General features: G+C 36.7%; 1 protein-coding gene across 6 annotated transcripts; it reads right to left on the bottom strand.

The window, feature by feature from the left end:
• Positions 1–41,439: 41,439 nt before the first annotated feature.
• Positions 41,440–134,457, bottom strand: PCDH17 (protocadherin 17). Of its 6 annotated transcripts, none has more exons than XM_054074596.1 (6): positions 133,887–134,457; positions 129,122–132,253; positions 105,087–105,145; positions 104,768–104,940; positions 57,978–58,052; positions 41,440–48,716 (listed from the first exon to the last, which is right to left on the bottom strand). In XM_054074596.1, the coding sequence occupies exons 2-6, from the start codon at positions 131,735–131,737 to the stop codon at positions 48,034–48,036; spliced, it is 3,606 nt and encodes a 1,201-aa protein (XP_053930571.1). In that variant the 5' UTR covers positions 131,738–132,253; positions 133,887–134,457; the 3' UTR covers positions 41,440–48,033. The 6 variants fall into 6 exon arrangements, with proteins under 6 accessions (XP_053930571.1, XP_053930591.1, XP_053930580.1 ...); XM_054074616.1 differs by having other exon boundaries at positions 104,768–104,937; XM_054074605.1 differs by having other exon boundaries at positions 129,122–132,176.
• Between the last annotated feature and the right edge of the window lie 9,722 nt (positions 134,458–144,179).

Raw genomic sequence — 144,179 nt, 5'->3', positions numbered from 1 at the left:
TCTTATAGGAGTTATTGGACAAAAGTTTGTCCTTAGTTACATTTATGTCACTTCATTCAGAGAATCTTCACCCTGGGTAAATAAAAGAAGAATCTCATTTAGTGCATTGGTCATTGTGGCCAACACCACAGAAACATAGAATGACCTGAGTTGGAAGGGACTTGCAAGGATCATCGTTTCCAACCCCTATCTTTGCATAGAACAACCCCAAAATTTACACCACATGTCTAAGTGCATTGTTCAAATGCTTCTTGAATACTGTTAGGCTTGGTGCCACGACTACTTCTCTGGGGAGCCTGTTCCAGTGCTTTGCTACCCAGTGATTGAAGAATCCTTTCCTAATATCCAGCCTAAACATCTTCTGGCACAGCTTCCTTCAGATCCTATCATTCGTCACAGAAAGAGTAGTGGTAGGGAGTGACTAGGTCTCCACTCAGCCCCATTTTCTCCAGCCTAATTTGTCGAGATTTTTAATAAATGAGGAGTACTTTGTCCAGAAAAACATTTAGTCTCTCATGCCTGTGTAACATGCAGAACTTCATGTACTTTGTACTGCACAGATAGCAAAAAAATATATTTGTTTATTCTGTCTTTTCCAGAAAAGAATGTGGGAGTTTTTTTGATCTAGGACTAAGAATATAACAAATACAGTATAACCAGCCTGTCAAAAGAGGTGATTATCCCACTGCAGACAACATTGGTGCAGCGTTACATGGTATGCTGTGTCCAGTTCCAGGTCCCACAATTTAAGAAGGACGTGAAAGTCTTTAAATGTTTCCAGAGGAGGGCAGAAAGTTGGTAAAAGGGAATAGAAGGAATATCCTATGAGGAGTGACTAAGGACTTTAGGCTTGTCTAGGTTGGAGAAAAGGAGGCTGAGGGGTGAAGTCACTGCTCTTTACAGCTTCCTGAGGAGGGGAAATGGAGAGAGAGGTGCTGATCTCCCTCATTTCCAGAGGCAGGATGTGCAGAAATACATCAAAGTTGCATTAGGAAAGGTTTAGACTGGACATTAGGAAACATTTCTTTACCAAGAGGGTGGTCAAACACTGGAACAGGCTTTCTAGACAGATGGTCAACACCAAGCCTGTCAGTGTTTAAGAGGCATTTGGACAATGACCTTAAGAAAAAGATTTAACTTTTGGTCATCTCTGAACTGGTCAGGCAGTTGGACGAGGTGACAGTTATGAGTCCCTTTGAGTTGAACTATTCTACTCTGTCTAGTCTAGTCTAGTCTAGCATATGTTACCTTTAGAATTTATTCTGATGTGTCTTCAAAAGCTGTCACTTAACAAGTCTTGGGAGAGTTACCCAAAGAGGCTAGAGTGGCTCAAGGCTTTCTGAGAATTCCTGGCAGACAGAGGTATTCCTAGGGACTACAGTCCGTCAGCATCTTTTGTCAGGTGAGGGAAGCTAAGCTGTGCTTGGTCACGTTTATGTGACTATTGTAGGACATTTTGTAGTTTAAGCCATTTTGGTCAAAAAAAAAACCCTCGAAATATTAGTGTACTGTTTCTTCTCAAAATATGGTGACTGTCACCACAGCAATCCATGACATTTTGATGAGGCAAAGAAAAGAACAAATGCTTCCATTCAAGAATTGAGCAGTAGGGCCTTAGTGAAAAGGACTCCGTTCTGGTCCTTTATATCATCATTCCTCTTCTGGGTGCCCTGAACTTTGAGATAAATACCAAAATCCAAAGCACTGTATCTTACAGTATAGCAGTCACAAGAAATGATACCAAAAATATGAGTGATTATCTGAACAAGTGTGACTGCAGTTATGAAAATGAAAACTTGAGAGAAAACAAAAACCAGGAGCCTAGACCATGCCCTACCTCAAAAGCATCCATACAGAATCTTTAAATAATAGAATCATTGAGGTTGGAAAAGACCTCTAAGATCATCAAATTCAACCATCAGCCCAACACCACTTTGCCTACTAAATCATGAGGCAAAATTTCTTGTTTTTCAAACACCTCCAAAGATGGTAATTCCACACAGCCCTGGGCATTCTGTTCCAATCATTTCCTTTGTTCTGCTGGCCACACTATTTCTGATACAGGTCAGGATGCTATTGTCCTTCTTGGCCACCTGAGCACACTGCTGGATTATGTTCAGCTGACTGTCAACCAAAATCCCCAGGTCCTTTTCTGCCAGGCAGTTTTCCAGCCACTCTTCCCCTAGCCTGTAGCATTACATGTGATTGTTGTGACCAAAGTGCAGGGCCTGGCATTTAGCCCTGTTGAACACCATCAATCCAGTCTGTTCAGATCCTTCTGCCAGAGTCTTCCTACCCTCAAGCAGATTGACACTCCTACCCAATTTGGTGTCATCGGCAAACTTACTGAGGGAGCACTCAATCCCCTCATGCCACCAGCAGGAATGATCAGTAGCTGACTATCTTGTTTTGAACAGATATATTGTTGCTGAGACAGAGTACAGGTGGTTCCCTTTCCTACTGTCAGTTATGTTCACCTTTTCTAAATTTACTTTTATTTTACTATATGCCTCTACATCTCAGAAAAGTTTTGAGAACTATCTTTTCTTGTGAATAAAGAAATAATTTTCCACTTGTATGAAAAAATGACCAAACCCAAAACAACTCTGTCCTCCTGCTTTCCTTGGTGAAGAGTCAGGCTGCTCTTACTGAAGTTTTTCTAATGTCAACTCCCAGAGACAGACCTTATAGTATAGAACAACATGAGGTAGAACTGTTGAAATGCTTGAATTTTCATTTTTTTTTAATTAATTTATCTAGTGTTACCTTCAGGATTTTGTTCTTGTTAAAAAATTCTCCAGTAGTTTAAAGAACTTCTTGACATTTTCTATTTGTGTAGGAATTTATAGAGAAGGATGCTACCGGTCTTCAATTGCTAATATAAATATTTCACACCTAGGATGATCTTCTAGGTTGAAGGAACGGGGGCAAGTTTTGAAATCAATTGCAATTTAAATTACACAGAGTGCTCTTACGAAGAGTCAATCTATAATAATTTGATGAGGGAACTTGAGGTTGCCACAGAGATCCAGACCCTATTCCACACAAATTTCCTACTGTGGTAAAGATGGCCTAAAGATTTTCCCACTTCCAGCAGCTTGTCCCTGTTTTCTCACTGCTGTTTACCATCCTTTCAGTCATGTCAGTACCATGTTTTTTGGTACTGAAATATAGTTGGCAGTGATTTAATACCCTTGGTTAGAAAATATTAGCACAGATATAAAATAAGTAATTGGTAGCAGGCAGATCTCTCAAACTAAGTTAAATTCCCGAAGTGATATTATTTTGGGTGACACCCTAAGATGTAGGTTTGCTTTGCAGTGGCACTGAAGATTTGAGAGCTACATTGCCACCTGAACCCTTCAAACTTTCTTATGAGACATATTCAGCAATGAAAGTGCAAAAAAACCGAAATATATTATTACAGATAGTATCATACGCTATTGCGGTGGATTAACCCACTAATTCCTGTCACAGGCAAAAGAGACTCAACTTGGGGAAAACAGATTCAATTCGCTATAAATTAAACCCAGAGCTGGATGGTGAGAATCAGCGGCAGAAATCAAAACACCTCTCTCTCCCCTCTCGCTCTCCTTTTCCCAGACTCCATCTCAGTCCTTCCTTCCTGATTCCTCTACTCTCTTCCTCCAGGAGCAGTGGAGGTGGATGTGAAATGGGTCAGTCCATAACACTTCTACCGCTCCTCACACTTTCCCCCTGCTCCTATGTGGGGTCCCCATGGTCTGCAGTTCCTTCGGGCTCTTGCAAAGGGTCACCCATAGGCTGCAGTGTGGGTATCTGCTCCAACATGCTCACTTCCATGGGTTGAAGGGGATCACATCCTCTCCCTCCTCATTCTCCCACCTGGGTGTGTGCAGGGCTTTCTCTCACACGTTTTTTGCTCCTCACACTGATGTGCAGCATTTTGCCCTTTCATAAACATGTTTTCCCTGAGGCACCGACACTTTGGCTGAAGGGCTTAGCCATTCCCTGTAGTGGGTCTGTTGGAGCTGCTGGAGCTGGCTGAGTCCTGCATGGAGCAGCCCAGTCTCTCCTCACAGAAGCTGCCCGTGCAGTCCCTCCACTATCAACACTTTGCTCCGAACACACACTACAACTGCCCTTAAGCTAATGGAGCAACAAAAAAGAAAAAAAAAAAAAAAGAGGGGAAAAAAAAAGAAAGAATAAATGAAGAATTTGATTTGGGGGATTTTTGCTATTGCGGCAAATTCATGCTTACCACTGTACTGTCAGAAATACTTAAAAAGGTGAACTGAGAGTAAATATCATGTATTTTTTCATGCCACCTTGCTAGTATTCCCATCCATTTTGTCTCTTGTGCAGTGCTAACACGCTGTTGATTCCTGATAAAAAAGATTCCTGTCCTCTTCACAAGCTTTAGTGGGCTTTATGCACTGTTGTGGTCCCTGCCTTGTGTAATTCTTGCTGTGTTAGCTGCCAGCTATGGGTCCTAGAGAGCCACTGCACGATCTCTGCTCTAACAGTCATCAGTAAGTCTTCAGTAAGGTTAATAAACTTGGATTTTGTGAGTACATTCTGCCTCTTGTTTGCAACAGGCACTGTTATTTTAATGCAGTCACAAGGACGGAGGAATAATGATTATGACAGTGCCTCTGGACTTTGTAAGACAAGTTGTGTATCAATTATTTACAGAAGTATACATTTAGCCTCTTTCCATTATTAAGCTTCAAACATTGTAACTCTTCAAATCAAAGGGTAAGTTAAAGACTTTATCTAAGGAACAACAGGAAAGCAGCTGCCATCTATCATTTTGATTTTTATAATTCTCTAGTATTTAAATATCAGGCTCAATCTTGCAAAATCATATTCTTCCTTCTTCCGTCTTTTAATCTGTTTGGCATTTCCAATTTTTTGTTACCATAAAAATATATTTTGCATTACACAGGTCTTATTTTCACCTTTCTGGGTCAATTAGGTTGTGTCTCTTCTATGTTCCCAGACAAGTGCCTGTGAAGTAATTTCCAAGTGAATGCAGTACTTAGGAGTGCTTGGCATTTTCCCCAAGTGGGAAAAAGAAAAAGACACGGAAGACCTTAACGGAGATGAAGCAGGGTTAAATCTGATCTGTCTATGATGAAGTATTCTGAAGATAATGAAAGGAGAAAAATGGAGTTATAAATTTACTATTGATTATCCCAGTGAAGAATTATGTCAGACTCTGAATTAAGCAAACAGCATAAAAATAAGATGACTTCCTGTACTGCAAAATAAATTAAGTAATCAGGAAAATCTCAGAGCTCAAAGATGAAAACATGTAAGAAATTGATTACAATCTACTCCAATACTCACCAGGGCCAACAAAGGAGGTCCCACCCTGGTCCATATTTGTACTTGAGCTTTAAGATTTGGGCAGTTTAATAACCTGGAACTATTTATTAGAGTTACATGGAATTTGTCAGTGATTTTTCAGAAAGCTCTGTTTTGCCAAAACTGTAGTTCTATTCCAATTGTTATTTAATTATCCATATGAAAAAGGAACAAACTCTTACAAATGAACAGAGAATAGTGACCCCAGAATAGCTAGGAAAAATCTGGCTGAAGTGTTCACTGGGCTGTGGAAAAAATGCAGAAAAAAATAGCTTCATCTTGAAATTCCCAGATTTCATATAAATGCCCAGATACTTTCATTGCTGGAAATTTTAAGGTGAATCTCTATTTCATCATAAAATCCAGCTTGCACTGTAAGAGTTTAATGAATCGACATTTCCTAATGAAAGCCTTTTTCACTGTGAAACTCCTAGTGTATTTTTCTTTAGAGAATTAATCAAGAACACGTGACTGCAGAATCAAGGACTATTCATAAAGAACACATCAGTTGTTTGTAGAATAACTCAGCATTTACAGCACTAGCTTGGGTTTCAGATTACTACTCTACTTCATATATTATCAGCAGTGAGTTTCTCAGAAAAGCTCTTAAGAAGTATTTATGTGCCTGACTCCTAAATCCAACCTTTCTAGATCCATTTACTATGCTATTCAGAGCTTCTCAGGGCAGCTTCAAGATCAAAATAACCTCATCTTTTTACTGTCAGTGCCAGAATGCCCTCCAGCCTGGTTTTAGTTAATTCCCTGTGCAAGGTCTCACTTAGCTGCTGCCCCTGAGAGCAAGTCGCCTTTAACCAAATCCCTCCATATTTAATAGGGATTGATTATACTTGCTGGACATTCAGAAATGATGTAATAATAGAAATTTTATACTTGTTCACTCCTTAGATGGGTACTGGTAATCTATACCTCCCATACTCAGCAAGTGGGTTTATGTCCAACATAGAAAAGAGAAGAACCACTGTAAAGGGTTTGTTTCAGAGGAGCTTCAGAGGGTTGAGTGGGTACAAACAGCCTGAGAACAGTCACGGCAAGGGCAGGGAAGCAGGCTGGGATTGTCAAGAGTTCCAGAAGCTGTTGCAAGTCGGAGTCGAAGGGGGATTGCATCAAGTGGATTATCCTCAATTTTGGGGGTATCGTAAAACTGCTTGGGGAAAAGCATGGCCTGGAACGATTATGCCTAATGCTAAGCCAGAGAAATCCTCTCTTCATGCCACTGCACTGAAGTGTCCTTAGGGACTGCATTAAGAACTGACTGTGCCTGGGTAATTTATAGATGTAGTTTGGTATGACCTTAATACCAACAGAGAACTAGAATATGCAATCTAATTTCATTTTGAATCTTGTACAGGCTGCACTGTAGACAAATAAGTATAGTATTTAGCTGGTAAATGAAGCCTAAACCTGTGGAAAATCAAGTCAGTGAATTTCTTAATGACATTTTCCACTTCCCTAGTGACCTTTATCTGATGGTCTAAAAGCACTTTACAAAAACATACATTTGTTACAACCAAAACTAGTTGGAAGATTATGTTATTTAGTTTCTTTCCCTGTAGAAAATGTTAACTTCCTTCTGAAAAATTAAAATCTGAAAGAACTCCTGACTAAAAACTTTTGACTTCAAATGAAAACTACGCATTCAAAAATGTTACTGTAGGTTTTGGTGGGAGTCATATCTGCAATTCCTCATTCTCCAGGTATCTTCTGTTAACTGCGCTTCATGTCCAAACTGTATCTTCTGCGGTGCTCCAAGTCCCTCCCTTCATCAGAATGAAGCTCTAGGAGGCTCTTGGGCCTCTCTGACTATGCTGCATAAGAACAGAAGTGGTAAACTAGGTGTGGAGCCACTATTTCATACTCAGAACTATTTCTCTCTTATTCACAAGCACAACTTCCAGATAGTTACTTGAGTTACTAGAAAAATTCCATATTTTTTATAGTTGGACACCAATGGAGGTGGTTGACAGGATTACAGTAACTCACCCTAAATACCTAGAGTGTCTGAAGAGCATCCTTAAGGAAAGCAAGACAGTTCTAGAAAATATACTATATATGTTTCTCTCTTGAGGATTATAGCTTGTCGTCCTGTGGCTCTGAGAAAATGAAATGCAATGACTACCATGAAGTACAATTTTATGTGACTAAGGTCTTCCAGCCCACTCTTTTATTTTTCATCACTTTGACACTCACTGATGTATAATCTGACCCAGAGGATGTTTTTTTCCCCAGATCACAGTGGTGAGGCTGAAAATAGCCTCCTATGTACTTAAATACCAGATACATACATCTTACTGTTTCCACCATGTACGTTTTAAGATGTCTAGTGTGTTTTATGCAATAAAATGAAATAAAACAAAAGGAAAAAAAAAAAAGCAAAAATGCAATGGTGGAATGCACTACTGAATAAATCATAGAACAGAATAGAATAGAACAGAACATATTAGAAGAAAATAGAACGGAACACATTAGAATAGAATATTTCACTTGGAAGACGTCTACAACTATCATTTAGTCCAACTGCCTGACCAAGTCAGAGATGACCAAAAGTTAAATCTTGTTCTTAAGATCATTGTCCAAATGCCTCTTAAACACTGACAGGCTTGACATTGACCATCTGTCTAGAAAGCCTGTTCCAGTGTTTGACCACCTTCTTCGTAAAGAAATGTTTCCTAGTGTCCAGTCTAAACCTTTCCTAATGCAACTTTGATGTATTTCTGCACATCCTGCCTCTGGATATGAGGGAGATCAGCACCTCTCTCTCCATTTCCCCTCCTCAGGAAGCTGTAAAGAATTTTACCACCAACGGACCCGCCTCTATGAGAACTTGAAGGACTCGGCACAAAAATTATTCAAAGACTATAGAGGCCAATGCAAGGTATTAAAAGAATGAGGATAACTGAAAAGATGACACAACACAGTAAAAAGCACAGCAATGTGCTAGAATAGTAAAGATATGAAATGAAAGGAAAATTGCAGAAGAGGTTAAGATAAATAAAAAGTTTTCTTTCTTTCAAGAACATATTGAGCAAGAGGTCATTGGAAGAAACAGTGGAAATTCTAAGAGCCAGCTTGGGTAATTTACTGACTGACGAGACAGACATAACTAAAGCACAATCAAATGGTTTCTTTGCCTCTGTGTTCACACAGAAGGTTTGAGGACAGATGTCAGAAACAGACATAAATTTCCCAGGAGAGCAAGAAAAAATATCGAAGGAGGTAAGATTCAGTCAGAACAGGTGATCAAGGAATTAGAACATCTGAAGCTTAACAGAACTCCAAGACCTGTACGTATCCCCTTGAGGTTTCTAAAAAGAGTTGCAAAAAAGGATGGGAGAAACATTTCCAGATGGAGCTAAACCTTTCGGGGGGAAAAAAAAAAAAAAAGGACATGACTAGACTATATGAACAAATGCAATTTGGACTAAATAAGGACAAAACCTGCTTCATTCTGCTCCAGTGAGTGTGGAAAGTGCAATCACAGCTGAATCAGCATGGCAATCCCATAGCATAAACTCTGTGAAACCACTGCGGAAGGGAATTTACCTACTTCAGTACAAAAATTGTGACATTTTTTAGGGTATTTTGATTTGTGTTTTTAGGAGAAATCATACATTCCAATCCTTCTGAGAGTAGGGTTCATCTGAGCAAAGGTAGATTTCTTCTGCTGGGTTAGGTTCTTACTCCTCGGTAAGCCTTTTGTTCAAACATGAAGGCGGAGAGAGTTAATCAAATTGTGCTTCAGTTGTATCTGTCTCCTCAATAAGTAAACTGCATCTTAGCTTGCTGCTGTGTATGAAATAGTCTACCCTCGTGTCAGTGAAAAAAAAGCAGACGCTTATTGGGTTTGAGTCCAGTTGGCCTGCAGCAGACAGCTAAAAGTGACTGATTAAAATAGACCTAAAGAGTATACCTATTTCTCTCCTTTATCACTGAAGCATTAGCAGGTAGCAGCTCACGTGTACATGTTCATATTATAGGTATCTAAAGGTGGGTAAAGAGATTCCTACTGCAAATATTTTGAAGCTATAAAGTGCTTCAAGACCAAAAGTTTATTGAGCCAAAAGCTATTCCTTTATTTTTAGATTTTGAGGACATGGTGCCTCACCTTATTATATCTGGCAGGGATAAAGATCACAAATTTCGTACTTAGAGTTGATACTAACATGTAAGAGGGAAGTAACATTTCAACATGGATGAGACCTGTTGGAAGGGGAACTAGTGACTAGTACCCCAGCCATTTTGTGCCTACCTTGTAACATGTCTGTGTGCTGGTCATTACCATCTATGGCACCAAATTTTAGAGCGTTATCCAATGTGAGTTTGGTCTTCTCCATCTAGTGCTTTTCCTGAGCAATTCATCATTGATTTGCCTGCAGCATCTACAAATGCACCTGAACTCAGTTTATGAGTATAGATAGCCATAAAAATCACAGTTGGGGCTACATTGTGGAAAACTACACTTAACAAATAAGGACAGTGTTATTTAATTTGGATGGGAGCTTAGGTGAAGACTACACTTGATTGTCATGTTATTTGAACCAGCAAGAGCAGCCTCTTTGGAATGCAACAATGGCAACATACCCTTCTATTTCACAGCACGAGTTAGCATCTGCTGTGCTTGCAAACTCCAAAAGTGTCAGTGTGAATGGGTCACTCAAAAGGGGACATACAATAACAAGAAAAAAGGCAAGATCCAGATTATAGTGGGCAAAGTTGAGAGAGTGAAGACAAAGTGATGGGAGTTGGCAATCAGTCTCCCCCCTCCCTCAGCCCCAGTCCTTCCTGCAGTTTTCTGTCTTATATTCTCTGTGCTATGTATTCACTCTGCTGGCTTTTCACTTCAGCCACTCTCTAAAAGGAACCCTGTTGTTGACCTTGTGTATAGAAGTTCGTGGAAAAGGATTTCCACACTCCGTACCTCACACTGCATCCCTTCTGTGTGTGTCCCAAACAAAGATGAATGTATGACAGGACCAGCACAGTGATGTCCTCTTTGACAGTAGGATAGGGAGACAAGGCAAGTTTTCCTTGTTTCAGAGGAGCAGCCCAGTTGCAGTGCATTGTAAGTATGGAAACAACTAGAGGTTGTGTATATATTTCTGACGCAGGTGCTCAATAAACTATGCAAGTTAGATTTTACTTGATGTGCCACCACAGGAAACATTAAAAACTTCAGAGATAAACAAACACAAAAAATCATAATCGTAATTTTCAGAAAATCATACTCTGTTGTTCCAAAATTTTAAGGAAACAAAAATGAAGTGTTTGCTTTTGTGGAAGTTACTCCCTTTCTTTTCCATGTTTTAATCTTTTTCTCTGGCAGATACATAATTAGAAGAGAAATGAAACAGATATATAGAGAAAATTATGGTTCTTCCTCAATATCTGTTTTCAAAAATACAGAAAAGGAAAGATTTCACAGTATCTTGTCACAATAAAATACTATAAAAGCCCAGAACCAGTGTATTCATAGTGATAGGAAAAGCCTAGGGCCAAGAAGCGCATCTTGTTTACCTATAAAAAACTTAGATATGTTGAGTTTCCTTCAAATAGAATCCGTGCCATGGTTTAGTCCCAACCCAGCTAATTTCGGCAGCTAGAACGATGCTGTTGGGCTCCCAAGTCCCTTCCCTGAAATCCCCAAGGAAAGGTGAAAGGAAAATGAGAAGACCAAGACTTGTGGGTTGGAAACTAAACCTCAGTTTTAATGAAATTATATCAGTAGCAATAATGATGACGAAAATAATTGGAAAGTAGTAAACCATATACAAATATATGAGATCACATCCCCACTCCTCTATGACTACATGTCACCACAAATACACTAGAGCAGACACAAGGGAATGGTTCCACAGTTAGCAGCTAGCTGAGCTCAGGAACTGAATTGGGGAACACATGGATCTGAGATTGGGAGCAACCAGGCAGATGGCGTCCTCACTATACGCTGACCAGAAGAGGCCAAGAACCTCGTGGTCTCTCAATTTTACACCTAGTATGATGTATATGGGATAGAATATTCTGTTGGTGAGTTTAGGGTCACCAGTTCTGTCTGCCCCTCCTTGCAGGTGTGGTCCTTTACCACCAGCTTGTTGATGGCCTTGGTTGCCATAGGAACGAGTATAGGCACTGGCCTTTTTGCATACCAATGCTCTGTGTTATCACTTCTAGAGAGGACACTGTCTCAAAAACATGTAGTTGGCTTTCAGAGAATGAAGTTACTTAAAGCAACTGAGTTAGAGTCACAAAACTGACTGTAATTTAGCTCAAATCACAACAAGCTGAAAAGTAAATATCCTAAGTATAGTTAGAATTGTAAGGCAGAATAATGATGCAATGAATGAGAGTTTAAAATACTCAGATTCCTTCAAGATCATTGTTCAAGTTCTTGCAGTGTCAATTCATCCATCATCCGTCTCAAGTATAATTGAGCTTCATGTAGCATTTGGCTACAGGAATATGCTGTGAAACCAGAATAACCCCTGGCTTCTCTGTATGAAATACAGGGACATAAAAAGATTTTTCACAAGTGAAAAATTTTCATTTGGCTAAAATTTACCAACCTACCCATCTTCTCTGATAGATTGAATGTCATCTCCTATTGAGTTAGGAAGCAGCCTTCATCCTTTGCATATGTAGGCAAGTTTTACAGATCAGACAACTGCAGAGAGTTTAAGTAAAATATAATTGAAAGGCTCTCTCCATATTCTTTTCCCTCCATGTCTCCTTATGAAGCAAAAGTGTTCTGAGTTAAATCCCGTCTTCACCAAAGTCAATAATGAAAGCCCTCCTTGACATCATAGGGGGAAGTTTTAGTACATTGACAGCACAAAAAAAAATCACTTGACATTTCTACCAACCTTCTCTTTTCTTTACGTAAAAATAGACACCAATAAATATTTCCTAGCATTGACTTAGAGAATGATTTCATGGCACCTATTGCAAGCTTTAGCTGATAGCACTAGAGTGTTGATCTTTTTCCAGCTGTTGCAGCTTTTTAGAGTTTTGGGTACTGGACATCAAAGAGGAAACATTTCTGGTAAATGTAATAAATAAAGGTAATGGTGCAAAGCTGTGAAAGGGTCCTAGCATTAGTCTTGAGGAATGCATACCAGCAAGAAAACACTTGAAAAAAATCAATAGAAAGGTCTTGCCTCTCTTCAGATATCTAAGTGAGCAATACTTTGGAGAGAAAGTACATAATTTGGAAAAGTCACCGTGACAGTCCTGTGGTTCTTTCAAGTGGGAGAATAAAATAAAATACCTTATTTTGCAGCAGATTTTTCAAAATCGAAAGGCATTTTCTCGTTTTCTGCTGCTTTCAGAATCATGTTTACTCACTTAACAGCAAATTCTTGATGGATTTTTTAGTCAGAGACTGCCATCAGTTCATATATTTTTAGTAAAGTACATTGCTGAAAGCAAACTGCATATGAACTATTACAAATGATTTTATTGCTCTCATCTAGTGACTCTGCTTTCTCTTGCCTAAAAATATTATTTCTGTAGTTTTGTTTTGGCTTTAATTGTTACCGTAATGCAAGGAGTTAATACAGGAAGTTAGCATAGTAACTTATTTTATGTGTTTCTTTTATCATTTTAGTTGTAATCGATTTTCCTTTGTCCTCAAAAATTAGACATTTGTTAAAACATTAATTCTTGTAATGATACTGGGACCAATCATAGAATCATAGAATCACAAAATCATACAATCATAGAATCGTTTGGGTCAGAAGGGTCTTTAAAGATCATTCAGTTCCAAATCCCCTGCCATGGGAAGCGATGCCTTCCACTAGTTCAGACTGCTCAAAGTCTCATCCAACCTGGTCTTACATACATCCAGGGATAGGGCATCCATTAAGTCTCTGGGCAACCTGTTCCTGTGCCTCACCATACTCACAGTAAAAAATTTATTACTAATATCTAACCAAAATCTATCTTTGTTCAGCTTAAAACTGTTACCCCTCATCCTATCTCTACACTGGCTGATAAAGAGCCCCTCCCCAGCTTTCCTGTAGGCTTTTTTTTGAGTACTGGAAGGCTGCTATAAGGTCTCCCCAGAGCCTTCTCTTCTCTAAGCTAAACAACTCCGACTGTTTCAGCCTGTTCTCACAGGGGAGGCACTCCAGCCCTCAGATTATCTTCTTGGCCCTCATCTGGACTTGCTCAAACAGATCCATGTCCTACCTGTGCTGAGGACTCCAGAGCTGAATGCAGTACTCCAGGTGAGGTCGCAGGAGAGCTGAGTAGAGGGGGAGAATCATCACCCTTGACCTGCTGGTCACACTTCTTTTGATGCAGCCTGCAGTATGGTGGGCTTTCTGGGCTGCAAGTAGGCATTGCTGACTCGTCTTGAGCTTCTCATCCACCAGCATCCCCACATTCTTCTCTTCAGGGCTACTCTCAATAAACACTGGCCAGCCTGTATTTGTGCTTGGGATTGCCTGAGCCCAGGTGCAGGACCTTGCACTCAACCTTGTTTAACTTCATGAGGTCTGTACAGGCTCACCTCTTATGTCTGCCAAGGTCCTTCTGGATGGCGTCCCTTCCTTCCAGCATGTCAACTGCACCACACAGCTCGGTGTTATCTGCAAACTTGCTGAGGGTGCATTCAATCTCGCTGTCCATGTCTGTGACAAAGATATCAAACAAAACCAGTCCCAATACTGATCCCTGTGGAAGGCCACTCATTGCTGGTCTCCACTTAGACATTAAGCCATTGACCACTGACCAATCAAGTGAACTCAGCCAAATCACGTTGTGTATTGACTTCAGCAGGAAAGTGTCATACAAAGTGTTTTACAAAAGCAAGTTCAGAACCTCTCAATCTTGAATTTTTAGCCACTTAACAAGAGAAAAAATATATTTTAAAGATATTTATGCATCTAATTACCTAAGACATCAAGTGGAATGGGAAGATGATTAGTGCTGAACTACCTTTAAGTCTTTGTGCAGAGGCTTTTATGAAAATTACTGCAAAAGAGGACCAGAAAAAAAAAAAACAGACGAAAAGTCTTTCTGTGATGCCTTATCTGCCAGTGTGTTTATCTATCTTCTGGTTTTCTTCCCTTTTCTTATATAATATTTCTTTCATAAAATCTTAAACATTATCTTACCTCAAACTTGAAATATTTATCAGAGATCCTGCGAACTAGTCTCCTATAGGATATACAATCTTTAAAGTATTTTCTTTCACAGCACTGTGTTATGGAAGAAAGATACATTTTACCTTTTTAAACTAAAGTATTGAGAAGCTAACGAATAGAACAAAAGTACAATTCAGACTAACTTTGAGTCAACATGGAAAGTCAAAATCCCAGAATTGCTGTACTGACTCCCATTCAATGTATCTTAGAAAATTCACATATTCCAATGATCCTTTACTTTGTGGCCTTAAAAATATCTTCCTAGGTAAGTGGAGCTGAACTGTAACATATCTACTTTAGACACCTAAATTCTAACAGTTTTGAGCAACATGACAGCTAGCCATTAAATAAAGCTATTTAGAGACATCAGCCATTCTTTGCTTAAATTCCTTGGGGGTTTTGATCTTACAGACACTCTCAGGGCATGCCAAATGTTCATATTAAAATTCTAGCATAGAGGACAGAACTTGAAAACAAATATAGCTAAAAGACCAAAAGAATAATTTAAACACTGGGAATTTGGATGTCTTAAATTTTTGATGCCTGATACATGAAGAGGTATCCAAACTGCTGTCAGATGGAGTACAATCTTTCTAGCATTTTGTTTGTCTAATACAGTGCTACATGGAAATAGCCAACAGATAAACAAGAGGATTTGTCACTCCAACTGTTACAAGGACATGATCATTTCAATGGCTCTGAGAAGGTGTCAGTCTGTACAGGTGATGTTCAGACCATGTTGCTCTTCTGCACTCAGATATCTACAGCTGCCTTTCAAAAGGGGTTCTGAATCTTCAATCCCAGTGACACACGCACACAGAGATCAAAAGAGAGGTGGGATTTTAGACATTCCCTTCTTTCAGTGTCTCTCAGGATGTATTTAATTCATTCTGTTTCCTGGCCTGTTGGATGCTTCGACTTTCATTCCTACAAACCTAAACATTTAAACGGTACCGCAAATTTAAAGCTGAAAATGAATCCATAGTATTTTTAACATTGGAGGATTGAAGATATAGTTGGTTTTGGGGTTGGGTTTGGTTTTGTGGTTTTGTTTTGGTTTGGTTTGGTTTGATTTCGTTTGATTTTTTTTTTGTAGGGCTGGCTCTCAGATCTTGTTTTCTGGCTTTATTAGTTCATCTAGTTAGGGAGTAAATAAAAACAAATTATGAAGTGTTTAGTTAGGCTCCTGAGATTTAATCATTTACATTTGCCAAGCCTTTTTTTAGAAAGAGCAAGGTGCATCTCAGAATATTTCCACTTAAATTTTTGAACTGCAGTTTTAATTAGCACACAGTAACTTTTATTACTTTAAAGGAATTTGCTATAAGGTAGTAGTGAAGGGGTGGCACTTAATATGGGAAGATCAGTGTTATAAATGGGATTTCAGAGGCCTTTTTCCTCAGTGAGGCAGCATCTATGTATTAATTTCCTACTTTTTTGTTCTCTTTCTCTAATAAAATCCTAAAGTCTCATGCTTTAATATAGTAATTCCCACTATGGCAATTATCCCTTCAGAATGTGAACATGCTGTTCTGAAAAGTTCATTGGTTTTTTAGAACTATTAATTTACAATTACATACGCAATTATAATGTTTCTTAATTTTTTCCCCATATTTTACACATTTCAGCAGTCGTTCTGAGTTAATAAGGCTGCAAACTTATACCTCGTAAAATCTGAATCGGTGGTAGACTATGTGCCTGCTTTTGCTTTTCTGAATTTTGCAATTTTATTGCCGATTTCCACAAGAAAGGAGTCTAAGGCCTAGCTGCAGATAAAAGAGATCATTCTTTAACTGATGCATCTCAACCAGTCCATAATAACCTACTGGGGTGGGAAAAGTTCAAGCCAAAAGCTGTTGATTTCCCTAGAGCCAATCAAAATGATAGATGCAGTGGTGGAAGATCACAGCTGACTGGTTTTAGTCCTCTCATCACTAGCTGCAGATGGCATGTAATTTAGGGATGCCCATTTGGTAAAATTTACAAGTTTCTCTTGAGAACATACATATGGGTTTGTATTTAAAAAACAATTGTACCAGGAATAGCATTTTAGAGCAACAGATGTAAGTATTGACAGTGAAAGGATGACCAGAAAGCAGAATACATCCACACCAGTGACTGGAAAGAACTTGTGTTATGCTTTACAGATCTCCATGTGACATTTTAACATCAAAAAAAAGACAGAAAATAATCATAAAATCAACAAATACAACGGTTGCCAAACCTCCTAAATTAAATATGAGCTTCTGTCTTTACAGTTTATGGCTTTTGAGCATTTAACAACTTTTTTTTTTTTTCCAACTTCACATTTCAAAGACATAGTCTCAAATCTCCACATAGCAAAGAACTGTCTCTAAAAGTATTATGAGTCAGGCTGACCTCTGTGGTTGCTTTGAAATCTAGATTTAGCTAAAAAGGAAACATACAACCAGATTATTTGTTCTAATCTGTCATTAATTCAGAGATTTGGACATGTACCTCTCACAGTGATTAGTTCTTCATTGTACACTGTTGGGTGTTATCTTTTCTAAGTCTTCTGATTTAAATAACCTGGGCTAAAATGAAACATGTACATTATGATATAGTTATGTAATATTCTGGGATTTTTTTTTTCTGTCCGTAAGTCTTATATCTTAGAATAATTCTTAAGGTTTGAACGGTTTTATCAGTGGGGAGGAATGAGCACTCTGCTACAGGATCCAGGGAATGTGAAATAAGTTCTACGAAGGAGAAGACAAACTGATCTCAGTGCTGAAATGTTTATAATACTATTATGAAAAGAAGAACTAGCAATAGGGTATTCAATGTTCTGTAATATGTAGGCAAATAGTTGGTGTCATCCACTACTGATATGTTTTTGTATATACTTTTAACCAAGAGTATTTTTACCTTAACCTATTACACTGATGAACTGCTAACAACTTTTGAGCGTGCTGCTATACAAGTTCATACAGGAAATATAGTCATCATGAGTCTAGGCAGAGAAGGCAGCTCTGATGTTGTAAAAACAAAGTGTGTATGAACTTAGGGACATCAAGAAATAATATTTATGTCTTTTATATTTTTGTTGGAGCGAAGCAAAAAGGTCTTGCAAGATATTATGGCTCAATTCACAAAGACATATGGGCACCTTAATTTCATACAAAACTAATCCTGAGAACTGTTAGAGGTACTACAGTATAATCTGTACAATCAAGATAAAAAAGCAAATGTTCTGAGAGAATATAATAAAACTAATTTAACCTTTGGTTTCAGTTAGCTGCTTCTGTTGACATTAATTCACTAAATAAATGAATAAGATTATATTATGCTATGTTGCTCTTTTTCTCTTTTTGCCTTCATTGAGAAGACAACTAAACCAATCTTTAAGACTGAAATAAACCCAAATGTTTGAGGCTATACATAAGTCAGGGATGAGAAAGACAAACAGTGACACACACACTCCTGTCAGTCAAAACTGTTCATAAATATAAGACTGTAGTTTGGATTTAGCTGTATCACAACACTTAATGAATTCTATAACTTTGTAATATGGATCCCCTTAAAATTGTTTATCTGTACTATTACTGCTTTTTTTAATAAGCTTCTTAGGATTGTTTGCAAACTATCAAAAGAATTGATGTGCCAATGAACTTCTGAACCTTTTTTAAGGAAGAATGATGTAATCAAAGAAAACAAATTTATGGTATTGAAGGCACCAAGCAGTCTGGGAGATCACATTAAAAGGGGAATACAACAGACAAGGAGGAAGGATTCTGAGGCTTTAGAAACTTGACTAAAAGTGCCTTTTAAGACCTGTTAGGAATGTATTCAGTTGTGTCTTGAAATACATCATTTACATTTCAGAAAGGGAGGTTGTTTGCAAAGTAATATTGGAAGACTTTTTAGGACAATTGAAGAAACTGAAGGAAAAGGAAGCAGAACAGTTCGAGCCTCTGTAAACCTCCCTCACAGCATCGAGGTCAACATGAAATTTAGATTTCCTTGATTATATTCAGGACGCTTTTGGTGAATTGCTGGTTGTGAAGGGAAGAGAGTAATGAATCTGTAAACTACAGATCTAAATTTTAGTTGCTATAAGAACTAGTATTACCTCCATTACCTGGTATGGCTGCAATAGTTCATTTCATATTAGGTTTTGTTTTATAATTTTGACTGGCCAAATCCAAACCAGAACTTAAGTGTCTAAAACAGGATGCTAATGAAAGTTTAGGCACTAAAAATGCTGTCACAATTCATCTTGCATCTGATTTCAGAGGTGATCAAGCATCCATAAATAGTCCACTGTTAGATGCTAAACTTTCCTGTTTATCTAGAGCCAGGTTCATCCTGCCTACCTCAACACCAAACTCCAGCACCTACCTATCTCAGATATCATTTTTGTAAGCCAGGGAGATATAAATACCCACAGAAAGCAGATCAGATTCCTAAGCTTTAGATTGTCTGCATTAGAATAGTTTTAATATAGTTGAAAAAACTCATCACACCTCTGAGCTGAGATTTAGATGTTAGACGTCTTTCCTATTATGTTCCAAAAAGGATTCAATTTAGAAACTTTCTACAGAGCACATGTAACACATCCCATTAGGACTGATTTTATCCCAAAAGGTAGTATCAGAGACACAGTTCTATTTTATAATTGGCTAAACAGTAGCACACCTCCTTTCTCTACAAGTAAGTCATGTAGGCTCATTTTTTTCATGTCTGCTAGCTTTCTAACACAATACCATCATAATCCACCGCAACATCCTTAACTAATAGGACATAGTCTATCTGAAATATTGGTACAGACATTCTTACTGTTCACACTGATCATGAAGAAATTCAAGATTCATTGGCACAGACAGTATTTACTATATGTCACTTACACTTAATCTACCTCTTTTCATAGAATTTTCTCCAAAATGAGGCATCAGTAATAAGAGACTGCTTAGCATCATTTCATGGATTAGATCAATATCAGCATCTAGAGTATTGTAACCATCTCTGTTGAACCAGGGGAAAGAGATTTTAAAGAGAAAAATAGAAAAACTTCAAAAATTATAGGTGGTAGGTGTTGCACAAAATATTTTTAGTGTTAAAGATAGACTAAAGGTTATAAAACTGACAGAAGTAGCTAAGAAATAGAAAACAGTAGCATTTAAAAAAATGCTAGTACATTAACAGAGAGGTTCTCCAGGTTTTACATTAAACTCCATGCTTTTTAACACATGTTATTAATGATCTGGAAGAGAGGATTATGCAGTGAGGTGGAAAGTTGACACAAATTGTCAATCAAGACCATTAAGTCCTGTGAAGAACATTAGGAACAGAAAACCACCTGCTACCCTGTTTTATAGGTTTTGGAGTCACTGATTATAATTGGTTCAAAACTATGTAAATCAATTGTCAAGTTGTTTTGAAGAGAACACTCCTGGAGGCCTCAAATAACATCATGGAAAGCAGTGGGAAGACAGAATACACTGGTGCAAATAGGAAAAATGTGCTGCTGCACATTTTCTGTGGCTCGGGATCTGTTTGGATCACAGCTATAACTCAGGAACTCCTAGGTATCTTTGTAAATAAGATAATAAAATACTTTGATAGGAAATGTTACCAAGGTGCTGGAGAAATAGTGTAAAAAAATAATTAATATGGTAAAAGCCTTTCCATAAATCAGTAATGTAGCCTTGTCTAGTGAGTACTGTGCAAATTATTACCCCTCAGAAAGATTATTCCAGGATGAAAGTGTGTGGAAGAAAGGCAACAATAACCATAACTTAGAAAAAAATCTTGCATAAAGCATAGTTGAAAAAAGTAAGTTTACTAGAAGGACAAGATCCAAAACCAGCACAGAATTATCTTAGATATTAAATTTGTGTCATGAGTGCACTAACCGGATTGAATGCCCTGGAGCAGCCTCACTGGAATGCTCTACTAACACTCTAACCACAGACTCGGGAGCCAAATTCCAGCTCATCCTTGGGCCTTCAGATAGTGCCTGTGTTACATACTAGGGGTACCCGCCTCCAGCCTCGCATTTGGGGTGGACCTTCTCCCTAAGCTGTGGGTAGCATGCCTTCTGGATGGATCCCTTGGAGGTACTCTTGCCTCAGGCTTTTTCTTTGTCCTTATGTCTGACTGGCCCTGATAGCATCCCCTGGTAATATTCTGGACCTGATGTATTGCTTGTCATGTTGGGAGCTGTTGATGGACCTTGCTACCAGCCCCTACTCTGCTCAGACCCTGTAGGAATCTTTCACAGCAGTGAGAGCACTGCCCAGTTTGGAGTCACTCTGCTGGTATCGCCTCAAGGAGTAGCCTCCTGTTGCAGTTCCTTGTTCAACTGGAAAGTGCATCTTTAGATGTCTAACTTTAAAATAGCAAAACTAACTTGGGAGCCCTAATTTCTTCTGCAAAATGCAGCTGTTTATCTAAAGTCCTCCTATGGAAAACATCTGGAACTGCCACTGTTTTGGCTGACATGAGCATACAGGTAGTTCTCACCTAAATCCATTTAGAATACATAAATGAAGACTAAGTATGGATAAGCCTTCTAGATGTATCCTGAAAATACCTAACTACATGCATAGCAATGAGGTCTGCACAAAATACAGACATTTTCAGTTAAAAACGAAGAGATGGTTACTGCTTTCTTCATAACAGTGTTGCTACTTGTGCAGGAACAAAAGAAAGTTTGTATCCCTATCTCAAGCCCGGGAGAAGAATTTGAACAATTCTTACAGTTCAGAAAAGAGAAAGTTACTTTTGAATGTGTATTGAAGGTGAATCCTGTGACATTTAAAGAATGGAAAGTAAAGATTTTAACTTCCTATTTAAGTAACATTTTGTGTAAGAGACATAGATTGTGACATCAACCTACTTCTGCATTTCACATTATAGCCACTGAATAAAACCCTGAAATTAACCTGGGTAAAACTCAATCATCCTAGACTAGCATCTCTTGCCTCTCTTCTACATATCTGATTCAAGATCTGTGTGCCTGATTAACAGAAGTGCTCAAAGTCGTGCTCTGAACACATAAAACCGTAGTTAAATGCCAAGTACTTTGAATAATCAGATGCTAGCTGTCTTTAATTGGGAATTTGACTATAACATGCTTTTTCTGTTGGTCTTCACCTGTAAAACAGTAGTCCATTAACACAGGCTGGCAAGGGTGAAGAGAAGTTGGTTGTTTAGTGTTTCAGACTGCAGTGATTAAGAAGTCTGTGATAAATTGAAAAACACTGAGTCCAGAGAAGGATTTGAAAAGTGTGAACAAAGCAAGGCTTTACATCACACATTTTGAATCATGAGAATACTAAATAAGCAACCTCCCCAGCTAGGTATTAAGTTGACAAAGTTGATTATGTCAGTGAAGACTGTCACAGGATGTATTCTGGTTGTTGTAAATGACAGATACAGCCAGTGCTTTAGCTTTGAGTGTTTAGTAGTTCAATTTTCCTGAAATTAGTGTTTTATAAATGAATAAATCCAGTGTCCGTGAGAACATCCAAGGAAATATTCTTTCCACTGATGTTTAGACATCTAAATATAAAACTGAATTAAAGCATCTTTATTGCTGGCATTTTGTGGCTTTGTATTGTTTGATTTTTACATCCCTACTAATTATCCTTCAGAATTTTTTTCCTACAATATATTCCATATGCAGATGAACAGTTATCTGCCAGCATTCTAAATTCTATTCTAAAAAGTGTAATGATTTCATTTTCCTATTATTGTACAGTAAGGACGAACATAGGCCATTGCTAATATTCGTCACATAGTGCATTAGAATTTTCTTTTTCTTTTCTATCTTCATACGCTTATCTCTTCATGAAATGTAAAAATATTTCTTAATATGATCTGTCACGGTTGCTTTTTCTGAATTGCTTATATTTATAGCAAAACATTAAGGTCATATGAGGAGTAACAGTGCAGAAAATATTTCATACCTTGTTTTCTTCTAGGTTTTTCTTTAACTTTCAGGCTAGTTTATCTGTCTGACACTCTACAAGTTGTTTATTTTCCAATTCCATTGCATCTTTCACAGCTATCTCCATGGAAACCTCACTCTTAATTGCATATTTCAAGGTTTAGTTGCTTCTGTTAAAAGCTGAATCTTTGAATGCTCATTACTGTGAAGGGTGGGCAATAAATCAGTGGGTATCACTGTAGTCATCACCAGACTGGCAGGACTCAACTAGTCACCTTGGCTTTACGACGCTGACTGAAGTACACTCACTTTTTTACTTTGGTTCTCTTACGGTATCATTCCACATAAAATGTCCAACACACAGCTAGATAAGTCCATAATATGTTAGGTGAGCAATTGCCTGATAAGTTGGACTTAAAAAGTTTTAGTAAATGGGGTTAGATCAGGATAGTGGCTAAGTTTAAAAACAAAGATATAAACATTCATCGTGTTTGATTTAGGACAGAATATATTTTGGTTTTAAATAGACAGATGCATGTATCACAAAAGTATATATCTATTTATCTATTTATTTATAAGGAGTCCAGGAAGGCTGGACATTTCTCAGGGAGAAAGTCTTAAATACACAGGATCAGGCTGTTCCCATGTGTCAAAATATGAGACATCAGGGAAGAAAATTAGTCTAGCTGAACAGAGAGCTCTGAGTGGAACTCAGGGAAAAAAGAAAAGGAATTTATAGCCTTTGGAAGAAGAGACAGGTAACTCAGGAGAACTGCAAAGATTTCATGAGGTTATGAAGTGAGAAAATCAGAAGGGCCAAAGCTCAACCGAAATTTAATCTAGCTGCTCTGGTAAAGGACAATAAAAAATGTTTCTATAAATATATTAGCAGCCAAAGGAGGGCTAAGGAGACTTTCCAGTCTATTTGATTCGAATGGAGGCTTAGTGATAAAGGAGAAGGAAGAGGCTGAGGTACTTAATGCTTTCTTTGGCTCAGTGCTTAATAGCTAGACCAGATGTTCTTTGGGTACCCAGTCCTCTCAGCTGGAAGACAGGGACATGAAGAAGAATGGAGCCCCTATGATCCAACAAGAAATAGTTAGTGATTTGCTTCTCCACCTACACATAGACAAGTCTACAGGGCCAGATGAGATCCACCTGAGAGTACTGAAGGAACTAGTGGAAGCGCTCACCAAACACTTTCAATCATTTTTTAGCAGTCCTGGCTAACCGGGAAAGTCCCGCTTGATGGGAGATTAGCAAATGTGACACCCATCTACAAGATGGGTTGGAAGGATGATCTGGGGAACTACCAGTCTGTCAACGTGACCTTGATGCCAGGAAAGGTTATGGAGCAGATCATCTTGAGTGTCATCATGTAGCATGTATAAGATAACCAGTGGATCAGTCGCAGTCGTCATGGGTTTAGGAAAGGCAGAAGTTGCCTAACGTAATCTCGTTCTATGACAAGGTAACCCACTTAATGGATGGGGGGCTAGTAAAGACTCACTAGATTTTAGTAAAGGCTTTGACATCATTTCCTAAAGCATACTGTTGGAGAAACTGGGTACTCATGACTTGGATCGGCATACACTTTGCTGAGTAAAAAATGGGCTGGATGGCCAGTTTAAAGAGTGGCGGTGAATGGAGTTAAATCCAGTTCATGTCTGGTCGAAAGTGGTATTCCCCAGGACTCAGTTTTGGGGCAGTTCTGTTTAATATCTTTAGCAATGATCTGGATAAGAGGATCAGTGAGTCTGCAGACGGAACCACGGCAAGCAAGAGTGTTGACCTGCTTAAGGGTAGGAAGGTTCTACAGGAGGATCTTGACAGTCTGGATTGATGAGCTGAGGCCAACTGTATGGGGTTCAACAAGGCTAAGCATTTGTTCCTGTACTTCGGTCACAACAACCCCATACAATGATACAGGCCTGGGGAAGAGTGGATGGAAAGATGCCTGATGGAAAAAGGATCTAGGAGTATTGGTTGATAACCAGCTGCATCTGAACCAGCAGCGCGCCTAGGGGTCCAAGAAGGCCAATAGCATCCTGGTAAAAGCAGAACTAGGAAAGTGGTTGTCCCCTTGTACTTGATGCTCATCATTTTACAATTACTGTGAAGGATATTTTCCCCAGTGAGGTATTTATACAACTGAACTTTCAAAACCTGAGTGATATCCAATAACTTGCATCTCCAGAGGCTGAGCTTTTCTCTGATCCGAACCACCTCTCTCAAGACAGTTGCTTGCTATCTTGAAACAGCATAACATAACAATCCATAACAATCAGAGAAACTCAGATGATCAGTTCCTCATCACTTTTCTTATCCTGAAGATTTGGGGCATAAGTTCTCTTTCCAGATCACTCTACTCACTCTCAGGGTTGTGATTATCTTTTTAAGACTTTCTTCTTAGACCCAGTAATTCAGCTGTGCTGGAGCTTCCAGCTCCCACAGATTTTGCAGTTTCCGAGTTTTTCCAACAGTCTTGTGGGTATGCTGGAATATAGTTTACCTGTTCAAGGACTTGTGGCTGTTGAAGACAAATGTTTCACAGAAATGAACTTTTTAAAACAAAAATACTCATCTGTACTTCATATATCATCAAAGGAAAGGAATGATGGTCAGGTTTCTTCTGAACCAATGTCCATCAAGACTAATGAGCACTTTTAGCAGACAGATCAAAGACTTCCATGAGCGAGAGATGGGGACTGCATTCCCTCAAATCTCCAGAATAGAAACCCTTTGATAAGTTTTGTCGTAGTTGGTCAAGGCATGGAGGAACACATGCTGTCAATATTGCTTAAGAAGAGCAACCTGACTGGCAGCATGACTACTGCAAGTGGCACTAGACCTAACACTAATTATTCACAAGGTGAAATAGAGCATAGCAGCTTGAAAGAAGATAATACAAACCTTAACAAATATTCCTTTCAAACCCAGAAGTTGTTTGTTCTGCAAATCATACACTTTCTGGTTTGCATCAGAACAAAATATTACTCTGTAGGAACCTATTAAGTGCATATTTAGCCACATTCTAGATCTAGTACAATCCTGGAAGATTTAATACACAAGAAAGGGATTACAGAAAGTATTTAGTAAACACTTTATTTCATACTAACTGTTTCCTTTATGGCTGAAAAGCAAAACACAAAAGGAGGATTGAAGAAAAGGAAAAATAAAAAGCTAGAACATCCAAAAGGTTTATAAAAAAGGTACTGAAGGTTGTCCATAGGCTTTTCCTACAGAAGCAAGAAGTCTGATACTAATGGGTAAATCAGACAGCAGTTGTCAAATTCCTACTCACTTGAACCCTATCCTTGAGTGCTAGATAGGAATGTAATTGCACAGTCAAAGAGTACCTTCTACATAATTAACACAAATAAGACATTTGCAAAATATGTTACTTCATCATTCTCCTTTTTTTTTTTGAAAGAAATAACTCACTCCCTGAAAAAAAGTCTGTCATTCTGGAGCATCTTTTTCACCATAATGTTAGCACATCTTTTTGACAGTTTATTAAAGTTTCAAGAAGTAGTCATGCATATTAGTCAAAATATCTTATTTTGCCTTACTACCAGATTTCTGTTAAAACAGAACAAATCATTATATTCATTCATCATCATTTGACTGTGAGGTTCCAGAATGCCAAAAACAGTAAATACCTATGGAATCTACAATAATTGAGAGCAATAGTAAATTACATTTTAAGTGCTCATCAAGGTGAGAACAAGGCACTTCATGACTCTTAGTACATCCTTGTTAGGAATTTTGCCAAGCTAGGAGAACGCATAGGTTCATATAGAAGTTGCTAGTTCTAACCTGTCTATGAGTCTGTTTGTGCTGTACATGTGCAGTGATTTATTTATTTATTTTAAACTGCATAATGTAGTTTAAAAAAATAAAAGGAAAAAAAACGTAGATGGTCTTGGACACAGAACTGTGCTAAAACCTTTAATATATGCTGCTCTTGTACTCCAATTTGATAATTTAAAATGCAGTGTGGATACCTGCTTCGTTTCCATTAGGATTCAGGCAAGATGGGATGTTTCATTTATCTGTACTCTGCTACAAGAAAAATTCCCTCTGTAAGGCACAGCATCAATGTCTTATCATTGAATGTTGCCAATAAAGCAGCTGTTGCTTAGTTTGTCAACATATGTATATGCTGTAGAGCTAGTAGAAACACCATCATAGAACAACTGTCTGCTTTGGAAGTTTAACTTTCTTCCCAGTTCGGTCTTATGCAATGCAATTTAAGAAACTGAGAAAAGTTTCCCTTTGGCACTAACCAGACACTTTAGCAATGTACAATTTTTGGATCATCCTTTAGCTGGAATATCATCCTCTGGCCTTGCAATATGCAGTCACCATTCTAGTTATAAAATCTGCTTGATCTCCTCTTGCCATAATAAAGATATCAACTTACTCACACAGTAAATGAATTGTGTGTTTTTCCTTTGTATGATGCACTCTAAGTTTTGCAAGTATTCCATTACGCTTGGAACCAGATATTTTTTGCTACTGAAGTCCCAAGTGGTCAAAGATGCATCTCATCTGTCCTTTTGCATAGTAACCAAGACAGGAGAGGCTTGACCACTCTCCAATTCCTTCTTTGGTGTCAATGGAACATAAAGAATGAGAATGAGATATCTTGTTTCTAAAAACTCATGGGATGTCATCCAGAGGGACTAGGACAAGCTGGAGAAGTGGGCCCGTGTGAATTTCATGAGGTTCAACAATTCCAGGTGCATGGTCCTACATCTGGGTGGGGGCAAATTGTGGTTCCAATACAGGTTCGGGGACAATGTGATTGAGAACAACCCTGCAGAGAAGGACTTAGGTGTGCTGGTTGATGAGAAGCTCAACATGAATAAGCAATGTGCGCTCGCAGCCTGGAAGGCCAACCATATCCTGGGCTGTATCAAAAGAAGCATGGGCAGTAGGTTGAGAGAGGTGATTCTCCCCCTCTACTCCACTCTTGTGAGACCCCTCCTGGAGTATAGTGTTCCCTTCTGGAATCCCCAAAATAAGAAGGATATGGAAATGTTGGAATGAGTCCAGAGCAGAACTACAAAGATGATCAGAGGGCTGGAGCACCTCCCATATGAGGACAGGTTGAGAGGGCTGGGCTTGTTCAGTATGGAAAAGATGGATCCAGGAAAACCTTATAGCAGTCTTCCTGAAGGGAGCCTACAAGAAAGCTGGGGAGGGACTGTTTGCAAAAGCATGTAGTGATAGGACAAGGGGGAATGGCTTTATAGTAGAAGGCAGAGGATTTAGATTGGATGTTAGGAAGAAGTTCTTCACAATGAGAGTGGTGAGACACTGGAAGAGGTTGCCCAGGGAAGCTGCAGATACCCCCTCTCTGGAAGTGCTCAAGGTCAGGATGGATGGGGCCTTGAGTAACCTGATCTAGTAGGAGGTGTCCCTGTCCCTGGCAGGGGTTTTGGAACTAAGGGATCTTTATGGGCCCTTCCAACACAAACCTTTCTATGAATCTACGGTTCTATGATTCTATGATTCTTATAAAAAGAATCCTCTCCCTCCCGCCCCCATCTTGTAAATGCTTGTCTCTCTATGTATTCTACTGCAGGTGGCTCCAAAGCAGTACAGCTGAGTTGGGCTAAGAAGCAGATGGTAATAATTACTGAAAGATATTATATAGGAGACATCCTGGGAAAGTACATATATGATAAAAATGGTTTGTAAAAATATGTAGGGAACTCTGTGTTACACTGAATGCAAATTACATTTCTGAGCTACAAGGGTCCTTGTTGAGTGTGGCCAAGTATTTTCAAGTGACTTCGATAAATCCTGGGAAAGCATAATAGACACAGAGATCCACTTTGATATACTCTGAGGGAAAATTGTTTCCCATTTCATTCTCTCAGCAAAGGAGACAAATGACTTCAGAAAAAAAATTGAAAGGTTTTGTCCTACACAGATAAAAACTCAAGGCCTCCCACATATCTCTTTTTCTCTCTTTGCAGTTGGCATGGTTTGGTAAATTATTAAGTTGGCTGAGTTCTGAAGCTATTGAAACTAGAAATATCAGGCAGAACTGTTACCACAATACACATTTGGGAAAGAAAATCTGGCATTCTCTTTCCCTGGAATCTCCTATCATTCTTCCTCCTATTGTCTTAAGAAAACTAATGGGCAACATGTTAGATGACAGAAAAAAAAGGTAACTATGAGACAACACTACAGGACATCCAACATAGTGCTGGATACTCATGTGTATTTAATTAAATACACAAATTTCTAAATATCAGCTGCAGTCAGTGAAACCTATAGCAGAAAGTAGAGCGTATGCTCAGAGTTCTGACTTAGCAAAGGCACCTTTGTTGTCCTGGAAAGCAAAGCGAAGTGAGAAAAAAGTATTAAATTCAAATGTACTTGATCTAATGAATAAATCACAGAGAGAGATGACAATATAAAACAGATACAAGGATGTTTAGCCATTTCTCGTTTAGAGTGAATCTTTATGTTTAAGTTTTGTCTGGGGTTTTTTATTGTTCGGGTCTTTTTTAGACGAACTGGTAGGATCAGAAAGTTTATGTTGTCAGTTATTCTTTCTTTTTCTTTGTTGACAATGAGAGTTTAATGCTGTTGTGTCCGGTTTACTTGTATTGTTTTATGAAAATGAAATCCGTGATGAAGAAAAAAGCTTGTGACAAAAATGCAGAACAGAAGAAATAAATCCAGTAGCCGTTTATTTGTTGTGATGGGAGACAAACTGATACAAATTTGTACAAATGATTCCCACACAGGTACGAGGAACACAGATCCAAAGGCTCTCAACTGTTCTGTCAAAGAGGATGCAACCCAATAGCAATTTTGCTGATGAGTAAGGAGAAAGCATATTACCCCTTTGAGCATTTTGATGCATCTGAATGGATCCTAAGAGCACTGTGACCCAGAGAGGCATCAGGAACCACAGGGACGGACAGGTCAGTGCACTCCAAACATGACCCATCTCACTGTGAAACTTAGACCGATCTCCAGATCATAACTATTATCTGCCAATATACATCTCTAGATTCAAGTCTTGCCTCTAGGTCAAATGTTTTGCTAGACTCACTTTACCAACACTCACGCTTCAGACAGCTCCTCTTTGTAATGCACAGGATACTTCATAAAACCACAGAAATGTTGGGGGGAGGGGATGTCAGGTGGCTATCTAGTACAACCCAATACTTGGTGCAAGGACCAATATTGGGTCAATCAGCCTTCCATTTGTCTAGTAAAGTTTTGAACATCTGCATGGACTCAAATGCCTTACCTCCTTGGCCAACACAGAGAAGTGTGGCACTAACTCCACCCAGAATTTTTTCTTCATGTACAGTTTTATTTTCCCAAGCTACCACTTGTGTCTATTTCCCTTCATTACATCACCTGGAACTATCAAGGAGACTATGGTTGCATCACCTTTGCATCACCCTTTAAACAGATGCAAGAAGAAGCCCTTTAGTTTCTTCTTCACTGAGTTTCATAACTTCATTTTCCTCAGGTGCCATTCATGGTAAATATTTTGTGGCCCTGATCATCTTTGTAGCCTTTGACTGGACCCTCTCCAATTTCTTCTTATCTCTCTTAAACTGTTAAGTCTTAAACTGGATGCAGTATTTCATATACAATCTCACTGGTGCTGAGTAGAAGGAAAGAATACCTTTCCTTGATCTTGAGGCCTGAGTCTCTTACCATAGCTCGGTATATATAATAATTTGCCTCATTCAGGAGGAGGGAGTACTGCTAGCTTACCTCCAACCTGATGTACACCATTACATGCAATGCTCTTTTTAGCAGGGCTTTAACTCTGCCAGTCCTTTCCTAACCTGTGTTGCTGGGTGGCATCATTTGTCCCTAGGTACAAAACTTTACACTTGTTCTTATGGAACCTCATGAGCTTTCTTTTGGTCTAGTGCTAAATTTTATTGCAATCTCTTTGGGCAGAGTTGTGACATTTGTGATGGCCACAGCTAACTTCTTCCAATTTGTTTCATCTGCAGATGTTCTAAGTGCAGCTTGGGCTATTACCCAGGTCACTGAAGATGTTAAACATTATGGGCCCCACCATGGAATTCTACAGTACTAAACTTCTCACTGCTTTCCAGAGGGATGTTAAACCATTAATCATTGTTGTGGCTGAATCCAGTTAATTTTCAACCCACATAACTAACCCACCTAACATAGCACAAACTCCACACATTCTTCCTCAGCTATGGGAGAATGCTGAAAACATCAGTTAAGTCAAGGCAAATTTCATACACTGCTTTCTCTTGTTGGATACCAAGCGCTTCACTTGCACAAAGATAATAGATATTTTATGCACGCTTTACTGTTGTAAAGTCCTGGTGGAGTATTCCTCATTACTTCTCTTGTCTTTCTCTTGCTTGGAAATGATGCCAAGAGCATGTACTTCTTGATCTTCCCAGGGACTGAGGAAAGACTGACCAGCCAAGTTTCTTTCATTCTCATTTTCACTTCTTAGAGATTAATGCTTTGTTTTGGTTTGTTTTGGTTTGTTTTGCTTTGTTTCTTCCAGACACCATGATAAGCAGCAGCCTCACAAACACACAAATCAACTAATTCAGCATCTGTTAATAAAACTTACCAGCCCCATGACATGGAGTACACCTAGATTCTACAACTTTTTGTTCTAAAAATGAGAAATCTTTCTCCTTCCAAAAGTTTGTTAGCACACACAAAGGTCAGTTGAGTTCTTCATCATTTTCAGTATTGCCCATGACAAGCCTAACTTCCCCTTCCACAAGTTTTGTTTTATTTTCCCTGATATTTTCTTCACAACTGATATCATTATACAATCCCTACCTCTTTCCTTTTATGTCTTTCACCAGCCTCAGCTCCAGCTGGACTTCTGACTTCCTGATCTTGAACTCAGGGGTCTAAGCAATTCCTTGACACTTCTCTATTGCTTTGTTGCCTATTGTGGGTTTTTTACAGCTCTCGTGGACTCCTTTTGTTTGTTTAAGTTTATTGGAGACTTGCACACTTAGGCAAGCAAGAAATTTGCCAAAAGTACCAGTGTTCCCACACAGCAATTTGAGGACAGTCTTTATAATAGGGCTTATAGTGATGGGACAAGGAGTAATAGTTTAAAAAGATAGATTTAGATTAGATACAAGGAAGAAATTTTTTATTATGAGAGTGGTGAAATACTAAAACAGGTTGCCCAGAGAAGTGGTAGAAGCTCCATCTCTGGAAAGATTCAAGGTCAGATTGGACAGTGCTCTGAGCAATATGATCTAGTTCAATATGTCCCTGCCAGTTGCAGGGAGTTGGACCTTTAAAGGTCCCTTTCAACCCAAACCATTCTATGATTCTATAATTAATTCCTGAGCTGTCTTTAAGTTCTCTTAAAAAAAAATCAGCTCTCTCTCCTTGATTTTCTTCTCTTTCATGGCAGCTTCCCAACTAGTTCCTAAGCAACATCCTGAATAAGATGAAATATTCAGTGTAAATTCTAGAATCTCAAACTGGCTGCTTGTCTTACCATTTCACTACCAGGTCCTTAACTTAATCATCTCAGAGACACTGCAACCCAAACCACCCTCTGAAACTACCACCAGTCCTTCCTTATTTACGATCAGAACACTACCCCTCATCATTCCCATTAGCACCTGCATTAAGAGATTGTTACAGGCTTTTTTATTTAATTTTTTTTCAACCAGTGGTGGAAGTACAATTACAGCATTCCTGGAAAGCTTCAACTTTTCCTAGAGAATATGAAATCGTTCCTTTGCTAATATAATAATTACATCTAATAGCAATGCAAGTTTAGTGGAAAAGAAAATTTTACATGGCTATAAACTGCTGTTATTCTCTCTATTACATAAGATCCTAGAAATACATTTAATTCCCAAATACAAGGAAAATTTTTACCTATCAGTTATGTCTGACACAAGCTAGTGGGCGCATTACAGAAATTCTAGAAAAAAAACTTTTCCTGTTTTGTAGTATTCTGCAAAAAGAATTCATTCATGTAGCAACCGCACCAATATTAGTTCTAAGGAAACTAGCTGCCTGGATGGACAAGTAAATTTTTTTATTATCATATAATCCTAGATTCAACTATGTGATTTTTTTTCCTTTAAACAATGGTACAAATTCGGTTGCACCATTCAAAGAGAGCTTCAACTTATTCCTGAGGATATAAAAGCTATTTACTTGGCCAATATAATAATCCAAACTAAAATCTGGTCCAAAAATCTCCATAAGTAAATACAGTTTATCTGCAAGAACTGCCATTGAACCTTTAATAATAAATGCCACACTTTTCATCCCTAATCAAAAAAGAATGTCAGGGCAAGACAAGCTCTCCATTCTTCCCAAAATCAGGCAGACAGTAGAAATGTGGCTTTGGACAATCTCACTTGGAGCACCAGTTTCAGTTTCTGTTAAAGCTATAAAACAGATATTCAGGACCACAGGTGACAGAGTATTGGTATTGGTAATAATTTGGTAATGGTCCATATAAACTTAATACAAAAATTTAAGTTTATCATAGAATAAGAAGGGGAAGAATGAGAGCAGAGTTCCTGTCATAAGCTCTGAAAAGGCGATGAACTCATCAGGTGAAATAATACAGATTAATACTGATTAGTTTAATGTTGGTGAAGAAGAAAAAGACACTATAATCTGGTAAACAGTCCAGTTTACTTAGTATTTCTCACTAAGTTTTTCTTGGAGATTTCCCAAGAATTGTCTAGGGCTAGCTCCACTTTGTTGATTGGATCTGACACAACTACACGCCGTAGTAAAATAGGTTTTGTGTACACTGAAAATTTAGGCTATATCTAAGTTGGGAAGCTCTTGTGGTCATATATAGTTTACAAATTTTTAATGTCTATCATCAAAGAAATTATAGTGCCTTAAAGTAATGAATGTTTTATCTGCCTTGGGAATGGCAGGAAAGTTAGAAGACAATAATATGTGAGAATAATTTACAAAAAAAAAAAAAATAGTAATGTGGAAAAAGACAGAAAGTGTTCTGTTTATGTGCAAGTGCTGATTATAGTCCAATCTTTATATGTGGATAAGGTAAGGGCATTCTAAATATTTATATAGGTTGTACAAGTATTTCTTCAATCATCAGATATATAAAAAAAAATCACATGGAAATAAATAATGCCTAGGTGTCATTTCAATATTTGTAATTTAATGTACTATCCAAAATGAGATAACATTACAGATGCACGTGAATATGAAAAACTTTTAATTAGCCAGCTGTGTAGTCATATAGAATTACTCATTTCTTATAAATGAATACGTCTAGGAAAGCTGTTTCTCTCAGAATATAGTTTAGCTGAATCTGTGTGGCTCAGTTTTAAATCTTTTACTTTCCTATGATTCTTGACCTTCTGTGTGCGTTTCCAGACTTTTTAAATTTTAATTTATGCATTCCATTAAAAGATAGGCACCTTCTTCATGATGCCATTTTCCTTACTTGCTTAGAAACCAGAAGGGAGCACATTCTGTATTATTATTTAAAACAACTTAAAATCCTTGGCTCCTGTAGGGACTCCACTGTCACATTCATTCATGTACTACTGTGAGTGTCAGGTGCTAGTTGTGGTATGCAGTATGAAATAGAATTCAGCATAATCAAATGGCATTTTTGGTGCAACACAATTATAAATTATTTTGAGTATTATACACAAAGGGCTCAATTCATTATCTTAAATCAAGACGAGTAGTTACAGTGATACACTATTCATCTAAAATTCTATTAAAACAATATTCTTTCTGCTAGAAAATTTAACTTTGAAAAATCCATATTTTATCTGAATCTGAATCCATAACTATCTGAATCATATAACAAGACTCAATTACAGCAGGTAGTATTGACAGATTTGGTAATGTAATAAAGATGCCAAGCCTGACAAAATTTGTTAGTCTGAAAACAGGGGAAAACTCCATTTTATTGCAAAGATAATGAAAACTACTTATTAGAAAATGATGAGACCTATCAAGTAGATTTACAACATATGATGTTTGTAAGATCTCAACTATTTCAGAAAGATTGGAAGGTTTATGCAATTGGCAATATGACTACTGTCTCTGAAGCATAATGAACACGAGAAAAAGAAGAGGGGTAAAGCTCTGGTACTCAGATTTGCACAGTTGAGGGCTAGAAGCTTTCTGTGTAGCAAAGCTCTTAAACAGAGTACACTGCTTCTTGAGCTCATACAGGCACTGTCATGGCTGGCCCACCACCTGGATGTTTTGCAAGCTTGACAATTCAAAGAGATACTGCTTGGGGGGATTAAAGACTGTGAGTCGGATTCAGTGAATCCAAATCCCAGCAGAAGTTTGGCAGAGGACTGAATTGGTTCCTGGGATGCCAGCATTAATGGCTGAGGGCCAGACACTAATCTTAGATGCATGGCACGTGTCGCCTCCTATCTCGATTAAGCCACGTCTGTGGCTTGCACACAAAATGCATAACAGCAGATTTTCTAAGGCATATGCCGCTTCCAGTGCCATACGTCTTAGTTTAAAATCTGGTCCACAAGGTATGACTATTTCTTTTCTTTTTTTTTTTTTTTCTTCATTTATTTGATGAAGAAATTAAAAAAAAAAAAAAAAAGAAAAGGAAAGGAAAAGAAATTTTAACAGCACTCACCCTGTTTTGCCCCTCTGGCTTCTTCTTCATCTCCTATTCCCCTCCTTCCAAAGGATTCAATCTGTACCACACCAAAGACACAAATAAATTAAAGTAATAATAAAAGCAGCACAGGAAGATTATTTCCCTTTATTCGTTCTTCGGTACATGTGAGACATGACAGGATTCTATAAACTCCCAAGTATTTACTCTTTAAGCTAATTCTGCAGTGTTGTAAAACAACATGCAAACTGCAGGCTAGAGAAATAAGAGAGTCAGCATAGCAAAACTCGATTAGAAAGTTTGATTTGATTATCTGTTCCTTATTTGCACCACACTGCTGTTTCACTCAGAGCTACCTGACTGGAATATTTTCACTGCAATCTGAGCATGGAAACGAAGCTATCGGCACAGTACCAGGCTGCAGGAAGCACAGCATTTTATGTTGGAACATTGCAGCACGCTAATTGCTGCTTTGAAAATCATACTGCAAACATTTATTTATTTATTTATTTTTGCTTCATTTCATCTCTTGGCTTGGTGGAAAATGTCCAGAAATGATGTGGTTGAGCTTGAAGATGAGAAATGGGAGACTGAGCGTTTGAAAGGTACCATATGAGTGGATTGATGCAGTGTCTTAATGCACTGGCCTTGAACTATATGAACTTGGTGGTGAATTCAGCTAGATTGAGGAGAGTGGGAATCAATCAGTTTCTGATGGCACCAGAAGTTACAACAAAAGGGAAGATGGTTGTGTATTTATTGCCTAAGAGCTACACAGAAGACCCTCTTGTGCAATAATAATTAAAAAGGCTCAACTAGAGAGGTTAGCTTGAAAAACAAGGAACAAAAACACCCGACCTTTCTGTTCCTAGAAGAAAGCCCATTAGCTGAATGATTGATTTTGTGCTTAACTTTTTTCTTTTTTTTTTTCTTTTTCTGCTTGGCATGTATTTCTACTCTTGGTCTCATTCTCTTAAATTACATGAACAATGCCAAAGTATTTTAGCCATTGTATACTCAGACTAAACTGGGGAGGGGTACACAGGAGGCTAATTAAAAAGTCCTGTCGTACTGAAAGTCATTTTCAAGAAGCGACTTTTAGCCTTTCACGTTCTAGCAGGACAAACACCAGGAAATATACTGCTTTTGATTATTTTTTAAATGAAAGCAAGAATTTGTGTTGATTATGTATCAGTTTTTTAAAACCATATCCCTATTTCACTGACGCATGGCAATCAAAAAGAAATTTAAAAATTGCAATTGTGTGACACCTGTATGCTTCTGAAGTATTGCAACAAAGAATACCTTTTATTGTCACTGGTGCTGACTTTGCATAAGTCTCTCTTTTACACATTGGAATAGTATATAATGAAGATGAGATCGGTAGGGCCAAAAATCTTAATTTATTTATTGTATAAGTGTGATGCCAGCCACCTCCTGTTTTCATTATACCAATCTAATGCCAGCCATTTCCTGTTTCCATTAGACCATTGTAATGCTAGACTCCTACTGTTCTCATTAGTGCAGGACTGTGTAATGGCAACCACCTCATGTTTTCATTATAACAAAACTGTATGGTGCCAGCTGCCACTTATTTTACTTTACAGAATAGCATTTTAATGTAGTCCATACTCTTTCCAAGAGAATATATAGAGACATGTCAAGGACCTTAGAAGTCTACGTCCCCTAAGAAAATGTTAGGAAACACCCTACTTGACTGTTTTGTCAATGGAAGAATGGCAGAGAAATCATACAGAATACATAGAGACGAGGTTAAAGGCTGCAGTTAAACTGTTATGGAACATGGGTTAAATTCTAGCCACTGCGTTTCTGATCCATAACCTATCTGAGCTTCCAGAAGACGATAAAAAGGAGGTTGTAGTAGTTCAAAGTCTGGATTAGACTTCTAGGGAAATAGAAGTTAAATTCCTGGCTCCAGTGCATATTACTTGTGCAGACTATAACCTATAAATTCCCAGTCTTATTACTCCAATTGTGACTAGTCTGGAGATAATAAGATTTTCTCTGTCCAAAACATTGAATTGTTTTGTTTGGTTTTGCTTTGCTTTGCTTCTGTAATAGCTTTGCAATATTAAATATTTCAATACTTATCAGTAGTGCTTAAAAAGAAGTTGTAACTCCTTCTCCAGGGTATTCAAATTCTAGTGTAATAATATTAAATAATGCTAAGAAGTACTTGATGACACAAAAATCTTCAATTGATAGATCTTGAAAATGTAGCTTCTTTGAAAGCTCGAAGGGTTCTAAAAGGTGCGGTTAAGCTGTGGTTACATTGCAAAAGATTATGGCTATTTTAGGTTTTGTAGTAGGTATCTGAATAAACAAAACCTCTCTAATTCTAAGAGAAATAGAAGTACAAAATATTATGAGACTATTTTTACTAAAAAGTTTTTATTTTTTTCTTAAATTTTTCATTTAGATGCTCAGGTTTCTGGTGATATTAAACATTGCAGATCTAAAAAGAACGCCTATGTCATTGCTCTGTAAAGTCTAAGTAACTGCTATGTGGAGGTCCTGTAATATTATTGCAAAAATAAAAAATCTAGTTTACATAAGGAGACAGTGGCCTCAGGTCTATAATGAATGAATGAGCTGTGTTTTAGTTATAAGGCAGAGACACTACATCTACTGTTACACATACATCTGCTGTTTCTTTTCTGAAGCCTTGGGAGCTTGAAGTGCTTGCTATCAGGACCAGAAAATGCACCACAGTGAAGGCTGTTATTCTGTACCTGACCAAAATTATCAGTTCTGCACAGTGACTTCGGTTTTAATTATTCATGTGATTCCAGCTTGTTATGTTTTATCTGTTGTATGTTTTAATGATTTATAGCTTCACTGTAGCTTGGGAGGAGAGAAAAAAGACTCTGTGGACAGGTACCATGAAAATAAAACTTTACTGTTATTATAAATACTGGTACTTATATTTATTTTTTTCTGGAAGAAAACAGCTTTTTTTTGTTCCACTTTTCTAGTCTTGATGGAAAAACTGTGGTTAAAAGTAAAGGAAAGTGTTCTTTGTCATTCTCAGATTGTTGTATTATTAACATCACTGAATAGAGTAATTGACAGATGTGTTTAAGTTTTGTTAAAATGATTAAAAGCTCTGCAAATCATAACCTGTCAGTGTTCCCTGGGAAACAAAGACCTTTCCATCTGCTAGGGGATACTGTAAACGAATGTAATGAGTCACCTTTAAAATGACAGCTGTCACCTGTAGGATTTGAGACTTAAAGGTAGTGCAAAAATATAATGAAATACATATAAACAGTTGGTCAAAAAATAACCTTAATTTGTTATTAGTTTGATCACCTCTCTAAGGGCAGGGTGTCTCTGGTGTCTTGGATTAGGTCCAAGTCAGTAGGAAAACATGTTTGGTAATGTCACAGTTTGATAAGACACTATAGTCTTTCATATATCTTCGCACATTCTCTGTCACAGTCTTCACAATGAATAAAATTTTACGAGAATAGTGGCACGTCATAGCAGCACATTTAAAAATAATTTCTTTGAGCTACAGAAAACCAATAAAACTAAGGGAAAGGAACTGAGGGTGATGGGAGGGTTGCTCCACTTTTTGTTCACCAGCAAAGATAGTACACCTGTACTTCCTTCCCCTTCAATATTTAAGTTGTTTTAGTAAAGGTGAGTGATTTATCACTCCTTTGCTTGTACCATTGCTCCCTCTTTCTGATACATTATCTGAACTAAGGCAGGTGGAGTCATAACATTTTCTGTGAAATAAAATGCAAATTCTCCTATGCAAATGGGCCATTAAGAACTGAATTTGATTAAGCAGTGGTGGTAAATCAGCAATTATACTGCTTTTTCTTCCTTTTTAAATAGCAAGATTCCAGTACAAATAAAATCCAACAAGTCTGCAACACATTGTAGATGGTAATGCCTGTCACCGCTAAAAGAGAAATCCTAGGGCTGCTGGTGTACTTTACTGAATCTAGTATGTATTTTACCACCGCTCTGAGGAAATCTATGAAGATAAAGATGCTGAGTGCTTTGAGTCAGCTGGTAACAAAGTATACTAATTACAGCTTGTAATAATTTCCATTTTTACATAATTGTTGCATAGTTGTCAATATTATGCCAAATGAAATCCTTAGAATGTACTGGTGATTGTGATTAATATTTATGCTGCTGTTAAAAATGAGAATACTGTTAGCTTCATTGGTTTTGAAGATTTTCCGGATTATTTATAAAATTAAATAAAAATAATATTTAAAGAAATTCCCAAACGGAACAAACAGGTGGTTCTTCAAATACAGTTCTATCTGAATTTTATCTGGCTGCAAAAGTGCATTCTGTGCAAACACATGCATTGAACAGATTGGTCTTTCTCCAGACCACCCTTCAAGGCTTGGAAAAGTGGAGTAGCATTTGCTAGTATGTCTTCCAAACACTCAGGATGTGAAATAAAGACAGTAAATGAGAAGAGCTGGCATTCACTTACAAGAAACTAAGGGATTCCAGATTTGCAGCAGCACCTGGTGGTTCCTTGCAGTTGAGTGTTGTCATTTCCTATAGAAGCTTGAATTTCTTCCAGACAGGAGATGATGTGAATAGCACCTTAGACTACAGGAATTAGGGGTTAGCAGCAGAGCTGTCTCAGGTTTACATACTTGATCCCACAGTAAGCTTGGCAAATCTCCACAGAATCTTTTTAACATGTATTCTTGATTCAGATGTCCTCCAATTGTTCCTACTTCTCCTGCTGTTGCAGTAATATGGTGAGTCCCTGACACTTCACCTCTGCTTGGAGGATAAGAATAAGAACTGAAAGACTGCCCAAAGCAACATATTCCTTTTCCTCCTGTCTTGATTTCTGCCTTCAGCCACAATAACTTTTGCAGTTGCAATGTTTTTAAGAGTTAGCAGTCCAGAGATTATTTAAAAGTTCTAGAGAATTAATCTTCAAAAAAAGGTGAATTCTTTGGAATGTAGTTAAAGCACTGAATGTATTTACTACCATTACATAGCCTTTACCTGGGTTCCTAAATCTTCCATTCCTCTCTCTCCTATATTAGTCTACTGGAATAGGTGTATTTAGAAAAGAATGGTGGTGGATTTACAGTCATCAACAGTGTTACTCAAATTAGTTGTAGAGAAAAGTGCCACAAACAAGGTTATATTAGTCATTTTTCCTCTTTGTTTTATGGTTGATTGTTTTTTCTTTTGAATTCTAGAGACCACTTTTCAAAAAAACTTACTTTTTCAAAAAGTAAGTTTACTTTTTCTTTTAAGGGATTGTTTTGTCTTACTTTGACATGTACAAAAGGTTTAAGTCAACTAAGTAAATCCATTTTCTATCCGTATTGCTTCCTAAGTGAGTCAAGTAAACAGACTCTGCTGAGATAACACTGGAGTTCCAGTGGCAGTGAGCTGTTACATAACAGGGATCTGGGTTTACCTACTCACGCTGGTGCATGGAGTCACAAAAGTTATTATGGAAGCATGATTAACAACCTCTGGAGTCTCTCCTGGAAGAATAACACATGAAAGAAGCCCATAGTCTGGACAGCACCTCTGTTACGGAGTTTTCCACAACTACAGAATTTGAGCTGAGGCAAAGCCTCAATGTTTAAGAAGCTTAACTTGTGGTCAAAGATAAAAGCTTATTAACATTTGCTAATCTCTATTCTAAATCTCTTTTAACACAATGGTACCATAATGATATTAAAATAGTTTCATATGTGTTCCTTTTTGCTCTATTCACTATATCCATTCATTATAACAAAAGTGTTATATAACACTTGGTGACATACACAAATGTTATTATTAAATGATATAGCAGTGGCTTATAATAATTTTGTTCTCAATCTAGAATGACAGACAAGGGAATAGAAAATGTTTCCTGTAGCCAATGCAGCCTTAAGCATAGAAACTCAAAGGATATTCAGAGTAAATACAACTTCTCACCTGGTCTAGGACAATCCCTAAACACGAACTCACGATGAAATACATTGTTGTGATCCATATTATAGTTCAAAGATATGAAATGCACTAGTTAAATCTTCAGAATATACATTTTAGTTTGCTGTTTTCTCATAATTTCTGTTAAAAAAAATCTAAAAATAAATAATTTTCACTAAATATGAAATAGCTGTATGTTTATTTATCAAGAAAATATTCTTATTTAGAGCTGACTAGTTTACTACATGTGCCACTTCACTTAACAGGATCTACCGCTGAACTCACAATAGAAGATGAAGAATTGGTGAGAACTTTATAATTGTTTTAATTGGAAAATAAAAATATTATGTTAATGTATTATAACAAATCTAATATGATCAAAGTTTAACACAAATTATAAGAAATAAATGGAAGACTTATCTACTAATACTATGACTAATATTTTTTAATTATATGGTATGAAGTGTAAAACATTTTTGAAGACATTAGGAATCTGCTTTAAATTCTCTACATGAGAAAATTTGCAAAGTAAAGAACTTTACACAGACATATGAAAGGGAGGCGTGGTAACTAATAATAGGGACACTTGCAGAAATCACAGTATGTGGCTACATAAAAGATGCCTGTTGTAAAAGGGTTAAAAAGATAGATGCATGAAATGTTTTTCTAAAGACAGCAATAACAGAAATAGTTGAATGCAATTTTCTGACGGTGAGACAGATATGTTATTTCTATCTTAATGTTGATGCCAGCACAGAGATCCATTTTTTGTCACTCTCAAATCAAAACACTGAAAGGAGTTCTGTATGTGATTGCCCCTAAAATGATGGAAAAATTGCAGCCATTACAAAATGTAATTGCAAATTTGTTAAGGAGTTTTTCTTGCAAACACATTGCAAATATGTTTTCTGTACTGCACTACCAATCAATTGATTTCCAGAAGCTACTTAAGTGTTGGTTTTGACTTGGAAAAAGTTGAATATAACTGACTGACTGATCCTCTAGTTCTCTGGCAGCAGTTCAGCAGATGCACTTTAATAAGATTTCCATAGAGAGGGTGTTCAATGTACTGAATACAACATGTTTTCAGAAATGAAATTTTAATTATTCCATTTCTCAGTAGGTCAAAAATCTAAATCTGTTGTCCAAGTACCTATGTTTCAAACCACGTCTAAACTCTTGCTTCTTGCCAAGAAAAATCTGAATGTTTATGGATGTTTTGGAGTCTTGTCCAAACGAAAGGTATTATATCTCATCCAAAGAACCTAAAGGAGGGAACTATATTAGAACACTCTTCATTTTTAAAACTAACAAAAAGCCACAATTTGACCAGTATATATTTAGGGAACAAAAAACCCCAAACCAAAAAAACCCCCGAAAGTTGGAAAAAAAAAAAACCTTTAAAAAGCATAAAAAGGGATTGATTTCCCAGTTAGAGAAAAATGTTCCCTCAAAACTTGAATTAAGTCTTTTTGTGAGCCAGGCATTATTGAGAACCATTAGCAATAAATAAACCGAGAAACTGTGCTCTCTTCTCTGTATAATAACATATGTATTATGGAATATGCATCTCAGAAAATTCTTAGATGGCTCATTAATTCCCTGATCCATTTGTGCATGCACTATCGATACCAAGGTGACCTTTCACAAATCAAGCTATACATACAGCAGAGAGCCATCTCTTCTTTCTACCGGAGCAATTTCATTTTTAGGGAAACATTACTAACTGAAGAAATAAGCTTTCAGCTGCTTTCGTGTCTTACACTCAATAAAGGATAAGGATAGGATATTTATCCCATGAGCGAACACCCTGAAGCAGTTATACATGGTTGGCTTAAACGAGATCTAAGAATCTCTGTTTGACAGAGAAGCCACTTTCCAAATGAGAAATCAATGACTCTGTATTCTGGGTACAAAAAAAGCCAGAATGGTTTATCACTTGTTCTACATAAACTGTGCATCCACCCAAGCTCTGAATCACACACAACTGAAGACATAAGAGCAACATCCCAAGTCCAGTGAGGCCTTCAACAGCATAAGATACATTCTGGCAGGACTGCACAGCGAGTGGCTTGTTACATTTTGGAATTCAGCCTGTAGAAAGATAAATACATGTAGGAGGTTCTATGCCCAGCTAACCAGAGGCATGCTGGTTTTATTTCTGACAAAGACAGTTGCAGAAAACATGCAACAGGTAAAAGGTAATTCTACCTGCAGGACAAGCATGTATCTTCATAATACCTATAGTATTCTCAAAAAAACCTAAAATTGTATTTATCTCTCAAAAGCAATGTCTAATTACTTAAGAATTGGTAAAGAAAACCTAAATAAGCAAGCTCCCTAACCTCCCAAATCCTCAAAAATAAAAAAAAAAAATCCACTGTGGAGGCTTTACACCATTTGGTATGTCATTGCTACAGTCACATAGGAGCAAACAGAAAGGGACACATATTCAAGGGACTGATCATGATACTCAGAACAAAAAACTGACAAACAAAAAAAGAGGTTAATGAAAATGTTAAATTATAACAACAAACTCACACAAGTAGACATAAAACAGTCACATTTTTCTCAACATTTTGTCATATCATTTACAGCAACAGGAATGAAATTATTTACCTCTATTACTCAAGCTCTTAAGAAAGACACATTAAAAAAAAAGTAAAAAACCCCAACACTTTACATTTTTTAGATTATTTTTTTCCATCACTTGTATACTCAAGTAATGTTCAGATCTTTCATGCTGGGCTCACAGTCTTTAAGAACTTATCTCCTCAATTATAATGCTTTCGGTAAATTCACACCAGTGTACTAAACCAAACTATCCTTTATTCAGCTCCATGTTTCTATGAGCAAATAACAGCCTGTAGGGATGCAGCACATCAGCCGCTTGAAAGATAAACCTACTCAGCTTGATGAAAACTCTTCACCACCTTCCTGTTGAGAGAAAACGGTTACACATTTCTAATAAATGAAGCAGGAATTGTCATTTTTTTGGCAAACTGATAACTAGCAGTAACAGCCGCATTGCCACAAGTCGCTTTTCCAAAGTAATTACCATCAGGCTCCCTGTGGTATGCAGAGTTTAACACATTTCTTCTGTGTTAATGAATGCAAAAGCAGGCAACACCACTATTAGTAATTGCTTTTTATTCGTAGTCCTCATTTTCCAGATAGGTCACATTAAACACAGCCATTAAACAATAGCGGTTGAGATAATCCATACAATGTATGCTGCTTTTGTTTGGTTTTTTGTGTCATTCACCAGTCATTGGTGCAACTTTGAGCCATATGGGGAGACAGGGGCTGATAAATGCAAATGCCAACCTGTATCACTATTGGGCCAGAGAAGTTAAAACCTTAATCAAGTTTCATTCAATTACACTTCAGATCAACAAATCTTGATAGCCAATACTCCCATTTGAATTAATGTAATAATAGGCACTGCCTGATGTCAAAAGAAAGTAAATAAATAAGAATGAGTGGGTGTATATTATGCTAGGCTTCAGACTCTTCCTTGACTTCAGCAATTCCCCTCTCATTGGACAGCAAACAGCTTGAAAGTTTCTTTGAGTGATGTACCCTGCTCCACTATGATCAGTGTTTGACTTCTAGAGGTAAATTGGACTGGGAAACCTATATTTTCAAGTGGCAATCACAGTTCAGGAGAATCTCTTTCCTGATAAATGTACCTAGAAAAAACAAAACCAAAAAAAAACAGGAAAAAAAAAAATCTGATTTTGAGTCCTGATTTGATTGGCCAATTGTTTAAGGAACTCCCAGTTGCTGGCTTTCATTAATAGAGAAAAGAAAATAAAAAGAAAAAAAGAAAGAAATGTAATGTCTTGTTCACTATTCACAGTGTACAGTACAATTTTATTAGTTACTCAACTTTCCTCCTTTAACTCAGCCATTCTCCTTATAAACCTGTGGCAGATACTTTTTTACAGTTTTATAAAACATGTATGTAAGGATGTATGAGATAACTCATAAACTCTCTTTCATTGCTGCCTCTTTTTCCAGATATTAGAGATATCATTGAGAAAAAATACTTCTTATATTCCTTTGTGGGTAGCATTTCCTTCACACAGTCGGATTAATTTTGACTGAACCAGCAAAACTCATATTGCTTAAGCCCTGTTGGTTTATTCATTCATTATGTATCTGTTCTAAATTGTGAAACAGACTTTTAACCTGGGATTTCCTTATTGGAAGCAGGATGCCAGAGATCTACAACACAAGGCAGCTGTCAGCCAAATTAAATAAAAGAAAGATTTCCTAAACTTTTCTATAAAGCTATGAGTCATGAATTCTGAATTACCTCAGAGTGGTAAATAAATAATCACTACTAAATACAGATAATGTGTTAAACAGCTAAAGCTAGTAAATCACTAGTGACAGAGAGCCTTAAGGTAAATTCCTCTTACATTGGCACAGCCCTTTCTCAGAATGTTGTGGTTTTATGTCTTCAGAAACATACAATGAATTGTACAATTGGTTACTCAGTGTTAAAATCATTTATAAAATACACAAATCTCCATCACTTGACTGCATTTACATACTGGCTTAGATTTTGCTGAATAATGGATCTCACTGGCAGAACTAAAGACTTGGTGCACAGACACTGAGTGATGGGCACCACGGAAATACACATAAGAGACTGATCAAACAATAAGAAATCCTCTCCACTATGGAATTTCAAGCTATCAAGCAAAACCAATCTTGGGTCTCCTGGCCAAAAAGTAAAAAAAAAAGTATATATAACACAGACAACACCACATTTTAGATACATAAATTGTCCAAAACATGGAGAGCAGCTTGATAAAACATGTACAAGATCCCTTTTTTACAAGAATTTTAGCGTTTTTCAATAGCAGGAGCTAAAAGCAAACTGTCAAAATGGTTGTCTCCCAAATACAATTCATTGTAGGACAGACTAGCTAAAATCACCATTTAACAGCAATCTTAACATCAAAACAGGGTATTGAGTCAACTTTCTGTCTTGAACTGATGAAAACTATGGCTTTGTGGGATTTGAGATTGCCAGCCTCTTTTATATATGTTTGTATACCACAGATTAAATGTAATAAACCAAATACAATATTTTTTAAACAATGCACCATAGTGGTATTTCCAACAGAGTATCTCAAGTATGTAAGGGACAAATCCTGAACTAAATATTTCATTCATCTGCTCCTTGTCCTGTGCAAGTTCATTTTGAATGTAGGTTGCTTTTTAGCTTTTATCTGAAGACAATTTGATTTTTTCAAATGCAATAAGACACCCTTAGAAAAAAATAATAAAAAAGTAGAAACTATATCCCAAGTTATTCTGCTGATACTTTTAAGAACAAATGAAACCAAACTGAAAATTCGCCACCCCTCAAGAGATAAACAGTGTATATCTAGGACTTCAGTAAACAATTACACATTGCCAAGAATCCAGTAAAATATTGTCCATGCCCTACTGGTGTTGACATGGTTTTCCATACTATGAACTTAAAAGGAAAACTTTGAAAATGTTCGCATCTCTTAAGAAGCCAATCAAATATCCTACAGTAAACAGGCTGGCTGCATGTGTTTGGGGAAAAAAGAAAAGAGGTTCCAAATGTTGTTTCAAGTGTAATTTTTGTTATTAAAAATGGGTTTGCAATAGAAGCTTCTACAAGGACTTGCACGTAACCATGACTGATGGATGTATTTGTAAGCCATTCTGTTAGCTCCATCAGCTCACTCAAACACATTTTGAACAGATTATGTACTGCAGTACTTCGTAGACCATACATTAAACAAGAGACTTTGCTCTGAGGCGCTGCTTCCCACAATCCATGGGGAAAAGGAAGCAGGAAAAAACAAAACTCATAGAGTTCGACAGCTACTGAGGCAACACTTGCCATTTACAATATAAGCCCAAATATTTTTGCAACACAACTATATATTAATTTAATAAAATACACAATATAGCTCTTATACACTCAACAATTTGGCTCATATGCACTGAATCTGCAATAAATCAATAAAAATATGTCATTTGATGTAAACACACTGAATCTTCTTACATTTGCACATTTAAATGATCATGTGATTTGTGTGGATGTCTAAGACATTTTCACTTTCCTGAGCTATTTTAGTGTCCACAAATGAATAAAAAAGTGTTAATAATGTTAATTTCCTTTGTGTATTACCCTTAAAGGTAACTTTTTTTTTTTCAACCTTTCCTTCATTTTTTTAAAACTTACTGCTAACTATTTATAATTTTGTTGGACACTAAAATGCTAAATAGATATTAAAATCTTCTTTACTTTTTTATCAAGTGAATTAGCTTATGTATGTGCAGGACAAGATGGACTATTTAATTTTACATTTAACCTTAATATGATATGAAGTGTTTTACTAATGGTTAGGATATGGGTTTTTTGAATAATGATCTGGAATGTGGTTTTTTGTTTTCTTGTTCCTTTTTTTTCACTTTTTTTTCATACTTGTGGCAGATAGGTAACTTTGTACATAAACGTTTACCACAAATGAATGTTAATGTTTGGTGTCTCTTGGACTACTACAAGAACTCTTTTTAGGACTTTCAGTAGAAGCCTGTGGTAACTGCTGGAAATCCACCACAGATCAGAATTATTCAACCCTGTTTTTCTTGGGGTTTATACATAAACAGTAAAGTCAGCATCAGCTGTTGAGGACAGTCTTAAAGTATCAGACGTATTTCCATTCCACCTTTCTCAAACCTTCCTATCAGATTGTCAAAATGGCATCATCTTTCCTTCTTTTCTTTTGTTCTTAGTGTACTTGACTCTGTCCTAATGGAAGTTTGGTCGAAATGAAACCAGTGTTATCTGTCAAAAAGAAAGAGCAGTGAAAAGAACATACTTGTGGGCACTTCAGATGTTCACTAAAAGCCTTAAAGCAGCATTGGTCTTCCTTCATTCCTGCAAATCTGTTACAAAGAGGGGGGGTATTTATTTATTTAATTTTAATCAGCAGAAGACGAACGTAACTGCCAGCCTGTCCTTGTTTTCCCCCTCACTTTCTGACGGTCACAGGATCACTTCCCCGACAGTCCTGCAAGAGCTTGTCTATTTCTCTCACAACTTCCTCGGCATCCACCGACTCCCTGCCTAGATCCCGGGCTGAACGGTCTAACTGCTCCAGAACAGAGTCCATCTCACTCGAGTCTCGGCTTACTCGGGAATGCACATCTGCAAAGGCCCTAGCCATCTGATCTGATGCAATGAAGGGAGCGTCTTTCGACTGTTTACTAGGCGATAGATACTGACTGTCAGTTGACAAATACTGGCTGTTTGGTTCAGCCAAGGCTCCTGATTTCACTTCACAACCATCCAGTGGTCCTTTTGTTGAGGTGCAAGGCTCAATGCATGTCTTGGTTGGGCTGCTCGATGCTGAGGGAACCTCCTGAAGCAGAGGACTCAGGGCACGTTTGGCTTTTAAGTAAGGTTTAACATTGGCAATGAGAATAGTGTGCTCTCTCTTGTCTTTCCCAAATGTACAAAAAGTCTTTTTCCCAGTGGGATTCACAGTTTCATATGTCTCAGTCTCAACATTAGCTTCAACTGTGGGTACAAAGAGATTTGTGCGATAATCTGCATTCTCAGCCTGACTGGCTGCAGGGAATTGTGGCATCCAACACCTGTCAGAATGACCAAGAACTCTGCATTCATCTGTGCAGTTAACACATTCTTCTTGCTCTGTAAAACAAAAGGGAAAGAGAAAAAACTCTAATTATAAGTGGATTTCTTTAAACTAATGCATAGGCTATGATCAACATGTGATGGGCTTACTTGACATCTGGTTTCTTAATTATGGAGAAAAAGAAGAAGCTATAATTAAAATATTTCAGAAGGATTGCATAAACCTGCTAGTTGAGGCAATAGATTTATTTAACTCTGTTCTCTAGGTATTAAAGCATTCACACAGCCCAATGGAAGTATAAAGGGGTCATCAGAGATTCATTCTCAGTGGAATTGAACTTCATCTGTAAATTAATCTGCTGTAGAAATCTGTTAGGCTTTGTTCTGTAAAACATCCTAGAAAAGAGTGAATAGTACTTAAGGAACTCAAAAGACATTATCAGGATTAATTTTTCAAATCAAATAACTGAGCAATGACTGCCTTTCTGGAAATACAAACACTTTATAAAAATCAGCAAGCTGGCTTTATACTTTTGTCACCTCCATTTTACTTAGAATTGTTATGTTGTGTGACAGTCACAAAATAAAAAGGTTTTCTTAAAAAGCCTACTTTTCACGCTGAGAACAGAAAACTAGAATTTTCTATCAGTATGCATTAAATATAAGCTTGTCAAAAAGTACATATTGCAATTTTATTAGACATAAGTATGGATCATGCAGTTTTCCTTTTTTTTTTGTTTTGATGCAAGTAAGTGAAAATGGATTTGCTCAATACATACAGTTTGGAAAAATGACAAACCGTGACACAGTATTTGAACTGATAATGTTTTCAGGTAGGATTTCTATATTCTTTTTTCTTTCAAATAATGTAGCTAAATAAGATTTTTTTTATTCATTACATTTTTAGAACATAAATTTTGATATTTCCTGTTCTACAATTTAAAGACGTAAAGAAAACCTCTGCTTTAAAAACCTTAGCTTGTCTGTCATTTTACAGCACTAGAATATGTCGAGGTCATCATTTACTATTTTGTAATTGTATGCACATCTCCAACTCAATGTCAGGAATAAGGAAAATTCTGGAAATACCCCTTAAATCTTTTTTTAGAAAAACACAGCTCAGATCTAACTCTTTTTCTTTTTCTTCTCAGTATTCTCAGCCACTACTGATAGAATAAATCCTTTTATCATCTCTAGGTTTCAATCAGGTATACACAGGTACTTAGCTGTTAAGCGTATTCTTCCACAAAATGGGCAGATAGTATCAAATATTCATTTAGGAATTTTGTATTTAAAGTATGCCTTGAATTCCAGTTAGACAAGGAACTATGAGTATACCTTTAAATGTAAGGATGAAGCATACACATACATAGACATGCACAACACATCTTCAGAAAAGCAGAGCAGCCTTCTTGACCCAAAGACAGGGAAAATCTAAGTAATCATCATCTTTCTAAGTTAGAAACTAAATTCCTAGTAATCTTATAATATCATCATCAGATTCATGGAGGGTTGCACTGCAGAAACCTGACAGAAGAAACATCAAAGGTAATCTATGGGAATACAATAGCATAAACAGCTTTGTCTGTTCGCATTTCTAAAAAGACATGGAAAATTGTGATTTAAAATTAAATAAAATTGAGCTATGTCACAATGATCAGTTTAATCAGGATGAGGCAATTTACTCAGAACTGATACTTGTTAATGATACAGTTCTGTGAAAAAGTGTCATTATTCATACATGCTCCATTCCTTTGAGAGTTTGAAACCTGAGACTGTTGTAAGCTCTGAAAAAAATAACAAAAGCAAAAGAGAATGAGATACAGGGAAGGGAGCATAAAGAGTTATTTTTGAGGAAAAGAATATAACAGAAAGGCTTTAAATATAACATACAGAGAGGTGAGTCAGCCTCAGCTCTGTGCCTAAGACGATCATGGAACAGATCTTCTTGGAAGATATATCAAAGCATATGTGAGACAGGGAATTGACAAGAGGCACACACTATGGCTTCGCCAAGGACAGATTGTGCCTGACTAATGTGGCAGCCTTGTACAATGGAGTGACTGCATCAGTGGGCAAGAGAAGAGCAACGGATGTCAACTACTTAGACTTCTGTAAGGCATTTGATCTTGTCCACCACAATATTCTTGCTGCTGAATTGGAGAGATATGGGTCTGATGGGTTGACTGTTAGATGGATACGGAATTGTCCAGATAGTCACGTCAAAAGAGTTGCAGCAAACTGCTCAATGTCCATGTAGAAGAGAGTAATGAATAGTGTCCTTTAATGGATGACACTGGGACCAATATTATTTAATGTCTGCATCAACGACTTAGACAATAGGATTGAGTACACTCACAGCAAGTTTGCAGATTACACCAAGCTGAGCGGTAGAGATCATTTGGTAGAGAAAAAAGGATGCAATTCAGAGGGGCTTTGACAAGCTTAGGACTGAGGCTATGCAAACCTCATAAAGTTCAACATAAAAGCCATGAATTTCAACAAGTGTAAGTACAAGGTCCTGTATGTGGGTCGGGTAAATCACCTATATCAATATAGGATAGGGAATTAATGGATTGAGAGCAGTGCTGCAGAGAAGGACTTGGCAATGCTGGTGGATGAAAAATTGGACATGACCCGGCAACGTGTTCTCACAGCCCAGAAAATGACACGTATCTTGGGCTGCATAGATGGAAAGAGGGTAGATTTAGATTGTACATGAAGAAGAAACTCTTTCGTCTGTGGGTGGTGAGATACTGGAACAGGTTTTGCAGAGAATTTGTGGATACCCCATCCTTGGAGAATTCAAAGTCATGTTGGATGGGGCTTTGAGTAACATGATCTAGCGAAAGATATTCCTGCCTGTGACAGGGAATTGTATTGAACAATCTTTCAAGGTGCCTTTCAACCCAAAATATTCTATGAGTGTATGACATCTGAATAAAAGTAACTGCACGCTGGTTTTAATGCACAATAAAACTTAGAGTTATCATAATGAAAAGCAAGAGTAAAAGACAATCCCGACTCTGGGACTATAACACACTGACAGAACTTGGGAGGATTTTAAAGAAGAGATTTAAGACTGTAGTGTTTGATTTTACCTCACTTGAATGAGATGTTTATGCATAACCGTAAACAGAACATACGTGGTGACAATTGCTTAATGAAAAATGAGTCAGACAAATAAAGGACATTACTATACATCTCATTCTATCCATTAGTTCACCTCCAATAAAGTTTTGTATATAGTTTTCCAGAGATTCTACAGCACCAAACAGCTGCTGCTTAAAACAGCCAAAACTGCTACTCAATCTCTCTCAAAAAAAAAACCCAAACAAAAAACCCAAACTCCAACCAAACTTTACAAAATAAACTAAATCAAAATATTTTAAAAGGCAAATGGGGCAAAAGCATTGGAGAGGAAGCCTCCAAGCTTCCGTAGAATGAACAGTAGTTAATACTAGCTATTTTGATTAAATTTTGTCACAGAAATCCAACAGAAACAAACAAACAAACAAGTGCAACCCTTTCACGTTAATTCTAGCAATTTAGATTTTGCAAATCATTGCTATTAATTAATTTTGTTCTTTTTCTCTTCCTCTTAATCCCATAGAAGATATTTGTAGTGAGACCAGCCTCTAGTTTTAATAGTAGACCTACATAGTAAGGAGAAATAACAGTGTTTTGTTTAGGACTTTTTCTAACCATGTCTAAAACTGTTTTTCTCTTATATGTAATTAATGACAACATTAAGTAAAAGTTTTCTGGCACTTTTAATGGTTTCCCTAAGCAATTAGCCAACTTTCACACTGTTCTATTTTGTAAACTTAACTATGCTTTGTATGATTCTTTGAAAATAATTTTTGGGTTTTTTTTTAGCAAAAAACCCAAACATGCTGCATGTTAGCTACCACAAAATGCTCAGACCTGCACAGTTAATTGACCAACACTTCTCTCTGTTGCTTGCTATCTTTTCAATTATTCTATTAAAGCAGGACTCCTTTTTAATCCTTTTCTTTCTCACAGAAAAAAAAAAAAAAAAAGTAGCACTCCCTGTAAAACTTTCTAACTATATTTAATGGCCCAAGAGTTGATAGTGTACTGGGACACCATCAGTGGACACAACTGGAAAGATTTCATTAAACCACAAAAAGGCCATCTGTAGAAGGGAAACTCTGTATTTTTCAGGTAGTAGTGTCGTGTCATATTATTTTAAAATATTTTAAATAAATGTTCATGTGTTTATATACAATTCTCTGCTACCTACACTGACACAATATATATGCATATGAAATATACAACTGGGAAATTCTATTTGGACATTGTCTTTTGTTCGAAAACTTGACCAAACTGTCCTTGTTTAAAAAATAAATAAATAAAATTATTCCTTAAACTGACATTGAAATAAAAACTTTAGATGAAAAGTAAAGATCAGAGGTTGTTAGCCACTAGTACTATGCTAGGTACTCAGAACTGTGCCAAAAACTAGGCTTTGAGATTTTCAAAACTGATTAGATTCATTTTGTTGTAATGAAGATTTTATATTCTTAGCTTTTATGCACACACGTACACCTACACTAGATAACATGATATCTCTTACACAGTATTTGCATGATTCATTACTGCCAATAAAAATAAAAAGTATGCTGGCAATCTCTAAGTAAAAGACATATATATCATATACCATATATGTATTATATATATTTCATACCATATCTTTCTTCATTTTCTCATTTCCTGCATTTGCTAAAGCAGTTTTTATACTGTGTTCATACTCACAGTATTGACTAACTTTCCATTTGTGCTCCCTGGGCATCCTAGCAGTGATTGTATTAAATATGAAGAAAAAAAAAAAAAGAAGAAAGAAACACTGAATGACCTTGAAGTGAAAACCACTTGCATCACATGAGTGTTGGTGTGCTAGTCTTGAAAGTCTGTGTCTTTTCACTTCACTCTTATGTTACATCATAGGAAACTTATTTTGAGTATTGGTTCTTAAGCATTATAAACTGCTCATCTCACCACTAACCTGTAATTTTGACTGCTACATTTAGCAGACGGTGAAGAAAATAGAACAGCTACTTTTGTACTAGTAGCAGAAACTGTAAACAAGAAGTGAGCTATAGCTACCAAGGGCCAAATTAGTTTATATAAGAAAAATAGGACCAATGTAAAGTAAAATATGTAAATATATATATACATAAAAAATAGGTCATACACTGTGTTGAACAACAAGGTGTGCTGGTAGAGTGATATGCACCATCACTCTATATCTCTTTATTTGTCTCCCTCATGTTGAAAATAAACCCTTAAGAGTGCTACTGTGTGCAATAAACAGAAGGAGCCTAAAGGTTTTCCTAACTCTCTGGAGCTTTAAGGGTAAACAATCAGAAGTACTTTATGCACTTAGGGAAAAGCATATGCTAAAATAGAACCGCAGAATTATCAGCCATAGAAAGAAAAGGAAATAAGGTATCTGGAAAAAACAACCACCTAGATAAGAAATGGATACTGGATATAAATTTAAGATGGTGCAGGATGAAAGTTATGTTGGTAACATAAAATGCAATGCAAGATATGTATTTCGGTGCAACATAAGACATATCTTATATATTTTATTCTGTATTATCAGAGGAGCTATATTTAACATCTGCCTTCTAGAGAAAGTTTAAAGTAAAAGATACTTCTGTTGTGCTCTCTTTAATTTCCTATGATTTCCTCATAAATATTTTGAACAGAATTAAATATTGGTACTGATTTCACTTTAACTATTTTGTACTGTAAAGTTAATTAATTAATGCTTTAGATAGCTGGCTCCTTTCAATGGCTAAAACTGAGATAACATAGTTTGACTCACTAATTATATGAAATTTGCATAACGATAACAAAGAAGAAACTCAAGAATTTTTTTAAACAGTGACTCAATGTAGCCAAACTGAGTTAATAAATATGTTTTTCCTAATTTAATTGGATCTTAATTATTTAAATTACACATACACACACAAAACAGAAAAGCAAATTAAAAGTAAACAACCCATATACCTAAAACATCAGATTGCAATAATTTTCAAGAAATATTTCATTTACTATGTTTATAAAATGAAGAACACCATACTGTGTATAAAAGTACTCCATAAGATGTAATAGCAAATGTCCAGGCTTTTAAATAGGGGAAATCAGACTCTGAATATATATGCATTTATACATGTAAGTACATATATACACATATATTTAAAGTCTGATTTCCCCAATGCACAAATCTGGACATACACCTAGATCTAGACCTAAACAATCATATTCCTTCAAAAACCTGTAAATGATATTATGAAATTGTATTTGATGTTAAATAAGCCAGACAGAGTTTTGATCATCATAATTTATAACATTTGACATGGTAAATGGTCAAGTGCATTCTTTCCTAAGAACTTTTTACTCACAAAATATAAAGAAGGTAGCTTCATATTACCCTTTGTTCATCAATGAAGGCTAAATCAGAACACGGCTAGATAAATACACGAATAACACTGCATATTTTTAAACATCAGTAGTTTTTGTTATTTTTATTTTCCTAGGAAATGCTAGCCTGTCTTTCAGATGTCTTACCCTTCTTTACCCTTACTTTACTCTTACTCTACTCTTACCTTAAACAGGTGGTACCTAGTGTTCCTATCATGTAAACATCTTCTAATTTACTTTTTTTTCTTTCCTATAAATATGGGAATTAAAAAAATATCATTAACTGCTATGGATGGCTCATTGGATGATTCAGTTGATTGGAATGTTTATAACCTAACAGCTCCAAAAAAAAAAACAAAACCAAAACCAAAACCAAACAGATGACCCATTCCAAAATGTATGTTTTCTTTTTGAAGTACACATTCTTACACAGCTGATACACTGCTGTGGCAGCCCAGTGAAGTTCTCACTGACTGGAAAGGGGAAACGGAACTACCACTTTTAAAAAAAAGCTGGAAACTCTGCTGAGGCACGTGGAAAATAAGGAGGTCCTGCACCTGGGTCAGGGCAATCACAAGCACATTTACAAGCAGTCTGGAGAATGGTTTGAGAATAGCCCTCAAGAGAAGGACTTGGGGCTGTTGGTGGATGTGAAGCTTAATAAGAGCTGGCAATGTGTGCTTGCAGCCCAGAAAGCCCACCATACCCCAGGATGCATCAAAAGAAGTGGGATCAACGGGTTAAGGGAGATGATTCTCCCCCTCTACTCAGCTCTCCTGAGATCTCACCTGGAGTACTGCATTCAGTTCTGGAGTTCTCAGCACAGGAAGGACATAGATCTGTTTGTGCAATTCCAGAGGGCTTGAAAGATGATCAGAGGGCTGGAGCACCTACCCTATGAAGACTGGCTGAGATATTTGGGGTTGTTCAGCCTTGAGAAGAGAAAGCTCCAGGGAAGCCTTCCATAGCAGCCTTCCAGTACTTAAAGGGGGCCTACAGGAAAGACAGGGAGGGGCTTTTTATCAGGAAATGCAGTGACAGGACGGGGGGGTAACGGCTTTAAGCTGAAAAAGGGGAGATTTAGATATTAGGATAATTTTTGTTTTACTCTGAGTGTGGTGAGACATTGGAACAGGTTGCCCACAGAAGTCATGGAAGCCTCATCCCTGGAGGTGTTCAAGGCTGGGTTGGATGGGGCTTTGAGCAACCTGATCTAGTGGAAGGTGTCCCTGCCTATGGACACCTATGGACACCTCCCTATGGCAGGGAGGATGTAACTATATGATCTTTAAGGTCCTTTCCAACCCAAACCATTCTACGATTCTAGGATGCAATCTACCTTCACTCTTTAAGTGCTCTTTGCCTTATACAATGAACAGTATTTCTGACCCTTATTTCACATTACAGAGAAAATGATCTGCATTTGAATGTATGCATGGAGTTCACACTGACTTCTCTAGGACTCAGATTCATTTCACCCTGGATGTTGTGAACACGTGTTCATTATTGAAAATATTTCCATTCAGAATTCACTCAATAATGAAACAAGACATAAAATACTCTGTAGCTTTTATTTCTCTGATCTAACCACAAACACATTGCCTAAAAAGCCCACCAGTTCTTGCTTTAGACTAATAAATTAAGGTATGTTTTATATATCGTATTACTCTGAATAGATACGAAAGATCTGCATTTGCTATACGTGTGTAAATGGCATCTATTGTAGAATAGAGAATATAAATAACTATGCCTTTTGAAATGTCAATAACTCCTCCAAGATGACCAAAAAACCTCCCAGAATTGATATAAAAAGATGCCTTACTTTTTTATTTCAGACAGGTGATTATCTTTACTAAAGAACTGAAAAGATCGTAGATAGGTATTTCTTACAGGAGAAAAATAATGGGCTGCTTTGATATGTCCTAAACACTGGGGTGATATGACGCATCTGATGAGAACAATCAGCTAGAGTACTACTTCTGTGGCTGGATTCCTGTTTAATTACAATTGATTTTGACATAAATGAGCAGAGGTAAACAAATACGTTTATACACATGCTTGTTGTTATTAAACAGAGCTGTCTCCAATCTGAGTATTTATATTGGCTTGTCTGTTTAAAGGCTCCTTTGAGTTAGGGAAAGCAATTATGTAGCTCAGATTAGCAAAACGACTGGCAGTAAAATGAGAATGGACTGCCATTTCTTCAAACCTCTTGCATCTAGTGGTCTTTTCCTGATATGGGGAAATGTAGACTGGATATTAGGAAAATTCTTCAATTAAAGGGTTGTAAAGCATCAGAACAGGTTGCCCAGGAGAGTAGTTGAGTCACAATCCATGGAGGTATTTAAAACATGTGTAAATGTGGTCCTTAAGGACATGGTTTAGTGGTGGACTTGGCAGTGTTAGATTTAGATTAGATTCTATAATCTCAAAAGTATTTTCCAATCTAAATGATTCCATCATTCTGTGATTCTATATTATAACTACAAGCTTCTGAGGTCTATAATGCTTAGACGAAGTTTCCCTGTTGTTGTTTTTTGGGGTTTTATTTCGAGTGTTTTGTTTAGAGTTGTTTGTTTGTTTGTTTTTGGACACAGGATAGAGAGAATATATTTTTAATATTTACATGGCACAAAACACTTCAAAAGCAATAAAAAACTGGTGGGCCTGTGGATTTAATTCTAGTTCTCATTTGCCCGAAACCATAAATATTGGAGGAATATTGTGGCATTACATGCAGCACAACAGAACATGTAACATTTTCTTACAGAAGTAAATATTAAATTCATGTTTATGATTTAATGGCAATCATATATTTTTTACTTGAAGACAGCATAAGAGCAAGAAAAAAAAATTTGTTACCTGAAAATTTTCCATCCTCACAGCGGGCTGGTCCACAGATCCCAACAATGGGTCTTTGGCCTCTGCCTTTCTGTTCTGAAGGCAAATCAGACCTGTGAGTCACAGACAGGGATAGGCTCTGCTTCCAAAATTCACAACAATGTCAAAACTTCCACAGACAGAAAAACAATCTCTGTCTGTGGCCCAAGCACAGCTCACAGCCCTTGACATTTTTCGCTATGCTTCTCAAATGTGCAGACACAGAATTTTATAATTCACAGTGAATGGAAGATGCCTGATTGAAAAAAAGGAGTGTCTCATTTCTTGCTGTCACAGGAGAGAGAGTAGATGCTGAGAATGAACACCCAGTTTTGGTTTCCAACATTTGCCTGTAAGTCAGGCTGGAACCTACTCTAATTTGCAGTAAAAAGACCATGTGACAGTCATGAAAAGATATTTTGGCCTCTTCCCCACCCCAACACCACAGAACACTTCCTAGTCCAAGGCTGCAGGGAAAAAACATAAAAGCATTTAGCTGAGAAGCTTCAGGGAAACTTTAATAATTTGACATACTACTAGTTTAAAACAGTAAATCTTTGTCTAGAGCCCAAGAGCTGTTTCCTGGAAAAGAAGACAAACAAAACTGCAGTAATTAACAGAAGAGGACAGTCTTGTGGATCTGTTAGAAAATAATATTTTGAATATAACACATTTTCCTACTCTTAATCAAGGCAGTTCCATAGATTTTACACTGGGATTGTTTCAGAACTGACACCTAAAGCTTCAATTACTCTTAAATCTTAAGCCTAACTAAATTTATGTAATAATTTTAAGAATTTGCATGATATTTATATTCTTTTATACTAACTTTATTGTGAGCTAGTCATAATTGTAATAGCAATAATTTACATTTCTTATTTGTAATATTGTGTATTGTACTACAAAGCAGGGCAGCCTGATCTAGTGGGATGTCCCTGCCCATGGCAGGGGGGTTGGAACTAGATGATCTTGAAGGTCCCTTCCAACTCTAACTATACTATGATACTATATTTAGGAATTCAGCCATTAACCAGGCACATTGTGCAGTATCCTATAGAAATGTTAACAGACTGTACAGTTAGAATCAAGAAGTTAGAAGTGATTATGATTAAGAAAAAGCAATGAATGGGAAAGAAAGACAACATTAATGAAAATATAATCATGCTGTTGACATTTCCTGAAAATGCCAATATAAAAGCTCCATAATTTAAAGAAGCTATCCCCATCTGTCACACCATCATGCCACTGACGATTAACTATATATTATACCACTGAGCCTTCCTCAGCGGTTGCCAATTATCTCACTGTACAAATCTTTAATTAGAAGGCACCAAGCTTTTTGCTTTGTAAGCTTGTCTCAAATTTGGATATGACAACTTGTTCACAGACATTGACTGATGAGGGTACTACCGAGGAGAGAGACATGACTGGCTTCTGAAGATATCTGTTTCTATGTGCTTTTGATATGTCTGTTTACATACTGATTATAGGGAGATTCTCTTGAATGGATGTCTGTCAGGTTCTGTGTAGGAGCACGATTTTGTCCAGAACAGAATCAACACAGTAAAGCTTTTCAAATGCTGTCCATTTTCCTTTACAAAGTCTCTCTAAAGGCTATATGGATGTTGAACCATTCAAAATCCGGCCAGTTTGGTGAAAGAGTAATTTCCTCCACATTCCTGCCAGCATGCCTGGATTGACATTCAAAATCTCCTTTACTAGACACAATAAGACCATGTCTAGTTTATACTGATAGATGGAAAAGTCCAATGGGTATAAATGTCTGCCTCAAAAAGTTGATGTCGTATACAGTCATATGCTTGGACTTCATGGGAGGAACAATGCATCTGACAGAACAGAAGGAAGAACACTTTTCATAATGCTGCTCTCAGAAAAACCCTTAAGTTGTCCAGGCATCTTAAGGAACTCTTACTTGGACATACAAATTCAGAAATATCTTCCAAATAAAAAGGAAATGATTTAAGAGTTTCCTATAGAGTCTTCTCCCCTATGCTATGATAAGTAGCACATTCATTATTGTTTGATTAGATGGTGCCCTAGACTATTGTTTAGCAGATTACTGGTATTGTGTTTTATTACCACCTTCAAAAGAGATTTGCAGAATAGTATTACCCTTATGACAAATTGTGAAGCACCCACATTCTCTTAGGAATTTGAGTTTCATAATGCTATCCTACTTAGCTTTCCTCCTGGAAAGTGTTCCAATTACATCAATTAGAAACAGTAATTAATGATGCCTTTTTGAAATCCGACTTTCTAAATATAATTAGTTTGGCAAAAGAGTTGTACATGTGAACAGATTAAATACCATATTTTCATGTTCTTCATGAACTGTAAATTAATTTCTGAAAGACACTTACTGAAGATCACTACAGAATATTCACATCTTCCTTTCCTCAGATCCTCGATCAAGAACCTTAAGTTCCAGATTTATATTTTTTTTTTAATTTCAAAGATTCAGGGGATTACAGATATTAACAACACTAATACAGAAAATCTCTCCAGCTAGTTAGATTTATTTGCAGCAGCCGATCTGTTCAACTGAGAGATAACTTTTTACTTCTCGTCTTTGCATTTGTTACAGCTACAGCTTTTGTATTGATGTCAGACTACTGTGATGTAACAAAGCATATCTTTAAGAAAACTTGGTAATTTGGGAACTATTTCCAAAGATGTTGTCATTATGTGTTCATTGTTTTCACTAATGCCTTCAATTTTTAAGTTTGCTAACTGTTAGGAGCAGTCTTTCTGGTGTCTAGCAACCCCTCATCTGAGCCACGTTCTTGTAAAAAAGTGCATTTTAGCCCTGCAGATAAACCTAAAGGCTTGTTACAAAAATCACCAAGTAAGATGCAGTCAGGGTAATTTCTCTTGGCTGTGCCTTCAGCTCACTTATCTGAGCACCCTACAAAGGAAATCCAATAGTGAGACATTAGATAAGTTAAACACTTCTGGCAAAGCAAGTGAAAGATGCAGCTGCTACCTTTAAAGCTGCTGAAGGATTCAGAATATGTCAGTCAGCGTAAAGCTATTGATTCCCTTTAATAAAACCTTTGCTCTGTAGAGATGATGAAGATATTACACCCCTAGAAATGGGACAGACATGCCATAAAGTGCAGTAAAACCTATTCTAGACATGGATCGTGATAAACTTTCTGAAGGTATTTTGAGACCTTTTCATTTACTGAAACTTATAATATTTACTGATTTACAGTTTCATGTATGCTTTCCGCCATGACTTGATTTTAATACGTACTCCTCTTCTCACTCTTTCATGTTCTATTGGAAAGAAAGGCAAGAGATTTGTACAGTTATTATTGGCTTGAATTTTTAGTATCACAGAGAATCAGAAACAGACAAAATTGAGCCCAGATATCTACTGCATGCTTTTTCAAAAACAGTATCAGGGGTTCCAAATAAAAACATAGCTTTGCTTTGTTTTTCTTTAAGGAAAAGAATTGCTTTAATTCCCAAGGAGAAGAAATTGTGTGTCAAGTGCCATATCTGAAAGGAGTCTGACCTTTAAAAAATTCTGTAAGGAATTAAAGTAAGAAAAAGTTGTCTGATGGGGGAAAAAAAAATCCACTTGTTGCAGCACATGCATGGTATATATCTCACTTCTTAGGTATATAAGAAACAGTTCAGTAGAGCTTTAAACTTATAAATAAGCTCTCAAGTGACTCTCTGCTGTTCTGGCTGAAGATGGATACAAGGCAGCTAATTTGCTACCACCAAGGGAAAATGTTATAACATGAAAACATTCCCTCCCTTAGCTTCAAAACTGTTGAGTGTCTGGGGAGCCTGACTATTTGTAGAGTTGATACTATGCATATGCTTCCTCTGTAACTGTTACATGCATACATCTGGCATCTGTCTCTGTGCTAAGCAGACTTAATTGTCCCTAGTATTGCTATGTGAAAAAAAAAAAAACCCCTTACCTAGATGGTTAATGCAAAAGAAATAAAGGATATATGTAATTTCATAGAATTATTTTTGTGTTATTGGCAAGATCTGCAAAGAGCTCTGCACTATGGCTATCAGCAAAATATTTTAGCTATGCCTTCTGAATGACTTTAAAAAGAGATTGTGCTATTTTCCTAGCATGACATTTGGCACTTTGTACAGCCTCTTAATCAAATGGGGCTGTTTTAGCTGGAATTCATTTTTTCATTTATTTTCCCTTTTATTTTTCCCTTTCTTGATTGTTCATCCTCCCTCTTTTATCCACATCATACTTCAGAGCACTTAATCATTTGCCAGACATAGCTGGACTATTTATTCTCTTTTTTTTTTTCTGGTGATATTATGGGGACTCTACATGTTAGTACATTATTCAGCTCACTGTTGCCAGAAAAGCCAAGACTGAGGCAAAGCGCTTGAGTTCAGATTTCAATATATTTTGAAAAGATCAAAGAGCACAGCAAATCCTGTTCTTTGGTTACGGAGACCACGCAAAACAGTAATACTCTAAAAGATGGAGGTAGCTGCATAGAACTAATACTAAACTGAAGGTCTTTTGAAGTTATTTTGAGCTTTGTGTCAGCGTTCATGTCAATCCCTCCCAGTAAAATAAAAAGATGCTTCTAATTGGGAAAACACACAGAAATGAATTCTTCCTGTAAAGTAAGGAAAGAAAAAAAAAATTGCTTGTGTTTTGACATATGACATCATTCATGATAGCAAAAATGAAATATGCTCAAGATGCTTCTTTTACTGAGATTTATTTCTCTGAGCAAGGCTATAAAGCATCATCTTTCTTACGGCAACTGTAACTCTATTAGGATTCAGAGAAAAGGTATTCCTACAGAGGAGGTCTTCTAAAGACCTTGATTTCCTCCTACCATGTACACTAAATCCTAGTGAGCAGAAAGACAGGACATAGACTTCTCAACCTGTTTAAGCTTTACTATCCTGCATCAAAGAAGCAAACTAGAGAGAGCTTCCATCTAATCAGCTGTTTAAGGGAGGGTTCTTGTCAATCAAAAGACTGAAACAAAACCTTCACAGGAAGTAAAGTCATACGCTGAACGTTAGTTTTGTCAGACGCCTCACAGCAGCTATAAGAGAGAGAATAATCTTATTCAAGAAACAGAGATAGCCACATAATCTAATTTCTAGCAATTCAAATTAGGCTGGAATTCTTATGCTGTCTCTAAAGGCAATAGAGAAGAATGGATTCAAAGAGCTATCATCTAAAAACATCTAAAACACTTCCCAGATAGGCCTACCTATCTTAGAATCATAGAAACATGGAATACCTCAAGTTGCAAGGAACCTACCCATAAGGATCATTAAGGCCAATTCTTTGCTTCTCGCAAGACTACCTAAACCTAAAACATCTCCACTGAATGTGCATGGAATTGACGAATTGAAGTTATCTACCACTCTTTTATATATATATATATCTATCTCCCTCAGTCTGGCTTTTCCCATTAACTGCCTTAAGCTTTTCAGCACTAAGCAAATTGTCAGGATTGAGTCTAAGGACCCAGTATTCCCTGTTTTAATGCAGATGGGATTCAGGTGTGTAACTTAGCATCATGAGTCCTTTTTTCCAAGATGTGCTCCTAACACACATTGTCTTCCTATTGATAGGAAAATTGTCTGCTTGCAAACTAATAACTTGGTGATTACAGTTGGCAATAATTGATAGCAGGGATGGTAAATTCTGCAGCCAGGCACTAGACTCAAGCCAAAAGGTGGTTGCCTGAGAGGGGGAAGCCCAGGAAACCCAGACGAGGAGGAAGCAGTCATGGAAACAGCTGTGGGAGATTTAAATGGCCCCTAGGGAGTGCCAGCAACCAGAGAGCTAGGAACAGGATCGAGCAAACAGGTGTGGGGCATGGCAGAAAAGCGGGGTGCAGCAGTTTGTGTGAGCATTTTGCACAGGGACAGCAAACAGCGAGAGCTCTGGAGCTCGTCTGGAAGGATGCTGCCACCCAGATGCCAGGCTGCAGGGTGTGCCCTGCTCTTGCACTGGTATCGGACACCAGTGGGGAATTCAACTGTGGCTGTTGTGCTTGGGTGGAGGAACTCCTCTGCTCGGTGACAGAAGTCTGAGAGGAGGTGAGCAGGCTGAGGACCACTAGGGAGTGTGACAGAGAGACTGACCACTGGAATAACATCCTGTGCTCTCTGTCTCAGACCCAACAGGCAGACATGCCTTGTATGACAGAGGACGCCCCATCCTCTCTCCAATCAGCTGAGGAGAGAAGTTTAGGAGACAGAGAGGAATGGCAGCAGGTTCCTGCCCAGCACAGCAGGTGCGTCTCGCCTGTGTCAACCTCAGCCTCCCAGGTTGCCTTGCACAATAGATGTGAAGCAGTGCAAGCAAACCCAAACCTCAATGAAAATGATGGGTCTCAGAGCCTAGAAATGTTCCCTAGGTTAAGACACACTAAGCCACCCATCAAAAAGACCTCTGTTAAGAAGAAAAGACAGGTTATTGTCATAGGGGACTCCCCTCTGAAGGGAACAGAAGGCCCGGTCTGCAGACTGGACCCATTACATAGGCAAGTCTGCTGCCTTCCTGGGGCCTCAGTTAAAGATGTGGAAAGAAAACTTCCAACCCTGATCAGGCCGATGGATTGTTATTCTCTGTTGATTTTCCAAGTAGGTAGTAATGAAATCCAAACAAGAAATCTTAGGGCAATTAAAATGGGACTTCAAGGCCTTGGGACGTACTGTGAAAGAATGGGAGCACAGGTAGCGTTCTCATCTCTCATTCTAACTACAGGGAATGACGAAGGGAGGAATAGGAAGGAAGTGGCAGAAACATAGCAGGGAGTGGCTTTGTTGATGTATAGGTGCTGCAACCTTTACACATGCAAGATGTTTGACACGGTATGAAGTGCCTGTTATTATTATTTTATTTTACTTTATTGTATTTTACTTCCAGAAATTTAGGAAGAGAAATCTAGATCTGCTGATCAACTATATTTCATCTACAGAGGAAGCTGGCATATAAGATATGATGAGGACATCATCTTAGCTCCTGCTGGAATTAAAAGTCAGATGCAGATGAGAGCCAACTTCCTTCTCGCCAACTTTTGTTGTCCAGCTGTACTTTGCTAGACTCTGTTGGCTCAGCAGAGTACCAAATACCTTGAAAAGATGCTAAATTCCAGTTTTCCTTTTCATCTGCAGTTCAGACTTACGGATTTTCTGCAATTTTTACCAAAGCATACATTTAGCTTTCGTTTAAAAAGGAAATAAAAGTAAGGAAGTTTCATGAAGCATTGCCCATACTTATGTACCAGATTTTTCATGCCTACCTACCTGTCCTAAGAATGAAGAATTGTTAGCCTTGGATTTTAGAGTTGGACTTTAAGTTATCTGAGATGCCTAGAAGTAAATCATAATATGTCACTTCTCTCCTTTCCAAGGACAGAATAAAATTTATTGATATAGAACATCATACTTAGAATTCCCACTAGTCGCTGATTCCATTCTCAAGAAATTCTGATGTCAAAATGCATTTATTAAAGACTGAGTAGGACTGAGCTCTTTCACTCATTAATTCCATGGCTTTCAACATCAACCCAAATATTCCTTCTTTAAATAATTTCTCAGTTTAAATATGGTATGTGCTTTTTGATTCAGCAACGTTAAATTAGTATTTCTCAGAGAGTCAAACTGAGATCATAAACAAGACTTCCCAAACTGTCAACAACTTTGTTCATAAAACATAATTCAAAGTCCTCTGAAAAGCTGACACGTTTATTTAGCAGTTAACTATTCTTTAAACGTAATCAAGTGGAAAACCAGTGATGGTAATCATGTAGAGTCCACCCTCATTATGAAATGTTCCTGTGATATATTACCTCAGCTGCTTTTAGCCGCAGCAGCCTACTGGTCTATAAGACAGAGAAGTAAATTCAGTTGTAGGTTGATGTTACAAACTGCCTTGAACATTTTCATCTGCAGTTGACTGCACTTGCATAACTTCAACTATTTCAGAAACGTACTAGACAGAATAGTAAGGCTAATATTCACAACATCTATTGTGATACAACTTATATTGGGGTAGATATTTTCAATTTTAGAGTATGCTTTTTTTTGGTAGAAAAAAGCTAAGAGCTATTAAAAAGAAAATAAGCATAAAGAAAATGTAAAATCAACATAAAACTAGTACAGGAAAATAAAAGGCATCACTTCAGTAAAAATAAAAAGAAGTTACTATACGAGTCTGATTTTCAAGTAAAAAAAAAAGAAAAAGAAATCATATATTAAATCTAAGTGTTGAAGTAAAATGTCTTCCCTGAGTTTTCCTAGAATTAATTAATTAGAAATTAATTTGTTTGCAATCTTTCTTGGAAAAATAATATCTAAAGTAATATATTTATTTTGCTTACAGTGAGTATCTGTTTTATAAAACAATCAGCAAATGTTATCCTTGAATATAACTGCCTATCTAATTTCAAACAGGAAATCAAACTGGAGTAAAAATACAGAATAAAGCATTTCACACAGATATGGATGTGAACATTTCTGTCACTTTCTATTTTCTACCTTTGGAGTGGAAAATACAGCATTCTCTGTAAGCTTGCAGTGTCATAGTTAGCCTGTTCTATGATGACAACATGCATCTTGAATGGTATGGATAAATACATCTAAAATTCAAGGCTCTCTTCTTGCAAAAATGTAATTCTGTGCAGAAGGTCAATGACAATCTGCCTATTAAGGCCAACTGTTTTTAAGTAGTAAGCAGCGTTTTCTTATTGGATTTTTTCTCTCTTTTCTTTGCTATCTGATTTCTGCAGGGAGACGCATCTATTTACCACACTAAATCCTGTTGTTCATCTTTTCTGTCTAAGATATTCTTTGCTCATTTCCTAGAGGTAGACAAACAGAACTGGTATTATTGTTAGCATTCTCCAAAGGCACAGTCAATGATGATCTAGTTAATCCCCTCCTACTTATTATTCAGCAATCAGTGTCTGCCAATAGGATTTGGGAATCCCAGAAGAGAGTGTTTAAAGAGAAGGGTTAAATTCCTCTTGTTTAATGACATTCTTTGTTCCTGGGATCATCCATCATATTCATGGAATCCGTTCCACGGAGGGACCTAAAGCTGCCAATTAAATTAAATTGAACTAGATGGACAGTCATCCAAGTGAATGAGATCACTGTCATGATGTGTAGTAACTTTATTAATGGTAAGAATCTATGTTGGTACAGACAGTACTTTCAATCTGCTCCAAATGCCCACGTATTCCTTGCAGAAAGATGCATTTGGGAGGTATCACCTCTAGAGCTAAGCTCCCTGAGAAGTGATCATATTAAGAAAAATCTGCTGGGGTGCTTGATCTAACATTAAAGTGAATTTATCAGCTACTCCCAACTTTTTGAGAGACTAATTGAGTTATCAAAGGCTGCAATGGGGAATGTAAAGCCTTCTGAGAACAGATCTGTAATATAGATAAAATCCTTAACTCATACCACGTGAATATCTTAAAACGTAGCAACAGTCTGGGTGCTAAAACTCACCTGAATTTAACAGATTTTTTTTTTTTTTGCCTTTCTAAAACCTTTCTCTGCTTACCAGAACTATGAAAAATATAAAATGTTTGGGTTAGGAAGAACAGAAAAAAAAAACCCAACAAAACAAAACCAAAACTAATATCTTATTTATGCTGGGTCCTCTTTCAATGCTTTCAGGTATGCTTGGCCCTCACTAGAGTAACTTGCATAAAATTTGTTGTACAACTGTTTACATGTGGAGCATGTGGAGCACCGGAACGGGCTCCCCAGGGAAGTAGCCATGACTCCAAGCCTAACAATATTCAGGAAGCGATGTATTCAGACACATGGTGTAAATTTGGTAGTTGTCTTATGCACGGATAGGAGTTGGACTCAATGATCCTTGTGGGTCTCTTCCGACTCAGGTCATTCTCTGATTCTGTGATAGTTTAATCTATTATTTTGTAAAGACTTTCAGAAAGAATACTCAATTTCTCTCATTTTCAGTGGGATCACACATGATTAAAATTAAAAATTAATACATAGTCTTCCTGAACTAAGGCATATAATAGTGACACATGCTTACACAGAAAGGCTGTTATTAATATAGACATTAATTTAATCTTTGAAAATTCAACCTTACCCAAAATTTTGCAAGATAATTACTTAACTTTTTTTTCTTTTTTCTTAAAATGTGCATCTCTGATGTAGATATAGGCTTGGAATTGTAAAACAGATCCTTGCAAAAGAAACTAGTAGATTGGGACAGATGAATCTGTTAAAGACAATTTATTGTATCCCACTGACACTTTGTCAGAGATCACCTTCCTATACATACATAAACATGAATGTTCACAAGGATATTGTTGAATATATGTTATTGAGACAAAGTTGTGTTGACAAAACATACATTTTCATATGTTTATCGCACAAATCTGTGAAAATACTTAACTACTCTATTAATAATTATAGAAGTAAATATAAAATAAAATAGATACATGTTAAAATCAAAAGTACTTTAGTAAAGCTCACAAGACCTGTATGACAGAATAGAAGATACGACTAGCTTTGACCCTGTAAACCTTCTATGCTGCAATCAACTACAGTGACAACAAGCTGGAGGTGTTCTCTGCATGAAGAGGTGAAAAGAGGTGGTTGTGAGAACTGTGAAGACAATTCTATATCCATAATGCATTCATACCAGAGTGCAAGGACATTTGTTAAAAAGCTTTCTCATAATAAGCAGCTTTAGAGATACTTGAGGAGAAACAGGTAAAGAATCACAGACAGAGGATAATCTAACAAGATACTATAAGCCATTAGAAAGGACATTTATTATAATCTTATTCTACCTAAGAAGTATATCTTGTCCCATGAATGCAACTGGTGATAATTGTGAGTACCTAATAATTATATCAAGAACCACCTGCTTATGTCACATGATTAGAGAAAAATCTGTAGCATTCTCAAAATACATTGGTATTATTTATATTTTCCCTTCCAGAAGCATGTTCAGTGAAGTGAAGCTGAGAGCAGATCAGGAGAAGCTGACGAGATAATAATTGTGTCTAACATATTCTGCTTAAAGAATATGAGAAGGGAAAGAAAAAGATGCGCACGCCCCCCCGTATTAAATGTGTGTGTATTCTTTCAGTATTTGCAAATATTCTTTCAATATTTGCAAATAAAGTGTCTTGACAGCCTCTCAAGAGCCCCAGAAGTCAGATTGCTTGTCCCTAATTTTTAGAGAGTCATTTCACTGACAATTCCATCTTCTGACTTTCCATCTGCCACCAAAGTGAAATTAAACTTTTTCAAAACTCTGAATAGTTTTGCACATCCACTGGCCCTCCATCATCTTTGTTGCACTAATATTCCTGGTTATGACAGATTTGTCCTCCTTGAGCTTCTCCATGGTGCTATTGGTCTCCCTGTGCGTAATTTGGTTCGTTCAAACTATCTCTGTTGCACTGCTGACAAAGATAACATGCTAACATAATGCTAACACATTGTTCCATGAGCAAGAGAACTAATTAAAGCTTATTTTCTGTAATTTTTGTATTATTGTTGACTAACATGTTTGGGAAGGCACAGTCTGCTTGAAGCTTTCTCAGTAACTGAGGCATTATCAATGACTTTCTTCAGTCAAGAGCCTTCCGTATCTAATAATCTGTGACATCGCTTTTTCACTTATATTGGACACTTACATTATCTATTTCAGCTGTTTATAACCACAAAATTTGTGGTAATTTATTTTTGCGGCCTATGTCATTGCACAGACACCAGTTATGGGTATATCAGCTATAGATACCAGAAGTTATGGGCAGTCAGGGAAACAAGCAGATACAGACTGCAATTTCATGGAATTATCTCTTAAAAAACCCTGAAAATGTATCCAAATATTAAATTATTTTTCCATAACTGTTGTTTTAAGACTGATCTCCTTACATAGGATTTTTGCCTCCTTGAATATCTATAAGGCACCTAAGTGATCATGCATGTTACCATAAATTTCTTATGGGCTCGGTTTCTCAAATATCACTTTCTGGGCAAATTAATGCAAAATATGTTGAAATGACTTCTGATTGAGAAGATTAGCCTGATTAACAGGATTCGCTATTGTGCCCAGATTGATTCTGACACTGAACTACCTCAGACACTTCCACTTGTCTTGCAGTGCTTTTCACGCAGACGGTACATACATTTACACCTAACTAAGGACAGTATGTGGGACATAGCCCCAGGTTCTGACACTTGCATACCTCCATGTAAGGAGTCCGTATGCCGGATAGGTGTCTAACTTCCCATTATAGTACATGGAGACCTACTTAGGATAATTAACATAATGTTCACCCTAATGTCGATACTTACAGTTGATTCAAATCTTACTGGTAATTAACTGTGTGAATGTGGACCAAAGTTCCATTCCAAATGTCTAAATACAGATGTAGGTTACCATCTTTAGGCAGAAATATTTGAAAATACTTGGTTCCCTACACTAAATATAGCATTATTTGTCTTCTGTAACAAGACAGTTTGCACAGAATCTTGGCAGTGATTATGAGCAGAGCTGCAGAACTGACATCTAATTGGATTCTTTTTGTTTCTGTGTTAGGAAAGGCCTCTTTTGATTAATCAGTCTTGCTACAAAAATGTGCTATTTCTTTCACAGCGGTTTTCAAGAAAGCTGTTTTGAAATTTCTTGGAAGACACGCTCTGGCTTGTTGTCCCCAGCTGTGTTACATCACATAACAACACACTCACACATGATTAATGAAAACCATATCATCCTACACCAGTCAAGAAAGAACTACTATAAATTAACTTGCTTATATTCCTACCCCTTCTATAAAGATAACATACTCCTAGTGCTACTTTATAAAAAATCTAGCACATTAGCTTTTTATGCTTTTTATGCTTTGAGCAAAGGACAAGAAAGGAAAAGTTTCAAGAGATTACAGAATAAAATTAACCAAAGGCCAACAAATTTTGATCAGAGTATAAAGATATGCGGGGGGAGGCGGGGCAAAAAGCTAAGGCAGTAATTCTGCTCAAAACTGTTTTTAAATTTCTTTTAAAATGGAATATACATCAACAGGTCATTCTGTAGAATTTAAAGCACAAAAGAAAATTTACTGGAATGCACTTAATGTGTGTTGGCAAACACGCAGAGAAAATCTGGTGTATACCTGCTTTGCTCAAAGGCAAAATCCTATTAAAACAAATCAAATAAAAATAAAATCAGTGATTATAAAAAACTCCCAGTCCTTTTAGAACAGTTTATTTTCCTCATAAAGTCACAAATCCCTTCAAGCCTAATTTTTAGCATTTTTCATTAGTTGTGGTTAGGCTCAGCTGTATTAGGTGTGGCTGTTTCTTTGTTTGTTTCTTGGTTTGTTTACATTTAAACTGACGTTAGACAAAATCGGAAAAACAGTTAAGAAACACGAAAGAATTTTTACCACCAGCGAGCTCTCAACTAGAATGCATTTTAACACAACATTTTTACTTGAAGGTTTTTTTACCAGTATCGCTTCTGTTATAAATATATAGCAAAAATACACAACTGCAACCAGTTCTGTATCTAAAATTAAGAATTACTTTTGCTTTGTGGGATAAATAAATGAGATTAATTTTAAAAGATGTCTAAAATTGGCCTCTAGCTAACCTCCAATTTAAGTTCTTCCACACCTCTAGGTTTTTACCCCAAAGGAGGAGAGTTGAAATGAACACAACAGGACTTTTTATCCTATGCATATCTGGAGCATTTCCTTTTAGAAATATATATGCATATCTGCAGTAATGAACAGGAGAAATACATTTTGTATGCTTGCTTTTATGAGATATAAACTACTGGCAAATGCATGAAAAGCAATGCATTATTTAACAATTCTATTTTACTTTTTTTCAGTCTTTTGTTTGTCATTTTGTTTTTGTGTTTGTCTGTTCATGTTTCTCTCCCTCTGTTCCTTCTTCAAAACATGTAATAAATTGTTCTTTTGATTCTGACATAGTTTTCTGAGGTGTCCAGAATTTTACTTTTTCATTGAATAAAAATATGTAGAACTAAAAATAAGCCACAGAATTAATCTCCAAAGCTGAAATTGCCTTTGGCTATTTTACTTTAAATATTATAATTAGTTCTGCTTTTTCCTCGTGAAGTGTGGATTCAGTAAACATATAAGTGTATCCCGACTGCAGTTATGTGACACTAAGTGAGACATAGAGTTACTCACATGTACTCACACAGGCAAAGCAAAAAATTATTTTTTAAGCTTTATATTTTTGGTCAGGCACAGATTTTCAGACAATATGGACAGGTATATTGTAAATGAAAAACCTTTTTCATTCGCAGCTGAAAGCTGTGTTAGAAGTAAAGCAGGAAATAAGAAAGTATTTCACACTTTAGGAAAAGCTGCCTTTTCAATAAATTTACACTAGGCAGTAATGAACTATATTGTGCAATGCTTAGTCTACTCTAAAAAAAGTGGGAAGAAATTCTTCTGCCCAGCTCCGAGGTATTAAGTCCATAAATCTTTTATGTTGACAGTTCAGCTTCAGGCTATAAAATAGAAGAACCTGTTCTACATCTACTGTTTAAAACAAAAGCAGAAAAACTAAATCTCCATCAATCTGCTGTCTTCGTTTCATGGCTTATCTGTGGCAAAAATGAATCATAAGAAAGATTTGCTCCGATTCCACAGACAGATCCGTCAACCTACTGGTACCTATGAACCATGCTTTCTTATAGAGATTGGTGATAAAGGCACAGTTACAGTATTAAACATACTATAACACTGAGGTAGTGCTGTTCACTTGCAATTACACTGAGGATCTCCAATAAGAATGTATCTAGAAAATCTTCATGCACACACCATACTCCTGAAGTAATACAGGTTCACATGGTCATTTTTTTCACATCTATACCCATTCTGAATGGCATACTTTCTTTTAGAAGGTCTATCAGAACAAAAGCAAATAGAATAATAGTGCTATGATTCTGAGTATTTTTTTTAGAGGAAATTTCAGTACACATCATTTGAACCCAAAATGCATACAAATATGAGGTTTCTTCATCAAACTACTTTTAAACTCTTCAGAAAACATCAGAGTCTACCCAGTTCTGAGTTGTGATTTTTTAAACTGAGACTATTTAGAAAAAAAAAAACCCTACATGTGTTTGTAATCTCCCATGTAAAGTTTGGATGACAAGAGAAGGCAGCTAACAGATGAAGTATTTGCTCACCTGAAAGAAGCAGTTCAACAAGCTGAAGTCTACTTGTGATTGTATGTAGGGTGAGGATAGCAAAGGAAAGCAAAGTCGAGAATGCTTGAAAAATAAGATCTTTTTAGTTAACAAGAAGAAAAGTAAAACACTCAGGGAAGGATTCATTTTGCATCTGAATCTCTCTCAAAATTGTCTCTGATTTTATCTTATCCTTGTGAATAGCCATCTCTGAAAAAGTGTGGCAGCAATTGAATTAAAGCACATGATTCAGTAAAGGGCCACTGCAGAGTACATACAGGAATAACTCCCCTTTAGGTAAACAGCTTACTTAGGCAGTGTACAATGTGATGATGCACATGGTTTAGTGTAGTAACTCTGCACTTAATTTCAGCCCCCCTTTTTGGATAGCTCTATCATGACAGCAGTTTCATAATGCTTTGAAACTCATTGCCAGAATATATCAACTAAATTGAAAACAAAGAGACATTTTTAAGAAAAAATGACAGCTCAGTTTCCTTTAAAGCATGATGCAAGTGTGAGAAAAGGGGGCAGAAAAACACACAAGTATCATTTAGTAGAATTTATTCCATAAAGATTGTGAAAAAGTGTATCTTCTATGGATTATTTGGATATTTGCAAAGCATGAAGAAAACAGCTAATTACATAAGCTATCAACAACTTCCCGTGCAAAGAGCTTTTAAGGTTCCTGACCTGATATCATATTCATTTAATCTAATTTATAAAACTGCTTGAGGAAATATTCAGCTGCTTTCTGAAAGACTGACTTGGGGATTATTGGAGCTGTATAATTGTTCAGCTGATCAGACTTTAAAAGAAACATTTTGTTTTACATTAATCTTGCAGAAATGGGCAATGAATTTGAGAAATAGATTGCTGTCTAAAAGCCTTGCCAAAAAATGTCTAGCTGAGAGCAACCACAACTACTTTTTTTTAACAGTCTCATTTTCTTATTGTCAATCTTTATTCAACATCTGTTCTTCCCCCCTCCTCTATAACGTAATTATGCAGAAATCCAGCATAAAACAGGTTGAGCAGTTAATAACAGGCAGCTTAAACATTTTTTCACATGAATGCCCTGCAGATGCTTCTTTCTTTTTGTTTTTCCTTTGGCTTCTCATTTAATTTGTATATATTTCTTTCCTGGTTTTGAAGTATGCTCTCACAACATATGGAAGCACCTGAAACTAAGTCTGGGAAACATACACATTCATAAGGCTCTTATAGTGCTAGGTTAAAGAGTGAGAGTGAAATTCACGGTTTGTCCAGTCAAAGCAGAAGGAATTCGATTGAGATAGACAGTTTCTCAGTACACTCACTCCAGAGAGTTTTCCAGAGTTTTTAAAGACATTCTATACACAGGTTGACAGTCTTGCAGTATATGTCTATGCATATGTTTTCTTTTGTACAGGATAGGTTCACTTTGCTTTTCTGTATTTGATATAAACTCACTACACGTCTCAAAAGTAATCCTTGCTTCGTGATAAATACTCCTCATTTTGCAATACTTCATTTCAGTAATTAGCACTTGACATTTAGCCTAAAAGAGATGGAAAAATGTTACACTGACAGATGTTCAAAAGGTCCACTAAAATATAAGAGTTCTTTCATGCAGAAACAGGTACAAGATGCTGGTTTCCCCTGAATTCCCAAGTTGTTCACAGATTAAGATAAATAAAGAATCCTAATTAGTCTGGAAAAAAACGTCCAAAGCCATCAGAGCTAACAGAGAAAAAAGTACTAAGAGTCTTGGAAATCTTCACTTTAGTTCACATCAGAAAAAAAGGACAGTAAAAATTTCAAAAGACAAAATTTCACAGAAATAGAATGGATTGCATTTTTGTGATATATATAAACAAAAAAAGCACAGTAGGTGTAGTTGGATGAACAACCTATCGTAATTAGAGGATTCTATATTTATGTTAGCATGCATACTTTAATTGTAATTATGCCATGAATGTTGAATTGGTTTCTAGAAGCAGAATCCAAACAAGCCTGATAAGGGTGAATGTTTTCCCCACAGTTTTAGTAACGTATAAGTCCTTATATTTGCCTTTGGAACACTGATTAACATGGAAGGGGATGTCATATTGTCAACGATTTATCTTTATATTCTTGGTATTTGAGAAAATTGTTGCCTACGTTAGATATTTTCTGGCAGACTTTTGCAAGAATAGTGTATTTTAATATCTTCTTAGCCTGCCTGCTGCATGATTTTTTATGTTTATTTGGAGTTTCACTTACATATTTATTATGGTACAGTTGGATGAGATACTACCTTTTCTTAATGAGACACCACATAATCTGATGGCTCCTGCTGGAGGAAAAGTATTATCTGTTTTCATTTGCCTCACAAGAGCAATTAAATAGTTAAAAATTAGCACAGAAGGCACACGTAAATTTGTAGTTTACCTATAAAACATTTGTTTTTTAAGAGAGTCACAAAACTGCAGCTTCTAACCTTCAAGGTTTAAAGTAAAAGAAATTATGCCATTGCCATAGTAAAGTAAATTTGACACAGATGAATAAAAGAATGTTTCTTAGCAGAATATGAATTATCATCTTTTCTTTGAGCAAAAATACATGTAGTACAGTTACAGGTTATGAGATTATTTCATTTTCATCTGTTCTTCTGAAAGATGTCTGCTTTCTGGCAGAAGGTTAAAAATCATTTTCACATTAAAAAAACCCACCATCACCAGCACCAAATTCCAATTTCAAATCCACTTTTGTGATAAGGTAATAAAAAGTATTTGATTTTTTTATACAGTATCTAACACTAGAAGCTGCTTTAATAATGAAAGATTACATGGATAGCTTTTGTAATGTGCCCAGTGAAGTTAGCCATAAATATGTGCATATGTAACAGAAAAATTCTTTTGTAATGCAAAATTTTACTTTGCAAAAAAATAATATTTCCATGAAGGAGTTCTTCAGCATATGCTTGAAAGGAATATCTTTATAGTTTCACTTTTAAATTATCAAAGTTACAGAAAACTTTTTTTTCACACTGTCTTCACCTGCTCCAAGCAAAGGATTCAATGCAGAAGAGGCAATTTGGAAGCAGGTAAGATAGGCTGAAGAATGTGAGAAGAAACTGAAAGACACCCTGCACATCCTGCATCTGATGCGTCTTGAAATTGCCTTGGAATTCTGCTTGGAACTACCTGCCACATAGTGTGTTCTATCTACTGTGTACTGATGTGTGTCTAGAAAGTTGGGATTCTTGGAACTGATCCAGCGAGACTGCAATTTAAAGTGAATTTTATCATATTATCAGGGATGAGGAGGAGTGGGGGGACTGAAAAAGAAAAAAAAACCAAAACAACGGAATACAGTAGCATCTTCAATACAAATACAGAAAGCTCTTTTATACAGGATTGATTTGACTGTGCTATGGTTTTGGTAGTTTTTCTGCACACTATCATAGTTCATATGAAAAAAAAGTAATGTAATATTGTATTGTTGCACTGCAAATTATATTCTCCTCAGTTAGCTTCACATAACCTCTTCCAAGCATCATACAACTTCCTTCAGTTTTAGGATTTCCTGGTAGGAAACCGACTAAATAGAGTACTATAACAAGTCAGTACAATGATTTAATTTCCAGTTTTATGATACTGGGCGCACAGCTCAGTACGCTGATATGAAAAAGATGCACAATTATATTTTCTTGAAATGACTGACATCACCAGAATCATTATTTGAAGACATAATGAGGACATGACTTCATGAAATCAGGAGGAGCAACATATAACACTGTTCCTGACAGTGGATGTTCACTTGTTAAAATTTACATACTCTTTGCATATACGTTAGGATAATTCTGGGGGATGAATTTTATGCAAAAACAATTCTTCTTAAATTTAAAGTACAAGAACAGAGAGATGTTATTTCTTATTAGAAGAATAAATCGTTTCTGTACTTGAAACTCAAGATTTTTTAATACTCTTCACCAGTAACAGAGATTTTGTGATTGCTGTTAAGTAATGTTTCACGTGCAGTAGTAAGGATATGATTACTCTAAAAACATGCTACCACCTCAAGGTTCTACCAAGACATGATAGGTCTCAGAAGAAGGTGATATCCTCATATCTTTGCATTTTAATCTGTCTAGTTTGTGCTGTATGAGAATGTGCTATATCCTTTTGTCAGAAATGAGCAATAATATAACCTATCCTCCACAACTAAGACCTGCACTTGTGAATAGCATAATTATCAGTGCACTTTCACATTGTATCTATATATGATGATTAGATGATGTACCAAATACATTAGGTGATATAATTCACAAGATAACATGGGCCTAAACACTACACTGCTTAGATATACTTAATGGAAAAAGACAGACTCTTTCAGAGGAAAACTCAGCTTAAATTCTTAACAAAAAGAGACTAAAATTCTTTTGGAGTAGGCTCTTACTCTTGTTTGTCTAATGGAAATGAGGAAGATGAATCAGTAACCTCATGGGAGTTCAACAAGGCCAAGTACAAGGTCTGGGAGATAAACGTATTTAGTGTAACCCTTCAGAGAAGGATTTGAAGATACTGATGGATGAAACATTGGTCATGAGTTGGCAATGTGTGCTTGCAGCTCAGGAAGCTTACTGGGACTGCATCAGAAGAAATATGGCCAGCAGGTCAAGGGAGATGATACCCCCTCCTCTACTCTGCTCTGTTGAAAACCTACCTGGAATACTGCTCCCATTTCTGGCATTCTCAGCACAAGACAAATATGGACCTGCTAGAGAGGGTGTAAAGGAGGGCCACAAAAATGATCAGAGGGCTGGAACACCTATCCTATGAGGAAAGGATGAGGGAGTTGGGGTTATTCAGCCTGGAGAAGAAAAGTATCTGGGGGGAACTTATTGCATCACACCCATTGATATAGGGAGCTTAGAAAAAGATGGAAAGAGATGTTTTACCAGGGACAAAAGACAAGAGTTTTAAACTGAAAGAGGGTAGGTTTAGAGTACATATAAGGAAGAAAATTTTTACAGTGAATAGTGAGTCCCTGCCTGTGATACGAGGGTTGGACTAGAGGAAAAGGTCCCTTCCAACACAAACCACTCTATGATTATGTAAATCACATATCATATTTTTTGTGTTCTTTGGTAGTATGAAGTTGCCACAAAAGACAACTATAAAAAATATTTTTCCTTTTTTGCTGGTTGACTACAAAACTCTCTCTGCTAAACAGAAAGTGATCTGCTCTTACTCAGATCTTTACTTCTCAGATGAAATGTTGTATATCTCAATACGACATTTCATAGTTCAACCAGAATTTTAACTGGAATTTGAGTCCTTTGGGACATAGATTACTGAAAATGCATTAATTTAAAGTTGAGGCACTCAGCTGTTTTCTCCTTCTGGAGACAAAATAAGAGATCTTAAGCCAAGAGCTTAATACACCACTGGAGGTACTCAGATACTGCTGTGATGAGTATCAACAGAATTAATATGAATATCAAATATATAATAAAAGAAATGCGGGAAAGGGTTGACTTTTCAGAGAACTACCTGCTCTTTTCATGATAACTTGGCAGCATATGTGCGAGATGTGCATATATATTTATAATCTTTTTTTTCCTACTACACAGTGATGATAGCGATCTCCTCTTTTGCGCTATGCCCATTTGACAAGCCTGATTTCTTCAAAAAGAGATACATGCCTTTCACTTCGAAATTGAAAATATTGCTTAGAGGCCTGGATGCTTTTAAGTTACTACATTTTTGCCTGAACAAACAAGAATATTAATCATAAGCATAAAATAACTAACATGAACAAAACTAGCAACAAACCATCCTGCTGGATGGTAGCACACTGGAATGAGTGCAGCATAAAGACTAATATATTAAAGATAAAAAGTGAGCTAGATCACCCAGTGCAGTTACTACAGTTTTTTTTTCTTGTTAGAGTCTTGTTTTGAAGAGTAAATTAAAAAAAAAAAAAAATGTCTGAACATCCCCTCCCCAAACATTAAAAGATGTTTCAGGCAGCAAAGATTTGGGGCCATTATCCTTGATAGAGCATGCTTTGCCCTAAGCTATCTTTCTGCTTTCATAACATGAGCCACCAATGTTCATTTGGAGACTGAAATGAAAACACAACTGTATTTCACTCATGAACTAGTACTCATGTTTTGTTAAATGTACCCACTTAGTCACTGACACAGACTCATTTTCCCAATGTGGAGAAAGTGCCATTATTCAAATATGAAAACTCCATATAATATCTTTCTTGCTTATATATTCCAGTTAGTTAGGCTGGATATCCAGAATGATCACGTAATTACCTTCCAATGTATTGCCCTAAACTATAGAGAACTGTCAAGAAGTTGCAAATGCAGACTTCTAAAAAAAGAACATTATATAAATGTAAACAAAGACAAAAGAGTATACGAAATTCTTGCTAAAAGTAAAACGTTATATTAGAAGGAGTGTCTCTGATCAGAGGGAGTCAAATTAATACAATAAGATTAGCAAAAAAAAACCGTAAAGGAAAAAATATGTAGGAAAAAGTGGTGAAAAAATAAAAAAGGTACACCTTATTAAAAAAAAAGTGATCAAAAGATAAAAGACTAATCATAAGATCAGAAGTAGAAGAAACATACCATAATTAAGAGTTAATAACAGGAAAAAATCAAATAAGAAGGTGAAAAAAAATTACTAATAGGAATGATATAAAATACTAAATAAAAAAGATAGAAAAAAAATGGATAATGCAAAGAAAATATGTAAGAACACCAAAACACATGAAATGGAGGCAATGTTAAAAGTAAAATGTTGGGGGACAAATGTAATGTTATGATTGGATCAACGGATTGTGGTAAAAGTCACACAAGAGTTACTAAGACTGAATAAGAGTAAATTTAATGATGAAGATGATTGAACTGATTTGTTTTAAAAAGGAGAGTCAGGAACTAAGAACTCTTATGATAGAAATAAAATAAAATTCAGAAAAAGAACAATTCGAGCCACTTGAAAACATCTCTAATATCTGTGCAATCTGACTAAATGTATAACTTCCTAATGCATATTTTAGTGCCCATCAACAGCACATAAAGTATTACACAGAAACACATGCATAATAATAATACAAGCCTAAACCATTCAGCTGTATCACAAATAATAATTATCTGGGACAGTAAAAGATCATGGCAAAAGCTAATCTAATAAGTCTTCCATTATCCTTTAATACTTTCAAACTGTGCCGTGAGCTAAACAGTTGTCAAAAATGAGTTCTGTTTACACTGAGCCGAGTATCAGTGAAATAAACAGAGATCACTGCTGAGCTCTAATTACAAAAACAAATTGTTCTCTCTGTAATCGAGCTGAAAAGGTTAGTCTCCTTCTCCTCCTGTCCCCCATTAGACTTTATGCTTATTGGAGGCACAAAGACAGATGAAAGATCATATGTCATTTGTTGAGCAGATAGGAATTGTAGGAGAGGAGACATAGTAGAAAGACCCCACCAGATAATGCTGATTAGTTGCTGCCTTGCTAGGATGAGGTCACAGAGAGCAGAATGACTACTTTATACCAGATATTGTATTTCATTTTAACTCAGCTAATAGCATACTCCCTTCTCTCCAAAGTGCAGTGGCAAAAGTGTGGTCTACCAGATAAGTGCAATCCATAGCTATCCTCCTTCTGAAGGGAGGTACAGACTGTAGAGGTTATGCAGGCAGGCACAGGGGATCTTTTCCCTGCTCAAGACCGAAGATTGTATAGACTACCATTCCCTATACCCCACATGTAAAATTTACTGTTGTATACATTCCACCTGATACAAATATGATCTAGCATAAATAATTGCAGAAAGTCGATTGCGTATGGATTCAGTGACTACACTATCAATAAGCCTGCATCAGAAGACTGAGCCCAGATTCCACATTGTGAAGTACTGCCCATATGCATGTTCAACATGAACAGAAGTAGAACAGCTCTCTAATTATCACGTCTTCTAAGTTTTTATTCATTCCCTACTGGGGAAAGATCGCATGCTACAGATTTCTAAGCAATAAAGTCGTATGGTGATATGTACTCTGATGTCCAGCTCCCCACTTCCCCATCCTCTTGTCAATATTTTTGTTCTATCACAATCACAGATAAGCTTGTGTCATAGATGTTCATTCCTGAATACAAAATGCCTACTGCAAACTAACAGCCATGGTTGCCTGTACCATCAATTCCCTACACACACGCGATTCATTTCTTGAAAAAAATGTTATTACAATGCAGCTAAATATAACACAGCTCCTCAGCAGGTATCACTGTGGTAAGAATAAACCATCACAGCCAGACTGTAAAAATTTGTTTTACACAAGCCAGTCTATGCTTGTTCACTGTCAGAGACGATACATTTTGCACCATCACTTACGTTGTTTTCCTTTCTGGCATGATAGTTACAATCTATATTTCTCAACTGTGTGCCCCAGGGATTAAAACTACCAAAGTACAAGGAAAGCAAATACACTAATAAAAATGCAGTACCAACCCATCTCATGAACAGAACCAGAGTCACCTTTGATTTCCAATGTGCTCACAGCCCTATCCATGACAGTTGTTAAATCACTACTTTAAAATACTGAAAGCAAGCAGAAGAAAACCTCTTATTTTATGAATAACTGGTACCTAACAAACATAGCCTAGCTTGGATAAGAATACTGATTCATTATAGCTGGTACACTGTTTTGTATCTAGAACTCAATTAAATGAAAAGACTACTGAGAATCTTTATTAAGATGGCAAAACATACTGTTCCTTTGAATGATGAATTACAAAAAAAACAAAAACAAAAACTAAAAAAGCAACTATACCTACTTAATTCCCACTTCCTATAAAACTACACAAGATCTAAAAATTTAAGGCTCATTTAAAGCAAATGGAGTGGATCATTAACAGCTTATTGAAGATGTCTATCATGTGGAGATGTGAGAAGAATATAAACACATGTAAGTACCGGCAATCCTCATGCCTGATTTTTCCTTCTTATTCTACTCATGGGAAAATTCGGTCTTGTATCCCTATTGGAACCAGAAAATCTCTCCAGTGAATATTTCCATATATATTATTTTCATAAAACATCTCTTATACTATAGATCTTAAGAAACGTCATGCTCTAGAAGTGGACTGCCTATTTTATTTATCTGGGCTAATTAAATTAGAATAATGTTAAAATTTGCTATTAGCACCTTGGGACTTTTAACACATTTAACTAGGTGCATTGTATCTCTGCTTATTACTACATTTCCAAAATCTGACTGCTATAAATGTTGTAATCTTTATTTTTATTTTTTTCCCTGTAGTACAAGTTTGAATTTTCTGTTGGGAAAGGAATTATTTACGGTAGCTATTAAGAGTCTGCAAGAAAAAGACATTGTTTTATGATATCCTTCTTATAACTGTCCAGTTTAAGATGGGAGGGCTTAAGAGTCCTTACTCCAAACAGCAGTAAAAACTGAACACAACTCTGCACCATCTGCTCATTATAGAATGATGAAAGTATACATTTGCTTGGGTAGTTACTAGCAAAACAGGACTTGTAATCTAATTAAGCTTGTAATACACAGACAAAACAATTAAAAATGAATGACAGTGGAACTTTTAATCTCTTATATTAAATATGGTTTATAATTAAGAATTCTCCTTTAAAATATAATATAATATGAATGCATTGTTTAGGAGTTTGATGTCTCATATTTCATACAATGGTAGTTTCCAACTTGTACTGGAATTCTGGTTTGGTAATTTGAAAACCTAACTTACTGCTTAAACTTTAATATGTACTTTTCTTGCATAGTCAAAATGGTTATTCATTCATGCAGCCTGCAAACCAAGTAGATTACTTTAAAAAGATAAAATAAGATAAAATTGCAGGAAGAGATGCTGTAAATAATTTGAGACTATCATGTAACATCTTGCCTGTATCTAGCAGTAACTTTTATTCAAAGCATGTGATTCTTTCAGAAGATGAATAAAGTCCTTTTATTTTTTTTTCTGTTGCAGCATCTGTGAAAATGTGTATAAAAATTTCTCTGCTAGGAAGCGCCTAATTCCAGAAAAATGTATAAACTGCAACAGGCTAAAGGAACTATACACTTCTTCATTTGGTCAAAAATAAGATTTTCAGCCAGAGGTGTAAAAAGAATCGCATGGCAGTTGCCATATTTTTGTTTTGCTTTAAGCAACTTTGCAGTGGATTCCTGACCTTTCAGGCTAGCAAACATCGTTAGAAAAGGCACAGCTCTGACAGAAGCATGCTTCTCCCTTCTTTAGGCTGTGGTTTCATGATGTGTAAAGCCAAGCCAGATTAGTCCTGCCTGGTACCAACCTGAAAGTGTTTCTATCCTGTGTTAATGTTTTGGTGAGTAGGTTCCAGTAGCTAAACCAACAAGCATATAGTTTTCTGTTAGTTCACCTTCCTGAACTGGCTTGCTGCAGGACGTCAGTCCTCTCTTCTTGAAAATCCCCAGCTGGAGAAAGAGGAACATGCCAAGCTGATGAAACGAGGATTATTTAACTGACTTAGACCAGTTAAAACTGTGAATCTGTGCCTTCAGAGAAAGTAATTTTCTAACACCGGAGAGGCCGTGACAGACCATGAGCTCATCGGGAGGTAATACTTGTCATGGACAGCTGCTTACATTTTTATCCTTCCCTTTAATGTTAAAAGTTTTCTTCTCATTTTAAACACATTAATGCATTCCTAGGACTTGTCCTTCCTAGGCACCAGCTGTTTCCACTGCCAAAGAAAGCTGTTTATGGAAGACATTTCTAGGATGTGAATTCTTCACAGTGGGGACACAAATTTCCCCATGCAACCTGGGACCACAAGTCCAAAGCTTGTCATATGCATTACAAAGACATCGTAGGTATACCTGCTATAAGCTACAGAGTGACAGAACCTAGCCTTACATCTGCTTCTGAAGTAATGTCATCACAAGGGTGTCACAAAATATAAAGAGTTAAAAAAAAGCTGATCCAAGGTCAGCCAGCTGAAGAAGGAAGTGATGATGGAAGGAAAAAAGGACATTCTGAATATCTATATGCTAGAAATGTCTTCTGTTTCCTTAAATTTTATACCGTATGCTTACTCGGGTAGTACAAAGACTCAAGATCTCAACAGACAAACAGAACAGGAATTCCTCCATGTTTTCCATTGGTTCTCAATTTGCTATCAACGGCAGTTCTAGAACATGGCCGTGATATTTAAAGCTTTTGTTGTGCAGGATGTAGGTAAGAATAATTTTCTCTTCACTGCACAAGGAGACGGCTGTATGCTCTAGGACACTCTCACGAGTGATAAGCTCTCAAGACTAGAAATAAAATGTTCTATCACAAGAAATAAACAGGGCCTTTAGTCAGATTCTCCTACACTGAGGAAGTAATCAAAACCAAGAAAAATAATGAAAATAAAAAATGTAAAAAATGTCATGTCAGTAAGCTAAGGGTTGGAAAGTTGAGCCTGTCATTAACACCTCCATGACTATATCAAACTTACATAATGTGAACCTACTAGAATGTACATATAACCTCTGGATTCTCATGCGCATGCCTAATTTTCACCCTTTTAATGGAAATCAGAGTGTAATGAGGTAAAAATTAATTCAACATTAATTATTTTTTTTCACCAGAAATATGACTTTAACATTTTTTTTTTGCAGCCTAACGTGTTTTATTAATACGAGAAAATAGGAGTAATTTTGAGCCTCTTCGTATAACACTATTATCAATTTTATTTATTATTTTCCCAAGTTCACTGTCCTTGCACGCTATTCCTATGAAATAGCTGGAATAGCTACTTTGGAATCAAAACCATTTCTGCTGGATAGAACAAATGGCAGGATATGCTTGAGGAGTTACACGGCTGGCAGTCACCACTGAGAATAAAGAATATAATGCTAATTCTCAGCAGGCATCAGAGTGAAATTCAAGCTCGGCTGAACAGAGTTGCAGGTATCCTTGTCTACCTTTGAGCTGTTCAACTTGACAGTGCAGTGTACCATAGCTTTACATTCAGACGTGTTTTGTTCTTCTCAGTAAGGAAATCCTGAATATGGGATAGATGGCATTGCTGGTTGAATCGGCAAGCAAGCTGTTTACAGGGCATGACTGGGTCAAATATTCCACAAGTTTCAGGTTTTATTGTAACCTCTTCTCAAAACAGGAATAGAAAGAAATTTGCTTTTCCTAAGGTTCCAGATGAAGGAATTCAAAATGAATATACATTGTAATTGAAGGAGAATCTAAGAAAAGAAAAGTAAAACCTCTCAGATAAACTGAGAGGATACTAACTTTGTCTAAGAAGACGTGATTGATGCTCCATGGACCTCAGAATATTAATTCCTTCTCTATGAATTCTTTGACTAGATTTGGGTTAGTAATGTAAATATGCCGCAGCAGGGAACTGTATATACTGTGTAACTGCTCTACCTATAGTGTACATATGGGTGGAATGATAGCAGGCATACCTTTGACCTGGGACAGCTATCATTCTGCCAGGCTGCCTCAGAAATAATTCAGAATAGTTAGGAATCACAGCTGTGTGATCCTTCTGGTTAGCATAATGCTCTTCTTGGATTTTACCTCGGACCTTCACAAAAGTTATGTGTGAAAAGAGCCTCAGTAATTACAAAAGCAGTTGAGTTTTCTGTACTGCAAGGCAAAAGAGACTACAAGTATTTCTGTGGCCAGGTCGTGGAGCTTGGTTTTGGGATCAGACAGCCCCAGAGTGCTTATGGTTTACACGTACACAGCAAGGCTATGAGGGTGTTACTTGACAGGATCTGAGCAACAGTGAATAAAGATATATTACAAATATGCTTCTTTTGTGTCTTCTGACTCCTCCTTTACCAGACGCAGCCATGAAACTTAAGCATAAACCATGAAGCTATGGCAGCCTCGTTAGGAGCCACAGCAAACCAAACTGATCCCATCACAGACCGTAAAGCAGGAGTGGACATTGGGTGGACAAGCAGCCTGAGATATTGCTTTCATCAAAGACCTTCACAGTGCACCAGTGAACACCAGAGCACTAAGATTACATATACTTAGCCGTAAAACTATACTGAAACACTCTGGAAAATTAATCCTTATCAATTAAGCAGACAAAGTTAAAGATTTGTTCAATCGCATTAAACTACTATGTGGAAATTCTTATTGTTATACTCTTATTCCTTTGTTTATTTTTATTATTATCCCTATTTAGAAATAAAGTACTCCTGATTCACTTTACTCTCATTCACTTTGGAAGTGATTTAAACTCAATCAATGTAAATGTATTTGAAGCACGAATAAAGATATCTATATAGAGATTTAAAGTGATTTGACTAATACATCTGTAATGTTAATATGGACAAATTTTCACACTGCTCCAGTGTAGAAAAAGACAAAAACAACAATGCTTGCGCTAGAATGAGGAAAATAGTGATAATAATGGATGTTTTATTTCCTGAAAGGAATTCTGGAAAAATAATTGTGAAAGATTCTAGAACTATTTTTCCAGAATCAAAATGACAACATAGTAAGGGATGAGCCTAAAATAGGCATTTAGCAAATTTTGTGGCAAAGGAACAAGAAAAAAATTCATTAAAACATTGTCTTTGATATGCATGATTACTAATATACTGAGCTAAAATGAACACTGCCACTAGATGTACTTAAAAATGTTATTCCTATTTGCCAAAACTCCCAGGAAGCGTGAAAATATAAGTCAGAAGTACCTGAAAATGAGAAATTGATGGCAGTCACTAGAGACTACTGATATAACGATGGAGTTTTTTTCCTAGAAAATAAGCAAAACATTGGATTCTTACTGGAACATTAGTAACAAGTAAAATTTGCAAGTCTCTCATGAAAATTCATTATGAAGAGGCAGACATAAGTCAATTGAATCACAAGTGAAAGATAAAATTCAAGATGAAAATGCAACAGCTATGGATCTCTCATAATTGATTTGGAATAAATGTGTCTTTTTTTTTTCTGTCTTTCATTTATGACCTATGAGAGAATGGAAAATGACATCACATTTCTGAAACACTTCTGCAGAGATTCTGTTTCTACTTTCTGACTTTAGATGCTAAACCTCATATACTTTTTTGGGTTGAATATTGACTTAGATAAGTGGAGGGTATATTTTAATTATTAACCAAGGGAAATGTTTGTAATGAATGGAAAAAATCCAAGAAGGGTAGGCATCATCCAAGTCAGCACAGAAAAAAGACTGGTGACATTTGAAATGGTTATAAGAGAGCATTTTTAAATTAAAGAGAAGTGACAGGCATAGAAAAGCATGTAATCTCAGATAGCATGTCAGCTCGAGTGAAATTACAAACTGTACGTGCATAAAGAAAAAAAAAAAAAGACAGAGGAAAAGTTAACCATATTTGGAAAAGGAACAGCAAATAAAAACTTCAGCAAATAAGATTCCAATTGAACAAGACACGTTAAAATTGGTAACTAGATCAAACCCGAATATTTACTTGAGTCTACATATATTTTTTAAGTCTCAAAAATCAGAACTGTAGCAGGTGTTTCTAAGTAAGGAATGTGATATAATAGATTCCTCATAGAGGCAGTAGAAGGAAAATACACAAAGGAAGACAGTGTAATTATAATGTCAAGATACAAATATACAGGAAGGATGAAGCACATTGTGCTTAAAACAGCTAGTAGAAGAGTTCGTAAGAGGATAAACATCTCTTACTTGATTTAGTTTTTAGCATTCAACAGGCCAGGTTGAAAATGTAATTATGTTTGTACTACACTGTAATGCTGGCCATAAAGCACTCAAATTCAATGTCTCTGTAGAAAAGAAAAAGGAAAAAAATCCTTCAGTAGCTTTTAACTTAAAAATTGGGAACTACCTGAACACGACAAAGCTTTTTAAATGGAAATTGAAAAGGGCAACTAAAAGACTAAATGTTTGCAGATAGCATGACAGACTGCTTAGATACGGTATTGGGAGCTCAAAGTAACAGTATACCACTTATCAGAAACACTTTCAAAGGACAGAAAACCACCCTGCATGGCAAAACAGCAGAGTAAATGAGGCCATTAGAGGTAAAAAGATACTCTCTAAAATGGGAGAAGTGTGTGCAAATTAGGAAGTGAAAAATACATAAAGTCAAACAAATGAATAGTTACAATATTGTTAGAAACGACTGAAAATATTTTGAAGATTTGTTCATGAGATATCAAATAAGACGGAGAATTTTTACAAAAAAATCAGAAAAATATAAAGCCTGCAAGACAATCAGTGTATCAGTGGTGCTGACAGAAAATCAGCATAAAATAGAATACCTAAAGAAGATCAGATCACAAGAACCCACGCCTCACAAAAAAAAGAAAAGGAAAAAAAAGTTTTGAAAAGAAGGAGCCTAGGGAGTTTCCTACAATGCAGTTATTTTGGGGATAGAAATAAGTCATAAAAACCACCTGCAAGTGAAAGATTAATAGACTAAATTTTAGAGAAAATGGGTAAAATTACTCCTAACAAATCAGCAGATCATATGGAACCCTAATACGAAATTGAAACATCATAAAACTATCAACTAAATTAGCTGTGGTACAAAACAAATGTAAGCAGTTAAATCTCAGAGTGATTGTGAAGACCTGCAGATATCATGCTATTGAATGACAACAATGAAATGGCACGTGAGACTCAATGTCAAAAAATGCAGGTAATGTACATGATGAAAGACAGTAAAACCTCTCAATATATAAACTACAGACCCTAAAGCAGAGCTTCGTCTTATTCTAGTGAGTAAAATAAAGATGTCAGTTCACAGCTCATCAAGAGATCAGTTAGAATAGAAGAAATCTTGGAAAAGGGATAGAGATTAGAATACAAAACATTACTTTGTTTTAATCCACAGCTGCTGTGTCTATGCTTCTATATGCAGTTCTGCTCATGCAGTGTTCAAAGGAATATAATAGAACTGAAAAGATAAAAAAAGGGCAGCAAAGATGATCAAAGTTATGAAAAGGCTTTCGTAAAAGAAGAGATTAAATAGACTAAGATTTTTTTAGCTTAAAGAAAACACAGGAAAGGGAAAATATGAAGCAGTTTTGAATTGTGATTGTCACTGAGAAGACTTATAGGAAACAATTATTTACTGTTTCTCCCAAAGCAGGAACTAGACACTGCCAATGAAATTTACCAGGTGGCACACACCTAAGTGAGTTGCTGAGATCATTGCACAGGACTTTATGGATACTAAGGATCTGTAACACAATTAGACAAATTCATGGAACAAAACTCTACTCAGGTTTGATGGAAAAAAATATCTTTTCTGTTTTCTTGCATTCTTTTCTTCAGACTTCTAATAGCACAGGGCTATAATTGTCCTAAAGTCTTTGTGCAGTCACTGGTGAGTGACAGGAAATTCCACAAGGTGACTCGGATGTTACGTCTAGGTGGATGATTGAATTACCGTCAGGTGGTATAAGTGAAGGGCATACGTACAGTTGCCCAAGACTGCATGATGAGTTGTAGCTTGTTACCTCACAGTAACATCTGCATTTTACTTACTATCACCCCTCACTAGACAGGTTTTTTTTAATATGTTTTTTAAATTCCTACAGATGAATATCTGACATACTAAAGAAAATGTTTAAATTAGTGTGGCAGTTGCTGAATCAGTGCTTGCACTGCACCTTCCCAGCAATTTTTATTACTTTTGCTTTTATAGCCATTATACTGAGTGTCAGGGAGCTATTTTTAAGTACTAGCTTAGATCAGTTTAATAAAAGACATTAGAGTATCTGCACTAGAATAATTAAAAGAATTCCTTATTAAGAATTTAATTTTAAAATAGCAAATGCACATGTAGCTAACTGTATGACTGCTCCAGACATGATACATTTTACAGGAGTTACATTTTACAGTTTACACTAGCATAGTGATATAGAAAAAGGCGGATGGGATTAGGGTAATGAATTATCACAGAAAGCATTTATTTAAAAATTTCAAATGTCTGGTAGAATATTTGGGTACTCTTTCAGTAGTTTTAATACCATCATTATTATTACTAAATTATCATTTTAAGTTGAACTTCTTCTTTTGATGTATAATGGTGCCAGAGAACACATAGATATAAGAAGAGCTGTGTAAAGCTTTAAATTAAAAAAGATTTGACTCTAGTTCCAGTAGTATCTACCACTTTTGCCTTCCCATTCTGTAAACTAGAAAAAAATTGAATCTTTTGTGAACTGTAAATTTAACTATGAGTAGTAAAAGCTTAAATTAGTATAATAGGATCTTAATCTGAATTACATTTCCCAGGATTTCTGAAATAGAAATTTATAGCCATTAAAAACTATCTACTTAAGAGTTTCACAAAAATATTGGGGTTTTCAGTTATAAAACAGGTGAAGTTTGTTTGGTTTTTTTGTATCTATTATAAATGCATTCTCCATCTACTCTTCCTGTGTAAAAGTTTGAGGTTTTGGGTTTTTTTTTTCTAAAAAAAGTAAAGATTTTATTGTGAATAAGAAAAACAGAAACAAAATCATCTGAAGAAAGGAGTCAAATTTCCTAAAGTAACCTGACTACCTTGAGGTGAATAAGAAAATAAATCCAGATGAGATGTTTGCTCCACTACTCCATTATCAGTTAACAAAGTTGAAAGAGCAAACACAAAAGCAAAAAGCAGTCAAAAGTATTTGACTGATGTACAACACCTAAGGTTTACTCTTTGAGATTTTGTTAGAGGCACTTAGGGAGTTAAATAGTTGTTATTAAGGTGATTCTGCACATGAGAATGTACATGACACATTCTTGACAATCCCATTCAATTTGCCAAAAATACAGTTCAGTCTTTATCTGTGTGAGTCCTCTAAGAAAGCAGACTGTGTTCACTGTTAATAACACTGATGCTGAATAGCAACTTGTGAGACCAGATCTATATTATGAAGTATTGCTGGCAAAACTGTCTTCTAAAAGTGTGAAGATAAAGAAAAAATAAAAGACAGCGCAGTTCAGGCAGCTATTTGGCAGAAAACTCTGATATTCAGATATTCAGATAGCTATATGAATATATATTTAGCTTAGTTTATCTCTTTCGTTGAAACAGTGCAGAAAGGTTAGGAGACCTCTTTGTGTCAGCATGCGTAACATCTCTAACAGCTGGATCTGGTGATGGAGTTGAGATAAGCAGGTGTACTCCTGCAGATAGACCTCACCTGTATGTATTACAGTGGGTGTGCTACTACAGGACAGACCCCAAGTATCTCAGGTAAATATTTACATAGATTGAATAGGATTATAACTGTATGTTTATGAAATACCAGTTGATTCTTCAGTGTATTTGCTAGGGATTAACAACTATTCCAGAATCCATTGCTATTTAATGAACAGACAAGAGCTGCCTTAGATGTAATAAGAAGTTAGGTCTAATTAGATCATGAATTACTTCAACTCACCAAATGATAAAAATTTACTGAAGATTAACACTATGTAAGGTACAGATATCTTATATAGAAGTTAATCCTTAAATTAATATTTTTATTCATTGCTTGGTGTTTAATTAATTTAAATTATAATAGTACCAGCGGTCAGATACGTATGTTAATTTATTTTGATATTAAGTAGAGGTTCATCTAACCTAAGACCATTCCTTTCTTTTCATGTGAGTCATTTCAGTAAAGCATTTCAGCACATAGGGCTTAAGTACAGGTTGATCTCAGATTCTAATTTTAACTTCCAACACACCAATCTTTACTGCTTCTGGCATCAGCATTTTGGCCATAAGAATAAAAAAAAAAAAAAAAAAAGCCAAATAGATGAACAGTTAAGCGAGACTTTGAAAACTATAAATTTCACACGAGCATCCAGTTTTGTGAGTGAAGTAATAGTTCCCAACTGCAAATATATGGAAGAGGGAACAAAGGCTGTGCAAACAGAAATCATATTTCTCACGTGGAAAGAGATTCACCACCTTCACATCATGACTCTGATGAAATAGGAAACTTTGCTGAATAAATTAATGGTTATGACTCCAGAATAAATTTGGGATAGAACCATCGACATCTATAACATGAATAGCAGACATGGAAGCCAAGAAGTTGGGATAAGGAATGGTCAAAGTATAAAAAGCTGGTTCCTTAAAAAAAACCCGGAATTGCAATTAATCTTTCATAACTTTAGTTATCTACAATTATTGAACTACATCTGAGTTAGTCATCTTTTACAGACAGTAGACAGGAATGAGTGTTTGAGAGTGATTAATCTAAAATAGGTCAAATTAATCATGCTTCAGAAATATCTCTTGCTCTCCTTGTTAATTCTAAAGTGCTCATCAACTAATTATAAAGAATCAAGGTAACTAGCTCAGAGGTAAGATGGTAGGTGAAATGTTAGAGATGAAGTTCTTGAGAACTTGTGGATTTTTCTTTCCTTCAGTAGTGCTGAAAACATGGAGATGTGGTATGTTAAAATGTCTTTTTCTTCTCTTAGCTAACTAAACCTTGAGGTCTAGGTTTTCCAGTTTCTTTGTACTTATAAAGGACTAAATATGTAAGGGAAAATCTGAGCCTTAGTTTTGAATCTAATTTGATAAGAGAAAATTTTGTCTAAATAAAGGTGCCATAAACTTGTATTTCCAGTATTTCATCAATATTGTAAAGAGTATTTTTAGCTGTCTTGAACTTCAAAAGTTGTTTGTTTTTGTTATATTTTCCAGAGTACTCTGTTCCCAAGTCTTGCCAGTAAACTGAACAAAGGCAGTAAAACCCTAAGTAAAAATATCATCATCTATATTTTGAGGAAGTATGTTATTTTTTTTCAGTTACAAAAGCTTATGAAAAAGAATGATACTCCCTGACACTGGATTAAAAAATAAGAACTTATGTTCTGTTGATGCATAGCAACAAATAAATATCATACCAAGTTGGTTCATAACAGGCAAGGTGTTACAACTCTGCTGCTTCTGATGAACCTGACTGCAAAACCACAAACGTGTGTCGCATGTGGAATATATTTCAGTTTAGGATTATTTAATTGCATCTAGTGTCGAGGAAAAATACAAATTTTGATCACTTGAATTATATTCAACAGATGCACACTGTCTCTAACAGAAAAGCAGTTTCTGGTTTCTTAAGAAATCTGAATGTGTTTTGATAACTGCTTTTTTTTCTCCTCTGTTACATGTTATCTTCCCACTCCTTAAACTTCTAATTTTTTTCCCTCTTTCTTCTTCCTGTATCTGTTTCTCTCTCTGTCTTCCCATGCTTCTGCATGTCAGAAAAAGAATCAAATTTACAATAAGGAAAGTAGCTGTATGGTACTTATCTTTCAAATGTTCTTGTAAAAATCTTAAATATAGGAGTCTTCTTTTTAATAAGCGATGAGCTATCTACTGTTGTCATGTACATCTGTGAAAAGCTGCAGAAGTATAATAAATTTACAGTGATCCGGATTTCTACTGACATCTGAAGCTGTCTTTAAAAAAATCCTTAGGTTTTGAAAAGCAAATAAATTTTTAGTCTTTAAATAGTAGCTTATTTTGTCTTTCTTAAACAGGTTGCACGTCTCCTGAGCTCACTGCAAAAAAATAGTGAATCAGTGACAAGGTGAGATTTCTTAAAAATAAGAGGAAGATGGGTTCCTAATTTTCACTAATCATATAACTTTTGATAGACACTTTTCTTGTTTCAAAATTCTAGCAACATACATGTACCTGCTATTCTAGTATTTGTATTCCTACCTAGGCACTAGCCAGGTATTGTCGGGTCATAAAACTTTGAACTGAGAAAAAAAGACAAAAGAAAGTGGTACCTGATGTAGATGAGGGTCACATTCAAATTTTGTGGTTTATGACATAGACACAAGTCTTACAAACGTTTTACTTAAAATGTTTTAATTTCTCTTTCTTGAAATTATCTCTCTATGGGCAATTACTAAGTCTGTAAAACAAATCAGGCTGACAATTTGACAGAAATTGATTTCATAGACTATTTTGCAGATTTTCATAGAGAAAAATGCTTGCACTTTTTAGGAGTAAAAAAGAACATACTGTTAAGGTGAGATAACACGGTTTCCCACACTACATGTGCAAAAATTCTATTCTAAGTAAAATATCCCTATAAGAGACGTGAAGCTGCTGTTTTCTGAAATTATTATAAAGATGTGTGATGGATGCACTCGACCGCCGCTGAACCAAACCAGCAGTAGTTTGGTTCAGGCTCCAAAGGAGCTAAAGACATGAGCCATGGCTGGGCCAAGAACTCCTGTAGGACCCTGCCATTGAACTCTGTTAAGTCACGCATTTATCTAAAACCTCATATATAACAACGTGCAGTATGAAATTTATATACCTCACAGAGGAAAAAGTAAAAAGAAAATATATTTCTTATTTAAATTAGAAGTAATTTTAGATAAACATACAGACCTATGTTGCCTTTGTGTGAACTTTGCATACAACAACAAAATACAATAGAGATGAGTAACAGACTCCTCATATCAAATCAAACTGATAAAGTAGAGGAGAAATACCACATATAAATGTACATTATGTGTATAGTACTATAATTAACAATAAAAACCACTTTATAAATTCTGTTGTTCATCTGTATACTATATTTTAGAGAGACAGCTTTTGCTTCGGTATTACAATATTTTCCCAAAACAAGCTTTATGGTGAATATACAGTGTTTTATTTGAACAAATTTGTGAATTGTTCTAATATTTGCATTTTTTTTAAAAAAAACATACAATGTTTTAAAACTTTCTATTTTCTCTGTTGTTAAGACACATATTTATCCAGATTTCAAAACCAAATTTTCAGGTATATCAGTATATAATAACTTATTTCTGTATTTGTGCATGTGTGTGTACATAAACACACACACACTACACATATGTACACCCTACTGATATTAAAAGAAATATTAAGAGATGAAGGATTTTTCACAAGTAGTCACATTAACATCCCCACTGAATTATATAAGGCAGTTTATGTATAAAAATCTTGAAGATCGTGGTCCTAAATGTAAAAATATGTTTACTTGTCTTAAATAAAGGGGTTTTTTTCTGCACCACATCATGACTTGGTTATAGTGGGCATATGCTCCTCTCCATTTCATGCTGCAGAGGAGAGCAGATGGAATTAAATATAGCTTGGCATGCAGCATGGGAGCAGCCATGGAGTGGTATTTTTCACTAACGCGCAGGCACTACCAGCTCCATATACATTAGACATGAAACACCAAAAAGGGCACGTCACCTTCAGGAAAGGGTCATAGTCGAGGAACACCTGTTATACACGCAATGTTCCCCGTAGAAAGAACTGAAACATGATGAAATATGCATCAGGAGTTCCCTTTGCACTGAGTTACATTAAGTCCCTTGCAAACCATATGAAGCCCACTTGGGGAAGGGAGGTTGAGTGTGGCAGCTGGAACAGGAGAAAGCAGCAGCAGGGAACGGAAACCAGCTGTTCTGACATTCTGGAAATCAGGATAGGCAGTAGGTGTGCAAAGGCTGATAGATGGCATGTGTATATCACTGATATACAGAGAGCAGACAAAGTTTCACTGAGCGGTAATTAGCTGATCGTGCTGCGGCTCTGCCTCTGAGCAAAGTTCATGTTAAATGCTAAGTACTATTATATTATTTCAGGGATTCTGATTGTGAAGCACCACATAATCTGTGTTCCCTGCAATTCTCTGAGATGGTGAGCTCTTCCCATAAAAGAAGATGTCCGCAGACAAACGGCTGCAGAACAGGTCAGTGCAAGTGTTCCCTTTCAGTACGTTTTACTTAGGACTAGACAGTATATTGCATTCTTACATTTAATTGTGTCGTCATAAAAAGCAGAGCTAGAGTGGATCCTCTGGCCCTGGGTACGTTAAAATAAAGCTAGATTACCACTGACAAAAGTGTCCTTAGCCTGTTTTAAGAACAGCCAGGAAGGAGGATTCTTTAATTCACATGGATAGTCTGCTCCAGTACCTAGCTGTCTTGATAGGGAAGTTCTCCTTCATATCTAACCTAAACAGGTCTCCCAGCAAATTAAACAAAAAAGTAAAGGAAAGAAAAAAATCAACCACCATCCTATTTATAACAACTTTTTATGTTCACAGAGAGTTTTATCATGTTTTCCACCAGATTTTGTTCATTTAAACAAGCGTAAATTCTAAACCAATACTTTTAAACCTCACCCACAGGCCATGTTTTGTAAGCCTGCATATTCTGCTGTTATTCTACCTTTTTGTTGATCCTGAATTTGTACAGATCATCCTTAAAAACATCCCTCCAAACTGAATACCGTGGCTGCTTCACTAATTAGAGCATGCTGCAACTTTGGACCAAATTAGATTATACCACTTTTCTTCTTCTAGGAACCAGGGCATAGGAGAAAAGTAGTATGTACACAGACAAAGCGCCAGGAAAATCACAGTCTGGATTACTGTATATAGAAATCAGGAGATGCTCTTTGTTCTAGAAGAACAAAATACAATTACTGTACACACAGCACTGATGAATGGAATAATTAACTCCCACCTCCTGTTTAAGTTCCTCAGATGGACATAAAACTATTGACAACTACAGTCCAAGTTCAGGTTTCCAACTAATATACATAGGCTTTACAACAACTCTGGCGGCAGAACACTCCACTTGGGTAACAAGAATGTGGCTGGAATAAGATTGTGTCAAAACCTGATTTGTATTATAGTTTATTACATCTGTATTTTCTGCTGACTCGAAAAGAGGAGATAAAATCATAAAATGTTGATCTAGAATAAGAAAGAGAGGAGAAGTTGTATTTAATTGTCCCCTCTACATAACTGAGTGAACGTACACTCTCTCATATATATGTATTTGTTATTTAAACCTATTTTATTCTACCTAAGCTTAATTAGAAGAAAATTGTAAACAGACCATACAAGAATGTTTTAAGTCACAGACTAAGAGGCACGAATAGACGATCTATTCCTGTTACAGCAGTTTCCATGATATTAAGTATCCATCAAGTATATGAACATATGCCCTAAAATTTTAATTAACAAAAGTAAGCACCAACAGAGAACATCCAGGGAAATGCATGAAATCTGAAACAATGAAAACTATCTATTTTCTGATTTCCTCTTTTCCGAAGTTGTTGATCTTTCTCTGCCCCCACTTTTCTTTCAATTTATAAAAGGAATCTGAAAAGAAGAAATGTTAGCTGAAGATAATGATTTTGGCACAGAAGGGCCTCATCTTACTGAGAACTACAAATCCTGTTCTTGCTCTTCTTGTGGGAATAAAGCAGAAAGACAACTTACTGATTCTAAGCCTTGCAAGCACAAATAGCAGTACGATGACTGTGCTCAGACCTGGCAAAGGTGGTGTCCTGATTTCGGACAGGAAAAGGAAAGGAAGTAATGAGATTTACACTAGCGACAGTGGAAGGAATTCTGCTTTGCTGCCTCTAAAGTAAAGCACAAAGGAATAAGTACCAAGAGCTACAGCACTCAACTGTTAGAACTTGCTCTCACATTTCAGACATAAGACTTCTGGTAAAAGACTTGTGATCTTCAAGTGCATTATGCATTAATTTGCAAATAAATTCATCACAGAAAACTTATTAATTTATTAATACAGTCTCAAATTGATACGGTGTAAACCTTTTAAGGTGTTAGCAATGATATATCTTAAACGATCTGATGGTGAGGTTTCCAATAAAAACAAAATATAGGGCCAAAATATAGATAATTTTCAACAACTGAATTAATTTTTAATGTAAAATAAATAGAAATAATGAAAGAAGAAATGAAATTACCTGAAAAATGTAGCATAATGCACCAAATGGTGCATAGATAAATCTGTGCTGAATGGCTATAATCCTTTCTTTGTGTCACAGTGACATGTTTTGTGTGTGTACAGATGCAGAAAGTTCTTTCTGCATGTTTTGGAAGTCAGTTATAGAAATTCCCTCCCCCCCAGTTTGTGGCTAAATACATTAATTAAATGTGGGATATGCTATTCACAAAACTTCACTACTACTAGATAAATGATGATAATAATCTGCCAGATGCTGAAACATGCATTTGATTAAAAACCTGGTTTCACAGAACTCGGCTCGAGTTGAAAAGCAGGATAATAGGCAATAACAGGCAGCAATAACAGGCTGAGATACTCTGATGCAAAGTATATTCACTGTCACTTCAGCTGTCAGAATGTTTGCACTGCTTTTCTATTTTGTATCAATGAAGACAGATAAGCAGTTGAGGTATTAAGCTAATCCGTTCCTTGTCCATTAGGATGCCACTTCACTTCCTTTTCTTACTTCTTTTAGGACAAACATCTGCTTCCTCAAATTCCTCCTTCCTCACCTGGATAGCCTCGCCTGAAATCCAAAGCTGCTCATTTACTTATGCAAAGAGCACACTACCAAGGGAAGCTGTGCCTGGGAATACACTCATCTGTAATAAGGAAGCACAAAACAAACTAGACTGTTCCAAAGCACACTTGATGATCAGTCAGCTTACATCACACAGTGACGCTCATAAATCTACAGTCAGTACTGAAATAACTAAAATGTAAAAAATGAACTTAAATTGACTGGTAGACTAGTAGGCGGTCTAAAAATAAAACTTAAAACCAGGAAGAGATTCAACATAACTGCAACAGAGGAAAAAAGTCTTTAATATTCTGAGTATATAAAAGTCAATAGATATAAGAGTTTTGGTTTTATTTTGCCTAGATCCATCGCATAATTTGCCTAATATATATTACAGCAACAGATATGTCATAGATTACTGGGTATTAGCATGAGAAATGTTATGACAATTATCTGTACAGCAAAGATAACTAATCTGTATTCTTCTATCTAGTTCATTAAGGTTAAAAGGGAGGATATTATTCTGATCTCTCAGAAAAGGTATTACAGAACATTTGCATAGCCTAGCTCACTTTGAGTAAGGAAGTCTTGCAAAAGGTGTTACCTAGATTGTCTTTAAATGAGTGTTTGAGATCGAGACATTTAGAACATCTGAAACTTTTATGAGTTCACTTCTCTGACTAAAACTGAAGTCTATTTATTTAAAAGTTTAATACCAATAGGAGTTTTAACATTCTAATTCACCAAGGACTTCACAAGAAGGATGAGATGATAATAAGGCTGCTAATTCTCTTAAATTCAGAAATACTGCTTCGTTGAACAATATATTCACAGAAGAAAAGTAGGAAGGAAATGCTGGCATTGCTTAAATATCATAATGTATTTGTTAAGCGCACTAGAGTGGACATTGAACAAATACAAATATGGTCTTATTCTCCATAGAAGTCTGCAATTCTACATATTTTTTTCAGTTTTAAATTACAAATCTTGTTATCAGAATGAGGCAAAAATCCAGTATCACCAGGGTGCTGGTAACAAGTTTGGTCAATCAGAAGCAGTTACAGAACAGCTAAGTTAGGCTTTATCCTATGCTAGTCTTCATCTAGAATCACGCACGTTAATAAAGGAAGGGAAAGCAAAGACATTGTTGATGAAGTTGCTCTTGTAGCTTGCCTGAATAACAATGAGATGAAAGTGAAGAATGGGTATTGCATACAAGTCCTGACATACAATAGCAAGTTAGCATCTTACCTGACCATGCTATGGGTACATGAGTTGGAAGGGGCGATAGTCCTGGACATAAAGACTCTTGGGTGGCATTGGAACAAGTACTGTAATCTGACAGCTTTGTACGTTCTGAGCACAGAGAGAACATCATGAGATGTTTTGTCCAGGGGGAAAAAATATGGGAGGAAACAATGTCAAACAAAGTATTTCACAGGTTGTGTCAGGTCCGGGGAGATTCCCTGCCTCTATCAGTTTCTCAGCAGAGGGCACCACAATCTCTGAGAACTTTGAAAAGAAGTATTTCTCCACGATCTTCTTTTTCCGTTATCTCATTAAGCTGATACTCATAAAAGCACTCATCATCCCCAATGGCATGGAAAGCATTGCTGATGATGTCAGACAGCAGAAATCTGTTTGATGAACTTTCTGCACTTCTCAGTCTAGACTGATTCTCACTCAGTTAAACAGAATGGATTTTAATTATCCTACAGACTCAAGCAAGATTATAGCAAGAAAATCAATGGGTAGTTCAGAAAAAAATTCTGCATAACAATTCTGATAATTTCTACTCTGCTGTGGATGGATATGCAGGATACTTGCTTTCAGGGACCATTCCTGTTTAGAAATTGAGAATAGAAATGTAAAAGTTGCTATGGAGTAGTTCTGTGAATGCGTTCAGTTGACAAACTCAAAAGTTAACAGTATTCATAAAGATTCTGTAAAACTTAAATTGTTTTTATTCCTAACGCTGTTGCATGCAGGACTGGAACAGCTGTGCTGCATATATATTTTTGTTGTAATAAAAAGAAGAAAGAAGAAATATTATATTTTGAAGTTATGTTTAGTGTATACATACATATTTTTTCTTTTTCCTGCAGATAAATTCCTAATTCTTTTATACTAGCCACCTGTACTTTAGATTAAAATGGTGCTGTTCCACAGAGAAGCCTGATGAGCCATACAAGTCTTAGAGGAGTCAGTCTCAGGAGTGTCAGACACCAACACTGCAGAGTTTTCTTTATCCTTCCTCCAAGGTTTTTCCTTTATTCTCAGGATCCACGGTACTGTTAAGGAGGCAACAGCACATGCAGAAATGTCCCCTCTATGGGATGCGGGTGCAAATGGCAAGCAAAGATGTTGAAAGAAAGAGGCAATGCACAATGATAATGCAAAAACTCAACAACATAGCTACTGAATTTAGAGATACTTAACCCTTTTTATTTTGTTGACAATGACATGAAGACGTAAATCTGTGTTAAAGAAAGAATACAAAGTCGGGGCGAGGGGCAGGGGGAAGATGTTCTTGGGAAAATGTAACTTTTTTTTTTTACTGATTATAATGCAAACACATCCATGATTCACTAAGAAAAGTATAGAATGGATATCTTGCTGTTCTACTGCTTCCTTGCAGATGTAATTTATGGTTTGCAGTATCATTTTTAGTTTTGGACATTTTTTCAAGAAATACAGATTATTGCTGTTATACTTAAACCATTAAAAAACGGGATTATTCTGTCATTTAAATATAAAATGTGAATAATATGTGCTTCTTCAAGTGGAACAAACAGGTAACTTGACAGATATATTCAAAACTATTAACTCATGCAAGACTTCTAAGAAGGGTAATCTCAAACTGTCCAAACTACTGATGGGGTTTAAAGTCTCAGCAACAGAAGTGAGAAAAGAGAGGTAAACAAAATCAATCTATCTAAAGCCATTCTATTCAAAGAGTAGCAGTCATATGGAACAAGTTACTAAGTAAGATGGCTGATTCAGACGGCATAAGCAAGCTTAAGAGACAGCTAGATATTTTTATGCAGAAAGTGGTTTGGAATTCACAGCAAGAGGATTTAAGGTTGAGAAGACTAAAATGTGACATGCTTATTTTTACACAAAATAAGTAATAATTTTACTGTCCTGATAACTTTTATTGGGTTGGTGATTTTTGCCCTTTCTTTGCATTAAGGCCAAGTGATAAGCTTTCATAAACATTTAATAATGATACCTAATTCGCATTAGCTTTCCCACTTGTGCAAATGTTTACGATCACCACCAGACAAAACTTGCTAACTGCAGATATTTTCCTTGAAATCAAATATTTTAATAGCAGACTTAGTCAGGCTTTACTATTGACTGTTTTAATGTAAATCACAAAGTAAGCTTGACTGCCTCTCTACGCTGAAATCGGAAGATGTGTTGCCTACAAAAATTATTTTTTTATATTTCCTACTTCTCTGTTACTGACAGAAGCACAATTGCTGTTGTGCTATTGACACAATCTTTGTATCAGTATAAACATTTCATTTTCAGTTGTTCTAGGTGAGATTTGTTCAAAACTGTAGTGAAACCATTGGTAACTGCTAGCATTCTTATTACTGCCATGGGTAGAATTGGACCTGTGACAATAGTGTTTGGAATTACATTCAGAGAATGTCAAACTCAAACTTAACTAATTTTTAAATTAGCATTCCTAAAGATCCTGAATTCACAGTTGTGTTCATTTTTCAAAAATGTCAAAAGATTCAATAATTAGTACTATTGTAACAGCAGAAGTTAAACTATTTTAAATCTTTAAGCAACAATAATCAAGTGTGAAACTTAGCTACAGACTAATGTATTTTCACCCCTGAGCACAGTCCAGAATAATGGCAGAACCACAACTTTTGATGTTGATTCAGGCACTGCCTTAGACAATTGTTTCTAGCAAGCTGTCCCTCTTCTTTTCCCAGAATTTTTTTCTCTAAAGAAAATGCAATCCTTTTTCTACTCTAATCATATATATCATATTTCTCACCCTCTTTCAACCTGGCTTATGACAAGAGAAAGAAATTTTATTTATTTTCTTTCAAAAGATAAAAGCTACTTCAGGCTAAAAGCCCTAGCAAGACTGAGCTCAATAACAAATAATCATTGCTTTCATTGGGAACACCACATTGCACCACATTTGTTACTGCAATGATCTGTAACCCCAGAAGGTACTCACTACAGGTTCAGTTTTCATAATATGTCAGTGATTTTATTACATTACACTTGAGGTGGAAAAGTTTGTGCAGGTAAACAAATGTACATTCTTACCATTTGTAATTATATTTGGAGGGGGAAAAAAAAGAAGAAAAAAGGGAAAAAAAAAAAAAAAGTAGTTTGCCTCTCTATCCTCATTGTTATTTTCTCTCAGTAAGAAAATTCACATAAACACCTGCTGCTGCACTTCAGTGACTGACAATACTTAACATTCACAGTTCAATACATGTTTAATAAGAATGTGAAGAATTTACATGAGCCCCTGGAATATGTTGTTTCTTGAGTAACAGGGCCCCCCATCTAAATATAATGACAAATGCAAAACTCTGTATAACTCCTTGCATTCTAACAAAAATAAGCAATAGGAATAGTTGAGCTAATCTGCTTACTAGAGTTTTTATATTTTGACCAGTATTGGGAGTATTGGACTTGATACTGCTGAAGAAAAGGTAACACTATGAACTCTTGCTGTATAGACCTTTTCTATAAAAAAACCCAGACATTTTAATTTAAGTAGTAAATAATGAAACCTTAACTTTTAAAAAAAAATCTTTCATGGCTATATGTGACATAGATACAAATCCAGAGACTTCGTCCTTTTCTTAAAGAAAACTGAGCAAATCAAACACACATTCAAACAGCTTCTTGAAAAAAAGAAGTCCAGTACTGCATCTTTATAAAGATCAATGTCCAATTATAAGCAGAGAGTTGCTGTGGCAAAAGGTCAGGAAAAAATAATCTTTCTGGCATTTATTACTTGGAAAATAAGGTCATATATGAGGTCAATCTTCCAATACATACAAATAAATTATACTGCAGCATTCTAAATATTCTACACAGCAAAAATTACATTGCAGTCTGAACATAATCAGAAAAATGAAGTGAACATGTATTTTCTGATGACTGTACTAGAGATCAGACAAGGCTAAGAGGCAAAAAATCTATTTCCAATTAATCAACAATTAATAAAATTCTTGTAATATATTTCTGCTTGATTATAAATGCAACTTCTCATTAAGACTGACTTATTTAATAATCTTTCAATGGCCTTTAATACTGAATCATCCTCACTACAACAAACTAAAATAGCAAACATACAAAATATTTAAAACTAATTCAGAGGTGCGCTTCCTTATTGTTTACAGCCTAGAAGCTAAACACAAACACACACAATGCTGGAGTATTCATCTATCTAATGCTTTAAAAAATAAAAGATGAAATAAAAGACCTCATGATTATATAAAACACATCTGGAAAAAAACAAATTGGACACAGAGCTTGTGGAAATAAACATGCTTATTTGTCAAGATGAATGCTTGCAGAAAACACTGCCATTGTACTAATATAAGTAATTTTAGCTGTTTCACAGACACTCATCTTTGGTACCTTCAAAGGATGTGAATGCAATTACACTGAATATCAAATTATATTATTATTTGACATTTCTCACACTAGTATTAATTGTGAAACCAACATTACAAATAGGAAAATACATCCATGAAATGAAAATATCTTCTGATCCATTTTTACTGCTGTCTGACATCCCCAGCCTCTTTTCTTTTCCTTTTCTCCAAACTATGTGAGGAATGTAAATGACTGGTGTTCTTTTATCAGTTGCAGTCACGTCTAGTTTGAATTTCCAAATTACACTTTGGCAGAAGGAATGTATATAACATACCACAGGCAATGCCTGTGGAGATAAAATATATTCTAATCATTTTATAAAAGTACTATTTTTTTTTTCTTCTTTTCTTTAATGTGCTTTGGATACTTGTGGGTTCATTTCATGTTCGTTCTGAAAGATACTGAGCGTTCTTTGCTCTGGCTAGCTACAAGATTTACTGTTTTCTCTGATAGTATTATCAGTGGGCTATTCCACCTTGATAAACCACAACTGCAGTACTAATAGGTTTGTAATGATGGCTTAAACGTTACACTTGTGTAAGCATTGGAGGCTTCACTCACCTTGTTCAATTGGCTGGCTTTTAGTTGAAGTAGTTTTCATCTTGAGTGCCTCCCTAACAGACATGTCACAGCAGGAGCCTTTGTTAGTGTCTTGGTCACTGTCAGCCTGATCACTGTCCCCATGCCCGCTGTCCCTCAAGCTGGCTCTTTCTGGATCCTTGAACGTGGAGCTACTGAAATACATATTTGAAAAAAAAGAAAAAAGAAAAAAGAGAGAGTGTTGTATTTACTTGTTCTAAGTTGAATTGTACTCTCTGGCAAAGCAATTTTGACAAGAATGCAAATGGGGAAGCTGAGAAAGTTATTTAATAGGCCTTACCTTTGAACAAACTGCTGCCTGCTGCCCATGTAATTGGGCTCTGCGGGAAAATTGTCTGTCTGTGAAAGAGAAGGAAAAAAATACGTATAGTTGTACACTGGACAAATCTCCTGCAGAGCAACAAGATTTCCTAGAGGAGAAATGATTAATAATTCAAAAATTCCCTTAATCTTCAGATTTGTACATTTTAATTAAATTGGAAAATGCTGGCATATAATTATGTGCTCAGAACAATTAAATGATTCCAGTCCATAAATTACCTGCTAAAGTAAACAATGAGGCTCCAATAAGTGACATTCTCTGTTAGTAACCTGACAGACGACACTATTTATTTTTTTCATTAGTTAGATATTAAGACTGATGGTTATTGAAAATGAGAGAAAAAATTACTTTTGCATAGTACAAAAGTGAATTATTAAATAATAGTAATTTTTAATCATAATTACATCATCTACTGGGATTCAGAAGCCCTTACTGTTGTAATATAATTCATATGTTGCTCTTTTACTTTTAAATTGAAAAAAATAAACAGCAAAATCAAGAAAATTTACAGCTCTTAGCTGTGGGGGTTCTTAAATGCTGCTGGAAAAGTGTAAGTATGAAAATATTTGGATTTTTCTCTCTTTAATTTTCATCAGTATTAATAGCTATGTCAAAATAATGAGAACCATACATGCAAGCAAGAATATTAAATGATTGTTGTAGACAAGTAGTTTTTAAAAGAAGATGCTTTCATTAAGTCTGCCATGAGTATATTTTTAGCAGCATGAGCTAAGTAACTGTAGAAGCAGAAGTATTTACAGCATCCAGACCAACATGGAGTCCTGCCAAAGGGAACTGAATTCCCCTTGTTTCATCAGCTGAAGTTCTTTGGGAGAAAGAGAGACTGCATCTTTCACAAAACTCCATATACTGTATATTCACACACGTCACTTCTTCTTGCAGCTGACCTAGAGACAGAGCTTCTACTGTTTTCTGCATCATTTCATGTCACAACACTATGCTTTGCAGCAGATATGAGTTTTGCAACAGCATCTAACATATCAGTATCGGTGACACAAGAAACGCTCAATTAATGGAGCAGAAGACCCGAGGTAAGGTTTAATGTTGCACAACAAATGTTTACACAAGTGAATGATCTCTTAGATATTTGATTTTTCTCTGCCACTCTCCACTCTATTTTTTTCAGCTTTATTTAGTTTTTATAGGTATGTGGTAATTAGAAATATTTTTTACTTCTCATACGGTTGGAATATTGAAACTTGGAAAGTATTCATGAAGTTATATCTGAAATTTAACAGTCACTGCTGTTTGCAGCAGGAAACAGGTAGCCACCTGCCATGCACAAGGTATATGTGAAATAAACATGCTTATATACCATGGGTAGATTGTGTGATTTAAGGAAAGGACAGAAGATAATTATCTTGTTCACAGCATGTATGAAGGGAATTTACACTGTACTTTCTTCTTGTTTCTAGTTAATTCCTTTGGTTCAAAAATTAGGGTTCTAACACACATTGTATTCATGTTCTGAAGTTATTTCTAATTTAAGCTGTGGAGCTTAAATTAGAAACATTCTACATGTCATTACAAAAATAATTTGATGTCTTAACAGGGAATTTTCTTTTATGAAAAACTGTACAACAAAATCAGTTTTTACTCAGCTGTTTTCAAAACACAGCATAAGTCACCTATACTTATAGTTCTGTATAATTTTTTATCGTATCAAAATTGCACATAATTTGGAAATCTGGGTGTTTATATCCAACTCGAGACTTGTTCTTCAGCAGCGTTATTAAAAGATGGGCTTATAAAAATTCTTAAATACTGCCTAAGAAATGAAAACAACATGCTGCACTACAATAGGAGAATTCTGAAGATCTGGGATGTCAAACACAGAGTCGTGTCCCTTGTTTTCAAAGCCAGTGTTTCAGAAGCTGATTATTTCATCTACAGGTAACCAAACTTTTTAAAATCTCCTGACTTCAACAGGAGGCCAGTTTAGTGTTTGTGGGCTTAAAACCAGACAAGATCCTGGTTTTAATATATGCAATTAGAATAAAAGCCTGTCTTAATATGTTTCACGTTATAAAACCAAACATTGAAAACAAACAAACAAACAAACAAGCAAAAAGAAGAAGCAAGAAATGGAAGTGAAAAGATAAATATTTGGCATTCTTATATGTAATCTCTTAAATGTAGCATATAATATTTTGGAAGCAGCATTGATTCTTCCGATTATTCTTTTCTTGACACGAATTATAAGATGGTATGTCTCTTGTGCGCAGCAAATCTACCTCATATATACACTCGTATCATCGTTATGACACTCACAGAGCCCAGTACTTCTCCGCTCAAATAAATCTTACAACTGCAGTATTCATGTCTATTTTCTAGGTATAATACCTCAACTATAGATGCCCAGGAAAACTGACCTTATGTTTTCACTTATATAAGAAATCTGCCTCCTCCTAAGCCCAGATGCTACTATAATCAATATTACCATTTTTCATGTCATTGTCAGGCAAAATGTTTCCTGTAAACTGCCTTTTCATCAGTTCTCTGCCATTAGAAAAGTCAGACTTTTGCCCTGGAATTAATTATAGCACCTGCTTAAAGGTGGTGCTAAAAATGTATCTATAAGCTGGACGACAGTAAGAACTGGTCATACTTTTTGTTCCTTATTTTTCGTAGGAATAAAAAGCATTTCATACACCCTGAACTAGACAAGATTTTTAAATAGAAGTTATGGTCATATCCTAGCTTCCATCCTTAAAATGGGAGCTGCTTATAAGGAATTCTGTATTTAAGATAATCATTAATAATCTTTAACTCAATAATAATTTGATCAATTTCTTTCATACTCTATTTTGCAGCAATACAAAGAATAGGGTGCCATGTTACAGTAAGTTCCTTGCTGCAAAAGAATAAATGTAAATCCTTGATAACCATATACAGCCACAAAGCTCAGAATTGAATCATTTGCCTTATGCTCTAAAAGCATTAGACCATCTCCTATGAACTACGAAAGTATGATACTTATGTTGAACTGTAACAGAGCAGTCTGAGATACAGGCAGCGAAGAGATAGTTGCTTCATGTATGATTGTATCTATACAAAAACTGGGAAAATAAACAGCTAATTTTAGGATTGGGCAGTTTAGAGGAATCTCAGAAAAGTATGCATCCGCTTCACAACAGATTACAGAGAGAAATGAATGACTAATTCCCTTTAAGACTTTTTTTGTAGTTTGTGTTTTTTTTTAATCCCAGTTGAAGTGAGAGGTCATATACTTAAAATTTTTACACTTTAGCATCTATGGAAGTGATATTACACATTTCAGCTCATGCATTAATCATACCTTTTTACACTGCATAACTGTAGCTCTAAGAAATGAGCACTGGTTTTAAAATCTATCAACAGTAAATAAACTCTTTTTTTTCCTCTCTGAGTGTCCAGCTCTTTCTAGGAAAACAGAACTAGCATGGCTCTCTGTTTGCCTTCAGTTTTAAGGTATGTTTCAGTTCACTTGCAGATAATCATCTAAAAGCTAGTCATCTACTCTAAGCCAATCAGTTATGATCCCTGTATAAGCATTACAGACGTACAAGATAATTCATCCCATCTGGAGCATCCAGCTTCAGGTACATACTGCTCCCGGAAATTAATTTCACCAGTAACTACAGGGAAATCTAGATGAGCAGCAAGATGTTCAGTGTAACAACTAAAGCTAAGTAAGATGCATTGTATCAAAAGTGAATTACATGGAATTACAATCTCCTGATAAATAACCAAAAATTACTCAAATGCCGGCACCATTAACCTCCCGAAGAACAGAATAGAACAAATTCCACTCTCATCCTGCCCCAAGAAAGCCCCTCCTCCAAACATTCATCTCTAACAGTCAAAAGAGTTAAATAGTAAAGAATTGTTTTCTGTCTCTGTGATTCAAGGTTGAGAGCTGGAGTATCAATTAGGCCACCAACTACTAAGACACAAGTTCTTCACCAATGAGGAAACATATTAGGGCAAATGGACTCTAAAATTAAAGCAAAAGCAGAAGTGTCCATTACCTTGATTAGATACCAGAGAACTGAAAATTCTATGATGTCAGTCTAACTGACCATAGCTCCACTAGAGAAGAAATACTGGTTTTATGATTTATTTTCACAGACTAGTGGAACCAGTTCATTTCCAATGCAAGTATGCTGGTAAACTATTTAACAGATATACTTTTTCACGGTTCCTACAATGATTCCTTAAAAACACTTTCTTCCCACTCTCTGTCCTAATAAGCGACTCAAGCGTAAATCTGAAATTTTAGGAACACTGCCATTACTTACATGCTGCAGAAAAATTCCCGAGGATTTTTGTATACACAGTTAATACAGCTTTCTCAGAATGATGAAACTCAAAAAACGCCATTTTGAAAGAGGTTAGAATGCATATGAACCTTTGAAAGACTAACAAAATAAAACCAAAAACCAAAACTGAGGGTTACTACCTTTCAAAAAATATCTTAAGACTTTGATTATATTACCTTTATCTTCAGGGAGTTGAAGAGAAGGCAAGTAAAGAATAAGCAAATTTAATTGTGAAAAAATACACTTTTATTGATATGGATTTTCAGATCTGAAAATATGATTACTGTAGTCTAATAATGTGACTTGAAGAATCTTTTACTGGCCACTCTTTGCATGGATCACATGTAGAATACCCTTTGAGTGTTATCATCAACTGCCTATAAACCCATCCATTCTATTATACATGTTAGGGCTTGCGTAGTAAGACCACACAAGGACCTACATAAACTAAAATTGTTGCTAAGTATTGCTCTCATACAGTGAATTTGGATTACTGAATTTCATAAATTCAAAATAAAACCATTCAGAAATTTGAAAGTCAACTCTTAAGGTTATACTAATTAATTGTAGAATGCCTATGATTTCCAGAAGTTTCATTTAGAGAACGGAAAATGAAAAAATATGGCCAAAAACAGAGTATCGGAAGCAAATTCCTCATATGATCCATTAACCTGAAAAAATCTCATTAAAAAAAAAAAAGTGAAAGCTTCATCGCTGGAAACATTTTGAACGAGCCTGAGTGAAGCATTACACAGTGAATTATTGTGGGGGGAGATTGGTTGGTTTTTTTAATAAATGCCTGTTCACAAGCTTTAAGTCTTTATTTCTGGTGAAATGTTTGATGTTTTTATAACTAAAAAGTAGTTCCACTGTGGCTCTGCACACATTTATATTTTTATTTAAAAAGTGAGAATTAAAATTACAGCCCCATATAAATCAGTCAGATTTCAGATTCTGCTGTTGCTCAGTAAGACAATGGTAGAGGATTTTACGAGGATTCTAATTTCAGGAATTCCCATAAAAAGAAGGCTGTGTATTAAGATTTAGATGTTCCTATCTATTTTTTCCCCTTTATAATCAAAATCTTTGTTACACCACAATTCTGAAGATTACCAGCAATCTTTGGAATATGCCATACTGTTTGGATCAAATTAGAGAAAAATAAAAGAAAAAGTTTTCAATTTGACAGGCCTCTCTCATAAAAAAAAATAATAATAATAGCAACATTGCTATAAAGAAAACGACTGAGAAAGTGAGAAACAGGCAGAGTAAGGGAGAAATGCAATACTTGGGTATTCTTGACAAATTATGCCCAGAAATAACTGTCATATTAGGAAAAATGTATTTTAAAATGTAAAAAAAAAAAAAAGACTTAAACATTAATCAGATTTATTAATAATAGACTACTAGAATATTCATAATTTTTTGTCTCATAATTACAAGAACATGTATCACATTTTCAGAAATTATTCAATGCAACTCCATTTTATGTGGTGTTCATACCTAGAACTACTACAATAAAGAAGAATGTCTTTGCTGACTCTAACTTCTTTTTAATTAAACATTAAATGCAAAAATGAAATAAAACATCTATCCCCTTTATCAGACTGCCACTTAATATCTAACTCAAGCATCTTCTGTGTCTTTTCCTGAAAAGCTTAATTCCAAGTATTCACCCTTCCCCTATGAAACAAAGATCTCATACAATGGCAATCACTTTTGAAGACAAAAGAATTGTATTCTGCAAATCTAGTTTTGAAAGAACAGACAATCTTACTCATTTTGTTAGGAAAAGTTTGGGTTCAACATAGCACAATTTTTCACAAAGACTCCTTGTAAGACTGCCAGTGAGACTTATTTAAAAAAACAAAACAAAACAAAAGGGTAGTCATAAACTTCTAATAAGTTATTCTAACTTTCTGAAGGACAAAACTAAATATACTGTTTTAACAGAAGTCCTAATATGTGCTCTCCACTCTTATTCTTTTGAAAACATTTTAGAGACATAATTTATATCACAAGTACATACTTGGGAAATTTCACACTTGCTGCAGAACGTGTATGTTGCTGTTAAAAGATCTACGGTGTGTTTATGTGAATTTCTGACATATGCAACATTCTTCAAAAACACATTAAAAACATAGGGCAGGAAAAACAATCAGATGCACAAAGCAATGTCGTTCACTAGGCTGCTGCACTCTTTATGGAAGAGTGTTTATGGCTTGTGTTTTCTCTTTCTTTCGAACGAGAAAAACAAAATGGTGAGAGAAAGAGGTCCTGAACTATTCAGTCAAATGCCGAGTGACTTCCGAAAAGTGAAATTCTGGAGACAGAGACTACTCCTTTCCTTTATAAGTCGCAAGGCCTAGTCAAGCTTCCTCTTACATCATTGATGGTTGCACCAAGCCTAAAGGCTGAAGAAGCTAAAAAGTTTGCTAAAGAGAAACATATTTTGAATTGACACTAGTAAAACAAAAAAAACAGACTTGAAAGACACTCAAAAGATGGGTTGAGATCAGATCCTGGTCAGATTTTTTTTATACGAAGTAAAAGACTGAATCTTTTCAGAACAAGTTTGCCTGTCAACAGGGAAGTCAGTTTAAAAAAAAGCCTTCAACTCCTCTGTCAAAGCAGATACAGGACATATCAGTCTGCTCCCTTTAAGAAAGGTGGGACCAGGAAAAAGCGTGGAAGTCCAACCTGAAACTTCCTTCTACTGAAAAGTGAACTGCGAAGATGTTTCCGGACCAAACTCAAATTGCTGTTTGTTTCACAATGGTTTCATGTTGCTGAGTCTCATTGTATTTTGCACTGGAGAAACATGAAATGTAAGCTCCTAATGAAATTAGCATGGTCTGGGAAAAGCATGTGGAAAGCTGTCAAATGGGACTAGGAATGAGTACTTGTAATATGAGCTCTTCAAGATTAACTACATTTTGGAGAATGTGTGAGATCAGAACATAGGAAGAGGTGACAAACATCACACCGCATAAAGAGCTTGAGCTGAAAGTACAATGGCTCTGTTTCTGCTATCACAGTATCAATAAATAAACATAATTAAATTCATGACACATTATTGCATTGCTCTGTATTGTTTCTACTCATTTAAAAATTATGAACGCATTTAAAATAATTCACAACTTGTCAAATGTCTGTGAGCAGTGCAGCTAGACTGATGCCTTAAGAGGCATCTGTGCAGATCTCACAAGAGAGCTTGATATGACTTATATCAAAGGAAAGATGGAAGTATTTGAAAACAGAATAATAACTACTTCACCTGGATCTCCTAGTACAGATGCATCCAATATATTTACACTCTTCACCAATGATACGTACTTACTGGAGCTGCTCTGTCAATAAAAACCACATTAAGAATCTTTTGAAAGAGCTTCCCTGTCAATTAGGCTGCAGATACATTCTATTACTCCAGTTTTCCTGTCAACTTAATATACTGGTTCATATTAACAGTACTGGCTTGTCAATAAGAAAAATCCAAATCCTATTAATGGAGTTATACTGCCAATAAAATTGGCTTCCTATTTATCGAGCTCCCCAGTATTTGGGAAAGCTGTGAAATGGGATTATAAGGTTAGGTTACATATATCTGTCTCTATATTATATAAATATTTCAGGAATTGTATCCTGTTGTGTAAAGAAACACGTGTAATCACTTTTTTCCGTTATATAAACTTCAGGTGACAGCACAGCATAATTGTTTACCATTGCTGAGAAAACATTAGATCATCCTAATTTATCACGTTATGTTTCCTGGTTGCTCTAAGTAACACTGTTATTTTATAAGACAGTCTATTTGTGTGCCACACATATAGACCTGTTAAGAGAAGTATGCACTCTACCCCACCTGCGCAAGATAATACCTGCTTCATTAAACAAAAGGAAGAAGCTAAAACATATTTTAGGAATAATGTACAAAGAACCCCACAATTTCAAAGCTTATTTAGCCCTTGCACTATGCTGTGTAATCTTGGTGGAAATGAAGCTGAAAAGTATAATTCCAGTATAGGATAAACCCCTGGAAATAACTAATAAGAGGCAGTAGTTCGTGCATAAAAAACAGTAGAAGTTCAGCAAGCCTTCTATTTAATAGAAACCTTAACGAAGTTGAACATTCGTTGCTTTTTACAGCTTTCAGTATCAAATAACTACTTTGACTGGATTAGCAGAATATACAACAGACCATTAAACACGATTATATTAAAAAAATCTTTGGCTTAAAAAGAAGAAAAAAGATAATTGCATTAAAATGTAGTGGGTATTCTCTTAACAAATTAACTCTCTAGCTCTAACTTGAAAATATGGATCTAAAAAAAAAGCATGGTCTAAAATGACAGTTAAAGGTCAATGAATCAAGTTGCCAATTATATTTTCTGGTAGCAGATGGGTGCAATGAAACCTAATGATTAAATTTGAAACGCTTTAATGCACCTTTTATCTATGGCTCCCACCATGTTGAGTCTACCTTAGTATTCCTAAAAGATATTATGTTTACTGCATAAAAGGCTCAACTACAATTAGCCAACTAGAATGTAATCCTCACTTATCACAATATCCAGCTTATTCTAATAATATCATACTATGATCTCAAAATAAAAGTACATTCGGGAGTGTATCTTTGATAGTGTTGGCGGGGTTTTTGATTTTTCATTCCAATTTACATGTTAAATATGAAATGTAGAAATTAAGAAATTAATATTAGAGGGAAATTTTAAAAAATAGCAACTTCAAATTTAAGGAGATTATCAAAGTATTTGTTATCATTCCAAAATTACTATACACTCCTTGTGTTTAGAAACTTTATTTTCTGTATGAAAAAAATCTTTTTTATCTTTCTTTCATGCACACAGATTCTACAATGCACTTGTGAGCTCCTGGGATTTTATTTTTAATTTTGAGACACATCTGAAAGCTCTAACTCAGCAGGAATTCCCAGTGAAGCCAGTAAGTGTTATAGAATTTGTCCTACTCTTACCACCACTATTTTCCTGTTTCTAAGAGCAACATAACACAAATGTTTTCTGAACAGATAAAAGCTTATAAACACTGCAGTGCAATGTAGTGGAGAAGGAGAGCAAATTATGGCCTTTTAACACTGAGAAACTGTTTTGTACTCATAATATTTAGTGAGAGGAAGCAGAGACACTGGATATTTTAAATCTGTTAGGTTTGTGCTAACATCTCTCTACTATGTTTACCTTCTTCTGTCCAACCCATACTCTCACTAAAGGCAACAATAAAACTCCCACAAGCCGTGACCTGAGGTCCACTGAAATCAATGGATGTTTTCAAATTGGTTTCAATAGCCCTTGGATCGGTCTGCTTACTTCAATTACGGGATAAGCGACTCTTTACATAGTGTGCTACATTCCCACAGATACATATGTTGTATGCTGAAGAAAGCTGCAAAGGAGCAGGAAGAAGATTACAATAGTGATAGAAAATGAGAAGAAACTCCAAAATGTAATATTTCTTTATCCCAGCATATGGTCTTCTCTATGGACAACGTTTTAAAGAGATTTGCAACAGTAGTGACATGGAAAGGTGATTGGCTAGGCTGCAGACACTGTATGTGGCACAAGACTCCAGTTCTATGTATCTTCCCTACAAAGGGAAAAAAATTAGCCACAAAGATAAAGCAGGACTTCTGAAGCCACACTGCCTGCGCAGAAAATACAAATAAAGAGGAACACTGAAGCTTTTTTCCTAGGTGACAGTCAGAAGAACAAAAGTGAATCTAGATCATCCCTTTTCTTTTAAAGCTGCAACCTTATCCTTTTTTTCTTCTTAGAATTCTTCACCAGAAAAGCAATGACTCCCTTAATTTCCTTAGGAATTAGGAAGAAAATCACAGATATTAAAACTTACATTATTACTTTCTGCTTATGTTCTTATTTAGATCCTATGATTCATTTCAGTGTTTCATTAAAAATTCCCAACAAGGTATTCTATAAACATTTTGTAACAGGATACAAAGACTTACTTTCACACAAATACACTGGCATAATTATTTCCTCTTAGCACTAGAAAAATATATATCACTAAATATGCTGCAAAAATAATGGCTGAATTTATGATGGAATAGTAGATCATCAAACTTTACAGCCGCACGTGCCTGTGCAGGAAGATTTTCAGCTGTAAAGTGGTGATAAGTTGATATATTATTTGTGACATAAGATAAATAATTTAGGTTTGCATAAATGTAGCAAGAGGGTCTGTCCCTAAAAATATTTTAAAGCCATAACAGACGTGTAACTGTGATGAGGTGCCTCATGGCATGAAAAGTTAGATCAAATATATGATGAATAGTGTAGTAGTGATCAAGTAAGCTTGGACAGAAAAAATAAAGCCTTTTGGCCACAGGGGTTTGTACAACCATTCAAAGCTCTGTCACTACAGTCCTAACCTACTGTTATGTCTTCATATGAGACTGTTGATTCAGAACAAGCAAAAAGATTAGTCATCTTTCTTGGTACGATTGTCTCATCTAAAGTACAATACTCACTTATGTAGGGATTGCCACAAGTAAACTCATTATTAGGTATTTAAGGCTTATTTTGACCTGTAAATCCTTAACAATCTGGGGGAAAAAAAATCCCCTCTAATTATGGCTTGTTGTATTAAGACTGACAAGATTTTACCGTTAAAATAGAGAGGATCCAAAAAATATTAGTTCTCTGCAAAGATTCCAGGATTAGGAAAAGTCTTCTTCCTGTTCCAAACCAGTGTTGGTTTGACAACATCTAGGACACTGCTGCAAGTTTCACTAGGGACAGAGTGACTGAACATGAATGCTAATATTTGACTGAAGGGCTAGTTAAAACACAGAGATTCAATTATGGATTTGCTTCTGTATCTAATTAGCAAGATGCTCACCCAGCATGTGAGCACTTTTTTCAAGAGAATGCATGCAACTGAGGCTGGAGAATGCAAATATATTTTTAGTTAGTTAGTTAGTTAGTCATGAACAGTTAACGTAACCTTTAAATAATGACCACATCACAAAAATCCCAAAGTCAACATTCAGCAAAAGAGTGTACGGAGGGAGATTTCTTTCAAAATGGGAAAAGAAATGAAAATAGGAGTGGTACAAAACAAGAAATTCCAAACAGAAACTCATGCAAAGGGGAAAAAATAACTTGTTAAGATTGTTCATATCCTCTTCCTGAATATTCAAACCAGGTAAAGTGTAACACAGACTAATGCTGCTCCCTGCAGGTGTATCATGAGCCCACATGAAGCCACACCAACTTCCAACTTCACTGGAATTCAACATGAAGTTAGGTTTTCAGCTGCAGAAAGAGATCTTCAAGAGTGGAGCGTTTGAGTGCAGTCCTTTTACACATATGCTCTCAAAACTTTGTTTCAAGTAGAAGAGCTCATTAGGAGATGAATGGGATTATTTGCATGTAAAGTTATTAATTTACATAACTTCAGGGTCATTTTAACTCACTTCTAAGTGTGCTTCATTCTAAATCAACCCACCATTGTGCCATTGGGAATAAGACAAAAACCATACTGTACTAAGGGACTACTATATGGTCTTCAGTTCACATACAGCTTTATTAACCTTACTGTAAATTCCTACGAAAGTGTAAACTGGTGTTTCTGGGTTGGTTTTTCTTAAGTCTTCTCAGGCATAAAATTATTATTTTATTAATAATTATTATTATTAACACAAAATGCCTTTCTGAAATACGCTAAGATCAAGATCAAACTTATTCACTTTCCATAAAAATAAAATTAGGATCTTACTCCTAGGATTATGTGTATCAAACTTCAGAGTAGAGACTTTCCACGGTAAGGGTACAGAGATCTAGTCCTAAAGATTTATTATAACATTGATGCTTTAACCTTAACCACAGCATAATAAACAGTACCAATGTATAGATAATCTGGGCTACCAGCAACCTTAAGAATGTGCAAGGAATAGACAGATACTGGCAGGAATTAATCTGCCATTTTCACACATCTGCCCAAGGGAGGTATTGTAATTGCAAAAATTTACTTTTAGACTGCTGAGACTCATAGTAATTATGTTTCTTTTTTTAATAGAAATAGCCACAGGTAGTAACAAATTGGGTTTTGAAATGAGAAACTGGGCATGCATTCTAACCCAAATTACTATGTAATTGTCTTTATTATCAAATACTATAGAAAACCTATGGCTCAAAATTTAAATCAGAACAAAAATTTTCTTTTATATAGTCTTCTCCTCCCAATGCTATTCAACTCTTATGCCTATTTCTTCGTTCACTGGTATCAGCAAGACCAGTGTGACTGCAAATATTTTATCTTTATCTAAAGATCTTTGCGAATGCTAACCAAAACTCCTGAAGCTTACATGTGCTTAATAGAAACAGTTTTCTCTTGGTTTACTTTCATTTAAGTAAAGCACACTAACAAGTAGGTCAAAATCTGGACTTGTTCCTTTGCCAGTATCGGGATGAAGAAGGGAGTGTGCGTGGTCTACAAATATTTTGACTGAACTGAAAACTCAAGTTTTCTTCAAAATTTTGGAGGTCTATTTGAAACAAATGAGCACAGGGAAGTACTTAAAATGAGATATTTCATGCTTTAAATAATTATTATTTCATTACCATCACATTACTGTGATAATGAGGCGTACACTGTTGGGGAAAAAAATCATATATATGGTGGACAAAGAATAAATAACAAAATAAATTCATACAGTTACTTCTGCCTCTTGCACTACTATATCCTGTTAGGCCTGAAAAGAAGCTACAGATCTTTTAAACAGACGAAATATATTTACAGATTCAGACAAAATGAAGACTCTGCATTGAAAGAAGTAACATAAAGCATTTTGGTATTCCCTTTTTTTTACCCAGTGGCTACAAAGTTGAGTGATACGTTCCTTGCTCCGGAGCTACAAAATGCAAATTATCATTTGCTTTTAAATACCTAACACAGTTGATTTTCTCACATGTCATACCTCCTTTCATCATTATTTTCAATCTCAAAGTCTGATAGCAGGATACACAGTTTTAAGCAAGATGTGTAACTTCCACCATGAAGTGGAAAATTAGGTCCTTCCTTACCCATACTTCTGCCTGAGGAAAAAAAAATGACAACAGCATTTGTCTCTACACTTGATGCTTTCTAGGTTGTAGCAAAAGGTGCGGATTGAAAGCATCTTCCAAAACACTGTAACACAGCTATATACAGATCACACATGATATTTATATTAAAAAAAAAAAAAAGAACATTGGTCATTAATAATTCTTTTTATCCACCTAGGAAGCTGCTCTCATATCTATGTATCTCCACATACGCATTCATACACATAGCTACATTACTTGATATATAGTTTAGAAATTTAAATAGATGTCAATGTTTCACGGCTGCCATTTTTAAAAGGCTTTTAAATCCATTATTTCCCAAGAACTCTAAATTCCACTATATTCTTATTTCCATTTGATCCACAGAAATGATGAAGAGATCAGAAAAAAACACACTTGGAACTTTACAGCTGTGGCTTGATAATCTTGCTCATGATCATCAAAGCAGGATTGTTTTTATGATCTTCAAATCTGCATATCAAATTACACAAGCCTATGCGAAAAAGCAAAAATATCAAATATCCAGACATCAGGACTATCTCAATAGAGCACTAGAAAATGCAGTCGGGGGCTAAGTGAAATGAACAGCTTATGCAGCTTTGCAACATTTTTAAAGAAAAGGAGAGAAGCAACAGGGAGCAGTTCAGCTACAACACACTCAAAGACTCTGGGCTGAATTCTGCACATGTTTACGCATATCAGCAACTCCACTCCTGTAAGCAATCTATTTAATTCAATGGTTCTATTGATACGAATTAAAATATTCACTGAATAAGTGTTTTAAGAATCATGCCTTGAAAGACATGATACTAATGCAATTATACATATGTGAGCTAGTTTCCATAGACCTCAAAATTACTTATGCACTAATTAAGTATGTGATACTGCTCTTTCTAGACTTATGGAAAAACAGTCTTTTCCTCAGTATTGGTAGGAATAAAGCCCAAGATATGTTATTAAAACAATGTTCTTTTGTCACCTCTAAATTTTTATAAGATGTAAATATTCTCATTAAGAACTAATGAAAATTTGTTTTGCTTACTTCAGCTCACTTTTTTTTTTTTAACTGAGTTGTAGCTAAACTATAAGTGGTTGCTTAGCAATCAGCAAAGAACAAGATAGAAATAAAGTAAAGAAACTGACTGATATGTTCTGTGTTTGAATCATGGCATCCATTAAAAACAACAGAATACCACCAACAGAAGTTTAAAACAAAACTCTGTTAATAAAGGAACACATATAACTCTATTTAGGAACAAATTATGCATTTAAAAGCTACAAATTGTGATTCATATGCCTGCTCTGTAAAAAAAAAAATCCTTCAGCTATTATTAAAAATACATTAAAATCCTTCAAATTTTGATGAAGCCATTATTTACCTTTTGTTTTTAATTCAATTGTCAAGTGAGCTTCCAATGATTTTAAAAACACTATATATCTACAAAGCAAGCAAGAGTTTATAGCTTTGAAGACCTGAAATTGATTTTTAATGCACCAGCTTTCAAACACTACAAAGGCTGCTCTCTGCTGATAAAGACAGTAAACAAGAAATTGTCCTTTTAATGTTCCCTTTAATGTTTTTCTTTAATTAAAAATCAATCAAAAACATTGCAACATTAAAAATTTTAAAATTAAGACATTAGAAAATGTTTAAGGTTTTTGACAAGACATTCAAACAAAAATGAAAACGTAAGATGTTGCTTTTGTTTACTTGTGTTAGTTTAGACTTTCTTTGCACTGTAAACATTGTTAATCAAGAAATAAAAACACATAAAAGTAGTTTATCACTGAACACAACTATTTTTATTAAGCAGAAATGTTAAAAATATGATGAAATAAAACTAGATATAATAAAGGTACTGAATTAAAATGCTTTTTTAATATCTTTAGATTATTTTAAATATATTCCTTTCTTCTAATCAGACCAAAGCCTCTTTATGCAGATTAGTTACATCTAGAGTCTCATTTATCCAACCTGTATTTATCCTTTGATCACAAAGCTTGTTAACTTAAATGGTCTTTTATTGTTATGATTCGTTTTCCCATAATTATGCAGTTTAACTGCCTGATTTTTTTTTTTTGAATAAATATATGCAAACGCGCCAATCATATTCAGCAGTGTTATGCTGGATGCTCAATGAACTGTAAGAGCCATTTCAATACAATAAAACTTCCTGGAAGTGTTCCAGGGCAAGGACTGCAAATACCAGTAATCATAGTGTCAGTAGAACTCGTACAGGCAAATACAAGCATGTCACACATACATCAATAGATGGTCTAGAAATACTGCCTGAAACTAATTTTGCATGTCTATCACTGCAAGAACTTTCAATGCATTGATCAGAGGTCCCACTCACACAGCTGAAATTATGCATTTATATCTTGTAACAGAACTTTTCCTTTCCCCTTTAGAGTCCTCTTTTGGTACGCCATGGAGTCCGCAGCACACAACCCAGCCAGCAGGGAACAGGATGAGATTAGAAACTTTTCTGTTATGGCCAGAAGTATTTTATGAACCAGAGGAACTCCCATCTAATACCTACACCACAAAGCCAGCAGAAATGTTCATGGCTAAAATAGAACACTCTTCACTTGAACGATTTTACTTGCCTATATTGCTTATAGCATACTAACTTGAAAACACATATACATAGGACTCACTGTCTGGCAGGCTGGAAGAGGAGATAACCAACTGCAGCACAGAAGTGAGCAAATTGATCTCTATGCTCTTCTGTACAAGTAACATATTTGTGGCTGAAATTATGCAGCAATGTCTTTAGAGGCAGAGTGTATCCTCAATTTGAAGACGTGTCATTAGACAAAAAAAGGAGCTATCTTCTGCTCTCAAACAAGTGAGATGAGCTGATCTTAGGCTTCCCTTTCTGTACAGGTAACAATACTAACTATTGAAAGCAATTCAGTAGAAGAAAGAGATGCTTCTCGTGTGACCTTAATAAGCAGGAGTTGTAAGATCAGCCTTCGGGATTTAGCTACAAAATATATTACTGCTCAAGGAAGTTATTTAAAGCACTGCCTAATATCCTAATTAACAGGGACATTCGTATGAATTTGCTTGTTCTTGAATGTAGTACTTAATACTGGGTATTTTATCAAAAAGGCTTAATAATTTATCTATTTTTTTCTTTCTCAAAGGATTTACAGTAATTAATCCAGAATTTTCTGTTTTTTAAAAAAAAAATATATGGTTATAGCAGACTGAAAAGCAAAGGTTGCACTTAAAAGACTGTGACAAATGCATTACTAGGGCTTGGAACGCACCCTAGCTAAAAATCATAGCAAGCTATACATTACTCCATCACAACATATCAGCAAAAGCAGCAACAACTGTTTAATGTCCTTATTGACCCTCAAAAAAAATGAAACACTTAAACTCAAGGAACATTTCCCCAAAATCATTTTACCACTGTCTTTCCAGTATTTTTTTTTTTTTCTATTTAGGTAAGAGCCTGCAATCTCCTGAGAGTTTCACTTGTTTCCTACATTTTTTAACCCTTTAGAATTAATTTCACCACTCCTCTTCTTACAGTTGAAGTAGATACAATTGAAAGTATACAGCTCTCGGGTTATTTGCTGGAAAAATTTGTCCCAACTGCTCTACTCTGACCTTTTGACATCAAAGGATTGCTTATATACTTTTTAAGATAAAAACAGAGCTGTGTTTCTGCTCCAGTCAACAAATCATTGTTTAAGTTCTTTTCGCAGAAAATTCTTTCCTGTTGGAAAATACTGCTACTAGTGTCAAAACATCTTTTCTTTATACACTCCTCAGCCTGGAAGAGGTACCTCAAGATCTTAGCCACGCATCTTGTATATTTTCTTCAGAAAGAAAACAACACATACACGTACACTTTTTGTATGTAGAATGAGTGTCTTGCATAGTGAACCTTACAATTAATTTGACAAGGACTTTTAACCTTTGTAGAAACAACAAAGGAAAGAGAAATCAAAATATGGGTGTAAATAGTACCCAGCAAGTTAATGTTTCCTGGAAGGTAGTGAAAAGGAAGAAGAAACACTGGGGGAAAAGGAAGAAATTTTTTTTTTCATTTGGAAATAAAATCCCATTGGTTTTTCAGCCAAATGTCGTGGCTCAGGAAGAAATTATTTTTTTTAATGACATTTTTTGCCCCATTAGAGAATCCAGGTCGTGTCTATGCTTTCTTAACACCAGATGATATTTGCAAATATTTCACTCATACTTAAAGAAAATTTTCCTTGTAACAATATTTGCTGAACATTAAGGATTATGCTATATTATGCACGCTTTCAAAAATATATGAAAACATGAAATTATATGTTCCACAATATGTTCTATGGAAATTTTGATCTCTTCTTTCAGCTGCACACCCGATTATATTAAAGTTCACATCATAGTTGAAAAATCTTCTAAATTCCATCCTCCTTAATTGTTTCTAATGAAGCTGTAAGAAAACACCACAAAAGGTTGAAAACTAAAAATAAAGGATGAAATCATACTATTCTTAGCTGCACCCTGTGTGGCTCTTAGTCACAATTTACTACTGAACCACTGAATTGATTAACAAAATCAAAATAATTGTATTGACTGAAATATGAATAAGAACAGACTTTTTAATCAATATGGGCAAGGACAACAGAAATCTGACCAAATCTATTGTTAAAAGATTACTCTTCAAAGTACCAGTCATCAAAATTGCACCGGTAATCACAAATCTGTGTGGATTTTCCCATGTAAGATTAGGCAGTGACAGTGAACGTTAAGACGAAGAAAGCTCAAAAAACTTTAAGAGCCATTGAGAGCTGTGATCCAGTAAATCAAGCGTGATTTGCTTCATGTCTTTTTATTTAACTGCACTAACTTTCTTCAACTCTTATACTTTATAAAACAGCAAGTTACATAACGACTTTATTACTCCTAATTTATAGGTTAATAAGAATTACTGTTCTGGCAATATGATTTTCTTTCTCATGATATCAATATTCTACTTCAAACTCTTAAAATGTCTTTTTCTCTGTTATATTTATTACTACACATTATAGCGTTTCATCTTGGAAAGTTCTTTAGATCTCATATTAGGAATGATCCTTTTGAAATAATATAGCTATAAACAACATGTCAGGAGTTCAAGATCAAGACCAGAGCAGATGTAACACAAAACAGGAGCCCAGTTCTGCTTCCTCTGTCTATTTCAGCAGCTGGGATGGGTGACATAGTGAACAGTATGTTGCCAGATCTGGTCCAAAAATATACGTAGACTGCGTCACAGTACTATGCAGTGTACCTTGATGAAAGATGAAACAATGCTTTATGAAAACATAGAAAAGATCCTCTCCTGAAATTCTTACACAGCCTGTCCCAGTACTGACCTCACTGAATAGGTAAAAATAAAGTTACAGAACGATGTTAGGTCAAAATCATACTAACTATAGACTGTATTTACATGATGCAAACATTCACAGGAGTTATTTTGCAAGAAATCTAACCTTTTAAAACATTGCATTTTAGCCAGGTAGTTCTGAACCTTCATCTGATGACAATTTAGTGTCTTTAGATACAGCCTAGACGGAGTATGTAGCAAAAACAAATTTGGGAATTGTAGAGTATGAACCTGCAAACTTACAAATCCATAGAACTGCCCCAGTATTCTTTTGGTGCAAAATGTTAAGTTCTATTAGCTGTAAGTTCTAATGAGAAAGAATAACTCATTTGCAGCACAATATATTAAAGTAAAAAAATAATACCTTTGTTTTCAGATAGGAATTTAAACCACTGAGAATAAATCCAATTTCTGTGAGGAAACCTGCTTCTACTTATACTGCAGAAGCGGCAGGCTTCTTTTTTTGCAGTCTTGAAATTTCTGAGCTGAGGTTTCTCAAAGTAAAGCATGGACTAGTGTATCTAATGACACAGAAGCACTAATATAGCTTATGGGTTTTTATTTCCCCTGAAGACTGTCTTCCTAGGTACTATGAGACACCTGGCGATGAAGCTGCACCGGGACTCGTCAGTAATCACATCACAAACATCAGGTGCCCGAAGTATTAAGAATGATCTGTACCTTATCTTAAAATGCTACAGGACTGCCTAGTGCAGCAGCTACGATGTTTCCCAGCTTGAGAGCTACTTGCAACACAGCCATTCTTTTTCAGCTGTTGTTCAGCAAAAGCTGTGACCACGGTTTTCTTTCTTCATTCCCATGTCATTCCTGATATATTTGCAAACCTGCTCAAGTTGCACCACCAGTATAATGATAAATAATCTCTAGGATGATCAACACTGCTTGCCTATATAGACAGTTTTCTACACTACTGTTATGTCCCCTTGAGGAACCTATTTTCAGAACATACTTGTTTAGAGAAACTATATTTTTCCCCTTATCCATACAGTCCTTTATTTATTGGAAACCTGCAAGAAGAAATTATGGCTTGTTTGCCCAGGGAAAGGTGAACTGAGTAACACAGAACTTCTTGGTAGGGGAGATAATGAACATACATATGTATGTTTGTACATATTTCTTTTTCTAATATCTGCTCTTCAAAATAAACAAAAATCCTGTTTCTCTTAGTCAGGTGAGTAGGTCAGCTTGATTTACTCCCCAGTATGAGACAAACAGAATTTGCCTAGTAGTCTTTAAGATCTAGAGTGAACAGAAATCCTCTTTCAGACATATAGAATTTCCATTTTCTCCTGTTTTTCTTTTTTTTCTCCTCAATAAAAATGAACAGTTTGGACCTTAATTGATTCAAAGGTTGCATGGAATTTTGAATTCATCAACGATAATTGTATAGCACTGCCCTATATTTAAATATTTTTAGCTGACTTGCCCTTCGAAAACACTGTAAAGTAGATTTAGAATATGATTGCTGAAGTTAAAAGTAATGAAACATGCAGAAGTGTAGCTATTCTGACTTCCCAATATGTTACCAAACGTTTTTCTTCATACACATCAACCTCATGTGTGCATCCAATCACAAATAAACTATTTTCAGAGCCTTTAAGCACTTGCAGGTCTCCTGCACCAATAAAATCTGGAGGTATACTGCACCTTTGGATATCTGCCCAAAATTTTATACATATATATGTATGCATGTTTAAATTATTTAAATTTTATGGTACTGAAGAAGTTCATTGATTCATGTAAATAACACATGCAATCAGGGCAGGCAGCTGGATACCACAAAGTAGTGAGTAAGCACACAGCTTGTTAAACCATGACTAACATGTACAGAAGTCACTTAAAGAGAGGAAAGCTTACGCCACTCTTACACACATCAGGCAGGATTTTATTCAACTACTGGTCATTTTGGGGTCAGTCTGAAACCCATAGTCATTAAGTAACACTTTACTCCGCAGGTATTCATTGATATAAATTGGGCTATATGTAGAATAAAGTAGTTTTCATGAGAAATAAGAGAATCCTAAAGCGTATTGGCTTTACTAGCTCTTACTGCAAATGAAAAAAAGCACTGTGCACTCCTAATAAGAGTGAGAAAAATTGGATCTTACTAAGAAAGTAATTATTTATTTGATCTAAAATATTTATAGACTCAATTGGATGTACTAAGTAATAATAGAATATTTAGTATGTGTGTGTATATATATATCTCCATAGTTATATAAGTCTGTACGTACATATACAAATATAAAGTTTTAATAACAGGCTCCTGCTGGAGCTTTCTGCCATTAAACTCTTGCCGAGAAAGTGAGAGTGAAGAAAAACAATCCCATTGTATGAATTATACAGTGTGACATTATCATGGTTTAGTAATATATCTGGAAAAAAATAAAGCGAATATTAGCTAGAGAACACTTACACAATCCTTTGCCTTTCCCTTACTGAGGTAACAACGAAAACTGCTTTTGTGAACTGACTAATGAAAGGAGATGATAAAGCAGCTGTTTGGTTTCTGTATCTTTTTCCACTGGCTATGCCTTTGATTCCTAACTGTGCAATTTGCTTTCCCAGATACAGGTTTCCTGGAGTGATTAAGGATATAGTAGATCCAGAGAGAGGGCTGATCCTTTACTATTTCCCCTTAAGTTTGCATTTTGAATTTCACATGAGGTAGAAGTACAGGACCAGACACAAAGTAGTGCCTACATTCCAAATGCAAATTTTATATAAAATTTACTCCAGGGATGTGGAAATGGAGAATACAAAATGTAATGCAAAACTATTTGAAGATCACATTTCTATCTAGCTACTTTAAGTCTGGGACTTTCCTAAAGAGAAGTCAACTACTCTGTTTCATAATGTGTATTTGTTTTATCAATACAACTACAAAATATAGTATCAATAGGTATGTTTGAACAGGTTGTTCACTAGGGAAAAATGAATGCTTACTAATCGACTAGCTGGACCATCTAAACATCCAAAACACTCTGTGTAGACATTCAGGGAAAGCACAGGAATATTAGATATATGAGGAGTTACAGTTAACATTTCCCACAGTTGCCATAATGAAAACTATTATAGAAACCACAACACACCTTTTAAAGGGAGGAAATTCCTCTTTCAGCTTTATATAGATGTCAGGAAAAAAAAAATCATGATTGATACACTGTAAAAAAAAGGAATCATATTTTCCATAGGGATTTTACACTATAATTGAATCTTTACTACTCAGTAGCATCGATACATGAATTAATTGCTTTGTGTAGACATTACACGATTGTAGGAAAGTATAATTTTCTGTCTTTTAGCAACTATTACACTTGTCAGTAGGGGAAAAAACGTGGTTTTTTTTTCTTTAGTATTGTGATAGCTCCATTTTACAGTAAAAAAGTTGACATTACTTAAAACAAGTGTCATTGAAAGTTATTTGTTTTTTAAAACATGAATTATAAATCAAATTATCTCTGTTTGTGCCCTAACCTAAACTCTTTCTTGAAGTGTCACTTTTTGTTAAAATCAATTTCAGACTCCGCTCACCTAATTGATAGCAACACAAATTCATGATAGGCATAAAATGAAATTGTTTTTGTGACACAACTCAATAGTATGTTGAGGATTAGTTCACAGTGACCTTGTACAGGCAGACCTTTTCCTTTTTTTTCCTTTTTCTTTTCCCCAGGTTATTTCCAGTTATACATTTTATAGGCCATCGGTTAGGAATTTTCGTCATTTAACTTGTCAGTTACCAATGGCCACTTTATATAGTTTGAAACATTAGATGGAGCTGGCATCTAGAACATTCGGTTTTCACAGACTACAGGGTATGATAACTTTAAGGTGTTATTCATTTTCTTTCTGTTCACCAAGTGTCTACAATCCAACTTTCTTTCCCACTAGCTGCATACACAAAATGAGTCTGTGTCATTTCTGATACACTCAGCTCATTCCCCTATGACTCAGAACAACATATGAGGAGAACCACAGGATAAAACAGATATGACATTTCAAATATATTTAATAGTCATTATCCAGAGCCTGCTTTCAATCCAGAAGTTAAAAATCACTTTGGAACACACCTGTAGGATTTGAACATTAAGCTGCATTAATCATGAAGTAATACTTAAATTAAGTCAACTGGAGCCAAATTCTGCCCTTGCCTTCGCTTTAAGAGTCACTGCTCTGGAATATATTTTCCGAGTTTGGACTTTAAACTACCTGCTAAAAATTAAGTTATTACTTGATTAGCACCCCATATCCAATGGTCCAGATTCTGCTGTTTCTCACATTCACAAAAGTCGGTAGATGACAGTGTGGATATAACTGGCAGCAGAACTCAGCCCAGCTGCAGTGTCTAAATGAGCTTTGGTAGAAGACAGAGCACGTAAGTCTTTCACTATAAAGCAATCATCAATATTGACTCAGGCTACTGGAAATCTGACTAGTTGTTTTTCTGTTTTATGACAGTATGTGACTTTTGTTAACATTTTGGGATCGAAGAGAATCACCACATACATTTTCTTCCTATTTGACTAATCAGAATTTTCAACACTGAGAGTTTTGTTGCTTATGGGGAGAGGAGGAGGCAATGTGGTCCCAGTGATACTTTTCTGAGTCAAAAAATAAATATTTATGCATATATATTCTAAAGAAGGAAATAAAAAAAATAAAAACATGTATCTTGGAAAGATAGATCGTATTTACATACAGGACTGGAGGGCTATAATAAACTGTTGCAATAGATGTTCTCAGTGTGTAGAGTTTCTCCCATGTCCTGTTAGTTACTGCAGATGATATGACTGCTCCAGAAACGCCCTCTCCCTTCTCCACCCCAAACCAAAGCAAAGTAAAACCTGTGGAAGCACCCACCTGTCTGACGACTTTCTGGGAAAATACCCCAGCGTGCCCCAAACATACTGAATGCCTGACTGCACTCTCATATGCACCTCTTTTTTTTTGCACTGCCGTAACTGTTTCAATGGGTATTTACTTTTCAATCACACAGGAAACACCAGTGTGACAGCAGAACCAGACCCACCAGATGTGGTCGGGTTCTACTTTCATTAAGTGACTTGTATTGGTCCCTTCAGTGGTTCCTTACAGCAGATTTCACTGCAGACAAAAGGTGAAGTTTAACCAGCGTCTAAAGTGAGGTCCAGGGTATTCTAAAAGTCTCCTACCTGAATTATGGACATCCGGCTCGGGGGAGCCTCGCTGGCGTTAGTCCCTTGCCCTGTGAAGCTGGTGTGGCAGCCCACATGTCCCTGGGGTACAGTCAGGTTGTTGGAGGCAGGCTTCAGGTACATCACCTCAGACCTGGGAGAGCTGAGGGGCAGGCGGGTCTGGTAGTCAAAGTACATGGGTGAGGTGGCCAGGGATGGGCTGCTCACCACGTTCATGACATTGAGGGGGCCCCGGCTGTCCTCGCCCTCACTGGGCACCAGCATAATGTCATTCTTGCTGATCTTCTTCTTCTTGCCCTTGCCCCCTCCACTGCCACTGCCTCCTCCTCCCCCGCCACTGCCTCCCCCTCCTCCCAGCTGAGGGTGGCTATACTCGGCAATGCGACAATTATAGGTGCGGATCTCCTTGTTCTCTCGCTTGCACTTCACGGCAATAGTGATCATGGCAGCCAGCAAGATGATGGAGACAGTGCTCAGCGTCACGATCAGGGGCAGCGACAAGTCCCAGTGTGGTCGCCGGTGCTGCTCGCCATTCACCTGTGGCTCACCAGCTTCAGGCAGGGGCCCTGCCAAGGCCCTGACAATGAGCTTGGCCACTGCAGAGAGGCTGGGCTTGCCATGGTCACTGACTTTTACCACCAGTTCAGCCACAGGGCTGAGCTCCTCCCAGTAAGGATGCAAAGTGCGTATCTCACCACTAGTGGGGTCCATCTCAAAGAGGTGTTCCTCATTGCCTTCCACAATCTCATACGTGAGGCGCCCGCTCTCCCCAAAATCACTGTCCAAGGCGCGGACGGTGCCCACGGGGTAGCCCACCCCAGCATTGCGTGGCACCTGCAGCTCAGCGGTGTCATTGATGAGAGCAGGCAGTACGATGAGGGGTGCATTGTCATTGACATCAAGCACAGTGACACGCACTGTGGCGTTGCTTTCGCGATGGGGTGAACCCGAGTCTTTCGCCAGCACGCGAAACTCAAAGTGCTTTGTCTGCTCATAGTTGAAGCTCCTCAGGGCGTAGATAGCACCATTGGTGGGATTGACAGAGACATAGGTGTAGATGGAGACATCACCCACATGCCCAGGCAGAATGGAGTAAGAGACTGTCCCATTTTGGCCCAGGTCAGGGTCCTGGGCCAAGACGGAGCCCAGGTACTCCCCAGGGATGTTGTTCTCAGGCACCTGTAACACATAGAGGTTCTTGCTGAAGCGGGGTGGGTTGTCATTCTCATCAAGGATTCGGACAGAAAATGACTTGGTGGAGTTGAGTGGGGGGTTGCCCCCATCACGTGCCACAATAGTCACATTGTACTCATCCTGTGCCTCTCGGTCCAGGGGCCGGTCAGTCACCACAGTGTAGAAGTTGTCATAGTTCTCCTCAAGGGTGAAAGGGACGGCTCCGGGCCCACCCCCACCACCCAGCACCCGGCACTGCAGCTGTCCGTTCTTGCCTGAGTCACGGTCAGTGACCCGCACCAGGGCAATGACAGTGCCTGGTGGGGCAGCCTCACTCAGTGCTCCCTGACGAACGGAGACAAAGCCAATGGTGGGTGCATTGTCGTTGCGGTCAATGAGGCGGACAGTGACCTTGCAGTGAGCAGGGATGGGGTTGGGCCCCAGGTCTCGGGCCTGGACATCGATCTCAATGAGGCCGCTCTCCTCATAATCCAGGTTACCCTTGACACGGATGAGGCCGCTCTGTGGGTCGATGCTGAACAGGTCTCGGACACGCTCAGGTGCATAGCCACTGAAAGAATAGAGCACCTCTCCATTGGTACCCTCGTCAGCATCAGTGGCGTTAAGGTCAATGACGGCAGTGCCCAGTGGTGCGTTCTCTGGCAGCTCTACCACGTAGGAGGCTGCCTCAAAGACTGGGCTGTTGTCATTGGAGTCAATGAGGCGCACGTTGATCTGCACTGTGCCAGAGCGTGGTGGGTCACCACCGTCCAGCGCAGTCAACACCAGGGTGTGGTGACTCTGCTCCTCACGATCTAATGGTTTCTGGATGACCAGCTCAGGAAACTTCGTGCCATCACCGCGGGACTTCACATCAAGTGAGAAGAGACCATAGTCATCACGGGTCAGCAGGTAGGTGCGCAGCCCGTTGTCCCCAGCGTCCGGGTCGTGGGCACTGGTGAGAGGGAAGCGGGTGCCTGGTGCGGCATTTTCTGAGATGTCCATGTCCACCTGGTCAGAGGGGAATGTCGGCGCATTGTCATTCAGGTCCTGGATCTCCACCTTGATCATGCAGATCTCCTGGTCATTGGCAAACACCTCGAGGGACAGCTGGCACTTGGTGCTGCGCCGGCACAGCGCCTCGCGGTCAATGCGCTGCTTGGTGTAGAGTAGACCGCTCTCCCCGTCCACATCCAGGAGGTGAGGGGCCGAGTTCTCCAGCACTCGGAAGGTGGACTTGGGGCCACGGCCGCCAGCGGGGCTGCCACGCTCCGCAGGCAGCATCCCACCTCCCGTCGTGCCTGCCACCAGCCGTGCATCGCGACCGATGTTCCCAATGACTGTGCCTGCTCCCTGCTCCTCCGGCACCGAGTAATTCAGGTTCTTCAGCGACAGGGCGGGAGCCCAGCAGAGGAAGAAGCAACAAATGGAAAGGTACATCCCCGAGCAGGGGTGAGGGTGGAAGCAGCTACAGTGGCAACCAAGGTTGTCGGTTGTCCCCGTCTTCTCTGCCTCCTGCGATGGATTTGCTCTTCCTTTCTAATCTGTCGGCTGTCTTTTTCTTCTATTTTTTTTCTTCTTCTCTCTCCCCACCCCTATATTTTAAGTTCCTGAACCTGTTGCTCTAAAACATCTGCAGAGACACAGGATGAGAGGCAGCAAATGGACCATGTAGCTCAGAGGGAGGGAGCAACAGGGAGGGTCGGAGCAGGGAGGGGGAAAGGGAGGAAGCAGCTTCGGCAGCGTTTCAGCAAGCGCTCGCCGTGCTTGCAATCCCCTCGCAGTTACTTGTCTGTCCAACTTCGGCAGTGGGAGGATCTGAAAAATCAGAAAATTTGCAAAAGATCTTCTCCTCCGGGCAGGCGAAGCGTTCCCAATCCTTGGATCCCCCGCAGATGTACAAAGGATAATAAAAAATAATAACAATAATAAAAAATCGCGGCAGTGGTTGTTTATCTAAAAATAATAAAAAGATATATATTTTTAATACGTGTATTTATATATACATAGGAAAGGGGGATGGCCACAGGTCTGTAAGCTGGGGTTGAAAACCTTATTTGCTACTCATCGCTTGTGATGCTATTGATGGAGTGGAGGGGTGGGAGAAAGACAGAAGGGAAAAAAAAAAAAAGTCTCTGCTTGTTTTTGAAGCCCTCTTCGTGTGCAGTGAGAGGCAGTGAAATGTCTGATTGCACCGCGGGGTTGTTGGTTTTCAGGGAGTGTTTTGCTGCATTTAGAGATCTAATCTTGCATTGCTTGCGGCAGAGAGCTGCATCTCGCTGCCCTCGGTATTTCCCCCTTCTCTGCCTCGTACACCCTCACTCTTTCCTTCCCGAATCAGAAGGCGAAGGAATGAGGATTGCAGGGCAAGAGGGGGAAAACAAAACATACCAAAAAAAAAAAAAAACCACCAAGAACTAGTGTCAGAATTTGCAGTTTCTCTCCCTCCCTCCACTACCAGCCTCCCACTCGTCCTTTTGTGGAGAAAAAAAAATTAAGAAACCCACATGCCGACCTTCATCGCTAGCACTAAATATATATTTTGAAGAGAAATCACAGGCTGTGCTCAATCAGTTGCACACACTTGGGTTTCTTTAAGACAGGCCAGTAGCCGCCGCCACCACCACATCCTTTCTCTCCGTGTGTCTATGCATGTGTGCGTATGCGTGTCTGAGGAGCTGCACTTTTCTCGATGCAGTTTCATCCCAGTTTGCTTTTCTCTCCAGCCGAGAGGAAATCAACAGGCAACCCCAGTGGCTGGACGCATAGATTGAGAGAAGGGGGGGAAAAAAAAAAAAAGAGAGAACGAGAGAGAAGGGGGGGGAGAGAAAGAAAGAAAAGCCACCACACACTCTCTCTCTCTCTGTCTCTCGCTAAAAGGGAAACAGTCTCTGTATTCACAGGGCTGCGCTGTCAAGTGCCTCTTTTCTTTCTATTCAGCATCTCCTTCCAATGACACTGCTGCCTAGTCCTCTTCATTTAGGGGAGGGGAGGAGAGGAAAAACAATCCCGGCGATGAATAAAGTGGGAGATCTTTTAACCGACTAATTCTCTTATATTAAGACCTATGCAGTTCCGTGATTGGTGTGATGCATTTTTTGCAGTCTTTTCAAGCTTTAACAGTCACTCTGAGTATCTCAGTACAGGGGAGAAGAGCGGCGGCAATGCCAGATGCGCTGGCCGCCCTCGTCATTTACCTTTCCCAGCGATACGGTGGGATATTTACGATTGGTAAATATTGGGGAAGAGTAAATAAATTTTATTTCAGGTTTGGTTTTGTTTTTTACTTTTTTTTTTTTTTTTAAACAACCAGAAATAAATGAATGGCACATCCAGAAATTCAGGTGTTCCAATCTTCTGGATGAGTCAGATTCAGCAGAACAAATCACATTCACTATCGCCTCATGTTCCTCCCTTCACAGACATTAGTTGCAGCTTCTTCCTAACGCTCACTGACTCACTAGATAGACAGAAAAGAAAATATCAGATTTATATTTTGAAGGGGGAGGAGGGGAGAGAAAAACAAAAAACAAAAAAAAAAAAGAGAAGAGGGGTGGGGGTGTCGGATCCAGCTACACTTTTACTATACCTCTTTCTCCGGGAGACTGAGGACCAGGAAAACAAGGCTGTTATCCACTCACTGGCACAGAGGCGCGTCTGTCTCCTGCTTTGCTGAGTGTTTTTAACCGCCTTTCCTCAGTGTTATGTGTGAGATAAATCAGAGATCTTTCATATTAAAAGGAAAAAAAAAAAACCCAAAACAAACAAAAAACATAGGTTCCCAACATACAGCTCACAGATCTAGTTCCAAGTCTCAGTTCTGCACTGTTTTTTTCTCCTTTATTTGAGTCCAGACCCAAAGTACACAGTTAATTCTGCAACCTGTGGTGGAGAGGCTTTCGAAAGAAAAAGGAGAAAAAACAAATATTCTTCTGCGCCTCATGGGTGGGTGGCCCCTCTCCAACAGACGGTCTCCAGTCTTAGCCAGCCAGCACGCGAAAGGAACGCCGACTCCCGATAAACCAGATCCATTCCACCAGCCGCCCGCAGGTAAGTGGCGAATTCGGCGAAAATTCAACAGTTGGAGCCGCTCTCGCCCCTCCTCTCCCTCACTGCAGCACTCGCGGGGCCGCCGCGCCGCGCCGCGCTCGCCCAGCGCCGCTCGCCCAGCGCCGCTCGCCGACTGCCTCTATTCACCTCACGCCGCGGCTTAAACATTGATACGGATTCCTCGCCAGCCAATCGGCGGCTGCGGCGGCGGCGGTCCCCAGCTCCGAGCGGCCAATGGGAAGAGGCGGGAGGGCGCGGGGGGGCGGGGCCGCGGCGGGCGCTGGGTGTCATTGATTAGATCGGTTCGCCGGGAGGGAGACGCGCAACGTGCGAATGGGGGGCTCGGAGCCGGCGGGCGAGCGACCTGCGGGGTCCGGTCGCCTCGAGCCGCAGCGCCGCGCCCCCGGCTCCTCGTCGTTTATTTATTTATTCATTTCTATACCCCTTTCCCCTTTCACTTATTTATTTATTTGCTTATTAAGCCGTTTCAATAAGTATTTCCGCGGTGACGCGTGGGAAAGGAGGAGAGACGCGCGACACCCCCGCACTCGCACCGCGAGGGCGACCCCGGCGCCGCGTTATTTGTCTGTCTGTCTGTCTATGTATCTATCTTATCTGTCTATCGATCTATCCATGTATCTATGTATCCTTTCCCCTTTATTTATTTGTATATTTATTAAGGAGTATTAATAAGTATTTCCGCGATGACGGGTGGGAAAGGAGAAGGGACGCGCTCCGCGTTATTTATTTTTTTTAATATCTCTCTCTCCCCCCCATACCTACCTACCCACGCCTTCCCCTTATTTATTTATTTATTTATTTAATTATTTACTTATTTATTAAGGCGTATTAATAAGTATTTTCTCGGTGACGCGTGGGAAAGGAGAAGGGACGCGCGACCCCCCCCGCACTCGCACCGAGAGGGCGAGGACTTGACTCCCCGAATTCCAGCCCCCCCCCCCCAAGGGATGCACGGTGCGAACGGGGAGATGTGCGGGTGGATGAGGACGCCCCCCTTGCCATCCCCAGCCCTGCAAAAGGAGCCCCGAGCGGGTCTCGCCCTTCCCTTCGGGGCAGGTGATGGGCGCGGAGCATCGCCCCGGGGCTGCGGGCGTGTCGGCAGCCCAGCGGTGCGGGGTTCGGGGCCGCAGCAGCGCTCTCCCTTCGCTTTCTCGCCCTCCCACGCCGCGCTGGGAGGCTCTTGGGTGAGGGGAGGCTGGAAAAGGTGAGTGCTGGGATTGCCGGAGCGCTTGGCTCGACCCCCGCGCCCACCGAAATGGAGATGCTGTTTGTGTGCTGTGAGCGATGAGCGTCTAAGTAACATGGATCGTTTAGGGGGAAAAGGAAGAAAAAAAGAGAAAAAAAAAAAAAAAAAAGAGAAGAGAAAAGAGACTAGAGAATAAAAAAGAGGAAAAAAAAAGAAAAAAGTGGAAAAAAAAGAAAAAAGAAAAAAACGGGGAAAAAAAAGAAAAAATAGGAGAAAAAAAAGGAGGGGAAAAAAAAGGAAAAGAAAAAAAAAAAGAGGAAAATCAACTCCGCAGGAATTAGAAGACACTCCTAACAATTATTCTAGGAGTGGCTCTGGAATGTGCTCTTGCGCCTTGCTCAACAGGATAACCTTCAGCCCCTTCTGAGTTATTAAGTACATAAATATCATTTGGGTTGAGAAAGTCTTAGAAATTTATAAATTCAAATAAGTGTTCTTTCTAGACCCAGCTTCCCGTCTAGGAGAGCTTTTTGTAGCTTTGAAACGGATAGTTTGCCATGCAGAACGAGTCTACTAGTAACCATTATAAAGCTAATGCTATGTTAAAATGCAGTATATAAATAAACTGTGCATACATTAGTGGCAGCGTAAAATCCCGGCTCTCAGACGTGCCAACTTGCTGTGTGAGAGCGACAGACAGACGAAATAAAGAATATGTTTACAAAATAGGCTTTGCTTTCTGAATGATGGTTTCAGATTGGCTGATGAAAAGTCGGCATATTCAGCTAAGTCACTTATTTGGAGAAGTCCCTTTCAAAAGCAGCACAATTAAAAAAAACGGAACAAATGCCAGAGTAAGCCCCTGAGCTATCAGAACTCCTTTCACTGTAACTCGAGTCCTGTGCTTTCCTTTCCTTTCCTTATTCCGTAGCCCATGCCAAACCTTGCAGGATGTCTCAGAATGTCCAGAGAGCAAGTTCTGCTCGTTGTTGGGGGGGGGAAGGGTCATTGCAATTATGTAAGAGCTCCCTCTAGCGTGCTAGAGAGGCTGCTGCATCTGGGGCATGTACTGTGTACCTGTGTGCCTACACGTGGGCACATACAAAGACTCCAGTTTCCTCACGGAGGGAAAGAAGAGCCCCAGCAGGATAAATCAATAATTTCACTATTACAGAGGCATACACTATGTGATAGATTTCTGAGAATGTTTCTCATGGTTTTCTTTTGTTAAAAAAAAAAACAAAAAAAAAACCAAAAAAACCAACCCGCAAAGCCCAAGATGAATTTGACTTATTTTTGGAGGAGGCTAGTGTCTCCATCTCTTTTTTTCTCCAGCCTGGTAGATGCTTTTCTTTCTTTATATGACTCAGCATTACACAATAAATACTCTGACTCCACAATGAAGTCAATACATTTGAGGGCAATCTGCAGTTTGTAAAACAAGTACTTGGGACTCTGAATTAAGGCGAAAACGATATAACCCTTTATCCAAATAACTGCTTGTAAAATCTGCCTTTTTTATCAAACATCTTGCAGCTTACAACTTCCCATTGATACCAACGACATGCATGGAATACTTACAGGAAAAGTAAAATCTGCATCAGTAGCACTAGATCCTCAAACCTGTGACTGACTAACAAGTGATGATCATAAATGAAATGCTTACCCCTTGCTCTACAAGTCATTGTGGTTTTTCATGTTAACTTCAACAGAGCTACTTTTCAATGCTCATGTATGGCTTATTATTATCAATTTTTAATTGTTTATTGAAAATCATATCATCTTGACATCTTTAAATGAATTGTGGCTCTTAATTCTGACAGAGACTTAGGTACCCAACTGGAAAAAAAGCCAGATAAAAAATTATGCCTGCATAAGAATATATGCCTCTTCCAGGTTGATGTTTGTTACATCAGACAGTTTATAACAACGAAATGGCATTTATTGATTTTAATCCACCTGTGCAAGTAATGAATATTTTATTTGTTCGATGATTTTACAGTATATCTAAAATGCTTTTTCTGTCAAATTTGTAGCACACAGTACATATTCAATTCCTTAGACTAACGTCATAGCTTTCTATATATTCATCAGGAAGTTGCTATATTTTTCACATAGAAAAGTTGGAAATAAAATGTTTAAAAGTAGTGCTAATGAATGTCAGTAATGCCTATATGCTGTGGTATGTCACTACGTATTGAATATAGAGTGTATAGTATAAAAAGATAGTGGTGACTATCTTTTAATTTTATCCTCCTTTTCTTTCTGTTTTCTTCTCTCTCTCTCTCTCTCTCTCTCTCTGTATTTATCCTCTCCTCAAATCTGCCTCATCTTTTTTTTTGGCACTTTTGGGTGATATTGTCTGTATATAGTTATGTATTCTATTCTATTTATATGAAACTTCTGGAGTGATTGTCATCACTCTCATCACTACCGCAAAAACACTCAGAAAGATTACCTTCCCTTCAGGACCAGGACATTACAGCTGTTGAGGATCTCTGTTGCTTTTTCTTTCACGTATTCTGCCAACATAAAATGAGTTCCTTTGAACACTGGCTTGATCTTTCGGATCTCTTCACTGTAAGCTTCACTCAGTAATTGAAAAGTTTATGTCATGGATTTCTTTGGTTTCACAAGGAGCTTGATGTTAACTCACTGTTCAGTCTCAAACACCAACATCTGCCAACAAAGAGTAAGAAAATATCTGTATTTGAACATGTGTCTACTTGGACTGAATGAAGTGATCCAGTTGAGCCTTTTCTCACTGCAACAGGTTAGAACATGTTCCATAACCATCTCTTTGCCTCTCACCTCCCATTCTTGGCTCCTGAGCTATGGGGTTGGTCTCAGGGTTTTTTTGTGTCAGGCTGTATTGCTGAATTCTATAGGTTTTAATGCAATTTACCATGAAAACAATCATTGCCAGGTTTAAGAAAAATCCATAAAATATTTCCTTCAGAAAAGTTTCTAAATGCTTCAGAGCATGTCCTTTATTTCTAAATATAAGTATTTTCTATTCTATGGTATGAAATCTGCCATCTGTATTTACACAGTATATTCCTATCTCACATTGGTAATACTGTTGCATGTATTATGTCACGTCACGTCACGTCACGTCACGTCACGTCATGTCATGTCATGTCATGTCATGTCATGTCATGTCATATATCATTTCATATCATACCATACCGTATCATATCATATCATTTCATATCACTGTATCATATCATACCCCCAGGATTAGCATCATATTATAATAAAGTGACTAAAATGTTTTAATTTTTAACATTCTAGGCTTTTTTAAAGGCAGCTGTGCAAGTAAACGAAGAGCCCACCATTCCTGGATTCTATCTCTGTCATTCCGCCCAGCAACTTTGTGACTACTGGCCAATTTCAATCAAATTTCAATCAAATTTCAATCAGCCATTTCAGAGGTGATCATAGTTTAAGTTTCATTTCAATTTGTGAGTGTGTATGGGCAATAAATTGATACCCTACCTGAGAGAAAGGAAATTAGCTATTACACCTTTCCAGGCAGCTGCTGCCTGGCCCAGCAGCGCTCAGCCAGCCACTCACATCTGCAGGGTAACCATCACTAAAGACAAAGGAGGGAGCTAGTAGTACTGACAGTGGGAAAATGAAGAAACACACTTGTAGAAAACCGTTTTTCATTAGTTCAGTTGCTCTTGAACAGATTGTTTTATTTTTTTAAATCATTGAGAACATTTCTAGTTTGTCTATTTGAAATATGCCAGGCTTGATCTCAAAGTGTGTCCAGTTTTCACTAGAACTAAAACAAACAAAAAGAAGTTTCTGTATTGTGTGCTAAACCATCAGATAACAGACCTGAAAACTGCATGAGAATCCCAAGTCCTCAGCTGCTTATCCATGGCCTAACAAGTCACCGCTTCCGTAAGCCTAATGAATCTTTGTGTTTGTTTGTTTCCAAAATGACACAAGAACAATTGTAAATGTAATACTTCTCAGCTTGATAGAAGTAGGTCTCAACTGTTTCACTGGCAATCTCGGGCTTATCTTGTACTTGCTAGTTCTTTTTGCCTGAAGACTTTTTGAATATCCTTATGCTACACTTCAGCATCCTTTTCCTGTTTCTCTTGTTGGCTCCTGCCCTACCGTTAGTCCACTAATGTCACTTGCCGAGACTTACCTGCTGTTGCCTTTACATACTGCACTGTCATATCTTGTTCCCTTTCTCAGCAACTGTCCTCTCTTCTACCCGTCTTACCGGTGTGGAATCACATTTAAATTGACATAAAACTGCTTAGATGCAGAGAGACTGCAATACTAATAAATTGAAGAAATGTCCTTTTAATCTATGTAAGATGTGCTGCTTTGCTACTATGGGATGAGTCAAACTAGTGCAAACATTTCTACTGATTTAATTGAGTTTCTGGACAAGACCGGACTCTGTAAGAAGAGTGACTTCTCTTACAGTTCTTTAGATGCCATATAATCTCTATTTCTACTTGTCATTTTAACTAATTTTCCTAGTATTAGTAAAAGTAAAGTTTGCCACACTGTAGCTCCTTGATCATCCTTTTAGTCCTTTTAAAAGACAATTTTTTACCTTTTAATCCTCACACATAGTAACTGATTTTAATTACTGCATATTCTTAACAGTTCATTTAATTCATTTTTAGATTACGTAAGACCCCTTGATGATTACCGTTTAGTTAAGTGCTTTTTACTCTTTAAGAATCTCTCTGTTGACACACATACAATTTATCTTTGTTACTAAAAAACATTGATGTGGTAAAACATCTTTTTTACATTTGTGCTATGAGTACCAGAGTAGAAAAATTTGAATTTCCAGTATGTTTTATTTTGTACCTGGCCAACTAATAGGCCCACTAGATCTGTCATGGCTTCCTCATTTGGTAAAGCATATGTTTGGTTATTTACCAGGTAATTCATTCTCTCATATATGGATTCCTCATTCCTCAAATTCCCTCCTTGGCCTTTCTAATTTTACTTCTTTCTGTTGTTTTCAAGATGATTTGATTTAAGTTTACCCAATGATACATTTTAGGCTCAAATAACTTAAATATTGAACCTTGACATTTAAATATATTGATCTTTTCCTTGCCTGTCTATTTTTTTTTATTTGTTTAGAGACCTTAGTTTCAAGACTTTTGTGCTGTACTTAGGTACCCACCACGCTGGGACTGAAGATTTTCATTTCAACACTTCTGATTGCAGATATTTCTTATTTATTTCCTTCTTTTTGAAAGTAGCAAGGTTTGCCTGTCTTTGCTGAGGACAGAATAATAAACTACTAGATTTCATCATGAATATTTTCCCCGAAAAGTGTGAATAATGTTGTACTATGTTTATGATTAATCAGCATTTTTTTAAAAAGTTGATTTTGAGATGTGTTCTGTTACCATCTGTCCTTTTGGTTGGTGTCAGACTACAGCATCCAATAAACAATCATTTCAAGCATCCAAATGTAGTATTCCAAAATATAATTTAACCCTTCCATATATAAGTTACTGTTAGGGCTGTTGTATTGGACTTTTCTAGTATCGCAATATTACAACTGCTTCAGAGCTGAAGGTTACTGACAGAAGCCAAGGAATTGTGTTAGAGTTCAATGCATCACTTTTTTGTCTCAGAGCACTTCTTCAATGTTGAAGGCTGTAACGTAAATCAGATAGGACACTAGTTTGCTCTCGAAGGTAAGACCAACGTCTTTGTGGAAATTCAGAGCTTGTACTGCCTTCTCCAAGTAGTGCCAGGAAGCAGAGAGTTGAGGAAGACTACATAATAATTTAGACTTGGAATAGTATGTATTCTTGAGCCGCTGGTATTCTTATAGTTACTCTCCAGGTGGAATGGAGACACCATGGTCTGTGAAACTTTTGGTTTGTAAGCGCAGTGCTTTGTGTCCTGAAGAGAATAAGCCTGAACTATACGTGTAAAGTAACCGGAGTGTACAAATTGACAAGAGACAAAGTTCTTACTGGAAAGAAAACTAAAAATAACCACAAAAAAGGAATTAAGCCAGCTTTTTGTGTGTCAGTTATATCCATATATTTTGTTGTGTTAGTTTTTCTAATTTAACATTTTGCACCCACCAACAAAATTGCAGACTCTTCCTAGAGTTTATAGAATTTATTATACATTGCATACTAAACACCCTACAAGCTCAATTTGTCTGTTATGCAATCCTTTTGTTTCCAAAGTATTCCCTTATATAGTCATGCAGTTTGTAGCTCTGCTTTAAACCTGACTGATTGCAACACTGTAAACAATTCTGTTGCTAAATCTCGCAGAGAAATGGAATCCCATTTACTTTCTCCTACCTGTAAATTTATAAGACTAGGAAGAAAGAAAAAAAAAAAAAACCCAAACCCAAAACAAGTAGTAAAACTGTCTCTACATCCCAAAAGTCCAGGGACACAACTAGGAATAAATAATGATAGTAAAAAAATCTGTTGAGTCCAGTGTCACATTTGTATAGTTGCATTTTAAAAGAAAGGAACGTCTTCAGACTTTCCATAGGTAAAAAACATTCTTTGTTAGCTTACACATCTATTTCAAACCAACCACTCAGTTTTGTCCCTGCTAACCCTTTTCATTTGTATACTCCTGTGTGGGCTCCAACATAAACAAGACTCGTAAACAGCAGACTATAGATAAGCTTTCAAAATGTTGTGTAGCATTTTACCCACATATCTGTCAAGTAAAAGGTTAGAATCTTCACTTTTTAAAGAAAAACATACCAATTAGCAGCAATGCAAAGCTGTCTAGAGCATGAGGTTTTCAAAGTTTGACATGTCTGTAGATACAACGCAACCCATTTATTTGTACGAAGCTCCCTTTCTTTTTCTGATGGTGACTGAGGATCCAGGGAGAGCCTCACCTCTGGTGAATTTACAAGTGCCCACAGGAATCTTGACATGAGGTTCTTTGCCTGATGTGCCCAGTATAACTACAGCTGGATAGCAGGGTAGGAGATGATCACTTCACCTTCTTTGCCTGCCAGACTAAGGCCTTGATGCTGGTTTCAGTGGTGTAATTGCCAAACAGAGTTGTTAAACACTCTTATACCCCGTGTGCAGGAAAATAAGGGAGACCTGAGGGCTCGCTTCTTGGCACGGGTTAGCAGGACTGCAGGTCACAGCAAAAGCTGGAGAGTGATGACAGCAGCCTGTGTTGGGCCACTGATCCCCATGCTGACACGGGGGGCAGCTGGTGCTCAGGGACATGCACGGCTTTGGTTTCATCCCCTCAACACATTGACCATCTGAGATGAGCTGACCTGACAGTTGGCTGCCAGCATAGAACAGTAGAATTTTTTACCCCTTTTAGAGCTAGGGGCAAGCAAGAGAGGAAGTTATGTTTCTAAAAGTCATAATTCCCTCCTCCGTTTGCTCCCGGGATAACACTGCTATGCATCCCTGTTTCTGCAGGCAAACATCCCTGTTTTACAGTCTTGTCATAGGCGATTAGTCAGAATTTGGTGCTATAAAAAACCCGGAATGAAGTGTAATAACCAAGATGCAAAATTAACATTTAAAAAATGCTATAACCTGCTGCAAAACTAAAACCAGATCCTAAAATTAAAATATGAAATACTGTATCCTTGAGACTACAAAAAAATGCTTAATGAATTTATCTGTCTTTATGAAAGGCATTTGGAGCAGTTTTGATTTTTTAAAATTGCAGAGGGTTCATGCCCTGGAAATTAAGACCTTTAAAGCATCTTAGTGATAAGTATATAAAATCACTTGTTACTGTGAAAGACTTTAAAAAAAATAAATAAATTCTAAACAGTATTTCTATTGTTAAGTTTTGTCCATCTGATACCAAAATAGTTTTTAGTTTTGTACAGGAAAGTGTTTTCATGGCTGCTGCCCTGAGGAAATTGTGGTGTCAATAAATTAACAGATGAATTGCTACAATTTTATGTTTTAGTTAATATCTTAAATTGTTAGCAGACTTAACAGCTTTACATACATCTAGAGATAACATCTGAATTGCAAATAAATCACTACAAAATATATGTTGCAGACAGTTTTTATTTAATGTGCACAACCATTAGATATTTAAATGACTTACTTCTGCCATTTGCCTGTTCCGCTAAATGTGTCCACTGTAGTGTGTAAAGGGGAGTTTACTATATTAAGATGGGTAATGTTTTAAATTAAGATTTGACTTACACTACCGGTGTTTACTTTGGATCTAATGAGTCAGTTACGTTACTAAAACAGGATGGCATTTTTAGATATATTTATTCAGATGTTGGAACTATATAATTGACTTTTACGCTTTTTTTTACTTCTTTTTCTCTTAATAACGTTCCCGTTTCATGTGTAGTAACTCCTATTAAACTTAAATGCTTTTTGGAGGATTGCTATTTGAAGTTTTACTGAAGAAGTAAAATTTACTTTTTATAATAATTAACTACCTAGTTTACATGCCAAAATAAGGGTATGTAAACACATCTAGGGTACAAGAACATGCTATTTTGTTAATGGTGACCCATCATCAGTTATATCATTTCTGAAGTAGGGAGGCTGTACACTCTCACTGCATGGGGAACTGGCTGACGGTACCACAGTGCAACACTTCTGTAACGCTGGTTACTGCCTGATATGT

This window comes from Cuculus canorus, chromosome 1 (assembly GCF_017976375.1).
Source record: "Cuculus canorus isolate bCucCan1 chromosome 1, bCucCan1.pri, whole genome shotgun sequence".
Lineage (NCBI taxonomy): Eukaryota > Metazoa > Chordata > Aves > Cuculiformes > Cuculidae > Cuculus > Cuculus canorus.
Note: the sequence above shows the minus strand (reverse complement) of the source record. Positions and strands in the feature narration are given on the sequence as shown.

What these genes read in the sequence shown, in the direction of transcription:
- PCDH17 (XM_054074596.1), bottom strand. Translation starts at nt 131,737, where the DNA reads ATGTACCTTTCCATTTGTTGCTTCTTCCTCTGCTGGGCTCCCGCCCTG. An exon ending in GCCGGATGTCCATAATTCAG is followed by an intron (nt 105,146 to 129,121) that starts GTAGGAGACTTT and finishes TCTCTTTCACAG; the next exon opens with ACAGACAATTTTCCCGCAGA. An exon ending in AAGCCAGCCAATTGAACAAG is followed by an intron (nt 58,053 to 104,767) that starts GTGAGTGAAGCC and finishes ATTTGCCTTCAG; the next exon opens with AACAGAAAGGCAGAGGCCAA.